Source organism: Zonotrichia leucophrys, chromosome 2, assembly GCF_028769735.1.
Source record: "Zonotrichia leucophrys gambelii isolate GWCS_2022_RI chromosome 2, RI_Zleu_2.0, whole genome shotgun sequence".
In the NCBI taxonomy this organism is placed as follows: domain Eukaryota; kingdom Metazoa; phylum Chordata; class Aves; order Passeriformes; family Passerellidae; genus Zonotrichia; species Zonotrichia leucophrys.
The window spans coordinates 47,918,074-48,042,659 of NC_088171.1; the positions used below are offsets into that span (position 1 = coordinate 47,918,074).

Below are 124,586 nucleotides of genomic sequence, written 5' to 3' on the forward strand. Positions count from 1 at the left end.
ATGCATCATGTTTCCTGTCACCATCAAAATTGAAAGAAAACTTTTTTATAATCTACCCTAAATATCTTGTTCTATGCATTTTTAAGAACTTTCCTAACTTAATGAAGTCCTTATTACTTGGTATCATCAATCCAAGCTATTTGAGCCGGTTTGAAAACTAAGTGCATGTGTGCATGAGATGTCACACATATTCAGAAATGGGATCTAAATGTTGACTGAAGAATCCAAAATTAGACTAACAGAATTATTTGTTCCAATAGGAAGCAACAGAATTTTTTTAGAAGTATGAAATGAAAAGAGCAAGAACCAACAAAGTTTCAAACATCATCAGGAATGGTTAACAGCTGCCAAATCAAGACCAAGAAAACAAACAGCCTTCCCAGAAAATTATTCAGGAATTGAGAATTCCTGGTTCTCCATAATTAATATTTTACTCTTTATCTGCTTATACAAATGACATTTTTGACATAAGTTCTGGATTTAAACCTCTCTGAGAATCTAAATGATGTCCCAAATCAACACAAATATGCTGTATAACTCCATTTATGTGACAGTGGCGATTGTCCAAAGAAGTCAAGGCCAGGGTGGAGCTCTAAGCAATGTGCTCTAGTGGAAGGTGCCCCTGCCCAAAGCAGGTTTGTAACTAGAAGATCTAGAAGGTCCTTCCCAACACAAATCATTCCATGATTTTATGATACAACATATCACTTGCTGGGGACTTAGCATAGCCTACTTGCTCTCCCACCAATTGGAAACACCCTCCTCTACCCACAATTATCATAATCCTACAAACAAGGCATACTTGAAAATACATTTTCCAGAAAATAGCAACATTATATGGTTACATCTCTCAATACAATAATGAAAATTTTAAGTTAAATAACACAAATCTAAATTCCTATTTCCCAAAACCAGGGTTTGATCAAATATTGTATGGTGTTGATATAAAGCTTACTTTTCTGAGAACGTCTTTCAGCTGCAGATGATCAGGAAGCAGTCTGCCAGAATACACCAGTCTCTGATCCTTTGTAGACTAGGAGATGGGGACAAAGAAAGGAATTTAGCTTTTTTCCTGCTGCATAGGTAGATAGCTGGAAATAAAAGGAATTTTCTCATCTGCAAATGTTAAGTCCAATCACCAAGAGAGAGACTTAAAAACATTTCAGAGGCTTCATAAGTCCAATTCACAAATTACTTCTGAAAAAGAATTATGCTTATTAAGCACTCAGCAAGAGTGTCATAACAATTAACACTTAAGGATAAATGCTTGTCAAGAAAACTTTCAAGTTCATTCAAAAATTCCTGTCTTTTAGTGATCTGTTCTTTACCCTACTCCTGGTCCCAGTCACCTTCTGAAAATATAGACAGAGAAGTGGCTGGGGCAAAGAAAGTTAGCAGAACAATGGAATGCCAATTAAAATACCCAGAAGAGCACAAATTTCAGTCTTTTTCAACAAGTACTTTTGTTACTAGTCCTTGCCCCCACCATCAAACACCCTGCAGACAAAAAAAAACACAAAAAAACACAAAACCAAAATCATTACAAAAAACAAGAAGGAGAGCATTAAAAAGCAAGAATCAGCAAAAGGTTTTTTGTAAGGTAGCCTTCCAACCTGGGTTAGCTTTTTTGCCTATTCTTACAGTTTCACAGTTTAAAACAATCTAGTATTGTAAACAAAGATTGCATTTCTTTTTTTAAACAAATTATATACTGTTCATATTTTAATAATTTTGGACTATTCCACACAACAGAAATAACAACAGAATTACTTTAAAGGAAACTATTTTAGGTCCCTATCTAGAGTAAGATGTCCAGTATGCTAAGACAATGAGCATACTCAGTCAAACAAATCAAAGAAAAACAAATGCTAAACAAAGAAATCTGGCCTACCAGCAGTGGAACAAACATACATTATCAGCATGAACTATGTGAAGAATTTCCCCATCATGCAAACACCAAGCCTTACACCTCTCCTCTGCCTATCCCAGCCGTCTGCTGCTCACTCTGCTGGCTTGTTCATGCTAATGCTAAGACAAATAGCTGAGCCCCAGATCTCTGTGATTACGAAAAGCTTTCACAGAAGTTTTGACTTTTTTTTTTGTTGCAACAGCCTTCTACAGATCCCAAATAATTTAGCAGAATACAGAAATGTTATAAAATTGTTTGGGGTTTTTTTACCTGGAAAAAAATATGGTCATATCATCAGAACAAAACAGAGATTCAAAGCAAATAATGCTAATAAGTTCTCAGTAAATCTGAAGCTTTAACTTTTCCCCCAAAGCCATACTAGCCATTAAAAATTGAATACAAGTTTTTTTTTTAAAAAATAACTTGCCACATTCTGTGCAGAACTGTTTATCACTTCTATTTAAGAGTCATTTTCTCTACTGTTCTACACTTTTCTGTATTTTTAGTTAGTGGCCTTGGACAGTATTTTTATGTCTCCCAACATGGGGAACTAGTTATTTGCAGTTCAAATTGATAATATACTGCAATACATTCAACAACAACGCTGTACTATTTCTATTTACACTTAAAACAACAAAAAATGCCTGTCTCATGTCAGTAACTTCTTTTGAGGCATACCATTTTGTTGCTCCCTTCAAGCATGAACAGGCTACCAGCAGAATGCAAGCTTGCATTCTGTGTTTGGGAAAGGACTGAAAAATCAGTATTTAAGCATCAAGATTAAAGAAAACTTTAATTTCCTGTAAATTGGAGACTTGTTGGTTTAGACTGACCAGCGCAATCAGAGGAAAAATTTTAAGAATCCTTGTTTCTGGGTCCTGAGACAGATTATCTGGAGATTAGTAAAAACAGATAAGCACTTAGAACAAGGAAAGCCCAACAGCAAAAACCCTTCAAATTCCAAATCTTTACATCATCATCCAGCATAGCACTAGAGTGTTGTTTTGCCTGTCTCACTCTAATGGGGCTTTCTACATGGTCCCTTTCAATTGTTCTCTTCAGCACCTCATGAACCAGCCCCTCTTCCATCCCCTCTCATTAAACCATCTTCTCAAACAAGATATAAGTCACTTTTAAATACGAGTATTATACAGAGGTGAAACTGGCAAGATTAAAACAGCCCCTCAAAGCTGACTACACAGCCTTCAGTAATGCATTTTAACTCTCTACAATAAAACCACAAAAGAAAAGGTTAAGCATATGTTGAGTACTGTAATGAGGAAGATGAGGCCTTAAACCCCATGCTCTTCCCTTCATAAATTAAACAACTGCCTGAGAACTAAAGGATTATCACCTGCAATTCTCAGGTTGAAAGCTTGCAATTCTGAAATGGATTTTTTTTTTTTTATACAGATGGAAGAAGAGGTAATACACGTGGAAATACAGTAGTTCACGTATACGCCAAAGTAAATGGAAAAGGCATTCAACTCATCCTCTGCCAGAGGAAATTTCACTGCCACACCTCCTGCTTCAAGAACAGGACGCTCACTGCTAACTGAAACACTGAACTGTGATGGAAAAACACCTCAAACACAAAATTAGAGTAGCCCCATTTCCAGAAGAAAGAACATGGCATGAGGAAAATTATTCTAGAACCTAGAGTGAGATGGGAGACAGTTTGCAAATCAAAATCCAAAATGTATGTATTCAAAACTAACAACTCCAGAGCTACTGGTTTGGAATTTTTTCCTCCATTTTTCATGCAAGACTTCTTTTGCAATGCTTAGTCCAAACTAGCTATGCCCAGCACATTACCAAACACCAAACCTAAGGCAGTGTAGCAATGCTCTGTAGGAACACAGGTGATCTCTGAGCTATCCAGTTGCAGCTACCAGACAGGGATTATTTTAGTTCACTAAGCCTCTCTCCCATTCTTCTATAGCTAATAAAAATCCAGACAACCCCATCTAGTTGGAACTGTAGGCAAATGCTAGATGACAGGTACTGTGGGAAATGAGAAATAGCAGTTTTCAATTACTGTTTATGGGTGTAATCAATGCAGCAGTTAATGCAGAAGGTAGGATCTGCCAGACTGAGACACCCAGGCTGATTTTACAAGAGCTTTGCGTTATTCTACATAAGTATTTCATTTAGGGACACTGTAACTGCAGTACTCGAGTTGTGAAAACTGGTGCAGACAGGGAGCAAAAGTACTGAAAAATGTGAATCTTAGTTAAGGTTCACAAACATAACACACTTCTGAACCTATTTAGCTTGTGCAAGTACTTACTTTGCAAAGTGTATCAACTTTAATAACAACTAAACCAATCTAAATCTGCCTGTATTTGAAATTTGTATGTATTTAGGCAAGTAATTTACACAAATTAATCTGGAAAACGCTGCCTCAAGACCTAACTTCTCATTTGCCTATTCTAATCACCTCACTTTCTAAATACGCTTAATAAATTGTAAATTTAATTAGGACACTTACAGTTATCATAATTTGCTGAATAATTTACAGATGCACATACAAGAATGAGGTTCAATTCACACAGAAGACTTGAAATACTATGTACAGCGGGGACAGCAACTGACTTCTACTTTACACCCTTCAAGAACACTTCAAGGCCTGTAGAGTCTCTGTGTTCTGGTGTACTCCCACCACCTTAAAACAGCATTGTAATAAAAATTACCTCCAGGACCTGTCATAGTGAGGGAACAGAGAAATCAAGCTTTTAACACTGATCTGGTTTAAAAGGGAAGAAAAAAAAACGAAGGGGAGGTGGAGGGGAGCTCCTAAAAGCATAAGGACTTAAATTTGAAAAAAGCAGTAGCACTCAAAAATATACTTTTTGATTTTACTATACATAGGAGCCATTCTATTAAATACCTTTCTCCTCTCCTATGTTATAACTTTAATTTGAAAGGTCCTTTGAAATAAAAATACTGTGTTCAGTTATAAGTTTAACTGCAAATGCAGTAAATCCAAATTAAATTGGAATTACTAAGACAGTTCTCATTAAAGAAACTCCCCATTCTTTCACCCAGAACAAACCTGGGTGTGCTGAACTAATCTTGCAATACTGAGAGGCATGCTGAGGAATCTATTTTCAACAGGAGAAAGATGTTTCAGGAAACTGAAATTTAACACTATGCTGCTGTTCAAAGCCTACAGTGCAACATGCAAACCTCTTGTTCACTATGGTTCTTTCCTTTCAGGAGCTGAATTTAGCAGGATCATTCATAGGATGAGTAAGAAAATCAGTGTTTCACAAACACGTCACTGGAGGAAATTCTAGTGAGGAGGACAAAGTAGCAATCAGCTGAGTGGTATTTTTGTTTTCCACAGCAGATAGGCTCTTTCAGCAGAGAATTACCCACAGCAATAACTATATTCACAAACTCTCACAACTGTTTAACAGATGTCAATGTACCAGTGACACAGACCAAGTTGTTGGCTGCTTTTCTTCTTCTTTCTCCAAACAGCAGAAACCCTTTTTGAGACAAAGCAACCATTTTACTTTTCCATGTCAAAAAAATCAACAATAACAGTAATTCTTCTACTGAACTAGGTGAAAAATAATTTAAAATATAAATGCCACCTTCTTCTTCTTCTCTGGTGTTTTCTAAAGCCTGATTGTAGGCCCCATATGCTGCTGCAGTTCTCATACTCTTCTCTGGAACAAATTTTTAAATATACCATTCTGCACGACTCCCATTCTGCACATATACAATATTATCATCTATTGCCTATGCTTTTTTCATAGCCCCTTCTAACTGCCACATTTACAATTTAGGAGGAATAAAGCGTATTGCCCTCAGAAACAAAAAAAGCTATAGGTATTAAGTTTCAAAATACAGTCACAGCTGTCACACAAGTTTGTATAACACTTGACAGCAGAATTTTCCACACAATCTCAAGAGGAAATAATTTTAGAGGTAGGTCAGCTACATAATTTCAAATAATTTTATGAATAAACATCTATCTGCTCCACACCTCAATGAATTCCCTAGATCCTGTTAACCGTAAGTATATCACTTGTACTTTAGAACAGGCAGAACTCTTAGTCAGTGCTCTTAGATTTTACAAAAATCAGCCTCAAATTCAGTTAACTGAGATACCTAAATCTCAGTTCCCAAATAAAAGATAAGTGAAGCATTAGTAAGCATCTTGAGCGATATCGCCTTTCAGGATGCTACACTGCGATCTTGTCACACGATGTAAAAGAGCAGCTTCATATTTGTTACACTGCCAACTTCCCTGAAAGCAGAGGGCCGGCCATCGCCTTCCCGCAGATCTCTCTCCGGCAGCAGGGCTCTTGTTTGTTTATTTAACAAGGCTTAAAGGGAAGTCTCACCGCCTGTCCCCAAGTCGCCGCAGTGCCAGCCTTATCGCCAAGGCGAGGGAAAAGGGCGGCCAACAACTCACCGGCTTACTGGGGTACACCTTGGAGAGGTGGGACTTCAGCTTGCCCACAGTCCACTCCAGAAAGCAGCTGATGGTCTGGTCGGTGTATTTCTGGTTGGGGGCCTTGATGATGAGGGTCACCGGGTGCTCCACCACGCTCTGGTCCATGCTGCCCGCGGGGCCGGCCGGCCCTGCCCCGCTCTGCTCCTCCTGTTCCCCGGGGACACGACCCGCGAACCTTTCGGGGGGCTCCGGGCGGGCTCAGCGGCCGGGGCCGAACTTCCCGGGGGAGCTGGGGGAGCCCATCCCCGCGCTGGCACTCCGGGAACCGCAGCCACAGGAGATCACAACCTCGTCCACCACGCCCAAGGAAGAAGAACCAACGCGGCAGTCGGAACGCACCCGTCCGGACCGAACCCTCCACCCACGACACCGCCTCGGCCTCCGGCCGCTGCCGCCGCGTAAAATGGAGGCCGGAAGCGGCGGCGCCGCTGCGCCCGCCCCCCGCCGCTCCCGCCCAGCGGCACCGGGGGGCGCCCGCGGGCCGCAATGGCGGGCTGGGGCTCCGGGTGTGGGCCGCGGTGCGGGACGTGGGCGTTCGCCGGCTGCTCGGGTCGCCGGGCTCATTCACAAGAAGGTCTCAGCGACTGGAAGGCTTAAACGCTTCTCAGCATGGGAATTAAAGCTTTGCTTCTTGTGTGTCTTGCCTCCGTCACGGTTGCGTGGGAATGCCGCAGTGTAGTTAGCCCAAATGGCCTTGTGAGGTCAGGAAATGCTATTTTATAACCAGATTGGAGGCCTCAAGGAATCACCAAATCACAGAATAGTTTGGGTTGGAAGGGATCTTAAAGATCATCTGGTTCCAAGCCCCTTGCCAAGGGCAGGGACATCTTGCAGTAGGAGCAGGTTGCTCAGAGCCCCATCCAGCCCAGCCTTGAGCAGTACCCGGGATGCGGCATCCACAGCTTTCCTGGGCAGCCTGTGCCAGTGCCTCACCACCTTCACAGTAAACATTTTCCTCCTTGTGTATTTAATCTAAACCTTCTCTCTTTTTGTTTGAATCCATTCCCCCTTGTCCTGTCACTACATGCCCTTGTAAATAGTCCCTCTCCTGCTTTCTTGCAGGTTCCTTTCATGTACTTGAATGTGGCAATTAGGTGACCCTAGATCGAGCTTTCTCTTCTTCATGCTGAACCAACCCCACTAGCAGCCATTTTTTGTAGGAGAGCTGCTCCATCCCTCTAATTGTCTTAATGGCCTCTTCTGGACTCTCTCCAGCAGGTCCATGTCCTTCCTGTGCTGGGACCCCAGAGCTGATGCAGCCCTGCAGGTGGGCTCTCAGCAGAGGGACAGAATCCCTTCCCTTGCCCTGCTGGCCACGCTGCTCTGGATGCAGCCCAGGACACGTTTGGCTCTCTGGGCTGCGGATGCACATTGCTGGGTCGTGTCCAGCCTCTCATCCATGAGCACCCTAAGCCCTTCTCCCCAGGGCTGTTCTCCATCAGTTCATCCCCCAGCCTGTGCTGATACCAGGGGTTGCCCTAACCCAGGTGCAGCACCTTGCACTTGGTCTTCTTAAATCTCACTAGATTCCCATGGGCCCACTTCTTGAGCTTGTCCAGCTCCCTCTGGATGGCATCACAGCATCACTCAGCCTGGTGTCATCTGCACATTTGCTGAGAGTGCACTCAGTCCCTTTGTTTCTATCATTAATGGAGTTATTAAATAACACTTGTCTCAATATGGATCCTTTATGTTGCTTAAGAATTCTGTCTAAAACCATAAAATAAGCTTCCGAATTTCCAGGTTAGCAATGCAAACTTTTAATCATCAATGTGGCTTTTCAGTTGCTGGGAAGAAAATACTTTAAAGGACAACCATCAAGGTGGATGGATAAAATGACAATGGATAAGGGAAAAGTTCAGTTCATTATACTTCTCCTAAATTTTTACAGTAAAAGTAAAGTCATTAACTTGACCAAAAAAATTTTAAAAGGTTATAAAAACTCAAATTGTCTCTTGAACAAACAAACAAACAATGTTTCTTTCTATTCCCTTCTGTCATCAAACACTGAATGTAGCTACAGACGGCTCAAGAGTTTCAGACAGGTTTGATTTTTCCAGTAGATAGTGTCCCTTTAATGCCAAAGAATCAGACCTTTAATTAAGCTGGAGAGAGGCAGGAAGAAGTTTCCTAATGAAGAGAGGACCATAAGGAAATCCAGCTTCTGAAGGGAAAGATAAAAAAGAAAAGCCTGAAGGAATATCATTAGCCCCCAGGACCTAATTCTCCTTTTTAAATAAAACAAGGATGCAGACAATTAATGTTGGAATTTGCAAAAGCAGAGGAAACAGCCCTTATTTTTATGTTTATTGACTTTTAATTACCTTTCTGTACAACTATGCCTTTGCAAACCTCATGTTTGAGATGGGGCATGAGACCTCAAGCATGTTCCTACAGCACCTGTTGTCTTTGAGATTGCTTATCAAATTGTAAATGTGGACAACTGGTATTTGACAGCACCTTCAGCTACAACACTTGACATGCTCATACCAGCTTCCCAGTTCCCTCCCTTGTTCTATAAGAGCAATTGTTTGCTCTTGAAATTCTGATCATGCTGTCACTACCAGAGTATGTACTTGGAATTCCTGGGAATTTCCAAGAATAAACTGGAATTTCCAAGAATAAACTGGAATTTCCAAACACCTGGCAGATATTTGTACATAAGGCAATGGATCAGCTAGCTGATCATGGGCACTTGGAAGAATTAATATGCAAAAATCAAGTCAAATAGTCCATAGAATTTTTCATTCAGAGTGGTTGAAATTTTATTGCTTGACAATTTGATGGTCTGTAAATACACACAATATTTCTACAGTGCACATTTTAACTACTATACAAAATTTCAGACTTGGGATGACTGAGAAATCTCCTGAGTTAGAACCTGAGAACAGTAAGATACCTTTGGTGGTGACATTTAGAAGCTGCATGGTGTGCCAGTTCTGCGAGCAGATCCCTGCACTGTGCACAGGCCCACGGAGGGCAGCATGACACTTGCAACAACCTCATTTTAGCACTAAAACTTAAAACCTTGTAAAAATGGCTCAGCATTTATTTATGCTCCAGAAAATCAGACTCATAGAATTATAGAATGATTTGTGTTGGAAGGAACCTTAAAGATCGTTCCAAACCCCTGCCATGGGGGCATAAATGTCTTATGAATACTAATTGTGAGGTATCATATCTCACCAAGAGTCCATTTGATATTTTAACAAGCAATAAATTATGTCATTATTCTTAGTACTTCTCTGGCTTGACATACCTTGACACATCCACAGTAATAATTTGCATATTTGCATATTTCTATTGTCTGTGACATCTCTGTAGTCCAGAGGAAAAATTTTGGCACATCTTAAAGAATGCCAAAACTAGTCTTTTTTGTTAAGGAATTAATGCAGTAAAATGTTATAAAAGACTGAGGAGATCATCTTGACTCTTGAAATGTCTAAAACAGGTAGCTGATTTGAGAGTTGGGCCTTCTTATACAGCACTAGCCTATCCATGAGGAAATTCACAGCCTATGAGATCCTGCATGTCCAGGCTCTTAACTAAAGCACAGAAGATACATGTATAACTAAATTATCAGAGAACACCCAAAAGGGGCCATGAAGATGGCGACCGAGGGGGAATGAAGATGGTGGTCTAGAGGGGGAATTCATACAGAGGGTGGCTGAGGTCACTTGGCTTGTTCAGCCTGGAGGAGACTGAGGGGAGCCCTGATTGCAGCGAGCAGCTTCCTCACAAGGGGAAGCAGAGGGGCAGGCACTGGTCTCTTCCCTGTGGTGAGCAATGGTAGGGCCTGAAGGAACAGCAGGAAGCTGTGCCAGGGCAGGTTTAGGTTGGGCAGCCACCAGAGGGTGGCTGGGCACTGGAACAGGCCCAGGGGAAGTGGTCACAGCACCACCCTGACAGAGTTCAAGAAGTGTTTGGACAATGCTCTCAGGCACATGGTGTGACTCTTGGGGTGTCCTGTGCAGGGCAGGTGTTGGACTCAATGATCCTTGTGGGTCCCTTCCAGTTCAGGATACTCTGTGATTCTGTGATTCTAGTTCGTGCTGATATCCCTTTATCATGCTGCAATAGCTCAAAATCTCAAGTTATTGGCAGTAGAATACCATCTCTGTTTCTCCATTATTTTTATTAATTTATTTATCTCCTGATAAGGTAGTATGCAGTCTAAAAACTTGGATCATTTCTTTCTTTCATTTCTCTGCAGAAGCCAGCAGGGCACAGCTTAGGCGCTGTAACATCACAGAGGTTGCAAGATGAGTTACAAGCTGAGTTGCAACTAACAAATTCAGCGTCTTCTGTTATTTATACTAATAGTAGGGGTCATGTGAAATGTCTGACCTGTATGTGGGATGACAACCAGAAAGAACTTGAGAATCTCTATGCTCAGACACATCAGTTTTCTCCAACACTTTTTCAAAACTCTGCCTTTCCATGGAACAATCACAAGGATTCCCACATTCTTCTCCAGAACAAATGATTTTGAGAAAATCAGTATTTCAGTTCTTGCCAAGATTTTTTCTTATAAATCACAGAATTTACATTTCAGTTAATGATTTGGAAAACTTGATTGATGGGGAAGAAAGAGTGGGTTTGTGCTGTTTTTGCTCTGTTCAGTTGTATACATGCAGCCAGAGTGGTTTATTCCTTGAGAAAACTAAGGGAAAGGTCATGTTCACATGGATTTTCTCACTCTGGAAGTGTGTATCATCTCCTCAGTACTAGAAATATTACAATTCCCAACAGTACTATAGGAATTTCCATAATGGATTTCCGTCAGGAAGAATGTCTCTGTAAGCCTTTTTGTTGCCATATTAACAGCACTGACAAACAGGTTTGACTGCATGTCTTTTGACAAGAAGTATGCAATTTGTCAGTAATATTTCTGATAGCAAGCAAGCTGAAATGCATATGTTTTTAAATGTTATAATGGGCTTCTCAGGTTTGGTTTTTTTTTTTTGGTCAGGACTTATGCACTTATGTTTTCTATATGTACCAGTTGATCCTTCCTCTAAACTTTTAACTCAGTGGCCAATTTCCATCAAAGATCACAAGGGGTAGCAGTCAGATATTTAAAGGCTACAAGAACTATGGGGCTATTAGGAGAGAGAGAGAGAAACTTTACAAACTTATTCACTGATAGGAAAGCTAATCTCTTTCCTTTTAGCCACCAGAGAATTCAAATGGGGCAGACTGAGAAGGAAATACAGCAATACTTGTTTTCACTTGCAAATAATGTAAAGAACAAGACAGTTTAAGGCCCTACAAGTCTGCAAGGGGTGGCAGTCAAATATTTGGCAACGTGGAATTAAAACATTGCTAAAACGGCCATTGGAAATCTATCAAAACTGGCTATTATCATGGGGCTTTTTAGAAGGGTGTTTGTTTTTGTAAAAAATACTATTTCCATTTAGCCAATTCCTTGTCTTTTTATATTTCAAATAATTCTAAGTCACTATGAAGAAAAATTTGAGACAAATCAGCATTTCTACGAAGAATGATCTCTTGCAAAGCAGTAAATACAGGAAAGTCTACTGATACAATTGATTTTTAACTTTGAAAAAGCCTCTGACCTTACTGCCCACCTGAGGCTACTGATGAGATGAGTGCTGTGATCCAGCTTCTGCTCCCATCAGTAGCTTTCTTTACTCATGTGACTCCCCATTAACATTAAGAGACCTGTCAGTCTGCCCACATGAAAGAAACTGCAGTCACCTCCCACAAAGACACTGATAGGGCAGAATATGATAAAATGACACTGAGAGCTGAAAAAGTGTTTCTCACTCTAAATGTTTCCTTGTTTTCTGCTACTTGCTTGACTTTCCTTTGAGGTTTAAAGCCCTTTGGAGCAGAGACTATTCTCCACAGTGCCTGCCAAGCAACGAGCTGGCTGTGTTTTAGGGACATGTATGAAATGTGGGAGGTGCATTAATGTCTGCAGGAACTGGGGCTTCTTTGTGCATCATGGCACAGCCCATGCAGCCCCACAGTTCTGGGTCCATAACCATAGAAGCAATAAACCCAAAAGGATCTCTCATAATTTGAAAACAAAGCAATACTTAATTAAAATAAGAAGAAACAAAGTGTGACCCCTTTTTTCATAGTTCTTTTCACTACAGCATATAATTAATTTGTGGAACGTGCTACCTAAAGATAATCCCAAGCCTCAGTTTTGAGGGCAGTTGTCAGGAAGCATTTGATTAGGGAAGGGCAGAGTTCATGGTAGGAAAGGAGGTAACTTGTCCCCCAGCTAAGAACAGAGCAAGTGCAGACTGAAAAGGTGCCTGTTTCATTCTTCATAGCACACAAGCTATGTTGAAGCACTGCCAATTAGAGTATCATCCCTTTCACCTCCAGGAACCAGTAATGGACTCATCTGAATCAACAGCGATGTAAAATTTACTGTCACTGAAGATCACTCCTTCCTATAGTCTTATTTTTTTCTTTGAGTGTGTTCAGGGCTAAAAACATAAGGAAAAAAACCAAGAGACTTGATGGTAGCCAGAATTTTTCATGCTCAAAGGAGAAGTTCCTCTGAAACTTGATAGGTTCCTGATTTACATTATAGGGGCTCTATCAGATATTTTTTATTTTTTTCACCTTTTCTTGTGTAAAGTTTGTGTCAGCATCTTTAATTTCAGCTCAAAACAACATAGGCAGGAAAAGGGATGCAGGCATCTCCTGGCACATGCTCAGATAACTGGCACCTGCACTATAAGTGTACCATGCTCCAGTTACCTTGAATTTTTATTCACTTCAAGTACAGTTGATCTTTGTATGTGTGCTGGCCAGTTATCAGGACAAACATCACTTGGTCTGCACTACTGCACATCCACTCAGGTTGCTAGCTATCCAAAAATCCCAGAAATAAGACCAAATTCTTGGTTTTCTGTGTCAACAAAATTTTGGGGGTGAGGAGAAGAAGGGACATGCATGGAAAGAATCAGGATATGTAGGTGAATACCCAGCTTTTGATGAAAGAAGGGATTGCTCCTCACTAACCACTACAGTGGTGTTTGTCTCTGAGCACCTCCCCAGCTCCCAGGACAGGGCACAAGGGAATTACAAGGGCAGAGCAGTGCAGCACTGCCAGTTCCTTCCACACCATGCTACCTGCGTGGTATGGCACAGCACCTTCTTTCAGTGGCACCTGTGGGACAAGGAATAGAATTAGGAGTGTGGTTATGGCAGAATTGTCTGGATGAGAACAAGGTGTGGCAGGCTCAGTGATGAAAATGCTTGGAATTAGCAAGGCAGCTCCTCCCTGCTTGCAACTCTGGTGTAGCCATTACCTCCTGGCAGTATCCCTTGCAGCAATCCTGGGGATTTCTCTCTCCCCCTGTCCCATACACTCTGTCGGTGCTACACAGGTGAAAATAGCCACACCAGTAATTCATTAATTGGCAGAAGAATGTGAAATTCTGACAATGTGTCTTTGTGAAGGGGTAGAGGAAAGCCTTTAAAAACTGCCAGTCTAATGATTATAAAATATCTATCTTCCTTCATTCTTGTCTTTATATGCCTTATTATTATTTCTAACAAAAATTATCAAATGCTTGCTAAGTTTTATCCAGTCTGTAGAAAAGAAACCATTGTTCTTCAGAATGATTTATCCTTTTTGAAGTTCCAGTCTTACAGGTTTGCAGATGTCACAGCACATGACTGGAGACTTACAGACTCTAACTAATATCTTTACTCATGAGCAGTCTCAGGAAACTTCATGCATCCATTTCAGTGCATAGGTATTTACAGAAACAAGATCCAGTTGTCCTGGAAATCCATATATTTATATTTTGTTATGTCTGAGCCATTGTCTCATGTCTGTTGTGATGACACTGTCGTATATTTTTGAGTGGAAACAAGCTGGTTTAGATTTTGCTTCCAAATATTTTGTTTCCAAATGCTTTTCTATTCTTGTTTGTCTTTTTAGGGGTCATCCTGACATCTGTACTCTGAAAAATATAACCTTCTCAGTCTGAAATGCTGTTCTTGCAGCTAGAAGGTTTTATAATAACATTTGTCTCTGTCCACTAAACATCACACTCTTATTTAAAGAAAGATTTTACAAGGTTTTGAATATCTTAAGAAGAGTCTTGAGTCTCACTTGAAAGTTTCAAAAGCTCTTTGCTCATAAATGTGGAGCTTAACACTGTGTTCTGAGAATCTGTAGTCACATCTCATTTACAAGAGCAAGATACAATGAAATAACCTGGGGGGGTATTTTGCCTGCAGTTATTGATGCTTTGGCTTTTATCTAAAAATTGCAAAGGGTTATAGGTTGTGTAAGCAACAGGGCTTAAACCTAGTTACAATTTAATTCAAGCCATGCTGAAGTGCTTGCAAGATGAAGAAAGACACAATTTCCTCATAGTGACACTTCAAAGAGAAGTCTTAGCCGTGTAAATCTGGATGCTCCAGTTCCAGCAAGGAATCCTAAGTGTGTATGTAATCAGCCTTCCTCCTAGCAGAGCACTTAGGGCTTCCTCGGGAGCACTGCAGGTCACAGGGCTCCTCCTAAACCCAAGGGGGATCGTGGGACTTCACAAACCATTTGTGAAGACCAGGTTCTACAAGCTGTCATGAGGGTTTTTGGGCAGAGTCAGTTGCTCTGGCCAGTCTTGATCCCTAGAGTCATTTCATAACAATGCCAGACTTCTTATACTGCCAGTCTGCTCTTTGACTGCATTTGCCTGAGTGCCTTTTGGACTGTTCAGCCAGCTACTTGTACAGCAAGTATGCCAGGTATTTTCTCAGTTTGCTGGCACAGACATTGTTCCCACTGAACCTTATATGATTATTAACCAACAGAAGGTTGGTAAGAGTGAGCTTCTTGATATCTATCCAGGATGTAGATGTTACCAAAACACAAATGGTCTTTAAAATCAGTATTTCATGCACTTTCACTCCATTTTCACATCTGTCATTTTAAGTTGAATGAACTTGAAAGGTTCTTTGTTTGTTTGCTTTAATGAGAGTCTTTGGCAAGACATGGATTTCCTGCAAGACTCCATGGTCCTAGGACATGTGAGCCCTCAGGTCACATAGCACACAGAGTCATGCATGTCAGGCTCCATTTTCAAACACCTGCCTACAAACAGCTCCTAAACACAATTAAAGATCCTCAATAATTCCCAAGTCAAAGATTCCCGTGTCAAAGATTCCCATCCCCTTCTTTTGCTAGGTTGCTCCAATAACATCGTGTTGATGTCCAGAGTGTTTTTCTGCCTTTTACAAAGTAATCAGTGTTCAGCAAACACCAAGCTTGCTTCTCAACCACGAGATGTGTTGTCATCTCATGCCTGGGAAAATAAATGGCACATGCTTAGGAGTGCTTATTCACACAGGTACCTAACCAGATGTCAAAGTGGTGAGTAATAAGGAGACTCAGCAAGTTGCTAACCAGCTATTAACTGTGTGCTTCAGTAATTGGCTTCTGCTGAAAACCAGTTCTCCACAGGCCACGGTTTTAGGATGGAAACGGCAAGTTAAATGAGCAGCAGACAGAGATGCTGTGGTTAACCTTGTCAGTCAGTAGATGGCTCTGTTGCTTCTAGCCACCTTCAGGGAGCAACACTGCATTGCCATGGCCTAGGAGAGCGCTCTTCCCCAGGGATACAAGGAGCCACTGACAGTGCTCACAGACCTTTCCACTTCGTTGTTTCCAAATGGTTCAATTTGCAGTATTGTTCATCTATTTTTTTTTAAGGTGTTTGTTAGTTGCACGAAATCTTTGTTAAATCTCTGGTTGAGCCATCATGCATTGCTGTTTCATACAGCTTAAGCTTAAGTAATTATCTGCTCTTGACATCACCACAATTTCACAGCAACAGGTTACAAATGCTCCACTGGGAAGGAATGGGTTATTTCAACTGTTTAGAATTGGATTGTGACATTCTTCAGTTGTGTATTCACAGTCACTATCCTGGCTCCTTCTCATTCTCACCTTGTGGCCTAGCAATTGCGCAAGTGATGGGCTTCCTGTCAGCTTAAAACATGGCAACACTCACATCACCAAAAAATTACAATTGCTTCATTGATTAGCTCCAGCAGAGAGAATGAATAAATACAGAGTTCAAGCTACTCTTCCCTTCCAAAGAAACAGTCACACCAAATTGGAATTGCAGGAGACTGCCAGGGCATCAGGAGGAAGCTTGGAGTGCTAGGCTCCTTCTATTCTGCAGATAAATACAACATTTCAGTTACCCAGAAAATCTATTAATGAGTTTTCTCATGCATTAAATGACCACACAAAACCTCTTTCCCTCTGTCCTAAAAACACAAGCCAGCATGATGCCAGAAGAACTCAGTGGTGGCAGAATTTGCAATGGGCACAAGGAGATTATATTGGCTGCAATGGAAAGAAATGAAAAAAGAGACAAGTTTATTCTTTGGCAGTTGTGGGAAGATACAGCAAAACTAGTGACAGAGGTAAAAAGTTCAGGAAAAAATAGTAAACACTTTCAGAAGTGTTTACTGTCTGAACAGTAAACATGTTCAGAAGGTGGTAATATTATCTGAGCTCTTGGAGCAAGGAAAGCAGGTCCTGTAGGCAGGATCTGCAGTCCTCTGGAAGCACTGGGAATGTTTTTATGGGTTTCAATAGCCTGTAGAGCTGCCAAAGGTTGTGCATTTCACTCAGGCAGTGAGGACCTTCTCACGCTGGCCTGGCTTTCAGCTGGTTTCTCAGGCACTCAGGCTGGCAGTGGGAAAATGTGTCAGGCTTTTGGCTTGTAGTTCTGTCTTTGGACTGTGAGGGGCCCCCATGGCTCTACTCCTGTGTAATCATGACCTGTCTGTAACTGCAATATGGCCCTAAGCAGTGGACCTGATCCAGGACAAGGGGAGCCAGGATAAAGGTTCCCAAGCTATTGTCAGTGATGGCAGGATCCCCAACATTTTGCTCCACAGGTAAAGTAGCTTCTCCCTCTGGAAAGCCCAAATCAGAGCATCAACTCCTTTTCTCACCCAGCAATGTCTGACTCATTCATTATCCTTCTGCACTGGAACCACATGGGTCTGATGTTCTCTGTGCTTCCCTCCTGCTTGGTGACCATCTCTTCCCATTAATCCCCCTTCCACTTCCCAGCAGCGTCCATCTCGTAGCCCTCTCCAGCACTGCACTACCCCACACCTCTGCTCTACACTGCTTAAAGTCATATGTGTTGCCTGCTAGTCTGAAAATTGTTTGCAAGCATGTGTAAAATTGCACACAGGGAGCATGGCACCTTTTGGAATCACTGTTTCAGCCCCAGTCTGGGGCAACATAATGAGGACAATAATAATCACAAAATCAAGGAAACAAGTTTTCAACTTGTGGAAAATGCCTGCAGTCAACGAATGATTGCCCAGCATGTGGAAATGAATACCCAGGGTCTGGAACAAAATAGGATTTATATTGCCATAGATTTCATACTGGATGGCAAAAAACATCACACTGATTGAAATAGAAGAGGAATTTATCTAGAAAATGCTGTCTCACAGAGCTGTGAGAATATAGAACGTTAAAAATCCATATTCAATGAGGGGTCAAGGGAGATATTTAACCTTTCTTGGACTGTACACATACGAAAACTTGAGTTAGATGGTTACAAGCTTTAAAGAAGGCTGACCCATTTTGCTGTTTAAAATATTCTGAGACTTCCATGGAGACATATCTGATGCCACCTATATATAATGACCTAGATTTTAAAAACAGTTGGGAAGCAGACGTCTGGAAATCTGCTGTGAATTTTAACATTTTCCATGCAAAGATGGAGTGTAAACTGGCAGTTTCATTTCACTTATGAAAGACCAAAATGCTTTTAGGGCTTCCCAGTTATATAATGAGGAATGTCATGTTTGAGAGATGACTGTGAAGTGACAACAGAGCCATCCAGATTCCTGTCCTGAAGGATGCTCAGGTAAGCACAGGTCTAATGCTTCTAATAACTGTATGGCTGTCTGTGTGCCATATCTTAATGGCTTATTAATAAATGGGTGTCAGTGGCACACAATTCACGGGCACCACTGGTGCCTGCTGGCTGAGTTCTCACAGTGACCCACTAATGGAGCAGTGAAGAGAATGAATTGCTTTGCCAACGTGAAGCACTCAGAGTAAAACAGACATGTGATGATTGAGATGAAGCACTTTACAGGATACCTTCCCCTCCCCTCAGATTAACAGGCTTCAGTCCACAGATTTTTCTTCCCAGCTATATTCTCTGGAGCTCACTCAACCATCCATAGCGTGGACTATGTGAAGTGGCATTTCTAGAGTTCAGCAGGCAGGCTGCCAAAAGAATCTCTTCCACTCCTATTTTAACGTGAATTTCTATGAGTTGGGGAAACTAAATCAAGCAGTCATATGAAAGGGAATTTCTGGCAGAAAATATTTGGAGAAAAAAAAAAAAGAAAAGGAAACGAAAATGTCCCTTTTCATATTTTAAATAGGAAAAAATATCCCAGAGCCTCATAGGCTCAGGGATCCAAAGGTCAGGAGAAACAATAAGTAGTAAGCCTTAAAAAAACCAAATAATCTAGTAGAGGGAAAAAAAGAAAATTTGTAAAAATAATCAAAAGCAAGTTAAAGGGTAATTAGTGAGATAAGTAATACTGATTTCCAGAAAAATATTTCATCTGACAGCAAGGGGACACAAATATGTTTTTAGTGGAAGCTGACCAAAGATAACTAAAAATTGGTCCCTGGGAGCATAATTGGCTTGATTGTCACAGCTCTTTAAATAAGAGTTTTGAGATTGTGAAAACAGTTGTGTGATACTACTGAAAGTGCTCATTAAAATAAAGCAGGCATTTCTGCAGACTGCTAACAAAAAATTCCTTTGAAAAGGTTTGATTAGAGTTTCCTCTTCAGAAACTATCTGCACAGCTTTTGGAGGCCAGAATGCACAGCTTTTGGAGCCAGAGAAAAGTAGAATTAACTATGCACTTTCTCGCACAGTTTCATCAAAACCTTAGTGAATTACATTATAATCACATTATAAAATAAATGCTCATTTTAATCCCCTGCAAGTCTCGCAAGTGCTATCCCTGTTACACAAACAAAGATGACTCCAGACACAACAGTTATGTCTTGAGAAATATCAGGCTAGATCATCTTTCACCAAAGCAAATGAAGGCCAGAAAAGATAAAATACTGTGAAATTATGCTGTCCTTTTTTTCAGATGTCAAGGAAAATTCTGTGTTATAGTAGTAATACTGAATTAAGTCAGAGCTAAATACTAAAGGGATTATTGCTGTGCAGAAGATACAATGGCAGACATGTGTGCAATGAATTGGAACATACCATATGCTTGTTCAGATGAATCTTTGCAAAAATTGAGTTTAGTGAAATAAATTTCAGAGCTTCAGCTTCTCAGAAGAACACACTTTGAATTAATTCTCATAAATATTTGGGGATTACTCTTGCAACTCTTCATATTTCCTGAGTGCAGGCCCGTTAGTATGAGACAATGTTCCTTGAGTCTCTTGGAGCCCAGTCTCAGAGGGGACTGCTACCTGTTTTATACTGGTCCCATGGCAGAACAAACTGGTTTTGGATGAAACAAGCATCAAGGGCATTTGAATGTCCTTGGAAGTATCAGGTGGAAAACCTGGGCAAAGGGAAGCTTGCAGTGGTGCAGCAGACACAAAGAACTTGAGTAGAAGGCAAGCAAAAAAGCTTGGGATGGATAGAAGACAAATGCTACCAGATGCTTTAGCATCAGCTGAGTAATAGCAACTAATTTTCACTTAACTGCTCTTTCTTACAACTGCAACACAAAGAAGCTTTGCATTCTGAACTGCACTTTTGCAGCACAGAATTTAAGCCTCACAGAAGTCAATATGGTACTGCTGGCAGAAGAATGGGGTTTGCACATGATTTATTTTTTTATTCAAATTGAACTAAACTTTTTTTAGTGTATACTGCGATTTCCAGAAATGGCTATGTTTCCAGAAATTGCCTATCTTTTATACTTTAATTTAGAATAACTCAGATAGTAAAAACCTATAGCCATATTACCATCTCATAGCTTGCAAAGTTTTCTTGCTAACAATTTATAGCTCACACCCTCCACAAACATGACAAGAGTCAATCCCCAGAAGTTTAATGAACCACATCCTCTGTGAATATACCAGCCCCCAACCATCTGCAGAAGGCCTGAGAAAATAGAGCTAACAGTATAACCCAGAAGGTCAATAAACTGATTCTTTCAGATCTGCACTATTTTGGATTGGGAGATAAAAGCCAGGATGTGAGCTTTCTGAGGCTGCTGCTTCTATATGCAGAGTGTGTTCACAATCTCTGTAAAGACAATTCAGAGCTATGTTAGTCTTCAGCTTTTCACACTTATTTGATATTTCCCAATTACAATTCCACTCAGTGACAGGACGACTGAAATTCCTATGATCCCTACTGTAGCTATTTTGCAGGCTTCCTTTATCTACATAAACATTTCCTGTTCTGCTTTCTCATCCTCCCCCAGTGTCCTATAATGGCTTCCTATTGTCATTTTTTACCCTTTCTTTCACTTAAGTTCAAATGGATTTTCACTGGTGACCACTCTGTCTGTGATATTTCTTGGGTTAGAAATACATCACAGCTTTTCCCCAACTGAAGAGGTTTTCTGTATGCTACCAAATGCTTTGGATAAAATATGTATTGAAATGTTTAAAATTCTTTGCTAAATCTTAATTTGACCTGAGCTGCAATACAACTGGTTCTAGTTCTGCACCTTATCCTTTTGTGGTTTTTACTCCTGAGTGGTTTATTATTTATAGAGCACCATAGGTGTAATTTAGCCACTGTACAGGTGCTGTATTTCTCTGTGATTTATACTTTAGCACTATAATGATTTACTATGGAGTCTGCAGTCTGACTGAGATAGTTACAGAGCAAGGGAAAGACCAGTGCTGAACAGCACCAGTATGGAAGCTAGTTCATTAAAGTCAAGTCAAAGTCAAGCTGAAAAAGAGGAGTCTTAAGGAGGTTCTTAAGTCTTTGTTATGTGGAATGAGAGATGCAGCTGAGGAAGGTCTGGGAAACAAGCCTGAGTGATATTTGTCTGTCCTCATCCCCACTGCTGTGCTCTGACCAAAAAAATTGCCTCCAGTCACTGTTTCATCTCTCTCCTACTGGCCTTAAATCATACCAGTCACTTTTACAGCCTTGCTTCTCATCATCTTCCTTTCCAGCCATAAAAATTATTAATATCCCCCAGATACCACCACTGGCTCTGTCCCCTTACTAGCTTTACCAGTCCCTTGTTTTTTCTGTGCCTCCCGTTCTGGATATCACCATCATGTGCATTTAGTCTGTAGCTCATTTTGCTGCCAGTCACCCATACCTGACCCACACTACAGCCCAATGGATTCTCCCATAACACTTAAGGGTGCTATGGGCACTCTTTGGTGCTTTTCATTTCAAAAAAGTAGAAGCCTGCTTTTTTTTTCCTTTCCCTGAAGGCCCTTCATGAAATCTAAGTTTCCTTCTCTGAGACAGGGGGTGACTCCATCTGGTACTCCTGCAGATCCTGTTCCATTAACAGGCCTCGGTTCTCAAGTAAGAGTGCTCCTCATTAGCTCGTATGAATTCCCTGATAATTGTGGATGGCCACCATTGTCATGATTGTGTCACCGTTGTCATGTAAAATAGTCTGCTTTACTAAAACAAGTGGAAGTGGGCCATTTTTTAGGGATCTGCCTGTTGTTTAAGAGGAAGATGTTGTAAACATGGCTTCTCTTACATCCAAGAATTATGTTGGTTCATCCTCAGCCGGAACATCTCTCCAATAGCTTTGGTGTTTTGAGAAATGAGTAGATATAAGGTAGTTAAAAGAAGAGACAAGAGAGATAATTTAGCATATCCTTGCTTCTGTTGAAGGAAGATTTCAAATAGAATATAGAATATTGGATATAGAATATAGAACTTATAGAAGATAGAATGGAATAGTTCAGCTGGATGATCAGTTTAGCTCCCATCCAGGAGCTAAAATGATCATCTTGTCCAACTGCCTGACCACTTCAGGGCTGACCAAGGTAAAGCATGGTATTAAGGGCTTAGTCCAAATAAATGCCTCTTGAACACTGACAACTGTGCTGCATCAACCATCTCTCTAGAAAGCCTATTCCAGTGTTTGACCATCTTCTTGGTAAAGAGATGCTTCCCAATGTCCAAACTAAGCCTTCCCTGGTGCAACTTTTGACCATTCCCGTGCATCCTATCACTGGATCCCAAGGAGAAGAGGTAAGCAACTCCAAGGATATGCCTTCCTGTCCTCTCACCATCTTTCATGTACTCTGGACACATTCAAGGATCTTCACATCCTTTTTAAGTTTTAGGGCCCAGAACTACACAATATACTCAAAATTAGGTTGCAGCAGCTCAGTACAGTGGGATAATTATTCCTCTTGGCTGGTCAGTTGTGCTGTGTTTGATGCCCTCCAGGATGAGGTTTGCCCTCCTGGCTGCCAGGGCACACACTGCTGGCTCCTTTTGAGCCTCCAGTCAATTGGCACCCCCAGGCCCCTTTCTGTGGGCTGCTCTCCAGCCACTCCTCTCCTAGTTTATACTTGTACCCAGCAGTATTCTCTCCCAGATGCAGAATCTGGTATTCCAGGTGGCTAAATTTCATCTCATTAATCATAACCCAATGTTCCTGTCTATCCATATCTCTCTTCAAGGCCACTTGTCCTTCAAAACAATCAACAACACTTCCCAGTTCAGTATGATCAGCAAACTTACTAATGGTGCATTCAACTCCTGCACCCAAATCATTGATAAATATATTGAACAGAACTGTTCCCAGGATTAAGCCTTGAGGAGCACTGTTGGTGACTGATCTCTCTCTAGATGTAGCCTCATTCTCTACAAACACTCTCAGTTCTACCCTCCAGTCAGTTAAAACTTGAGTAAAAATATGCCCCTTGCCATCTTTTTGAAAAAAGCAAGCAATGATCTGCATTTTGAGTAAAAAATATGCACCTTGCCATCTTTTTTTTTAAAAAAGCAAGCAATGATCTGCATTTTTTTTTCTTTGCCAGATGAATTTCTGCAGTAGAAGTGTGTTCTTCACACTCTGTCCCCTCAACTGATCTGAGCTTCATTTCAATTTTCAAGACAATTACATCATCCCCTTTGAGCCAAGTATCCCTGGAGTGGTAAGGAGGGAAATAAAGTCATTAATGGGGTTAAACCCTATCCTGCAGAAAGCTGAAAAGAAAAAGATCATTGTTTTGGCTTAAAGCAGTTGAATGGGGAATCACTAAGCTGCAGGGAGGCATGTTCTGAGCTGTATGCATTTGCCTTTGCAGCTCAAGAGATGCACAGCTGTACAGTGGACTGGTTAATGCTTCTGAAAAGCTTTCTGGACATTTCAAAAGACAGAACATTCCCACCTTCCATTTTAGAAGCAGATACAGGGATAAATGCCCCAGCCCCAAGAAGCAGGTTGGATTAAGATGGAAGATGTGTAAAATGTCTTCATGGGTGTTCAAATCCTTATCAGAATTAAGTATTACCTGAGTGCTGGTATTCTTGATACTCTCTTATATATAATCTCTCCTTAGCAACTGATGGAAGAAGGGGAAAGTCGTGATTTCCTTGAAGTGCTGTACCATCTGTCAGCTCTACCCATCTTTTCTCCAAACTTATTTTGAGATAGCTTCTTTTCTCCTTCTGACATTCTCTATTCCCAGGCTTGGCTATAGCTGGATGATTGTTATATTCAATTACGGATTATGAGATACATACAACTGTTCACTTGAGAAATCTAAGGTAGCTCATCAAATGACATCCCATTGACACAAATGTTGACAACCAGCTTTCCACGAGGGGATGTGAAGCAAGAAGATAGCAAATATGATTCTTTCAGATATTTCTGCAGGGAGTGCAGCATGACCCCATTGATCCCAGATAGCTTCTGTAGAAAAGCAGCCAGATCTGAAGTTCATTTGTGTGGGGAGGTGATGATAAACCTTGCAGACTTTCACCAGAGATAAGAGGATCATATTCTGCAATGGCCATAAATCATGCTAAGGAAGGTTTGCATTCCTGTGAAAGCTGTGAATTACTGAACCTGTTTTTTCATATTTTTCTTGAACTTAAAAAATACAGTGATTATGCAACACAATAAATAGATTCTTTTATATTTAAATGTGATTCTTTCATTGAGTAATATCTGGATCATGTATGAGGGAAGAATTTATGCATCTTTTAAAACTCTGAGTCTGTTCTGGTAATTTTAACCTTGCAAAGAGTGGTTTTTGACTTTTAAATTTTCTTCCTGCTGTTAGTAGGACTTCATTTAGGGTTTTAATTATTTTTACTTGCCCTCTACAGTCTCTCCAACAGAGCATTAAGGCAAAAGAGGTTAAAATGACAAAAAAAGGCACATCCTTATACAATCAGGATGCTAAATCCAGCTGAGCAAAGCAAGCAGAGTGCAGATGCAAGACAGAAATAAAATATGCAGCAGATTCAGAAGTGAAAGAATAAAGAAGTCAGTGTGGCAGACAGTGAGAAACTAAGCAAACACTGAAAACACAGCCCACGAAAGAAGCAAACACGCACCACGTATAATGAGGAAGGAAAAGTCAGGCTCAGGCCATCCCCACTCACTGGCAACACATGAAGAGAGTCAGCAAATGCAAGCTGTATGGGTTTCTCTGAAAACAAAGGCTTGATTTTCAGAAATGGAATTTTCTTCTTCACATGAACCAGCATATCACTTTGTAAAAGTCAGTCCATCCAAAAAGTCAGTGTGAATACCAGAAACTGGTTTAGGGTTTTGTCTTCTGGGGAAATGTTTATCCTCACTAACTGGGGATAATTGGAAAGGAATCATTATAAATTATCTGCGGAACTTTGAAATTTATCTCTTGCATTGTGTCATGTTCTGGCAGTAAAGTGAAAGTAAGTCAATGCTGGTGGTTCCAGGAAAAAAGCTGGAACAGGAAATATCAGGAAAAGTGAAGGCAGTGAGTAACTACTCAAAGGATAATTTACAGTATGTGGATGTTACACACATACCTGGAGCAAGATGTGCACATGTACACCTTTGCCACGCAGACACTGAGGCAAGAGACAGAAAGACTGAAGCAGAAAACAGCTTAAGCACCCTGAGCCCATGTCCACACGTGTTAGACCTCTGTCCCAAGCCCACCCACACTGAGCCCTTTTTGTTCACTCTGCTAGTCTTGAAAAATATGATGAAGAACCCTGGCATGTGGGAAGAAGCCAGTGGTTTGCTAAAGCTCTTATGGGTTTGTCTGCTTTTTTAATCCTTTGTTAAATGTGATTGCAGCTCAGAATTCATCCTTTTTTATGTTTTGCAAATTGAATTAAAAATAAATAAATAGCTAAAAGGAGCTTTCTGGCAAATTTATTTTATGTCTGTGTTGTTATAATTCAGCTAGCAAACACCAAGTTCTTCAGAGGAAAACATCCAGGGCTTATGGCTTAAAAGATCAGAAAGCAGAAAAAAGGGAGCAAGGAACTACATCCTTTGCTACTAGCCCAGCATCCATTACTAAGATTTTTATTATTCAGTTTTACAAAGGCAGCAGTGAGAAATTATGAGCTCAGGAAGATCTCATATATCACATTGATGGAACTAACAAAATTTTAAAATACGTGTCATTTTAAAGGGCAATGAATAAAGATAAATGTGTCTTGTTCCGTACTCCAGAAATGAGCAGCTATTCAGAATGGGGAACTGAATAAACCCATCGTTTCACATCACTTTCAATTCTTCCACCATAATTTTCACAGCCAGAATAACTTAATGGGAAAGTGACACAGGTCACCAATGTAATAAAAAGCTGAACGTCAGATGGTGAGAAAAAATCCTCAGTGGTTTTAACAGTATCAAGAGTATCAGGAGCCTGGCTTCCCTGAAGCCAGGGCTATCTGCAGCCAGCTCTCACAGCAGTTGCACTGGGGGAGCTGCTGGTGCAAAGCAGGCAAAGCAAAATGAAGTTCAAGCAAAGACCTGTTTCTGAAAGGTGGAAAGGTCTGGGCACAACAGATGCCTCAGCTTGACAATGTAAATTCTGTAAGGACTCAAACAGAAAGGGGCAATTACTGCCTTATGCTCAAGGTTTAATCTTAAATTATAGGATAGTTTCCTAATGAGGGGGAACACTGCTGGAGACAGCTGTGGTGGATGGAAGGGAACCCTGCTGTAATTACAGATCCTTGCACATCAGTGACAGAAGTTCCCAAACTCCAAGGGGAAACACCTTCATGAAGTTTGTTTTTACAGAATCAAATATCATTCTAAGCTTGCAGTGGAATGGAAACATTCAAGTATGGGAACCTTAAGACTGGATTTCAGCCCTACATGATGCATATTAGGAGCTGGACTGTTTTGGCAGAGGTGAATTAGTGTGCTGGGATCTTAACTTGGGCTTGGGTATGATAACAATGGTCAACTAGAGAAATGCAAGATTTGTCAGTGGCACTGCAGAGGGAGAAAAAAAAGAAAGCCAGCAGACAAGTCTTAGGCAGAACATCTGATATGGCATAATCAGAACAAACTTGTTCCCTTCTTTCAAGATGACTGCTAGCAGCAAGGGTGTTGAATATTTCACACGCTTTCTTATGCCACAGAGCACATTACTGGACAGACTGAAAAAACAATTCTTGGTTTAACACTTTTTTTTTTTTGCCTTTGTGAGCTATACAGTCATAGACAGCAGTCTAAAACATGTGGTCTGCAGACTCCCAGGGTTCCACAGATGACTTCCAAGGGCTGCAGCAGAAATAACTAAAGAACAAGTTGTTGTCTAGTCACTGTTCAAGGATCTGCATGTCTCCAGTAAGGTTTACAGTGGTCTACAGATTAAGAAAGCTTAAAATCTTTGCATTTACACTATTACTATTACATGAGAAGAAATGGATGATATTTCTCCAATTAGTACTTCCATGGATGACTCAGTTCCTACTAGCATGGTACACAACTATATTTTCAGAGTATCTTTGCTTCAGCCAGTACACAGAACAGGACCTGATTATGTAATTAGCAGCTGTTCAATGATTTGTGTTTTACTGGTTGTTTAATGGGGCTTTAGACTTTACTTTGCTGTATTCTTTTGTAATGAAGGAAGGATTTTTTGTTTCCCAAGATGCTTATTTATTGGCATTTAACAGTATAAAATCTGAGTATTTCACAAATATTTTTTAAGAAATCCTATGAGTGGATAAAAAATGCGGGGAAAAGTAAAATAATCTTGGCAACCAATGTGAGATATTAAAACCTGATCCTTTTAAGCACTTAATGTTTGGGATATCTTTTTTTCATGTACAAAAAACATAGCCCCCATTGACTTTGGTTACAGCTCTGAACACAGCACTTTCTCACATCAGGAATCACACTGACCACTAGGGAAATTAGGAGCTTCCGGGTAAACATATACAAAGTTTGCCTGGAATGCAAGGAGTTCTGGAGCAGTAGGACAGAGTCCAAGGCAGCATTTAAACCCCAGGGGCCATTTATCCATACCATATCTTCTCTTTGCCCTCAGCTTTGAGTCCTGTACTTCTGACTGATCCAGTCCTTACTTCCACGCTGTAAACTTCCCACCCAGTCCTAATCTTCTTGCACGACAAAACCTAGGCCTTAGTAAATCCAAGATTAATGGCCCACAGACATCAGCCCCATGTACAGCTTGTTTCTTGGACCAGCACTGTTCCCCCTCTCCTTGTCTCAGCATCAGTGTTCCCACTGCCTTCCTCCCTTTCTCCTGTGTCAACTCAGCCAGGTTCAACCACAAGTTCTCCTTGTGGGTATTCCCAAGCTCTGTTGGTCCCTTCCAGCTTCTGCCTTGTACTTTACTTCATCACCAGTGTTCTCCCCCATCTCTGATTCTGGTCTAAAACTTTCATCCTTCCTCCTGCCACCTCCAGGATCACTTTCCACTATTCTGATGCTTCTGCTGTGCAGCAGCTTCCCCTTTCCTCCATAGTGCTACTAGCCAGGGGAAGCTGGCTGAAAACCAGGCTGTGCCCCTCTCTCAGTTCAGATCTCAACATTAGGTGTGACCTGACACAGAGCCAGCCTTGTAACAACTATACTGGGGGAAAAGTTATCTTAAATTTGGATTGGAATGTGCTCAGGGAAGACAAGTCATCAGGGAGGTTAGCTGCTGTTTCTGTTGAATATTTGTGAGTGGCAAACCTTCGAGGGCCTCCCTCTGACTGAGTGAACTGTAGCTGCGTTTGCTGAAGGAGTGTAAAAGAGAGAGCTCTTTCACCAAGACCACTTCTCCCTCCTCCCCTCAGCCCTCCTGATGGCATAGGCCAAAATCTCCACTCCAAATGCCTTTGACCTGACCAAGCCTTTCAGGCTGGATCTGAAAATTACAGCCACGCGTACGTAGGTGTATCCCATAGAGCCAGACAGCTCTGAACAGCTCAATTCTAGGAGCTGAATTCAGAAGGAATTATAACTGGCTGCAAACAGGGCTTTGTGAGGCGTTCAGACAATTTTAATAATACCTGGAGCCACCAGACTCACCTACAATAACTGATTTCATTTGAAGAAATCTATACAAAAACTGTTTTGGTACAGCCTACAGTAAACAAGCTTTTGTTTTATCTTCCTCCTCCCCATGTTAATTGTGACAGATACAGCCTGACATCATTGTAATCTGGGAAACAGATAGTTAGGAAAGGAATTGCAGCCACACTAGCACTTAGCTTTCATCTGACTTCTTTCTGCTCTTTGATCTCTTAGCTGGCTAATTAAGAAGCTTGAATCAGCACCCTGCCAAAATAGGTTGTGCCTTTTTTCCATACCTGTGACCCTCAGAAAGAACAACCAGTGTACTCACGTTCAGTGAAAGAGGCATTGCTTATGAGTCTTTCAGCTCTGCTCATTTAGCTGACCATAGAAATGTGTGCTGTGCTCTACTGTGGACCCTCCTCTTTCTGCATTTCCTATTCAAAGATGAATTGAGGGGGAAAAAATACAAGCATTGACATCACATTTTGCAAAGGAAGCAAATGTGCTCCTCCCTACATCTAAATGAATGGCCTTTTAAGGTGACTGCTGAATTAAATTCCTGTATGATGAAATCAACAGGCATGAGAAAGTTCTTATTTCCGAAAAAGAAAAATGCGGCAGGGAAGGGAAAAAAAAATAAAAAATCAGGCAGTATGTGATTGCAGGGCTGAGAGCTGAATAGGAGCTGTTTACACTAACTCAATAAAGATACTTTAGTCAGCTTTCGTAGTAAGGCAGCTTCACAGGCTGAAGGGAAATGGGGATATACATACTCTGAGCCTGCTAAGCTTCTCTAATGTAAGACATGTGCATTTCACTGAAGTCCTGAAATACCTCACTTAGAAGAAAGATGATTGAAACCCCCAGCCCATCTTTCTGTTTATCATACATTACAAATTTCTGACATACTTTGAGCAGTACTGTATACAACCAACACCAGTCTTTATATATATATATATGCCTGTAAGGTATGCAGCTAAAACCTAATTTCTGTGAAAACCTAAAATACCCTTAAGACAGAGTAAAAATAATCTCATTAGGGGAATGGGGCACGTCTGGACATTCTCAGGATAGAAGCTCTACCCAAGCACAGCCTGTCACTTTACCCTTGCAGGGGGAAATCACAAGGAACCAAACCACCATGAAATGCAAAAATTAAACAGTCTCCCTGCAGTCTTGAAAAAAAAGAGCCAGAGACCTCCACGAAGGCCATAAATTTTGTAGAGCTCAGGAGATCACTAATAGTTAATTAACACTACTGAAGCACTTTTCTCTCATTTTTTACAGTAATATTGCAGAAATATGAGAATACAATGGACATGAAAATCTGGCTCCAGTTTTTTACCTCTCCTTATACCTGCTGCCCCAATGTAACCCTAAAACTTGGGTCCTTCCTCCACATTTTCCATTGTTAGGATTTCTCCTGTGGCTGCATTGTTGATAGAAATAATAGCTTTGGGGCAGGAGAGGTCCTTTAAGGTGTTGGTATTTTTATTATTATTCCATCATCCAGGCTTGCATTAAGTAAGGTTAGACCAAACAGTGATAAAACACTGATGCCTTATCTTAACTATTCTCAGTGTTGCTACAGGCAATGGTGCTACACCAGAGATAACTGAATGTTAGGGGAGGGTGGCTATTTTAGACAAGCCTACATGTGCAGGAAGGAAGGGAATGTGACACCTCGTTACAGATTTAGTTTTAAGATAAATGAAGCAGAAAGCAATGATTTTCCTTTTTTGAATGCAATTCCTCCTCCTATCACAGATTTACAAATGGTAAATTAATTACTTGGGCAGTACAAATAAGGAACGGAGAAGGAGCTGAATGATGGATTGAAAACCTTTCAGAGGCAAGTGACTGCTATCACAACAGGCAGGGAAACACTGCAGTCAAAGCTACTTTCTGTGTCATAATCTGGAGCTAAACCTGAACTGGATGTCTCAGCAGGGGACGTGACAGCACTGCACCCTTTTAACTTCTCCTGTCTTCTTTGCTCTCTGTCTACTAAAAGAATGAAATCTGAGTTTTGACCCTACATATATTTTATCCATAGCAACCACAACACTTCCCTCAGATTTGCTAAAATGCAAATTTTGAATTTAGATGAAAGAAGATGGATCTTCCCCCGATACTCTAATTCTGATCTTGACTGAAATTGAGAGGTAAACATCTTTGTCAGCATCAGGGTTTCCTGATGGCCCTTCCCATCTCACAGCCTGCAGACTCTGGCTTAGCAACCCATGACCTTTGCTAGCAATCAGTGGGAAAGCACTGAAGAAAAATTGCTGAGTGATGACTCACTCTACCAGAGCTTGGTTGCTCTATCATTTTCTAATGCTGCTGATGGGAAGATATTTTCTATTGTGAGAGGCTTGTTTTCCTGCTCCATAGGAACAATGATCCATAAGGATTTCCTGAGGAGTGACTTCTCCTTAGAGTAAGTCTGCTTGTCTCTTAGCCTCTGGAAGAGTAAGTGAATTACCCATTAACCAGTTATTTATAACCCTCCTTTTCCCTCCTGTGTTTTCAACACCTACTTTAATGTAGAGGATGACTCCTCATTGGACACAGGCACTGGGGAACAGAGAACTAATGAAAAACTTTTATAAGTCGGCAGAGGAGGTGGAAACATGTAGGACCCCCAAGAGGAATCAGGGGACCCATGCGGAATACAGCATGGGGGATTGCACTTGGAGTTGAACAACACAGTCCTGGCAAAGCTGGAGTGTGAACTCCAGCTTGGAACAGCTGACCCTGATGAGGGTCATGGCAGCAGACTTCTTTCTTCTCTGATCAGAAAGAGCACTTGAGGCTTCTTAAGAAAGCAAAGGCACAACAGCAGTCAAAGTTTATCTGCTTGGGCAGAAGTCCCAAAGCCACTACATTCTTCCCCTTTTATTTACAACCTTCGGTGACGACTCCTCTCCTCTGATGGCTGCAGACTGTAATGTTTCACTGCAAGCACAGCTGGCTGTTTGGGGTGGCTGACATGCAGAGCTGCACCTGCTAGAATAGATGCTAAGAAAAGAGATGTGTTCTGAGGGATACAAAGGCATTGTCTGACCCATGACCGACTGCGTGGGCAAAAGAGTTTGTTAAGACCATCCTGTGTGACCTCCTGCATTGACCAGTTGCTGGCTCCTGGCTGGGTGACAGAAAGCCTTTCAAGATGCTACCAAACCTATAGAAATTACTCTGATTTGATGGTGAGTATTGGTAAATATGTGTGTGTGTGCCTTTAGATTGGAAGAGATGTCAGTCACACTGCATAGCTCACTATTGTCCCTTTTTCTACTCCCAGGAGGCTGGGAGAAGCAGCTGTACTGCAGAGATGCCAACCACCCGCAAAATACAGCAATTGTTTTATGAGTTTAATGCTATTTATCTTCTAATTTATTTACCAGAGATACATGAAATCTCAATGCTCAATGAAAGCCAGTTTGCTGAGGAGAAAAGTCTTTAAAACACCCTTCCATTTGCTAATGTATTTTTCTTATTAAATAGATTGTTTTGTTTGTTTTAGAATATTTAAGCATCATTAAAAAAAAAAAGAAACAAGCAAGTGAGGGTGCAGAGCTTAAGCTGAAAGAAGATGGGAGCAGGCAATGGAAAGCAGGCCAGCCAGGTCTCCTTGTTTCAAATTTCTTGCCCTAGCAAGGACAGGGTCCCCATTGGCCTGGAAGGGTTTGGTGCCTGCTGCAAAGGCTCACAAGCTTAGGGGTGAATGGTCACTTTGTGTAACTGTGTCTGAAGGAGCTCACTCTGATCTCCAGACACATGTGAGAAAGTTAGCTGCCTTGGTATTTGCCAGCACAGGTACTGCAATCTCCTCTGTGTCTACCACAGGTATTTGTAATGGCTGGGAGCACACTGCCAGCCTCTGCACCACGTGGAATTAATGGCAGGATAGAGGCCCACGGCGGAACAGATAAGAGGGATCTAGAAAAATGACAGAGGCCAGACAGCATGAGATTAATGGTGGTGAGAAAGCCTGCATTAATAGCAGTAATGTAGCTGTGTTTCCTGAAATGAGAGCAAGAAATTCCCTAGTGTGGACACACTTCTTGTTGGCCAAAACATTCTGAATTCCTCAATAATCAGGCAGGAAGTGGTAAAATCCATCAGACAAAATGAACAAGATGTTATTTTTTCCAACATTAAAAATACATTTTAGGTCATAACCATTACAGAAAAAACATTTTTATGGCGAATCAGATTTATTTTTTCTGCCATACTTAATTTTTCAGTGATGTACAGCAAGTGGAATTTCTGCACACAAAGATGTGTTTTAGGAGCTTTGTTTCCATCCAGATCAATACTATACCTAATAGGTAAAATTCAAAAGTACTCACTGCTCTTGCAAAAATTTGCTCAAATAGAAATTATGTTTTAGTAGCTTCTCAGTCAAGTAACCAGAGAGAAAAGCAGAATTATAAATGCCAGGAGTTTTGTGCTTTGTCTAAACAGCTGGAGGTAGGTAATTTCGGATTTATTTTTGTCACTTTGTGAGATTTTGTCTAGTTTGCACCATGACTGAAGTCAGTGTTGACTCTGTACCACAACAGATCTACAGCCTTGGATCTACCTTGCCTTGGCTGGCTGTTCTGAGAGCCTCCTACCAAGATTTCGTGTTGCCTTCATTTTAGAGCAGTTCTGTCTTTTCTCCAATGAGTGGAAGTCAGTAAGATCCAGCAGATGCTGCTGCCTGAGTTCAGTCAGCAGAGTAACACTGTGATTCCTTCCAGCTTCTCTGCTTGTACATCAAGAGGAAGGAGGATGCTAACTTTATAACCTCTCCCCATTGTGCCCCAGAGGTTAGGCACCTTGCCATACACAGATGTTATCAAAAATGGAATCATTTTATAAATAAACTGTGAAATAACAACGGACTACATAAATGTATGCTTTGGTTCAAGACCACGTATTCCATTCTTTGAGAACGTTCTCTAAATAAACTGAATGTTTTCATTTTATACTTTGTTATGATTTATCACATTGTGGTTTATTTAAGGCTTTCAATGTTCTCTCTTCCATTTGCTGAACTTTAGATATGGAATTAAAATACACTTGACTGCACGGTCTTCCTTTATATTCCAAGAAGAAGCCATGTAGCTATCACAATGGATTAAGACATCCTACATTAAAACCCTGTCACTTTTGCAACTGCATTTATGCAAGAAGACAACAGTAGCTAATGGGTCCATCTAAGACATTGAGTTGAAGGGACAATTTTTTCATAGCTGTGGTAATCATGAATACTCTGAAAAAGGCTGCTTTGCCAGTTATAGCCCAAGAAAATTAAATACTGTTCTCTTGCAAAAAATGCTCTGCAAGTATTCAGCCATCTTATTCCATTACACGCCATTACAAAAAACTGTGATTTGTTTATTCATTGGAAGTTCATGCACATACACTGCATCTTTTGACAGTCCATAAACACTGCTTTAGCTTGCTTTCTGTCAGAGGCACAGGCTCAAGCTAAGAACCTTTCTGAAGGATTACTTCTCTATTTGTCCATGATGGACAGACCAGAGCACTAATAGATGCATGACCCCAAAATCAAGTGATCCACATTCCACCTGTGCTGTCTGGACTCAGGCACAACAGAGTTATGGGGTGATCCATCCATCTGCAGGGAAAGATCTTCTTTTGGGGGACATCCCCCAAAACATCAGGATCAAGCATTCAAGTCTGTCCAAACCAACTCTTTCAAGAAGTAGGGGTTTCCAGGAAAAAAATATTAGTGGTGTTGAGGTATCTTCACAATAAACTCTTTCTGCTGTTTCCAAACCTATTGACTTCCATTTGGTATTTAGCTATGCCTTAAATAATTTATTTACTGTCTTGTAATGATTCATATAACTATATAGTGCTGCCAAGTGAATTCCATTACCATGGGGACATTTGCAGACATTTTCAATAGTTGAGATAAATACAATAAACTAGAAAAACCACTAAGAAATAAATTGATATAAAATGGGAGATCACTGGCTCATGAACTGGAATTAAATACACTACATTTTTGAACCAGCTAGCCAACTCTACAGTAACTGCACAAGTTGCTTAATAATACACTACAGGTAGAACAATACTGCATTCTTTCTGCAATAAAGCAGGCAAAACACTTTTTAAAGAAAGGTAATGTGGACAAGTATCTGCTTCCTACACAACTGAACACTCTTTCAATAACATTCAATTTTCCAGCTAGGTATTTTAAGGAAATAAAAAACACACAGGAACTGGCATGTACATGTCAGTCCAATAGACAATTTCTATCACAGTATCTTTGGTGAAAGTGAGTAATATCTGAAGACAGGCATGGCCATTACAAATACTACTGAATTCATAAAACATGAAGTCATACATCTAAGCATTTCTGGTCTGTCTATTTATCTATCTATTTATCTATCTGTCTATCTATCTATCTATCTATCTATCTATCTATCTATCTATCTATCTATCTTTTATTTAGTTTATTATATAACAGAAGCATTCCCATGCCCTCCATGAGCACAAGATTAACTACCCAAAAGTGCTATCAATTTAAAACCAAACAGTATATGCTTCCCATATATTTGACCAGTTTTTTTACCACAGTTTTTACAGAACTTTGGGCATTACATTGGACTGTTAAGGGGAAAGAAAAAAAAAGCGTTGGCAAGGAGTTTAGAAACATCCTGTGCAGGAAGAGTCCATGCTGCCAGTTTATCCAAGAAGGACACTTAATGAGCGCATGACCCAGAAGCTGTTTCAAAAATATGTATTTATGATATTATGTAAATAACCCCAACCCTTATTTTTCCACACTTCCATGCAGATTATGTGTTATGCATTAAAATTTACACACTGTAAGGAGTATGTCTGAAGTCTGTCTCTGTAACAAGCACATAATTTTTTCAAAAACTCTCTAACATGCTAACTTTCTGTTATTGCAACAACATAAGAACTTTCCTTATCTGGAAGAATAAGGATAAGTTTTGGGTTATGCTAATGGATCTACTTTGAAACAAGCTCTTGAAATATTCTTGGCTTATATAGTGTATTCATCATCAAAAAGACCATTATCTCCCATTATGAATCCCAAATGTCTATGTAACGGATTCTTTCAGAACTGTGCTCTATTTCCAGTATTGCTCAGTCATCATAGAAAAATCACTAAGTATTTTTCTCCTTATGTAAAATAGAAGTTCAGAATGTTGCAATTCAGAATATAAACACAAAGAAGTAATCTGAATTAAGTTGCAGCATTTTCCTTGTTCTATGTTTCTAGGGTTTTTTCCACATTATGCACCAATATTTTAACTAAGTGGATTGAACCGTAATGTATTTTGAGTATTTCTATAATGTTATATTCATATTTTATCAGTTTGTAGTTGTCTTACAAAATATAGGGGGTTTTTTGAGAGAGATTTTTTTCTGTTAATAGTGAGCTTTGACTGTTCAAGATTGAATAAACCTTAAATTGCAAAATTCCTACTATCACCAATGGCAGTAGCATTCAGTCAGACCTACATGTAATCAGATGCCAACTGTCACACATGGTTTAAGTAAAAAATAAAAAAGAGTTTGCTTTTTACTTACTGCTAAGTATTTCATGTCACCTTTTGTTGCAAAAGACAAGTGAGTAGCTCTACTGGATTAACTGGAGCTATATGCATAGGTGTGTTCAGCTTAATGACTGTCACTAAATAAACTATCAGCAAAGCCCAAAAGACAGGTACAAATAAGTCATCCTCTGACAAAAACAGGAGACAAAACCAAGCAGTGACCTATAAAAGCTTCTGTTCATTGATTCTAGCCCAGGGGTTTAACAGCTGGGTTTAGGCTGGAACCTAGAGATCACATGCATAAGGAGTACCTGAAATTTGCAACTGAGTGTCTGAAAAGTGACTTTCAGGAGGTTTTGTAGGGTTAATACTCTGGTGCCAAGACACCAATAAATTTCTTCATACAGAGCAGCTAGTCAGAAAACCCAGGAAGGATGGGTTGTCCAAGGATGACTACCTTGGATAAAGGACACGTTTGTGTGGTAGATTAGACAGGAGTGGTGGTACAAGTCCTACTCTGTGTGAAATCCTTCACTCCTAAAGGTCGTGCCAAGCAATTAATTGTGTTTAATCAATTCATTGAAGTGCCAGGTGCAGCCTCCAAGGCCAGATCTGGGAGCCAGATCACGTGCTAAGTAAGCACAGTGGCACAAGGGTAAGTGCACTGGTGGACTCAGGACCTGCCTACCCTGAGGGAGCAGAGTCCAGGCTGGTCCAGCCTGAGGCACAAAGGGAGAGACTCGTCACTTCAGAATGAACTTGGAGAGGATTCCAGATAGTAGGCATGGCAGTAACTATAACAGAAGCTAAAGTCACACTTTTACAGGTAAAGGAAACAGAATGAAATGACAAAGTGATTAAAATGCCAGTAAGTGGCACAATCTGCAACACTTGGCTTCAGCTGTTCAGCATTTCTACCCAAGGCCTTGATGTGCATACTGCTACCTCAAGTCTAGTGTCAAGTACTAGATGTACTGCTGCTTTAGTATGTGCAAAGATAAAGCCTGATTCAATGCTCCTAGGCTGATACAGATGTCCTTTAATCAAAAGGTGACAACTGCAAAACACAAAGCCAGACTGCTGGGGCCACAGTGGCACAAGGTACATAGTACTTGTTTCCCATCAGAACCTGTCATTCGCTTTACTTTTTATAGAAACAATGTCCTGATAAGAGTAAAGAGAATAAATAGCTGACTACTGTACATACAGAATTGATGTTTTAATTAATTATGTAATATTTGATTTATTATCTAATATTTTTCTTCTATAATTTGAAAAAAACCAACCGTCTAGTGTTTGTGCAGGAAATTAATTTTTAGCTCATTAATCCATTTTAAGAAAAAACACTTTTCTTTGGGAAAGCATAACTCCTTTCCTGAAATTTAAAAAAAAAAAAGGCAATAAAATGTCACATTGCATTGCATGTCTAAGTATTTTTTCCCTCTAATCTAATATGCAAAGTGTGACAGCAGCACCTTATTCCGGGCTAGGAAGCAGTTGCTAATGTAAAGAGGCAGCGAGCCCAGCTGCCCGGAGGCCTGGCTCTCACAGCAGTGGCAGCCTGAGCAGCCCCTCCTCTGTGCCCTGCTCTGACACAGCAGCCCTCAGCCCGCTCAGCTGCAGCGCTGCTCTGAACAATTCCACAGCTGGCTACAGGGAAAGCCTCCCAAGGATCTACCCAGGCCTGCCCAGCCCCAGTGGGGTTTACTTATTAACAGATAATCAAAGGGAGAACAGGAATTACAGGACACGTGGCACACACCATTGCCTTGCTGTTGGTCATACCAGCAGCAGCTGCTGCCTGCAAGCGGAGGGGTGGAAGGGTGAGAGGGGCCTTTGCTCAAGGCTCTGATTCCCTGGAGTAGGAAATGTATTTTTCAATCTGTCAGCTCACCAGCTTGCATCTGTGACTCTTGTACAAACAATACATTAGATGGTGCATTTTTCAAATAGCTTAACACTACTGGAAACCTGCTATGTCTCCCAAGACAGGAGTCTTTCACATGGATGAAGGAAACTGCCATGAAGACTGTGTCTCACCTCACTTAAGGAAGTAATAGTTGTTAGTGTGAGTGTGGAGCTAAGGGTTAGGCTGCTTTCCTGCTTCTACTGAGCTATATTCCCTGCTACACCACTAGAACTGCACAAAGCAACCATTTTCTACCTTAAACAATAAGTGCATGTGTGTGCCTCTCACCAGGATCACATCATTGGGCCGTAATCTATCAAAGCCTCTTTCTTTAGATAATTGAAGTAATGGATGTATACCAGGACGATACAGTAAACACACTACAAAACAAGAGATGCTGTTATTTTTCCTGTAGCAATTGTTCAATAGAAGCCTGTGTTCATAACTTTTACAGCATTCACTTGCTGGTGAATGTGGCTCTTTCCTATTGCTGCAGAGCACTTTTTAAAAAAAAGCAAATGGGAAAACTTAAAAGGGGGGCAAGAGGTGAACATTTTATCTTGCTTTATTTGTGTATCTGCAGAATAATCTTATAGGGGGCAGCCAAAGACGCCAGACATGATGCAGCAGTAATGATAGGACAGAATAATAGAATGGCCTGGGTTAGAAGAGGATTGTAAAGATCATCTAGTTCTAAACTGCCTGCCTTGAGCAGGGACATCTTCCACTAGCCTGGGTTGCTCAGAACCCCATCCGATCTGACTTTGAACACTTCCAGGGATGGGGCGGCCACAATTCCCCTTGGCAGCCTGTTCCAGAACCTCACCACTCTCACAGAAAATAATTTTTTCCATATATCTAATCTAAACCTAGTTTCAGTTTGAAGCCATTCCCCCATGCTCCAGTGAAAAGTGCATCTTCTTCCTTGTAGGCTCCCTTCAGGTACAGAAGGCTACAATCAGGTCACCCTGAAGCCTTCTCTTCTCCAGGCTGAAACAACCCAATTCTCTCAGCCTTTCCTTGCAGGAGAGGTGCTCCATCCCTCTAGCTGGTTACTGTGCTGCTTGTGAGTTTGCAAGGGTTGTTTCATGACAGCCCTCCTCCTCTGAGAACAGAAAAGTGCCATAAAAACAGGACTGACTCTGGAAACATTTATTCAGACAAATGACCATGCTGACTTGGTATGTTCCCAAAGGACAGGGTCGAGGGACAAGACAGATGTGACACCTGATGCCTCACATTACTGTTAGCATTTGTGTTATTGTTGTTTCTTGTGCTAGAGAACAAAGCAAAATGGCAGCATTTACAAAGAGATCATCCAATGTAAGGGGCTACAGGTGTCCAAGAGGCAACACAGTACAAGGACAAGAGACACTTCTGGTCAACATGACAAGCAGGGGTCAAAGAGTGGTCAAGATGCTGGTAGGCATTATTCCAAATCTGAAATTTAAGGATGGGTTTGAAGGAGGATGCTGTGCTCATTATTCCCCACTGAGTATCCTCAGCCTCCTACCTTGCAAGAGTTAGACTGTAGACAGGAGCAGGAATTTGGGACTTCACCCCATTGCTGTAAAAAAACTGTTGTTTCAGCAAGACATTGCTTGCTCCACAAAGATCTGTCACACTTGCACAGCAGCTCCAAAGGATGCTGCATACTTTGGACTGCCTGAGCAAGCATGATTCAGTCTGGAGATGCACCATGTGCCCTACAAACCCAGGAGGGACTGGAGTTGCCATGCAGGAGCAAGTCAGCAGACTACAAGCGCAGTTATTCCACCACATCTCCTGCTGGAGCTAATGCTGTGTGCAAATTCACCTAGTGAGTCACGTCTGCTTGCATTAAAAGAAACACAAAAACAAAATAGTCTTCCTATGTCTCACTGGTAAGGAGAGACTGAAACTGGCTAGGCTGGTTGGGAACCAACCTGGAGGCAACCCTAGTTAGTAGATTTTCTAAATGTGCTTTTTGTTTCTGTATCTGAGGACAAGAGCGACAGAGATGGGGGTTGAGTTATGGCAGGTAGTGTCCTGCATTTAATTTAGCAAAGCTTTTTATTAATTTCAAAAAAAGCAGTCACAAAATTGTACCTTCAGTATTTGAATCAAATTAACACAATTGACAGAATCCTGAAATTTACTTGAGTTCAATTTTTCAAATTCAATGACATATTTAATGAAGGCTTTGCTTTTGAAGAGGAGCAGCAGATCACTACAGGAATGGAAAAAGTTTGGCTTTATTATATTGTACAGAGAACACAGTATTTTTCAAACCTCAGGGACCCATTTGCATTTGCTTTATTTCTCAAAATAAACACAATTTTGCAGAATCTCCCGAAGCCTGTGAATTGCTGTATGAAAAGAGACACCCCCCACACTGCTATTCACAACCCAGAAAAATGGGACATTAACCTCACATAAAACCCATTGGCTTGCCTCTTGCTTCCTCATTAACCCTGTGCCAGTTTTGCAGTAGGTTTCAAAGGTGCAAGCTCACTTTTGGTTTTCCAACAATCAATACACAAAGTAATGTTTTACTTAAAAGGGAATTCCCCAAAATCATTATTTCCTACTTGAAGATATCCCCATCAGTTACATGTTATTTTCTCAACATTATATATCTGAAAACCAAGATAAATATTTTTAAGGAATGTGAAGACCTTACTACAAGAGAGAAAACAAATATTATTCCTACTGTTTGTTTTCCCACAATGTATTTTTATGGGAGAGCTGTGGGGACCATATTTTGGATTCAGTGAACAACTTCTGTGGTGTAAAATGTCTCTCTTTGGTATTTGAATAACCACAAAAGCAATGCAGCTCTATCTCATTCCCATGGACATTACCACCTAAACCAACCAGAATGAAAGAAAGGTTATTTCTTACCTCATCCATTGTGAAAGACATGGATTTACGAGATAACATTTGGCAGTCCTGTGACCAATGATAATAAAAATCTCTTTCCCTTGGGCACCCAAGAACCACAGCATATTGTAACATTTCCAGTTCCTAAAGTGTGCTGAACCACATTGTGAAAGGCTGCATACCTTTCCGAAAAGATTATGCATTTTCCTCGTTGTCCTAAAAAGTATTTGTTTATCAAATGCACCAAAAAAAAAAAAACACACTAGACAGGAAAGAATTGGATGGAACTCTGTGAGAAACAAAGGCAAACTTTGTGTCTTTGTTGTTGCTCCTGCCTGCCTGGCTATGAGTGCATACAGAAATATTGCATTATTGAAAAATTTCCTTTTGCTGCTGAAATGAAAATTGCTATTTTCATCCTCCCAGTACCAGGGCATGATGTTAAGATGCACTTTTAATAATGGCAGCAACAAATTATATAATAAACAGTAAATTAACGTCTTTTTACCTTTTTGCTAACCACTTTTCCTGATAAGAGAAGTGCACTGTGCCTCATGTGAAAGAAAAGGCCAGGAACGGACCATACTTGAAAATCTCCGTCACAAAAGAAAGTATGCTAAGTTTCAAACCACACATCATAAATACAGCTCTCCAGTATTCCAGTTTGGGCATAAATATCCCAGATTTTTAAAGGCTCTTGGAGCCTTTGGATAGATACCTGTCCAAAAAGTAAAATGGAAATAAAACGTTGAAAGCTCTATTGGAATAGGAAAGGCAAAAGGCATGTTTCTGCCTTTCTTGGAATCCATGTTTTCACTTCTGCACTGTAGTGGACGTTTCTCTCGGCCGGCAGCAGCATTTCCGAGGAGCCAATGCAGGCTCTCAGGGACGTACAGGACAGAGCAGCTCAGGCGCAGGGCTTGGCACTGGGATTCCCAGGGCACCCAAGCATCCCTTCGGCCCCCTAGAAAAATGTTACCTAGCGCCTGCCAACAGCTGCATTCAAATGCTTTGGTTGTATTTTGGTGTTTTCTCACTGTGTCCTCATTCATTACGGGGGACTTGGGCACCCAACCGTGACTATGTGGGGGGAGCAGCGAGTCGATCGCCGCAGTGCCGCAGCCCGAGGCTCCCCGGGGCTAAGCGTGGCTGAGGGCCTCGCTCGCTCTGCCCATGCCGGTGCCGCTCTCCCGCCGGCCTTTCCCTACGCCGCCTGTGTGGGCGGCCGCGGGCGGCGCAGGGGCTCCGGCCTGGCCCGCCCCGGGCCCCGCCAGGCGCGCACGGAGCGGCGCCGCTCCGAGCATGGCCCCGGCGCAAGGCGGGGGCGGCGCGACCGCCTCGGCCCGCGCGTCAAGCCCGGCGGACATCTTTGATCCGGGCAGAGCCCGCCGTGCGGCCAGCGCGCTCCCGCAGCGTGCGCCCGGTTCCAAAATGGCCTCCGAGCACTCCCTCTGTTCTCCGGCGCGGCGCGGGAGGAAATAACAGCGTGACCGACCCCGGGCTGGGAGGGGCGGACGAGAGACGTGGGGACAGCGCCGGGCGGAGGGGCTGAGCCGGAAGCCGCTGTGTGCTCGGAGAGGCGGGCGGGGAGCGTGTGAGGAGCTGGGCGGAGGCGGCGAGGGAGAAGGAGGAGGAGCAGGCAGAGGCGGCGGCGGGAGCCGAGCCGCTAAGTCCGTCCGGCCGCGGGAGCGCGTAGGCGCCGTGTGCGGAAGGGCCGCGGCCCCTCGGCGGAATCGGCGTAGGGGGCGTTGGAGAATCGCCGCCGGGTTGGCTGGCGGGAGGCGCTCGGGGAGGAGGGGGCGGCCCGCTCGGTGCCGCCGCGGCTGAGGGAGGCAGGGCGGGAGGACGAGCAGCCAGCCGGAGCCCAGCGTCAGCAGCGGCAGCCGCACCGCCGCCGGCCAGCGCCATGGGTGAGTCTCCAGCCCGGGGCCGAGGCGTGGCGGGGGGGCCGTGACAGTGCGAGCCTGCGGCCGTGGGGTCTCCGCGATGGGTGGGCTGAGAGGCGGCGCGGGGAGGGGGGGATACAGCGGGCACCGCCGAGGCTCCCATCCCGGCGGCCCCGCCGCGGGGCCCCCCGTCCCTTTGGCCGCCCCCCGCCTTCCTCGTCCTCCTCCTCAGATGCGGCTCCAGCCCCCCTCGCCGCCGCCTCTCCCCCCCACCCCCCCCAGTCACTTCCTGCCTCGCCGAAATTGTATAATGCCTGCGCGGGGCTTGGGGAGCCGGGCGGCGAGAATGCCGGAGATATTTCTTCTCCCTAGCTTTTCTCCCCTTCCCCCTCCATCCCGCTCCCTCCTCCCCTTTTTTTCCTTTTGCGCCCAAATTTGGGAGGGAGGAATTTGCTGCTGCAGGAATTAAAGCAGCCTTTCAAATATGCGGGAGAGGAGCGGGTGGGACTGGAATCGCGGGAGGAGGGGGAAGGAAGGAAGGGGGCGCCCGTGCGCGGGTGGGAGCGTGTGTGGCAGCAGCGGGAGCCCGCCAGCCGCCTGCCCGCCTCGCTTGCTCCCTTCTCCTGCCCTTTTTTCTCTCCTTTTTTTTTCCTTTTCTTTTTTTTTTTTTTTTTCCTTCTCTAGAGCATTTTTTTGGGGATAGTATCTCGCTTGGGTCTGGATTCTAGTGGCCCGCCCGCGCTGCCCCGCCGGCCCAGCCCATGCCCCTGCAGCCCGAGGGATCCTCGGCCGGTCGTTCGTAAAAAAGAGAAAGTAGAAATTACAATTTTCGAGTAGCTGCCCCGGGAGTCTGTATGAAACGCGTTTTTGAGCAGTTTCGGTTTGATCCGCTTGCTTAGCGAACCAGTTTTGCAGAATAAATTGGAGGGGTGCTTCGTGTTTCAGGAGGGTGGCTGGGAAAAGGGGCGATTATGCACGAAGATTGTTTTAATGGGCGACTTAAGGAAAAGCAGCTAAACTTATTTTAGCGTGAAGTTGTTGGCTTCACGCTGAACCAGTTATGTGCAAATGTAATTCCAAGAAAAGACAGCGTTCAGGAATCTTCTGCGTGCAGTTTGTGTGCCGCCTCCTGCAGATGAAATATCGCTGAACAGAAGACTGTCAGAACTGCCCATTCACTGAATGTTTTTTTCCTGGCCATTGTAATCTCCCTCTGACTGACAGAGGCTTCAGGTTGGGCTCAGTGAAAGAAATGCTTCTATATGCAGAAATACTTATGGTCTGTATTAATATCATGACCAAAAAAATGTCAGTTTATGTCATATATGCAGGTTTAGTTCCCATGAAAGTTAGATGGGCCACTGCTGTGTATCTGCACTTAAAAGGCAGACCATACCTTCTTATGGAAGTGAGATTTTTTTTTTTGTAGTAATAGCTGCTCAGTGCTAAATGGTAATTTAATTTATGTCTAGAACTTTCACTGAGGTATCAAGCTAGTATTATTTCTTCTTTATGATTCTCTATATATAATATTTTACCTGCTGAAATGTTAGGAAATAAGGGAAGATGTATTTTTGTGTAGTGTTTAGCATCTTTCACTTGATACCTGCTTAGTTTGTGGGATTATTAGCATTTTTAGCTGTTGATTTGGAACATAAGAGCAGTAATCAATCTGACTTTGGATGACTGCTTTTTTTTTTAAGCTGACTTGAATAACAAAAATCAATAAATAGAATTTTTTTACCTTGGGAGAGTGGGTTTCAAGAAGCCATTGCTCTAAAGGTTAATTACTACCTTGTCTGTGTTGAAACCTGAATTGGAATCCAAGAGCGTCACCTGTTCTGTGTTTGCTACTATGGCAGAAAGGGTTGTTACCTAAGTCATTTTGAAATTGAAGCAGATGTAACAAGAACTGTGCATCTCATCCCTGCACTGATAATAACTCACAGCATTTCCTTCTGCTTACCCATAAGGACAAGTAACTGGTCTCAGTTAAAGCAGTGCTCCAGATATGTACTCAGTGCATGTGTTTCTGTGTGTATGGATAAAAACTGGATTGTTTATCTTGTGCAGAAATTAAAGGTCCGTTTTGTTTGCTTTGTAAGCTAAAATACAAGAAGTTTTGCTTTTTTGTCTTGCATAGAAATGTCTAAACGTGCACAGCAGAATTTTTTTTTCTTTAACTGGCTGTCAACTTAGTGGTATTTGGTCTCTTTCATGGGGCAGGCTCATACTTTGTGTGCTTTATTTTCTTCAGTTCTAGTAACTCAGTGCTGCTGTGGTGGTTTTTTTTATTACTACCTTAAAATACCCATTAAGACAACAAAGATTTACAAATACAATGGCTGCAGTTTCAAAACCTCATTTTAAGCATAAAATCAGTGAAAGAAAATTTGCCTCTGAGAAAGTGCAGGAGAGAGGACTGTAGTATGACACACATTTTTAGCTTCAATTTACTGCCAGACTTTTCACTTAACCTGTCTAGACCAGAGATGTGTATGTATGTATGAGTGACGTTCTGTTTTCTCTAAGTTGGTGCTCCAGCTCCTGAAATGAGCTAGTTAATTGCAAATGTGTGCTCTGTAATTAGAATGGCATTTAGGCACCATTTAAGTAGTTTAGTTAAGCCTCGTTTAAATTAGTAATTCAAATTTGGGGTAGTGTTAAACTGTAGGCAGTCACAAACTATTCCCTGGGAGGGTTTGAAAGGTAGAGTGTGGAGCAGATGTCTTGCAGAGGTGGGGATGGTGGCACAAGGAGGTGAAGGCATTTCCCAACCGCAGGGGCCAGGAGCTCAGCTCACAGAAACCAGTGATTTCCTGTTCACCTTGCTAGAGTGAGTTTCATGTCTGTCAGGGATGAGTCAATTTTTTTTCAGCCCTGGTTTAATGGCTGCGCAAGGATAACTCTGTAATGTCATCAGGCGGCTCCTTTCTATTATGTGGGGGTTTTAAATAGGAAACAATCAGGTCAGTATTTACTTTCATAACTTTAGTTTAATGCAGCAGCCCTGTGAAACCAGGTAGAGGCTTCATTGTGTGGATGTGGCTGTGAAACTCCTGTAAGCCGTGGCCTCCTTACTTTACATCAAAAATCAAAAAGTAGCCAGTAGGTTCACAAGCACTTCAGAAGCCAATATGTATCCACTTTCCTTTTGACAGAGTTTGAGTTAGAGCAATGTAAAACACACGCCTGACTAAACCTTGCTCTGATGTATGTCCTGGACTTCCTTCCCCCAAAAGCCACTTAATCTTCTGCTTTTTGTGCATCAGTGCAATTCCGTGCTTCAGATGTGCCTTAAAGGAGCCTGCTGGTCTCAGGGGCCGGCAGGGCTGCTGCTCACAGTCACTGCCCAGCAGCCCTTCTTAAAGCCACTCATGGGGAACAGAATACTTCTGTATCTTATTTTCAAATGGCTCTTTGTGTGGCTGTTTTCATGCCACATTTCTGTCATTTAACGCAGTGATAGCTCAGTATGCATTTGAAAATAATTTTGGAAGCAGTATTGCTGAACAATATCACTCTAGGTGTTACATTCAGAAGCACTTAAACTAAAATAGAACTGAATTATTTCTTAGTGGCGTAGAAGATTTAGAAATGTTTTTTGGTCAACATTGAAAATAACAGCTTTTCTTAATTGCCTTTATTTTCTTTTTTTTTTGCTTATTAATATTATTGCTCTTATTACTTAAAACTGTTAATAGTTGTGTGCTTCTTATTTTTTAATCTGAATACTTAAGATATTGATTTACAACCAGGGGGAGGATTGATTAAAACGTTAGGTAGTTGCTTCTTCCCATGACCTATTGTAGCTCTAGAGGGATCAATATTAAGATACAGAGCATAGTTTTGGTCTGACACTTTTAGAACAGAGCTTTTTAAATGGGAAGATTGCATCATACAAAAGATGTCAGACCTGAAAAAAAGAAAAATTACTTAAACTGCTCTTTTGTGTGACAGAGGATGACAGTGGTCTTTAGAAGTGTGCTCTTAAAGTAGAAAATACCCCATATGAGGCTTCTTTCTAGTACTGGGGGGTAAAGCATGACAGGAGACTGACCAGAAAAATAGAAATACAAACTAGGTATATGAGGTGTGCTCTTCAGCATTGTTGGTGAATGTTGAACTACAAAGTAGTAGTTTATCAAATTCTAATCAAAGCAGTCTCAATATATGCAGAAATCAGCCTATCATACAGTGATGTTATTACAAAGAAACCTTTCAGAAAGGCAGCTGAAGTCCTTGATGGCAGAATTTCTGGAGTGACATTTGTCTGAAAAAGCATTGCAGGTCATTGGAGTTGATGCTGAGAAAAATGTAAGATGGCATGAAGGTTGGTACTGCTACCAGTGATTTTCACTGAATTATGGGCAGGTAGATTCTTAGAAGAATAATGCATTAAATATTGCCTGACTTTATATCTTGTACATTTCAAAGACCATTCATGTAATAATTCGTACTGAACTTCAAATAAAATGAAACTTGACCTAGTGAGGTGGTCAAAATTGCCAAGAATACTTAAGTTAATGTTAACACAAAGCTTAAATCAAACCTTTTCTAGTGTTGGCCAGTTGCAGTGTTTGAATTTCATTTATGTGTAATTCTGTTACAGTGTGCAGGAAATTCTAGTGTGCCCAGCAGTGTCCTCTGCTTTCCTTTTTGATCTTTTGTAAGAGCCTTACCATATGATTTTATAGCCTAGACTGATGTGTAACTGCACTGCAGTTGAAAAATCCTGTCTTGATTGTATGTGATTCCTGTGCACAGTGTATGAAAGCTTGTGTGTTCATATGGTGGTGTGATTAGATGAGCTTGCTGATGTAATGGAAAGTTAACCTTACAGCAGAGTAGTTTTCAGCTGGGTGTGTGAGCTAATCTCACTTGTTCGATGTGCTCTTATCAGAACTGATAGGTGGAGCAGTTCCTGGGTGAATCTAGGCCAGCTGCTTGAAAGGAGGCAGCTCTGCTGCTCTGCCCACCCTGCTGCCCCTTCAGCCCAATAGTGAGTCAGTTCATGGAGCTCAGCTCACAGGGTCTGCCTGTTTTTCTTCCTCAAAATGGTTTTTCTTTCTATTAGTTGAGCTCCCTGAACCTTGATCACCGTTCATCCGTGTGATCACAGAAGTGTTGGCATGGAAAAAGAAATGCAAGTGGGGTTGAGGCAAGAGCTGGAGCTTGGGCTGACCACTTGGGCAGTAGAGAGCTGCATTCAGCCTTGGTTTAGTGTGTGCTTTGGGCTGGTGTGACCCCGCACTGCTGCAAAGAGAGGAGAGAGCTCCATGTGCTGTTCCCACCCAAACACTGAGTCCAAGGCAGCAGGGATATGTGGTAGTTGGTCTTGTTGTTCAACTTGTTTATTTCCACTCTGTCAGTGGATGAGATAGGGAAGGAGGAAGACTGTATCCTGTTGGAGGAATTAGTGCTGGTGGTTGAGAATGTCATACTCTCCCCTTGGTGAGAGCTGGTGACTTACCCTAGGATAAACACAAGTGGGCAAAGTTTAATGGCTTTGGTTTCAGCTCCTGTTGCTCAGTCCTTGATCACTGAATGGGTGAGGTGAGGCTTTTTATTGCAGGCTGTTGAATCATTGCCTGTGACATTTATGGTAATATTATATTGGCATTAGGACTTTTCTAGAGTGATTTGCAAAACGGAGGCCTTCTTTAATGATGGCTGCAGAAATCTCACAGTACAGAGGGTCTTGTAGTCATGACCAGATCCTGACTGTGGTGATATCAGAGTTTTAGCTGACTTCCTGTTATAAAAGGAGGAAAAAAAAAAGAAAAGAAAAAAGCAGTTTTGAGGCATTGAAAGCTGTTGCTGGAGAAATGTAATTCTCTGGAAGCTTTCTGACAGCAGAGGCTTTTCTGAATGTGTGATCTTACCAATATGCACTGTAGTAAAGTTCCAGATGCTGGATTAAATGTAATTAAATGCTTTCACATTTGGGACAGTGAAAATTTCCAAAGTAGACTGATGCAAAAAAACACATCCTCTTGTTCCTCCCCATCCCTTGCTTCTGGGAGCAAACATGTCGTTATTGTAGTTAGTAAAGGTGTATTAACAAACCAAGAGATTCAAGATTATCTTAGTTTCTTCTTGGGAGGCTTTGCCAGATGGTGTGAAATCAAGGTCTGAGTAATCCCTTGATGATGGGTAAAGGGAAGGAAGCCATCCTGTTGCCTTCTGTGTTCTTTATTTTTATAGCCCTTAGCTGAGGTAGAACTTAGAGGAGAATGGTCTGCAAACTGCTGCAGTATGGTACTGAAGTTTGCAGTCACCTCCTACTGTTCAGCTGTGCCAAATATTGACCTTCAGTGCTCTTATTTGCAATTCTGTGGGCATCTGCAAACCAGTAAGTTCTCACAGCAGTGGAAAGAGCCCGCAGGTTTCTATCTGAGAGACTGAAACAATGAGGAACAAGACCTTAAAGAGACTGGGGCAAAAACCATAACATGTGGTTGTTGTACAGTTGAGGATTGTGAATAAAAAAAAAAAAAAAATCTCCTTTTCAATCAGTTAAAGAAAAAATGGCTAAATGTTGCAAGTTCAAAACAATGCTGAAGACTGGATGCTTGAAGGGAGGAGAAGGTAAGGGTAATGAGCCCCCCTCCCATAAAAATTTGGCAAGGAAGGCTGGGAATTTCAGCAGGGAGTTTTTCCTTTCCATCAGTTTCAAATTTGGCAAGTTAATTTTTGAGCTGGGTGGTGGTGTTCCTTTTTATGTCTTTAATAACAGAGACTCTGTAAAAGGTGTTTTGAGGTTTATTCTGTTCAGAATTCTTGAACAGTTGAAATTTTCAGCTGGGGAGGTCAAAATCATGTTAATATTCAGTATTTTGTGCAGACCCAAGTTATGTGAATGTCAGTATATTGGTTATATACTGACAGTCAAATGTAATAATCGCTATTATGTGCAATATACATTAGCAATGAAGGGTCACTGATGTGTTGTTTGTCCAAACACATGCAAGAGTTAATTTGAAGAAGACTTTGATAGTGATTAAGACACAGCTTCTGCAAAGGAGTTTTAATGGATGGCCTCTAACCTGGTTGCTGAATGATTTTCACTTGTCCCTGGCCTTGTGATCAGCCTGCAAGGCATCCAGTGTCCCCCTAGGTAAATGTGACTGTTTTTTGTTATGTTCAGTTCTTTGTGGCTGTGGGCATCAGGAAAGATCCTGGGTTTCCTGTACTTTGAGTTGTGTTTCTGGCTGTGCACCTTGCCTGCTGAGTACTCTGGTGTGGCAGCAAGGTGTGGAGAGGATTTAACTCCCACTTGAAAATTTGGCAGGGCTAATCATGCAGGGTAGCTGCTCAGCTGGTGTACGTGTTGGACCATGTACACCATGCTCTTCACAGCCAGCTTCCTGCCTAAAGCCAAAACCGAAAGGATTTGGGAAGTTGAGAAATCAACAGCTTTGGTGCTGTTAATCACTGGGATGGTTTGCAATCCAGCTGCGGCTTCACTCCTCACTCCTCTTTAGTTCTGTCATCCAAAGCAGTTTGACTGCTGGTGATTTGGTTGCTCTCTGATGTGCTGCCTTCCTCTTTGAAAAACATGAGCAGTAAACACCAAGTTAAAAATTAAATCTTTGATGTAGAATAAATGAAATAAATCTTTAGGATTGCAAAATCCCAAACTATTTTACAGATGAATGGTAGTGTTATCAACTATATATTGTAATAGTCTTATTAAACGTGGATGGTAAATTTTACTGTAGATATGGACCAGTCTTTGTATCAGTTGCCATTGCAACTCACAGGGAAATAATCTTAACTTTTACTTACTATCTTCCTTACGCAGTAATTATAATGGGAGCTATCTTTCTGTGGTATCTCTCTAGCTTAAAAATAAAGATAATTAAAAACAATGCAGCCAGCCAGCTGTGTTTCATAACATCTAAATTTAACACATGAAGTGGTTTTTAATACTTGACTTGGCATAATTCTTTGAAATAACACCTGAGTCTTTTTTAAATCATCTTGGTCTCATTAGAATTCTTTATATTCTAAAGAGAGAACTCAGTGTGGAAAGTTAAAAGGGAAAATTCTCCAAGTATTAGTAATGTTATAATATCCCTATGGACTCCTCTCAAGGTTTGATGAACCTTGTAGTAGAAGAATTGAAAAAAATATTATTTCAGCATATCATGGAAATTGTAATTAAAAAGCCTAAATTCTGTGTTTTGGTATCATTAAAATACGCTGTTATAGGGGGAACAGGGGCATGTGCCTTAGAATTTTAGCTCAAAATACCTGCCATGGTGAGACCAGCAGGACTTTTGAAAGCTTCTCTATGGCAGAGGGTAAGGAGTTCAGCATAGAAACTACTATAGGAAAATATGAATATACAGAAAACCAGATGACTTCCACATTGGAATGATTTGCACCCAGTGTACAGAAATGTGTGATAAAAGCCCTTCACCCTGGTTACTTCTCAAAGGAGAATTGTGCACGTTAACAGAAGAACCAGGATGAATAGTGTAATTTCTCTCTTTAAGGGGAGCACACTTCATTTAGACTATGTTGAATGTGCTTGAGTATTTTTGCATGAATGATTCACCTCTCATTAGCATTTCTGCACCTACATGTTCAAGAAATTTTACTAGATCTGATAGTAACCCTTTGGGCTGGAACTGTAATAATGCTATTTCTTGTCCTGCCATCCTTACAGCTGCTTGATGAGGAGGCAGGATGGGATGTGCTGCTGGGGAGTTCACTTCTGTGGGGATTCCAGGCATTGAACAGAAGGAAGTGCAAAGTGCACACCTGCAAATGCCTTTTTCAGAGTCCCTTGGTTGAAACACTGCCAGCTGGATTGCAGCAATCTGCTCTTCCTGAGAATCTGATTTCTGTGCTTGGGCTTATATGAGATACCTGTGCTGTTGCTGCTGCTTCACCCAGAGATTTGGTGTGGGAATCAGTTGGTTTGGGTTTGTTCTTGGGGGGCTTTTTTTTGTTTGTTTTTTTTTGGTTTTTTTTTTTTTTAATTTTGTGGACTTTTTTATCATCCCCTGCTGAATCTTTCAGTTAACTGATCCATCTGTATGCAAATTGTGAAGGAAAATGCAGTGTTAGGGTGAACATGAAGGAACTGAAAAAGGATATGACAAAGGAACTAAATGATACATTGTGGCAAGGCATGTTAGTTTGTTTCTCAACACTTACTGTGCTTTTTTCCTTCTGTGTTTCCAGTGCTAATGGAGACTTGAAATGGACTCCATGTAGAGGCACTGACCTACTTGGGGGAGAATATCCATTTCCTTAAAAATGGCTCTTTTTGAAACCATAGTTTAGTTGGTGTCATAGGAGATGAAAGTGTGAGATAAAACTGCCTGAAAGATGCCACCATTTTGGTATTGATTGGTAGGGTTTTTTGGGGGGGTTTAAAATTATTTCAAAATTTTTTATTTACATGTCTTTTGGGAAATATCCACAAGCTAAATACACGAGACATGTTAAAGATGAAGTTGAATAGCAGATTGTTTGTTTTCATTCTTGTTGCAGCTGTTTGTGTTCAGTGGTTTTTTTTTCCCTTGGAGGCTTTTTGGCCAGGGATCTTCCATACTTGGGTTTGGTTTTTTGGTGTTTTTTAATTTTTTTTCTTTTGAATCTTTTACCTTCAGCCCTTGGTTCAGTGTTTGTGTTGGAAAAAACATTTGAGGACAGCAACACTGAGGAAGAGTTAGGGAGGTGAATGGTGGTGATTGATGCACCAAGTGATGTGTGCTTGGTGCTGTTCCTGACACGAGGTCCCCAGCTGCCGTTTCATTTCGACCCTGACTTTATAGAGTGGAAGATAATCGGTCACCTCACTGTCAAATGTGATTTCTAGTCGGTCATTTCAGTTGGATGCAAGTTGCTGTGTGATGGTGGTTTGTGTGCTGCTCTCTGCAGGCAGACTAAGGGGTTTTTTTAAAGCCAGAATAAAGGGGAAAATACACACTCAAGCAGCTTTAAAATAGTATTTTTGTACTTTTAAATTTCATCTAAAATGCAAAAAAGGTTTACTTTATTTTCAAGGAATTAATTGCCTAGCTAGTTGTAGTGGAGGTTGAACTATTAAAAAAAAAGTCAACATGTGTGGCTGGCCTGAATTATTCTGTGGAGTTATTGCGGGTAGAACTTTTTAATACTGGATGTTTTAGTTATGCAGGCCTGCTTTTATAGTTTGACAACTTTCCTGTTTCTCTGCCCCTTCTATAACTATAATTAGTTACTGCTTAACTGGCTTAGTTTTCCTGTAGTTGTCAGCTTTCTTGCACTTTGGCTGCTCAAAGAAGTGCAGCACTGGCTGTGTTGGCTGTAGCTGCTGTGCATATTTATTGTGCACTGGCTCTGAAGTCTCTCTTTTTTTTTTTTTTTTTTTACTAGAGAACTTAAGCTTTAGTAGTGTGCCTACGACATCCTGTTTGTTTTTCTTTGGAGTTTTCTGCTTTCCTCCTGGATGTGCTGCCTGTAGCTCTACAGACAGATTATGCTGTCTGCTCTTTCTGGTGCAGAGTCCTTTTGCTCTGTATTTCAGCACTATTTTTAATTAGCCAGATGATGGTGTCTGATATGGGAAAAAAAGAGGGAAGCCTAAAGCTCATTCTTCACCTGCTCACTCACTGTGCCCAGTGTGATTTTGAGGAACAGTGGAATTAGTGCATTCAGTGGATCAGTGCTTGAAATTAGTACTTACTGACTTCTTCAGCTTGCTACTAGAGACCAAAAGAGATCCTCATTTCTTAACTGTGGTTATGCATTGAAAGGATTTTCTTTTTTTCAGTCCTTTATGGAAATATTTATTTTTTCTAATGTAGGCCATACTCTCAGTTCACACTTGGAAACCAAGTTGTTGTCTTGCAAAGAAAGGCTGCAGCTGATGTCTCTTTGAGGGAATAGAAGTGCTCATTTCCTTTCCATCAGTGCTAGACTTCTGCCGTGCAGATTACAGCAGATGTTACTGACCCAGCAAATATTTTACTTTATTTGAATAGTGAAAGGACAAATGTATTCATAGATGCTAAGCTTAACTTTGCAAATAGATGTGATGAGTTTCCCTTATATATTATTATTTCCACACTTTGTTCCTTTGTTATTTGGTTTTTGTTCTGTTAGTTGTTTTTTTTAATATGGATTGTGTTTATTTAAAGGGTTTTTGCAGAGAAGAAAGTCAATGCTGAGGTACTACATATTATCTTTACGAGTGTCCGTGGATTGTAGAAGCATTATTACACTAAATACTGCTACCTGAAGCCTCTATTTTAAGAATGCAGTAACAAAATCTCTAAGTTGCAAGATGTGCAGTTGTGTCTCTGAGATGTGGGAGGACATCTTGGAGATGTCTTAACTTGTTTTATGTATTGCCTCTATATTGACAAGTTGAAAAAATGCAACGTTAGATAAACTGTAGAAAATTTGAAGGGGTTTTGGAGGTGTTGGTAAGGCCTTCCTGCAAGTTTTGGAGGCTTCTCTGTATTGATGTGGAGACTTCAAATAACTAGCAGTGTTAGAAAGAAGAAAATAAAAAGTTACCATGTCAGGGCTAGTGGAGGAAATGGGAGTAAACAATGGTTATAGACCAGTTGTTATGCACAGAACCAGAAACTGTCACTGGTCATACTCACAGCACAGTGGTAGGATATTGCATAGAAATACTGTGGCTAAAGGGTTTGCAGAAATTCACCTAAAAGTTCTAAAAATACTATTTTAATTCTTCAAATCATTGTTAGAGCAGGTGCAGATTCTTGTTTTAGCAGAACTGAGTAAATTGTATATAACAGTAAATAAAGTAAATTGTATATAAAGAAAACTTGCCCTACATCTGGTTACCTTACCAAAATAAACTGACACCATAGCAAATGTAAATTGTAGAAAAAATACCGTGTTCAGAGGATGCTCCTGGTTCCAGCTGTGTGAAATGCATGAAGGATGATCAGCTTTTCTTTTCATTGTTGATGACAACAAACATTGCTATCATATGCCAAATGCAGAGGGTATCTGCCCTTTCTAATATCACTTTGTGTTATGGTCAGATTTCAACAATTTTTGGGTTTTCTGTGATATTCCTGGGTACTTTTAAAAGCAGTGTTTCCTAGGAGGTGACTAGAGGAAAAATAAGTATTTCTTAGAGTGAGTTTGATTGAGAAGCGCTAAAGCCAACTTTGATTAGAAAGGACAGTGGCTCCTTGATGTCACACTGCTTTTCTGTTTGGTCTTCTATTTTCTGTCCAGCTGTCTTCATTAATATTTGCTGCAAGTTTGGCTATGTCATAAATCCTCAAAGAGTTTTCATAACATCCTATTACAGGCTGTTGGTTGCTACCAGTGCATAGAAGCTGCACTTACCCGTGTTGAGTGTGAGCTGAACTCTCAGGTTGCACAACACAGAGGTAAAAAATGGCTTTAGCTCACCTTGGACTTCTATTTCCTTTTTGTCAGAGAGATAAGGTGTGCTCTTTTACCAGGCACTGGACCTTAGGCCAGAGGCTCTCATCTTTTGGTCCAGATGGTAATATGTGAAGAATGACTTTAAATTTATCATTCCTGAACACAGTCATTCCAGAATAAAGGAGAAAGGTAAATTACAGTGTCTGGGCAATAATGAAGATGACAGACTTATTTAAAGAGAAATTATATTTTTTTTAATATCAGTGATCTTCTTTAGAACTGCTTGTGAAGCCACTGATGCTTTGTTTCTCTTTTCACTCATTTGCATAGTTAGAGCAGTTTGCTGCTGGCTATTAATTCATTGATTCAGATGATGGATCCAAAAACACCACCAGCTCTGCAGCTGGTTTATGTGGGCTGTGACATTTTGCTTGAGGGAGACGTACATTAAAGCAACATTGAGTACACAGAGTAGATGCACTGAAAGTCATCTGAGGCCAAGTTTATAATTGTATTGCTTGTCTTCATTTGTGCTGAGTTAGATTGGAGATTGCTGACAACTACAAGAAGATGAAAATATTAGAATACTTGATATACAAATATAGCTGGAATGCATCATGGATGATTGTAAAGTGATACATGTGGACTGCTGTGCTGTATGCTCAGTGACAAGCTGTGAACATGTTTTAGAGCTCAGGAGTGAGGTCTTGTGTACAGTTCACAGTGTCATCAGCTCAGTGCTTGGAAGGATTCAAATACGTTACATGTTGGGAATTGATAAAAGGATGAGAGTAAGAGATAGCACATGATCAGACATTGGATCTGTGTTTGCCTCTTGGACACTGTGTGTAGCTCTTGCCCTGGCTTCCTCAGAAGAGTACAGAGCTAGAGCAGAGTTATGTAAGAGCAGCAGGAGCAATCAGAGATATGAAATGGCTTCTTTTGAGTGCAGTATGTTAGATGATTAGGGCTGTTTTCCAATGAAGATACTACTGTGCTAACAGGAGGTAATTTTGAAATTATATTCATCCTTTTAACAATGTACAGGGGCAGTTCTTGCTACAGAGACTTTTGTGGATGCTGTTACATATAAGAAGAGTGTGCATGGAAGAGAAATTGGTCGAATGCTGTTTAAGTGAAGAAATAGCCCATCCTAAATGCTTGCGAGGTGGATCTTTGGTGATTGTGGAGGTGTTAAGAGAAGCACTGCTCTGTTTATTCTGCTGTGTGTGCTACCTTAGATGTATGTTTCTGACCACTAGTGAAGGCAGACCTTTGGTGTGACCCATGTAGCTGTTCTTGCTGGATGATAGCATTTCAAATAGTACTGCTTTTGTCCAGGGAAGGAGGTCCCTGTGTGCACTCAGTGAACTAGTGCTTGATGATGTCACCCTTCTTTCACAGTTGAAAGCAGTGATGTGCTACATGATACCTGATAGTAATGTATTACTTAGGGGGATTGATAGTAAAATCTTGGAGTACTGGGGCTGCTGTGGGATCTGCAGTATCACTTATGTTCCAGGCTGTACAGCTCCAGTTCTGCTGCATATGCATCTGACTTCCTCCCAAAACAAAGGGAGTTTCCTCCCAGAGCATCTTGTGCCACCTTTCTGCGAGGCACAGAGAAGGACTGGCATTGATCAGCAGTGCCTTGCTTTTTTGTCCTTTCAGAAGAGTACAGCAGCAGTGTACCCAATGTGCTGAGCTGGTGTGGCTCTGGATGCTGACAGACCATGAAGGGGGCTGTAGCAACAGAAAGCTTATATTGCATTACATAGACAAGCAGAAGGAGACTTCAGTGCCCCTTTGAAGTGCAGTTCCCATCACAGTGTAGAGTTTCTAAAAATAAATTCAGACTCTGGAACTATGGGATTGATTAAAAATTAGGTATTAAGATGCAGAAGCATCTTAACTGCTGGCCTAGAATTTGCTATTAAGATGGGGTTTTTTACTTACTTTTTTAGTATCTATGTATTGAAATACTCAAGCCTGGGAAGATGTTTAGTGACAAACAGGATCTTTATGTCATACAGCTTTTAGTTAAGGTATTGTAAGTGTTGTGTTGGAGAACTGTTGTAGACCTCTTGTCACACACAGAGTTAGATGTTGTTGAACAGACACTTAGCTTGTGTTCCCTGCTTTGTTCTTTATTTTCTGGCTGTTGAACCATGACACTTGTGCCCAAGGTTGCAGCAGTGCTCTAATGCTCAGTGTTGCAAATGAAGTGAATTGACACTGTTCACTGAATGTGTAAAGTGACTTAGAAACACAGAATCCTGGAAGACATTTGTGAGGATGATGGCTTTGGTCTTTGTACTTTTTCCAGACTAAAATAAAGATGCTGTGTGCAGTAGTGTGGTGAAATGAGATTGCATATTCTAGTGAACACCTCAGAAGAAGAAACATGCCTGAACCCATTACAGGTTCAGATAGCATAAGGCAATCAAAAATGTGTTGAATACCTGAAGTAAAAACAGCTATTGTTTAAGCTGCCTGTATTGATCATTAAATGGCTGGAGTTTGTGTAGTATATTACCATGAAATTAGGTTGTCTTCAGTATAATCCAAATTAAATTAAGGTTACCAACAAATACAATTAAGGAGGCCTGCAAGAAACGTTACGGGGGATTTTTAACAGGAGAGGACAAGGGGAAATGGCCTTCAGCTCACAGAGAATAGGTTCAGATTAGCTGTTGGGAAGACATTGTTTATTGTGAGGGTGGTGAGGCACTGGAACTGATTGTCCAGAGAAGTTGTGGATGCACCAGCCCTGGAAGTGTTCAAAGTCAGTTTGATGGGGCTTAGAGCAGACTGACCTAGTGGAAGGTGTCCATGCCCATGACAGGGGGTTTAGAAGTAGATGTTCCTCCATACCCCTTCCATCCCAAACCATTCTGTGATTCTGCTTAAAATGCTGCATCCTAAGCATACTAGATGGAAAATACGGAGAGTTACTTTGATCAAATGTAAGTAACGTTTTCTTCTTTTCTTTTCTTTCTCACACTGCCCCTGTTCTTCTCTCTGGATTGTGGCTGCACCTGCATGGACTCATTGCTGCAATGGTTCAAATTCATAATTTTGCTGGACTACTTCTGGATGTATTCTCCTGATATCTTCAATTGTGAAAATGATGGAAACGTGTTGTTTACAAAGTAGCTGTAAGTATTACCTTGATGCAGATGTTTTACAGCTAATGTAGGAATAGAGGCAGCATGAGGTTTTTAGCAGATGAACTAAAATTGAGCTTAGATAACAGCTGGTTGAAAATCAAGAAGGGGTAAAAATTAAGGGGAAGGTATTGTAAGTATTAGAAATGTGAGATCTCAATTTGGCACCGTGTTCAAGACAGTGGAAGTCAACTCTTTTACCAAAAAAAGTACTAAGTTCCTTTAAAAGCTGTTGCAGGAATTAAGGAAACTCAATTCCTAATTTGTTTTGGTCTCTTTAGAAGTGGCAAATTATGAACAAAGGCAACCATTTAAAAACCAGTATGTTGAAATCTTCAGTTTTAATTGGTGTACCAGAAATCTAAATCTGGCATCCAGCTGCAATTTTTTAAAAGGCTTTTTCCTACTGAGGACAAATGCTCACATTAAACACAGCATTAATGCCCAATGTAACATTTGATACATCATCATCTTTCTGGTTATTACCATTTTTATTTTGTTATATAAAATTTTGGGTGTAATTAATGTAGACCAACTTAATAAAGCAAACAACCCAAAATTTGCCATCTATTCCTTTTTAGCATTTCATACTCAGTGATCTAGAAGTTCAGAGGGGTAAAACTATCTGAAGTGTGGAGCTCTTTATAAAGGGGAAGAGAAATAACTTTAGTTCAAGACCAGAATTATATGGAAACCCATTCTTTTAAGCAAAAGAATCAGCTAATGAGGCAGTGAGGTGTTTCTTGTAAACATGACACACATTAAAAGGTATGTAGATACTAAAAAATGCAGGTGGCTGACAAGTAGAACTATTAGGAGTGCCTGACTGTGATTAGATATTTCATATCTGGTAGGATGAATAGGAGTTCACATGCTTAGTGGTTATTAAGGACCTGCACTGTTAAGGAGCCCTTTAATATCTTTAACAGCACTGACCTGCATGTCATGTAATATCTAAAGCACTGGCTTCAGCTCAGGGTTTCAGATTGTGATAAATTCCATTCCTTACATGCAGTAATAGATGGGAAAATTAAAACAAATATTTGGATTTTAAATTCCTGGCTGATTTTTAAAATACTTTAAAACCTTTCAGATGAGATTATATCTGCACCAAAGGCTATATTGAAACAAAAAGCTTCTTTAAAGAAGTTCCTTGATGACGCAACACAAAGATTCCTACATTTAGGGAAGCAACAACATTTGTTGCGTTATGAGTATTTAAACTGGAGCCTCTAACTTAGTCTTTGCAATGGTGTAGTTTTGTTTGAGATTATTAATAGTTTATTTGCCAAATGGAGAAATCAGTTGGGTGACTTAAAACACAGAGTCCATTTATAGACTAGTGCTGTTGGATTGCCAAGAGGTTAGTTCTTGCATTCAATACTTTAAAGGTGATAGTGGTTTTATATCCTTGCTTTAATTAAAGAAATATTTTTAATTTAAAAATTGAGTTTATTACTGCTTTGAACTTATTCTGTCAGTTTTAGAAAGAAAGAATTTCAAAATAAATGACTCAACCACATACCAAACTTGAATTAACCAAACTGTATCCCATACAGAGAAGTTCTGAGCCAAGAGTGCCTGCAGGAGAAAATTTTTTTACAAATTATTTTTTAAAATTCCTCTGTTCTCATAAAGATAATTTTAGGCAGTGGAATTTGAACTTGTAGACAGCACTTCAGCTGTGTGGGTATGTACAGCTCTCAAACTCTGAACCTGAGGCAGTACCACCATCACATGAAATCCTCTCAACTTTGCACGGACATAACGCCTAAAGGCTGAAATCACTGCTCCATGACAAGCAGTGCCTTGTGTTGCTTTTAGTAGACAATTGTCTCAAGAAAGTGTTTTCAAAATCTTTGTAAAATATCTAAATTGCCCAGACTCATAAGACAATCCTCAGAGCTGCTGCGTTAATAAACAAACAGTTGTAGGATTGTGCTGGAAGAGCGGTGTAAAGGTAGCACAGTTGAGCTTTGAAAGATTGCTGGGTCTAGTACAGTGAGGAGGAGGCATTTTAAGTACCTCCAGCATTTTCATTAATGTGGTGAGAAGAAGTAATGGCTAACATCCAGAATTCTTCTCTTGTTTTACAGTAGGCACTATTTTGGGTAAGTTTTTCAGAGTACAAGGCAGCTGAAGTTTTGCCTGTATGGAGAGTTTGTGCAAGGCATGCTGCATTAGTGTAAGTCTGGGTTTAACATGAAGGCCCTGCAGTTGAATGACACAGAAGCAGAGATCTCAAGTTGATTCCCTTCATGTTGAGGCAGTACCACCATGACTTGGAAATAGAGGAAGGGTGCATTCATACTGCTGGCCTGTGTCTCAAATGGGCATTGGTACAAAGTTGATAATGTTTTAATTTGTTTGCACATGCTCACTCTGCAGGCATAATATGGCAATTGCATTTGCCCAAAATACTCCTAGTGTACCTGAGTTTCTGTGCCAGTTTTTCTGACCATCCAGACAAAAAATTGTTTTTTTGTATTTTTTGCTGCAGTTCATTGTACTGTCTTGAATGTAGACAGCTTGGGCTGTTGAGAGGTTGGGTAGATAGCACTTTTCTACAAATGTGAAAATGAAGTGAACATTTCATTAACTAAGAATACAAGCCAATTAAGAAATTACTTGCTTTCCTTTTAACTTTTCCTTTTCCTAAATATCTCTTGCTTTAGCAACAGAAGAACCTTGAAGGATATGTGGGGTTTGCAAATCTTCCAAATCAAGTTTACCGAAAGTCTGTGAAGAGAGGATTTGAGTTCACACTCATGGTAGTAGGTAAGTTTCCTTCTTTGTTTTGAGTGTTGATAGTTAGAAGTATTTTGACATAGTTCTTAAAATCTGTGATGATGATATAAGTATGTTTTGCATGATCTCAGGAGAAAACGTGGATCTTCCCCTGCTGGACTGATAAATTTAATGAGGAGACAAATAAATGATGACAACTGTGTAGTTCATATGGTCTTAGGAAAACAGTTTGGTGTGGATCTGGTCTAAAATGCTACTTCCAAGTATGACTGAAGTAATTTGAATTTGATTGTCATTTGAATAAAAAAGAAATTTCTGTGGTTGAGTGCAACACGGCAATCCTTGTATATAACCAGGCAGTAGGATCCTGTCTGTCCTGCCCTTCTGTGGCCACAAAACTGTGCTGCAAAATCCAAGCTTTAATTTAAACAAACCTTTCTAGTTTGTATGGTTGCAGAGAAAACCAAATGTAAACAGTTTGTTCCCTATGGACTGCTGTAAATGGGAAATTATTGTTAGTTTGAATGAATAATGCCATTCAGAGCAGTTCATTTAGGCTTCAGTGATGACCCAAATTTGTCATCTTTCCTGCTAAGGAATCTAATTTCTTTCTTTTTTCTTGCTCTTTTGAGTACTTTTATGATAATAGACTGTTAGTAAAGTTGGGTACATTCACATGTAACTGATGCTACTGGATATGTGACCTTGTTTTGGCATGCCAATCAGCAATAATAATAATAATAGTTTAGAAAGTGTTTTATAATAGCCATCTGTCACTTTGTTATCTAGTTGTATCTTTTGTAATTTGGCTAGCTTGTAGTGCTTTGTTTTGTCATCAACACAATAGATTTCTTGTGCAGGCTTTATGTGCATGTAGCATAACAGTACTATTGACAGTTAGAAATCAAGGGCAAATTGGTGCAAACTCATCGTATAGGTCACATCTATTTTTCTTATGATTACAAAAGTGAGCTAGAATTTTAAAACTTGAGGGTTGCTTTCTTCTTTTGGAACTTGATGACAGGTTCCTTTACAGTCTAGCATCCAAGTACGTATTTAGTACAAAACTGTTCAGTCTAAAGTAAAATTTGGCTTTCTGCTATCTACAGATAATAAAAAGGAGGAAGGGATGAAACTGTCCTCATAAGTGGTAGATGTAGGGATGTGATACAACTGGACAAAGTCTGCAAAATTACCTCAATATTCTCTTGTTTCCCTGTAGTATAGTTTAAAGCAATTACATTTAGGAAAGTTGTAGAAGATGGAAGAAGAAAAATTGTTCCGAAATTAGATTGAAAATGAGATGTTGACTCATTTTTATAGTTTTACTAAATAGTTTTACTATTTTTGTGCTTATTACTAAGACTTCATTTGTTTGCATGGAAATTTGTGCCACTGTCTGGAAGCTTACTAGGAGAGGTGGCAATATTTTCCTAAATTAAAAATGCTACTAATTCTCTTCTTTTGACCCCCAAGTATAGAAATCAGATACTTGAAAGTGAGTGTTTAAACAAAATGGTGGATGATCTTTTAGTACTCTGGAGACATTTGGGGAGGGGTGGGTTAGGGAAATTTTTTTGTTTCAAAGTTAAATGCCTGGTAATAGTATGCCCTGAAAAAATGTGTTTGTTTTTAAATATGAAGATGAAATAGTTTGTGTATTACTGATCACTTGTGCTGGTAAACACTGTAATGTAATCTGCAAGTAGATTGTTAGGATTGTAATTACTTGTTGCTGTATTCATCCTGTGAGGTAGTGCACTCTAATGTGGTTTGAAGTCTTTAGCTGACATAATGATACAAATCTGTAATAGCAAATGGAGTTATCTATAATCTACTTGATCAAGTTTAAAAGTTAGAATGTAGTGTTTATCTGTGTATGGTCAATGCTGGGAAAATAAGAGTACTGGATGTATTTTCTCTTGGAGATTATCTAAAATTTTCTCTTGGTCTTTCTACTGCTAAGAGTTGTGTGTGCGTGGCTACCTTTTACTTCAGATTGCACAACTACTGGTCTGCTGGCTCTGCTCTATTTGGAGGTAGTTAGTGTGTTACCCATTTGTTCTGAGAGGCAAAAAGAGAAAAAATATGCTTGTGGTTGGTAAACAGATACCACAAAGAAAACAAATCATATTTGGGATCTGGGATCTGTGTCCAGCTATTTTCAGGTGTCCGTGAGGTTTGATATTGCACTAATGCATTTGTATAGAAACTGTTTTCCTGTTGTACCTCTAGTCTGGAATTAGCAGTTAAACGTAATAGGTTATATCTGACTTTTTGGTCTCTGGAATGTGTGGTATGAAAATTGACTAGAGCAGTGTTTGGGGGGAATTTGCCAGTATGGTTATACTATTGTGTGTGTTTCTACTGCTGTAGAATTCTGTTTTCAGTTTAACAGTGTAAGATTTTTGTGACTGAGTAAGTAGTAAGTACAGCATCAAACAGATCTGTTGTTTCCAGTAAGAATTTTTGCAGGTAAGTAGATTAATTTTGCAGAACATTTCCTGTGCCTAAAGCATGAATGTGAGTACATAAAATGCCTATTTCCCCAGTTATTGCCATTGCCCTGGAATGATGGAGCTGCCCATAGCAGTGTGTGGTGGCTTCCTGCTCTTCTTTGTGCCAGGGAAGTTAGACAGTGGGCTTTTAAACATGGGCATGCATATAAGGCCTAGAAGTTGTGGAAAAGCCTAGAGAATGGTTTCTGGAGCAAGTTTTCTCCTCCTGAGCTAAGTTGGTTGGTGGCATTGCTTTGGACCCATGTGGGCAGTTGTCTGTCTGTAACTTGCTCTTTTGAGTCAGGACTTAGTAGGATTGATGTATCTGAGGCTTGTAATGTTAGTGAGCTCTTTTCTAAAAAGTACAGTTGCTGATTTCCAGATGTTATAGTGTTTACTTTAAATATAACTAATGGGTGAAGTGATTATGAACTACCCACATACAAGTATAAAAAGAGGATTTCAAAATACCTTTTCTATATCAAATGTTTTAAGAATCATTGAAAAGTAAACCTTAATAGAAACTGGTGTTACTCTATAATATTTAGCCACAATAAGCATTTTGACATTTCTATCTCTGTTTCTTTTCTCTAAATTGTTTTGATTCTTTTGTTAGTGTTTATAAACTTTTCTTGAGAAGCTAAGACTGTGATAGCCCTTTGTTTTCCTCATTAATCAGTTTTCATTGATTTGTCCTTCATCTTCATGAGACAATTTCATATTAGTATATTCTCAAAGGCTTAGCAGTAGTTTTCATCATGCTGCTTCTGCAACAAGTTAATTTTGCAGAACAAGTGCCTTCTCTCAGGATGTGACATAAAGTGAGCAGAAATATACATTTAACTGAGCTCCATTCTTGATTCTTTCAAAGTAAGACATTTAAGTAGCGGTTTAAAGCAACTGGTTCTACATCTGAAACATTAAAGCTTAGCAGTGGAAAAAATGTCAAGTTTGCCTTAGTAGCCTGCTTCCTTCATACTCTTGTGTAATCTCTTCCAAGTATAAGACATTTGTTGAAACACTTGAGAACTCGACATAAATATTTAGTCTGTCTGAAATCCAAAGAGTATTCTCTGTATTTCTCTACTATACGGGTTTTTTGGAGGAAAGTACATGTTTAAGTCAGATGCTTAAGAAAACAAAACTTCCAGAAGCACTACCACTGTGGTTAGTAACTCACTATTAAAGAAAGTCTTAATTGTGGAATTGTAGTTCTGTCTGTTTGTTAATATAATTACACTTGCTTAAGTAGTGGGTGTGTGTTTTTGCTTTAGTGTATATGAGGTGTGGAACAAATAGTTATTTTTCAGCGTGTCTTCCTTCTAAACTCTGAGTCAGGAAATCCCTCTTTTGTTGCTGCATTGAAATGACGCTGGAAACGCGATTTGAACCAACACCCAAGTAGATACAAAGTCATAATTCTTAAAAATTCATTTCTCCTGTAGACCTTATGTACTTACGAATATGTATTTGTGGTGACTTTTCCTAGAGCTGTGTATTTCAAAGTGTTCAGGCTTCATGAGTCGCATTAGAAGATGGACTTTCAAGTTTGGGGTTTTTTAAAAGTCATCTGATTTCCAAAGTCAGAACACTTAGAGTTGAGTGGTTTCCACAGGACCTTTCTATGAGGTTCCTAGTTCTTGAGCAACTGTTTGGTAGCTGTGACTTTGAAAGGTGTTTTGAAACCTCTCCCATAGTAAATTGCCTGTTTTGTTTCCAAATTGTTCCTTTAGCCTTGTTGATCACCTGTAGATTACAGCTGGAAGGAAAATGCTGTGCAATATTGTTGGAGTCCTTCATTTGTAATTATATGCACACTCAAGGGGTTTGGTTTAAACATGGGTTTTTGGCATGGATGCAAAGAAAAGGACTGTATTTTGCAAGACTTGAAGTTACATTAAAGAAGCAGCACACCCTGATTTTAAAATGCTTTTATTGTTCACTGGAGAAAGCTTGGACTGATTTAATACTTGTATCTTCTGGTGATGGGTCATGTTCTAATCAGAAAGGGAACTAGTGAAGGGGGTAATTCTAAAGAAATTTATTTATCAAACCAACCAGTAGTACTAAGACACTCAGCTACTCACAGATACTTATTCTTTACTTGCTGTCAATTTTAATGCCAAGAACAAAACCATTTATCACAGGATAGAAAGAATAATGAAATGAAAAGTAACCTGTGTGTGGGCAGTACAACTAAGTAGGAAGAGTTTTGGGATGTTGCCAGTTCTTGTTGATCTGCTGTGATTTGAAATGCTCCTAGTTAGGGTTTCAGTCGTGTCTCTACCACAGTATCTGAGCAGGTGTTTGGCCTTTGGTGTGACCTTCATTACCTGGCTGGTGAGGATCCTGCTCTGCCCTTGCTGAGTGTGCAGAGCCTTGTGCATCCAGGCAGGGGAGTGCAGGCCTGGAGTAGGTTCCTCTTGTTTTTACAACAAAGCAGCATGTGATGGAAAAGAACTAGCAAGATTGCTTGCAGGTATCCTGCCTCCATTCCCCTAGAAGTTCCTTTCTTCAGAATACCTGAATTCCTCTAGTTCTCTCATCCTCTGAAAACTGCCCTGTGTGCCACTGGACATCCTTGGCTGCAGCCCCTTTTGGGCTGCTTGCATGGGGACTGCCTGGATGGTGCAGCTGTGCCAGTGGGCTAGGGCTGGGTTAGGCAGCACTCTTCCAGTTCTCAGGGGACTTTTTCTATAATGAGATGTTGGAGGCTGTGTTCAAGTGTTGTGCTGTAACCCAAATGGATCCTTTAGAAAACTAGCTAATAAATAAAATAAAGTTGCAGGGATTCTAGTCACAGGATTATGAGGTTTCCCTGAAGTATACATATAGAAGAGGTTGTTTGTAAGGTTACTGAATTCTTTAAAGAAGTAATTTATTGTATTCCACTGATGATGCCTACAAAGTATACAAGTTGATGGCTGGATATGTTAACATGTACCTGATGGGGCTGCCAAAGCAAAATAGGTTGAACATAGGAGAATTGGCAGAGGTAAAACCCAAAGAAATTGGTGGAACTCAGAATGGAGCCAGTGTATGCCCACAGATGACATGCTCCTCTGGAGTAATCTCTGTTTTGGAAAGTGCCTCATCAGTTGCCTATTACTTCTTTTTGTGGAAAGGAATAATTTTTTGAGAGGGCAGAATAAATGAATTCTGAACATCCTTAATGAAGAAATAAGTGTCTCTCCAAGATGTGAAAGATCAGCAACTTAACAGTGAGTTTACTGGCCCGCATGATTTTCCAGTGAGTTACTTTCAAGTGGGAGCTTGAAGTACATTCATGTGAGTACTTGGCTTGAGTTAGAAAATCTTCTCTCATACTTTTTTTCCTTTATGGATGGATTTTTTCTTTTTTTTACCCCTCCTCTTTCTTTTGTGAACTACAGCTGGCAACATACTTGCTGCTTTCACCTATTTTGGAGTGTTTTGCTGTTTCTTTTTTCTATGGCTGGGAAAAAAAACCTGCACAAGTGTATAACCTGATGGAAAAGAGGAACTTTTTACAGTAGGTTGTTGTTGAAACTTATTGCCAGGGAAATTCAGCTAATCAACCTATTTGAGCTTATCAAATAGTTTCAAATACTTTCACAGATTGCTTGTAGCATAGTGGCTTTTAATTGCTCAATAGGAAAAAAAAATCCTAATTTTTGTTAAGCTCATTTTAAACATTTTCCTCTCTGTGCAGTAGCTTAAAGGTTCTAATGAACAGAACTAAAGTTGGCATTTAATAGGATTGGTCTTCAATTCTCATTTTTTAATTGTTTGCAATTACAACATTAATTGGAATTGTAGTGCTTACTGGATAACTTCTAAAGAGCCTTTGGATTTTTGTTTTCTTATTAAGTGTTTGGATGCAAAGCTTCTTGAGTAGATTATATGAAAGCCAACTACAGTAAGGTACTTTTTATTGGATGCTTGCTGTTACATGACTCAAGTTCTGACAACTAACATTAAGTACCAAGTATTTGTATATTAAAATATTACTTGGAAGAACAAGGAAAATGTTTTTATAAAGCACTGGTGATTGTAAATTTCTCATGTGGCAGTATTTTGGTCAGATCTTAATTTATCTGTTAAAATTCTTTGTTTACTGGCAAATTTTTTTATTGGAAGAGACCTATATTTCAAAGTGTCTGGATGTGAACCCATAATTTGGCAAAAATCTGCCTGTAATCTAAATGGCTTTTATTTTTTTTTTTAAAAAAAAGATGATTCTGTTGCAAACAATTTTTTTTCTATTCCATGAATTGGTTTTTTGTCAGTCTCATAACAAATGCTGTGAATTATTTTACTGGATCTCTAATAGATGAATTCAGGAAATTTCACAGAAAACATCTAATGAGAGATTGTGCTCTGCATTGTGTAGGTGTCATTTTCACTTTTGAAGCTTTGTGGATTTTTTTGGTGGTTCTCTGCATCAATCCTGTCACACAACTAGCTGTCTTCAGGCCTTCTTTGCTGTATTCCTGACTGCATACATATTTTTTTCAGTTTTTATTTTCTTCTCCTACCTTGTTTTATTTCTAAATAAAAATGTGCTTGCTGATTTTACACATCCAGCTATGTGTGCACATGCGCACAAACCCACAGTTACTCTGCTGATATTTAGTTTTTTGTAGTAAGCTTGTTCATTATTGTGAGATCAGCATTTGAACCTGGTCCTTGTTGCTGTTGGTGACAGGTCTGTAGATCACAATTTAGCTGCAATGAATGTATCTGGCATTTTGATATTAGAATAAGGATAATTAGCAATGTGTGAACTTGAACACATCTTAGAGAAGGTACCAAACGAATGGAATGTTTTATTTCTTAAATTGATTATCAGGTGGCCAACACTTGGTTTGATGCTACTCCACAGATTGTCCTGAGCTGTCACATGTGTGAGCAGGGTGTGAACTAAATGTTGCAAATCTTGTAAGCAGTGACCTGTTAGAAGTCACATTAATACTGTTTGCAGTCCCTTAGCCCAGGATGATCAGGTGACACTATACTGCAGCACTGGTTTTTGAAGCCATCATTGCTACAAGCCCAGAGTGAGATTCAAAGTAGGAGCCAGTTTTTTGTACAGATAAATATTCAGTATGAATTTAAAACTGCTTCTCATTCTCATTTCTTCTTGGCTGAAAATGTTAGTCTTGTCTGCTGTATCAGGAAATGCTGACAACTTTTTCAAGGAAGAGGTTCATTTTGTAAACAAAGTGATATTCTTGGATGGAGTATTTGTGGTCTGAATATCCAGTTGTAGTAAAGCCTATGTGACCCATTAAATGTGATTCAATGTGATTGTTTTCCCTCTGGCTGATTTTGCAACAGTCAGTTCAGATCTTCCCTGTTGATCCATTTGAAACAGTTTTTCTTCCTTTTCCAGTTTTTTTCTTTATGTAGTATGGCTGTTATATGCAACTGTTTCATTTGGATATTTTTCTATTGAGGTTCTGAGCACATTTACTGATAAATTAGAGTTTATACCATATTCTTGTCTTGAATTTCTCTTATTAAAGAGAATGAGATTTTTCTAGTTTTTTTTTCTCACTTCTTATGGTGTATCTGATGGTATTTTCTAGTAATTTTTACCATAATGCAATACTTTAAGCAGACTGTTTGCATTTATCAGTGTCTGGAGGGGGGAGAAGGGCTACTGAAGCTGACTGTTTAATCAAATTACCTTTTTCTGTTTGAGTTCTTGTCATCCTTTACTTTCATCCTGATTTTTCTCTGTAGGTAGTTTACCGAGAGCACAAATTTGGGAACATTTACACTCTATCTTGGAATAGTGCTAATTTTCTCTCAGTGTTGATTTAAGCTATGTTAAATTTGTAATGCCATTTGGTATAGTTCCTTCCCTCTGTTAAACTTGAAGTGAAGGGTTTTTTTGAGGGTCCCAGTTTCCTAATTTCACAATCATTTCTGGCTTTTTATCAGTGAAACTTTGGTTTTGGTCATAGATGGAACTGTAAGCCAGAACTGTGCTGATATCTTCAGACTGGACCCACGTGTCTGTCAAAGTTATGCAAAGTGCATCGTTCTGGTTCTTCTCATGAAGCTTCTCCTTTGAAGGCCAAACAAATGTGTTTCATGGGGCAGAATCTTCCTCAGAAAGGCAAAAATGGTGTGTGATTTGAGGGGATTAAACTCAGCCTTCTGTGGAGTGAGAAGCAGTGCAATGGAAGGACACAGATAAATGTGGGCTGGATAAAAACATCAAGTGTCAGTTCTAACAGCATCTGGCTACGCTGTTTTACTGCTTGGGATTTGTGAAGTGGTGTTGCTTTCTGTGTAAGGTGACAGCTTGTGTTTTTGAAAAGAATCTGGAGCATTCCCAGGTGACGTCTCAAACTGCAAGCAGCAGTGCCTTTTAAAATAAGTCTGAGGTCATCATATGTTGAATTTTGAGTTTAAGGGCAAATCCAGAATTTCAGGTCCATTTTCTGTTGCTCAGATAGGGAAAAAATAGTAATTCAGTGGTCTGAAGTGGAAAGAAGTTGTTGAATGATTGTGGAGCACTTTTTAGTACAGGATCATGAGCACTGTGTTAAAATGAACAACTGTGAAGCAAACCACTGCTGAAGTATATAATTATCAGATAAGCAGTTGCTGATGCTTGATCAGATCAAATGGCATGGAGTAACAAAGGGCATTCACTGCACACTTCCATCGGTTGTTCTTGCCTAATGCACATTACCTGTGTCATCTGTCTTTCAAAATAGAAATATTATGTGTTGAATTCACAAGTATGATAGGGAGGAATCTCAGGAATATTCCAAGTTTGGCTCATGAAAAATATGAGCGGTTCACCTGGGATGTAATAATCTGGTAAAGAGCTGGTTGTTATTTCATCTGTAACTGTCTCCTTGGACCCTATGCTGTAAATCTGTAAAACATTTACTTTCTCTCTGTGTTAAACTGTGATCCATTAATTTGCCTTCACATCTACATGATTTTTCTGATGACAAGATATTGTTAAAGTTTCTGTCCCACGCTGTGGAGTTTAAAGGGAGCTGTAGGTTTTCTGAGAGGCAACTTCTTTGTCTCAAAAGTCAGCAATTCTCTTTTTACCATCTGTTCTTTCTTGGTTTGATGGATGGAGACAGTTTATTGTCAGTTTCCGGTTATTTTTTGCTCTGCTGTTTTCCTTATTAGCTATTTTCATCTGACATTGATGAAGATTATTTGGTTTGTTTTCTTTTTGTTGTCCAAGAAAATGCCTTACATGACGTTAGCACAGTCTGTCAAAGAAGCCTTTGAGCAATTAATGTAATACCCTGCAGTAAAAATACCCTCTCTTCATGTAGGACTGAATAACAAGAATAACACAAGGAGATTTTTAAGGACCTGAAGATGAGTTTTCTTGGCTCTTGGATGAAGTGTGATGGTGCTTTGCTTGATAGGTTGGCAGCATAAAGTAAAGTTCAAGTTTACTGTAATTATTTTTAAGGGGATGTCCCTTCTGAACATTTTGATCACCAGATTCTAACCTTGTATCTTCAGACTTCTGGCCAAAAACTTTGATGTTTGCACTGTTTTATGACTAACCATTCTTCAGTGCTCTCAGCAATGGTAGTTATGAAAACAGATCATATAATCTCTTTGTATAGGTCCAGTATATGACATTCCTAGCTCTGAAAAAGCCAGAGGTAATCTTGTTAGTATGAATCTTCCAGTGCAGAAAAAGCTAGCTTTAAACAAAATCACAGCCACCTTGTTTCCATGTGCTCTGAAGCCTGTGAGGGAGCTGGTGCAGAGGTTGGTTTGAGCAGGACAAAGAAGCCATTTCTCCCACAGCCCACCTATGTCCCATGGCAGCATTTGTGATGCATTGGTTAACCTGAGCGAAACTCCAGCCAAGTCAAACCTTGAAGAGCATGTTCTTAGTTGCTCTGTCAACACTTCTCCTGTACGTAGGTTACTGTATCAATAAAAATAGCATTTTACATTTGCTTATTCTGTAAAGTTGTGCTGGAATTTTTCAATTTTTATTCTATTAGGATCTTAAGAGTAAGTAAAATTTTTATTTGAATTATTATTTCAAGGATATATATTGTCTCCTATTTCTTTCTGAGTAACTGAAACTAAAAAACTAAACCAATTACCACTGCAGGGCAATGTCTTCTGTCAATGATTTTGCAATACCCACTTCTGCTTCAATGCAGGTAGACCTTAATCCAATAATGCACGGTGCTTACTAATCCACTTAATAGACTAACACTGTCTAGTGGTTAAAAAACTGAATCCACATTCTTAAGAAGAGAAACATGCTGTGTTTCTGAAATACTGTTCTTGGTCTGTACAATTTGATCCTTTTAGCCGCTGTTGTTTAATAGTGAAGTCATTCTATAATCAGATACTTTTTAGTGACTGAATGTAGAAAAATTAGTTGAGACTTGGATGGTTGTGTCACATTTTACGTTTAAATATTCATTAAATTGAAAAAGTTTGGCTTGAATTATCACAGTTATTTCAGTCTACAATAAGTAAAAGAATGTGATTTTTATATGCTGTTTGGCTGTGGTTTGAGCTGAGGACAGTGTCCAGATTTTTGACTGTGAATTTATCTGCTGTGGTTGATTTGTGTCAAATGGCAAGCATTCAGATAGCTGAATAAAATAAAAGTGACTCAGAGGAAGTGTTTTATGAGCTTTGCAGATACTTGGACGGTTTGAGGTTCCACTCAAAAACAGCTTCTGCTTTAAGTAACAGTAAATGCATTTATTCTGCAGCTAGTTGTATAACATTTTTATATATCTGTCTAATTAGAAAGGAGTTGAGACCTACCATTCAAGGCAGCAGCTGTGCTATGTAATCAACAGACAAACTTCTAGGCATTGTGTGTGTATATATGTATGTATTCATTCTTATTCCCTATTTTGGCACTTATTTGGTCTTTTTTCTATAAATAAATTTCACTTATAAGAAGTACTTTGCTTTAGGGCGCAGTGTAGAGTGCTGTAATTGTATTTCTAGTGCCTATTAAATGGTGTTGAGTGGCTGACTAAGACCAGGCGAAGATACAGACAGCAGGAGAGGTAGGAAATCAGAAGGAGGATCATCATAATGACAGTAGCTGAAATCATGTCATGCTACTAATTTGGAGAAAACAGCTCTCTGTAGAGATAGATGAAGAGGTCTCCAGTTTTGTGCCTCCTGCAGTTTCTTGACTCTTCATCTTTAGAGCTCTTTTAAAAGGCTTCAAAGTAGCCCTCCTGCAAATAAATGTTAAGCAGCCATTTTGTGCTTGAAGTTTGTGCCTTGCTGAAGTCTGTGCCTTTGGTTTTTGAGAAACAAATTTTGAGTATAATAGTGTGTGGGCCTGGCTGTTGATAGTTTCTTGTTTACTATTTATAACTTTTCAAAAACACATGTTGTGAAGAGGTCAAAATAAAGATTACTGTCAACTAGCACCATAAAGTTTGGGAGGTAAGTGGTATTTCATGGCAGCACCATTGTTTGCTTGCATGCCTTTTTACAGAATAATGGAATGATTTGTTTGGATGGAATCTCAAAAGTCATCTGGTCCAACCACTGTTCAAGGCACTTTCATGTGGTTTCTCTTGAACATCTGCTTTTGTCCACTCTCAGGAGGAGGGTGCTGGATTGGATAAAATAAGCACAGTCCCATTTTGGAGTCACACTTGATGATAGTGGTCTGGTGTCTGTTGCCTTCTTGAATTTGTGGTGAAATGTAGGCTCTCTAGTCTGATTATTAAAATTACTTGACAAATGTTTCTGTCAAATCAGTCCTTAAACTGATTCAAGTCCAAGCCTTTCCAGTGACAGCATTGTCATGTAGAGATTGATCATGTGGGTGAGATGTTGCAAAGGTATCTTTGCCATTCAGCTTTGTCATTTTACCACGGAGGTGGTTTGTTTTGGCTCAAAAAAGGCTGAACTGCAAAAATGCTTTTATACCATTTCAACCAGAAGCAGAGCTCCGGAAGATGGAAGATGTTGATAGTTTGATAGGACTCTGAAGTCTCTGTGAATCTAATACCTTTTAGATTTGGTCTGTAGTTAAATTTGTGTCCTGACATGCTTTGCAGTTGCTAATCAGGTGAAGTTAGGCCACTCACAGTACTGGGTTAATGAGAAAGTGAAAATATTTAACCCAAAAGTAGATTTTTTTAGCCAAAGATGAAATTGAATTGCCTCGAAATAGATGAAAATTAATAGAAATTATCATTTGATTAAATAGCATAAAATGACAATTCTTATTTGAATGGCACTAATTTGAATATGCAGATTGTGAAGATCTTTCAGTTGATTATCTTATTCTTCTAGCATCTTAAAACTGATATGTTGTTGCATCTTTTCTTGGATTTATTTTTTTTTTGTGTTGCTGAAAAGCAGGGAGACAAAGGCTTCCCTGTTACTAGCAAGATTAACTGCTGGAAGATACACAGAACTTTTTCTGCTTACTCAAATAAGACTGTTTGTCAATATGTGTACTTACCAGTTTCCTTAAAATTCCTGCTGTCAGCTTAAAAAAATCCATTTCGTGCATGTTGAATGTGATTAATATTTAAATAAGTAAATTACTACAATGAAAGATTAATAATATTTAAAAAACCCAGTAGCCATGCTTCACTACTTCAATAAACGAGTTGTGTTTTTTACTTGTTTGCATATTTCTTAGTGGTTTGATGTAGATATATCACATTAAGGTCAGGATATCCTCAATTTGCCAAATGCAAAAATAAGCACTCAGGTTCAATCTCTAGCCTCAGTAAAGATGATTATTTTCTTACTGCATTCAGTGGGTTTGGGGAGACTTTTCTTAACTTCTATGTGCTCTTCATGTTTGTGCTTTACAGAACACTTTTATGGATTGTGCTCCTTCTTGAGAAAGTGCCCATATCCAAACATTAATAAAGTGATGGGATTCTTTTTTTTCTTTGCTTTTATCATGTTGTTATTTGTAGGTTTTTAATATGGAGCAGGATACTGCTTCCTGATTGTCCAGCTGCTGGGAACTACACCTCTGCAAGTAAAGTAGAAGAGTCACATCCTAGAGAATTGTCACACCTTAATCTGCTTGGTTTTGTTCATAGAAAAAACCCCCCAAGTGTACTGTTCTAACAAACCTACCATCCATGTGCTTCAGATGAAGCTTGAGGCTGGCTTTTCTTGGGTAAGAAGAGAGAGTCTTAGCACTTTTAACTCAACTGAAAGATAAAAGATGAACTTTGACACAGAAATACTGCAGATTGAGATGTCTTTTAGAGAAGTGGGTGTATATGCCCAATTTAGATTGGCAGTAATTGCTGCATATTTCCCCATTAAGTATCTATCCTGTTAAAACACCTGGGTTTTTTCATGTCAGATATTGCTGTCATAGTGCTATTCATTACTATATGAATGGTATTATGTGAGTGACATGGACATCTCAGTTAATGTTACCTGTTTATTACAAAGAGGCATAAACATGCAGTTTCTCTTGCTTGTAATAATCTGCAGCCTCAATTTGCTGATTGGCCTTTTTTGGCTTCTGTATAAAGTCTCTTTGTAGATTAAGTTCTGTGGTGAATTCTGCTATGTGGAGGTGCAAAAAGATGTAAACTCAGATGGGTTTTCTTGATACAGTGAGAAGCTTTTAAATGAAATGTCGTTGAAATAATTATTAAAAATAAACCTAAAAGAATGGAGTAATTTTTATTTTTCAGCTAAGACTAAGATAACTATAGAGACAGTTTTTGTTTCTGCAGATATTCACATGTGACTTCTTTGTTAAGTTGTATCTTGAATATGTTTATGCTTCTGAGATGGAAGATCAAGGGCTGTCTCTTGTGTGCATTTCTACCTGTTTGGTTCAAGCTGCTGTGTCATAGCAGTACTGTTGAGTGTATTTAGCTTTCTTTTATGCCCAATAAATTGTAGTGCTCTTGTTTCTGATGTTTCTGGCTGCAGCTTTTTTGTTGATGCACTTTGAACCTTTTCTGGAAGGCTTTTTATTACTTACTGTTCAAAAACCATTTTTAGCTTTTTCCACATCTTCTGACAAAGTGACTGCATATGTCAAAACATATGTATAGCTTCAGAGCTATCTGCTTCTAGCAGCAAGCAAAAGCTGTGGTTCTTTGAGCTATTCTTGGAGAAAGTGAGGATGTTATATGCTGGGTGTGAAGGTGGGAAAGTACCGAAGGGGAAGGTGAAAACAGGAGACATAGGAAACTTTCTGTATTGTTTTTGAGATGTAAATTTTGATTTGCAAAAATAATTAGTAATTCAATTGCCATGGATAAAAAGGTGGAAAAATGTGACTGGGACAGATATACCTGCTGTGTGCTGCTCTCTTGTTTTGAATCCTGTGATTCAAATTTAGCACTGGGTGCTGCTGAAGAGCTGGAAACCATGTGCCTGGCTGGTGATAAGGTGGGCAGGAGCAGCAGAGAGCTGTGGCTCATGGAGAGCCTTCTTCCTTGGCTGAATCTGCTAACAGGAATTTCTGCTCAGCCTCTGGCAATTTGCCAAAAGAGGTTGTCAGATGGTACCCCATGCCCCACAAGGATTTCTCCTATCTTGAATCTGCTGAATACCACAGCATTTTTTCATCAAACTTTGATTTTGGAATCACAGAATTGTGTGAAATAGAGGTGGTATGTTCCATGTTTCCCTAAAAGATTAGGAATAATCAGTTGCCACTTAACAGGTTGTTACAAAGCAAGAATGGGAGGCTTGTGAACTGTCTTCAGTCAGGTGTGCCTGGGACATTGTGCATAGACACTGTTCAGAATTAGTGCAATTCCCTATATTGTACTTGAGTTTTTTGGAAATGCTCTGAATATTGTATCACGGGGAACTTTTGAAAGCATGAGTTCTCTCTACCCCTTTCATCAGAAGCTTTTTTTGCTGCCTTTGTTACATGTGAGCTGGTGGGTGTTTGCTGTTGAAGCTTTAGATGAGTTTTGGTCCTGCCCTTTGTGTCATCAAGCATCACTAAATCCACTCAGTAATCCTTGGGGTAGCTCTTCATCTGACTCATGTGATTCACGTCTCACAAAGACAGGCCCTGTAAAAGGTAAAGTGCAGAATTGTTTCTTGCACAGACTGAGTGATCTATTGGCTCATGGTCGTTCTATGGATGTGTTGGCTGCTGCTGTTCTGAAGGGCTTTCTCACTTTTTGCCTTGTAACTCACAAGTTGGTTCAGTTTACTGCTTTCAAAGGGTGCCTGGATCTGAAGTCTGTCTAAAACTACAGATGGCTGAAAAGAATGCAAAAGAATGTATAGAAGCTCTTCTGAAGCTCTTTGCCCTCATTAGCTCTCTTGATATGTGTAATCCCAATCTCATTTATAAATAAAGTCCCTGAGAGCAGGATCTGGATTTTGTATTTTTTTTTTAATAAACAACACCTGGATATGGAAATTATGGTTCTGTGTTTTGGCTGTTTTTTAAGAGTAACAAAGTGGCAAAGAAAATTTTAAATACTCGGTAACCTTTTTAATATAAAGTTTTACTCAAATGCAGTAAAATCTTTCCTTTTTTACTTGCTTATATAAGTTGTTGTGTAATGCTGTTTTTGGGTAGTTTTTAGGATTTTTTTCAGCATGACTCCATTTGCTCTTGGGCATATTTGAGTTTATGCATAATGACTATGACTTGTACTATGTTGATAATTTATCTACTCAAGCTTGTCGAAACTACTCTAGTTTGCCTTTCAGAACAGGCTTTTTAATATCTCTGTTCTAATCCTGCTAATTAGTAGTCAGTGTTGACCATAAATCAAAACTAAGCACTATTGTGTAGGCTCTAAACAAGATGAAGTAAAAGAGCTTTCTGCCTTGTTACAGGCATGTTTTTCTTGGCACTTCTTGTTTGAGGATATACCAAATGTATTAGCTGTTTAATGTTGATCCTTCTCAGTTAAATGCACTGAAGTTGTAAAACAGTGTTTCTCCTATGCTCTAAGTCCAACAGTGATTATGGAAAGAATCAAGTGAAAAAGATAGATGACTTAAAAGCTTCACTGTTGTGAGAATTTTTTATTTTTTTTCAGTAGTACTGATATATTTACTTTTATATAAAACTTGTATGCAAAAGAATACTCAAACATGTTGTTTGTTAGGAAGTTTCATGAGATCTGTTATATAATGATGCATTTCATGTAGGAGTATGTTTGCTATATACTCTGTCATCCTTCTTTTTCCAAATTTTAAGATCCAGAGGTACTAAATTCATTTTCTTTTAAGACATTCATGTGTTATTGCCAAAATACTACTGAAAATAGCCTAACCATATTCTGCAGCATATTGCTGCCTGGGTCAATGGACCAATGTTAGAATTGTAAATAAAATGTATTCAGTGGGCTATGAAATCTCTGAGGGTAAAAGTGTGGTTGCAAAAAATGCATAATTTTACGTAGACTCTTTCAGGTTTATTTTCTTGAGTGGGATTCATTAATAGAATGGAATAGAACTAATTTCTCATCCCTCCCTAATTGCAGAGTCAATGGGTTGCTCCCAGTAATGATATTCCAAGGCACTAATATTGGAGTTCTCAGCTTTGGCTCTGGAAGGGAGAGAATCTCTGCTATTTTGTGTCAATGCTGCTGCTTTGGTTGGCAAACCAGCGCTGGCTTTGGTGGGGTCAGTCAAATATCTTTTGACTCACTGGTGGCTGCTTTAGGCTGTCTGAGGGTTGAGGACTAAAAAGTGCTGTTCTGCTTTAGATGAAACAATGCTTCTGCACCTGTAGGGAAAAGAAGTAAACAGCAGCAGCAAGGCTCCATGCAAGGAAGCTTCAGTCAAAAGCATTAATACAGATATATATGAAATAGAATATAAGGAAAAAACTGTTTTGGGTGTGTTCCTGTTGGGTTGAATAAAGCTAACTTCCTCTCTCCCAATTCTGGGTGTGGGAAGACAGACCCTAAAGTTTCGAGGAAGAGGGGAGAAGGGAGGTTTGTTTCCTTTCTGGATTGTATATAAATTATGCCCCTATAATTAGATACTTTATATGTGAAAAAACTTTGAGATAACTAAGGCCAGCAACAGTGGTCATGCTAAACAGCTCCTTGAGACTGGGGAAGTATTCTGCATTCAGGTTTTAAAATTACTGCTTTGATTGCCTAGTTTAGGATTATAGATGTTTGTATGAAGTATTGGAGCTGTGTTCTCCCTGTAGCTTTTGTCTGGTACCAGAATACTTGTTATTATTATGTTACTCCTTATTCCTTGTGGGTGGAAGTCAGTGGTCAAGCTGCCTGTTCTCAGATCCCTTCTATTCTGTTGCCTCTTGATGACTCTCAGAGTATTTAAAATACTTAAATACTTGAAATACTTAAATATTTTAAATATTTAAATACTCTCAGAGTATTTAAAAAGGTGCTGAAGATTAGAAATATCAGATAATTACATAGATCATGTTACTGCACTTTTTTTTTGTAGAATTGTGTGACTTTCTCTCCCTGGGAGAGAATATAAATAAGCTTTTTCTATTCTACACCTGATGTTAGTTGGACAATTAGCACAAGTGTAATGAGCTAGCAAGTCTCACTTGTGTGCTAGATGGTTGCAATGCATGCAATTCGTTTTTAGCTAAGATGTAAATTTATCTTTTAAGTAGATTTCCCCTTTGTTCCCATTTACTGGGATTTCATTCATATCATGGGGCAGTCTGGCAGCATGTGAACTCAGTTTCTTTCAGAAAAAATCTTAAATCAGAAGGTCCTGTCAAGGATTACAGGTAACAGGGTCAGTTTGCTGATTAGAGTTCAGTCCATCTGCCTTGAGGCTTTCATCCAGAAAGAGAAAGAGTTAAGAGGGCTTAAAGAGGAACCTGTGCTAACTGCCTGGGAGGAAGGGATGGCCACTGATGTCTAGAAAACCAAACTTGGTTTTGTCAGTTGTGGAATAACAGGGGCAATAATAGAATTTATAAACCTTTTTATAAGTCTGTATTTGCAGTTAAGCCCATAATAAGTGCTTACAAATGAGGGCAATTTTTCTGGGCATAGCTATTTCCAGTAAAAGTGTAAATGTGGCCTTAGGTGTAGTAGTAAAGTCTTAGTTCCTGTAGTACAACTTTTCATGCAAATTTTGCAGTGTTTGGCTTTTCTTGTTTGTAGGAAGTAGTTTGTATTTTCTGTTAGGTGAGGGTGATTTCTTTGAAAGGATATAAGGAAATAAGATGTCTAGTACAAGCTTTAGAAGTCTGGGGGATTTTTATGTGTAAAAACTCTGAGAAAGCATAAAAGCATGTGACATGTTTAACATGCAGGGTGTAAGCTATAACTTGAACAATTTAAGTTAGATTGAATTAACCAATGCAGTTCTGACTGCATTTTATTAATAGCTTACTTTGTCAAGTGTTGCAAACCTCTCAGTGGTAAAAGCTTCAAGCTTGTTCATCTTAATTCAGTAAGTGTCAAGGTGCTTAGATAAAACAGGTTAACACTTCAAGGTTTACTGTGGGTTTGCTGCATTTGCTGTTCCTAGTGAGGAAATCAGGAGCTAGTCTCTCAGATGGATGGTGGGATTTTAATGATTGCCCCAATCCCAGGTTGTTCCCTTTTGTGACGTTTCAAGACGGTTGAGTAAGCATGAAGACAGATGCAGGAACATAGGTGTGGTGTGTCTGTAGTAGGCTTGAGGAGTTTACAAATATTTGTTAAGTAATATTTGTATAGTCATAATGATCTTTAAGATAAAGAAATTGATTTTGAGAGAAAAAAAAGCCAGTAAAAAGCTCTTAAAAGTTTAGTTGGTATTAAAAATAAGACCAGTTTACTTTGTGCTACTGTACAAATGCTGCGAAATGAATGTAGCTTGGAGCAGATCTGATCTGATTTGAAATAACAAATTTAATGCTAAAAGAGTATCTTGTATCAGAGTCACTATAGCAGAAAATGACTTTTCCATTTCTTCCTGTGCTGCAGACATCACTGTTGTTTATCACATTAGACATCTTAATGTAGCTTATTGTGGGCTATTTATACTTAAATAAGAAGTTTAAAAAAGACATACCTTGGGACTGAAAGGTCACTTTGTGGTTTCCCCCAGTCATGGTAATTATCTCTTTTAATCATTGAAATGAAGCTTTTCAAGTTAAAAAACACTCTCACCAAAAAACAAACCCAAAGTATACCCCACCTGGGAAAATGTATTTTGTTGGAGTACCTTTAGTACACTTGGTACAAGGACTCCAGAAGTAGTAATTGAAGTACTTTATTTTTCAAAAAATATTTCGGTTTAAATCTTCATTGCTTATCTTTTAAAAGGCTCCTTTCAGAGTCAGAGCTGGGTAAGTTTTAGGAAAACATTTGATGCAGGAATATGCCAGCATTGCATCCAGTCCTTCAAAATTGCTTCAAGCAGCAGAAGAGGCACAGCTTGTGGTCGTGATGGGGAAGACAGGAATACACATCTCATATTGTTTTTGTAGGGAGCTAGGGACCCCCTGGATGCTCCTTTTCCAGTAATTGGGCAGTCAAATAACAGAGAAGGATAATTTTTACTTCTTTTTGATTTAACTGGTATGTTTGGAAGAAACAGTGCAGCATCCTGATAGAGATGACAGCCCTGCATCTCTGACTGAGGGGGTAGAACATGTTGTGAAATGTAACTCTGGTGTACAGGTAGCAAGTTGGGTCCCATTACAAATAACTTCTAGCAGTCACTTCAGTGCCTCAAGTACTTCTGGAGCAATTTAGGCCTATAATTCAAATGAAGCATTATTGCAGATTAATGGGGAGGAAAAAATAAATCCTAATGGAAATTTGGAAGAAAATACTATGTTTTGCAGGGGTCATAGTGACAACCTTGGTCTTTATTTTATAGACTAGAAGAATTACGTTCTAACTGTAAAAAGTAGTTAACCTGAAACACATTATAGAAAGAGGAAATTTGTTGAGGTTGTTTATGGTGAGTTTATTTTTGGGAAGAATGCTTTTGGGAGGAGAGGGGTTATTGATGCACACTGATGTACACAGCTCAGCACAACATATTTTTGCTGCAGTTTGAATCTTGCCTAAAACCATTTTCCACAGCTTTCCAATTGATTTTTCTGCAAGACTGTCTCACTGCAGCATGTAACTGGATGCTGGAGTGACTGATGCTGATCTCCCAGTATTATATTCGATTTGGGACTCTGTCCATGTTTTTTCTCTGACCACTGTGCATGACTTGGGTGCTTCACTGTTGAGAAGTCTTGTTCAGAAGCAGATAGATTTGGGCTGCCTATGTGCCACTACTGTTTTCAGATATAGTCAGCAGTTTATTTTTCAGTTTTATTCAAACTGTCTTGTACTTTTTCAACACTTAGCAACTTTCTCTTCTCGCCATTCTCCTCATTCCAGCCCCAGGTTTTCTGTTGATTCTGGTATTTGCCAGCATGCTGGTTTACCTTTGGATGGGTATCTGTGTTTGAGGCACCTTACAGTGCAGCACAATGACTGAATCTACTGGCTTCATCCTTTTAATTCCCTATCCTTTAGGGTGCTTAGTTACATTTTCATTTTTGTGATGCTGACTTGGCTGTTGTTTTGCCTGTACTTTTGAGAATGGAGTTCCCAATAGCAATATAGGTATTCAAGTACAAGAAACTGCGTTGTTTTTTTCATCATAGTAAATATGATCAATACCTGATGTTACTGAAATGGTAAAAGCCTCCCTATTCCCCACTCTTTTTATAAGGCTGTTACACTACTAGTTGATAACATTTGAAAATGGCTAGGAAAAACCCAGAACTGGACCTTCCTTTTCAAAAATATTAAATTCAGCAGAAATTCCTTGTCAGTCAGTGCTTTAGGTGCAACTCTGTTTGGAAGTTCTCTGTGCCATCTGGCTGCTTTTTTCTTTTTAGTATCAATACCTATGGATTTCTTTGGCATGGCTGTTTTTTCCACCAACTAATGGGATGGTGGAAAAGGCTTCCTTCAATCACTTCAATGTTGGTAAATCTGTAATATGACCAGCATGAAGTTACCACTGGAAAATCAAACAACCAGAGCTGCTGGGTCCTTTGAGAGGTTTCCCATCAGAACGTGGCAAGGATGTTGAGCATCACAGATGTTAATGGATAAAACACTGTGAAGAAACAAAACCACTTTTTTATTGTGGCACTGGGCTCACTTGTTTATTTCAAGGTCTGTGTTCTTCTCAGTTTCTTCTAGCTTTTCAATTATTGCACATCTTAAAAAACTATAAAACTTGGATGCATATTTTCATTTAAGTATCATGTGCTTGTCAGCTGCTTTTCCTAGACGTTATGGTGCTTTTAGGAAAATGAGACTTGTGTACTTTCCTTGCCAAACTATAAAACCAAAACAAAACAACAAAAATATACAAACACCACACACAAAACAAAAACAAACCCACATAAAACCACCCCAAAACATAAAAGGTTTGCTTGTTTAATTAAAACCAGAACAAAATGAAGGGGGGAAAAAATTATACTATACATTCCATATGTGGTCAGCCTCCTTTTGACTAGTTCTTCTGTAGAGCTTTTTTTTTCCAAGTCCCTGATTTTTTTTTACAGATGCTGGAATTTTCTTTTTATGCCGTTTATTAATGCAGTGGACAACTGTTTAAAGATGCCTGGATGGGAAAATGTAGTTGATGTAGAGGGTGTCAGTGGCATGAGTAAGAGAATGGAAATGATTCTTCATAATTTTTAAGTACTGGAAAAATCATAATATCCTCAGTGGCATTTATAAAGTGTCCTTCTGGTTTAATTAGAAAAGCTGTGATCCAGCGATAGCAGCTGTTCCTTTAGGCTGAAGTTCAGATTTTAACCTGGCCTAAGTCTGTGCTGCTGCTGGAAGAACTAATAGCACTTGGCCTGAATTGGATTAGTGTGCAAATCCAGCTGGAGTGTTTTCTGGGAGCTGCAAGGAACATTAGTCTTCAGTCTGCTTGCAGCACAGCAAAGGAAAATCTTGGGTCAGCACAAAGGAGCAATGGCTTCGAGGCTGGGATTTAATTTTTTTTTCAGTGGCAGTACTGGTTGATATGACAGTCATATGAGGCATTTGTTTCAGAAAGTTGTCAAACTGAGCCTTGGTTGAATTGAACTGATGTTTTGACTAAAAATCTTGAGCATTATGTAATGTTGTGGTTGTAACAAAGGGTCTGTGTTTATGTCTGAGATTTTTTTCCTTGAAGAATTTTGAATTCTCTAATTGGAAGAGTACTGTATCCTATGGATAATCTTCCTACTAAAAATACTAAATGAGGCTATACAGAAGTCTGTAGCGTGGAATTGAAAAATATTACTAGATAAATGTTTAAAAACTATGTTTTGAATTCTGTATGCATCTGAAATTTTTCAGAGCTCAGGGGAAGAGCAGAACCTGTAGCACTGTTCAGCTTAAGTCACACATCAGATCAGCTGATATTAGTGGATGTACGTAACTTTGGCAACATCCTTTTGAGTTGACACTTCTTTTAAGCACTGGTTGTTGCAGCTGCTGCTCGGTGTGGTGTAGGATGAAGGCAAATATTTGTTCTTGGTTTTAAAAGTACAACTTAAATGTTTGTAAATGACACATCCTTTAGCATAGTGCAGTCTTGGCTTTAAATTAGTTGCGTGTTTCCAAATCAGGATGTCTGTTTCCAAATGAAACATTTGTGGAATATGGAAATCTTAGTAGTATGCATTTTCAGATGGCTCCCCAAATGGGGAGCTTTCACATATAAACTATAAATAAGTAACTACATGTTAGTCAGGTCTATCTCACTTGGACTTCCATGCCTCACTGAAGTTTAATTTAATTTCCTTTCTTTTTTAAAGTCTTATTACTAAAATGACTATTTCAGGAGAAATGTGTATCTGATATCATTTTGGACAACAAACTTGAATAGAAATATGATAATTGCACAAATTAAGGATGGCACCTGAGGTGTGGGAATATTTTTGCTATGAGAGAGCAACATTAGACTTCTTCAATTCAGATTTTGAAGTCTGGATAAAACAAAAATACATAGTGCTGCAAAAGTGGTATTGTTGTATTCTAATTTATGGAATATAGAAATTATGAGGCTGTTTCATGTCCTTCTAGCCCTATAGAGGCAAATAGCTTTGAGATCTACAGTGCAACTTGGCCTTAGTGTAGCATAAATATTGAAATAAAAGATGAGGTGAAACCGATGTTTTGTATAAAAAAGGTTAATTTAGAGAGATACCATTACATTGTTATGGAGAAGAAATTGCAAGGTTTCTTTATTTTTGAGGTTTTAGAGATATACACTGCTGGCAAAAGTGTGGAATATATATGAAGTTGCTAACTTTAAGGAAATTGGCTATTGACAAGTATTTGTTCACCACTTTTCTGCTACATCAGTGCCAGGCAGAGCAGAAAACAATAGCTGCAACTCAGCACGCATTGAGACAGAAAAGAGTATGTCAGATTTTCACTTACTTATATATTAGGGGGTTTTTTTGCATTTTATTTGACTGAATGATTTAAGAATTTATGTGATTTATATAAGAATTTATGTGAAAAATATTTTAAGAATTATGATTTGTATCTCTTTTGACCAAACTCAAAAGAGAGTATCATTCTCACCTTCTGTAAAGGACAAGCCTATCACTTAGCAGATTCAGCGTCCTTGGCTCTGGGCTGTGTCCTCTGTAGCTGGCAGGAATTCCAGAAGGATTCCTGGTCCACCTCCCATGTCTGTCCTTCAGACTTATCCACTGCAAAACATAGCAAGTGTTCTAGACAGGTCTTAGGACATGACCTTATCAGACCTGGCCGTTTTCCTTTCCACTTTGTAAGGGGATGCTTCTGTTGGCTACAAAAGCAGCTCAGTTTTCTTCTGAGTCATTATTAGAAAACTGAACAGTGGTGGCAGCAGTTTGGAAACAATGGTTTAGCACTTAAGCAGAACAGTTGTTACCATATAAAAAAGGGTGTAGCCTTGACAACACAAGCTTATTCCACACCCTTTTTTAGAGCTAAAATACCCATTTTTACAATTCCAGTAAAAATATGACAGTGGAGGCTGTCTTAGGGAAACAAAAGCACATCTTGCCAAGGTTGCTTAGAAGTGGCAGCAGTGTATCCAGGAGAGCACATCTCTGTGATCCTCTTGCTCCTTGGTTGGCTAACACCAGACCAAAGAAACAGAATTATCCTAATTTGCAAGTAACATTGCCCTAATTTCCTGTTCCTTATTGCCACAAGAATCGTAGCACTGGGGTGCATTTTCAGAATTCTGTCTAGCTGTCTGTATCTTCCTCTTGCCACTTGTGCCAGTTAAGGGGTTTGTCATAACATAGTTTCCTGTTATAAAATATCCTTCCAAGCATATTAAAGAGAGAAGGCAGTAAGAGGGAGGGTAGAAGGTATTGAAAGAAAATATTCTAAATATTCTACCGCAAGAAATATTCTAAGTCCTCTGATAAAGTTTGGTGGATTTGGTTAATAGCAGAGTGTCTCATCTTTTGATATTTTGAGAGCACTCAATATACTTCCAGTAGCTTTTATTCTGTTATAGTGTAAATTTTCAAGGGAAGATATGATGATGATTTGAGTAAGTCAGTATAAGTGCTCTTTGTACTGTTCTGTAGAAACTTACTAGGTTCCATGTAAATAAAAACAATTTTGGTTTTTGTCCTTCTGAAATTTTCTGTGATACTTATGCCTTAGATGTATCAGTTTGATGGCGTTTTGAGGAAGATGCTGCCTAAAGTGCTTCACATTTTTCTCCTTTTGCTGAGGTTGATGTCTAGAGCTTCTTGTTCTTGAGTTACATGCATGTTACATTCAGATGTTGACCCTGTATCTCTACCAAGTGTTTTAATCTTAAAGATTAAGTAAACCCCATCACTCTTTCTTATTTCTTCATTAGCATTTTGATGGCTGTGTCAGTTTTGTTTCTGTCCAATACAGAAAGAGCCTAATGTGACTAATCTGCAATCTCTGTTCATTAATATATTTTTTATTCCTTAGTCAGCAAATGTTAGCAGTTATGTACTGGAAATGCTGTACAATTGGCTGTCAGCAGTAATGTGGAGATGACAAATCTCATGTTCCTATAATCTTCCCCTCTTTTTTTTTTTATTAATAATTTGTATAATCAGGGAATTCAATTCTATTTATCCCTGTATTTGCCTCCAGAGAATAAGTCCAGCTCTGCAGCAGTGGTGGTCCCAGATGTTTGCACTCTTGCCTTAAACAGACTATCCTGCTTTATCATTTTTCACAGCAGTTTCTGTTCCTCTTGATTTTATTTTTGAAGCAATAAGGTTTTTTTTCTTCTCTTATGAAGGCTCTTTATTTTTGCTTTGTCAAAGCCTGTGAAAATTGAAGGTATATCCTGGTTGTGAGATTTCACCATAGAAAATTTGTCCTGGAACTCTTCAGCTTCTGTCATTTCCAATTGAATTCTTTAACCCAATTACTTCACAAAGAGCTTGTGCATTGAGATTGCCCATGTAGGTCAGTTTTTACAACTTCTTGCTGCTTGTAATGTCTCTAAAGCTGCATTGCAGTATGACTACAGCTTAATCAGTCATGGGAGTTTTATTTCGCCTAACGCAGAAAACAAAGCAAGGTAAGCTATGGCAGGACTGGACTGCTGATATTGGGCTTGGAACTCTGAAGCTCAGATTGTTACATTTCAGCTGTTGTAGGTACTGGGTAAGAGGGGACCAATGCCATGCAGTGTTTTTGTCATCTGCAGTAATGCTGAAGAACTGGAAGTGAAGAGAAACTTGTGGTTTTGGTTCCTTGGTTTTTACTGAGCTGCAGATTTTTGTCAAAGATGCTGAAAGATTTCTTTCCATGCCTCATGTTAAATTAGGGAACATGTCCTATTTTAAATGGCTGCTTTGCAGACATGCTGCTTATCAGGAGCAAAGCCTGTATATGCAATAAGAGGAAATAAGACTTTCTTCAGGAAGTGCCACAAATTCTTTGACTTGCGAATTGCTGGTAATTCTTTTGTGACAGAGAAGAGGTCTAGTTTTAAATGCAGATTTTTACACTTATCCTTGTTACCAGAAAGAGAGGAGAGTATTTGACTTACCTCATCTGTCTGGTGTCATCTCCCCCTCATTTCCCCATCCTGAAGCCCTCTTTGCCCTAGTTTGCTGGATTGCTTCTTGCTTCCCCTGTTGCATTGTGAATTCTAGTGCAAGAGTTGGACTGGGAGTAGGGGACCATTTTTCTTGGCAGTAGTCAAAATTTCACCTGTGAAGTTGAACCACTGTTTCATGGCAGCTTTATTCTGTCAGTTGTAGAAAGCTAGACCTGCTTCTGCTTTGAGAAGAAGCAATAGGACTTGGAAAATGCTGTGTAGGATCTGTGGCAATATTCTTCTGAGGTATTTCCCATCTCTGCTAATGGCTTTTCTGAGTTATTTAAATGTCATCTCTGACAAGAATGATATACTAAGAGTCTGCCCTCAGTTGTTGCACTTCAAATTCTGCTCTAAGAAAATTGATTAAATTGTCTTGCTGTATCCTAAATGCTGAAATTATCCTGCTGTTGATGCAGTTGCTGACAGGCAGAAATGGATTTATTGCTGCTAGACTTCCTTGTTCTTCTGTTTTGTTAGGAGCATCTTTGTGGCTCTAACATATGTTGCTTCCATAATTTATGCTTCACATTCAAGTTGTTAAATGGTTGAGCTTTGACTTTCTTCCCCTTATAAATGTCTGTAAAAGACAGAGTTGATAATTTGCAAGATTTCACATGACACCATCCTACATGGAAAAGCAGATATGTGGTAGCAGCATGGTCCTGCTCCCATCCTCCCTCTGACAGGTTTCATTTGGATGTTCTTACATGTTTGTATTTTGTAGAGCACTGAAGGCAGGAACTAGCCTTTATAAAAGCTTCTAAAATCAGACTTGAAATGAAAAGCATCTTGTAGTCTCCATTTTTGTGGTTGTCTATAATGACATGGCAGAGCATCATTTCCCCCTGGCAAGAGGAGAGTTCTGTCATACCACTTGCTGTAGTTCAGGCTCTCTGATTATTCCTGTAGCTTCCCTTCTGTATGAAAGCAGAAGCCTGCATGTTACAGTGCCATCAAAGCCATTGCGCATTTGCATAAAGCTGCAGGTGCTGCTGTGCACATAAACTGTGAATATACAAGGATGAAAGAAGATGAAATGCGTTATTTTTTATGCCTTCTGACAAGCTTTTTGCCCTTCTTTGAGTCACCAGCATCAAACTAATGAGATTATATTTTAAGCAAAAACTGTCACAATAATTAGAATTTATAAAATTGAAAAATTCCAGGAGAAAACTTGCTCACCAGCTAAAAATAAAATATACTTTGGTGTAAACATTCCATGTAAGTAGGTTGTGGAGAAGTACAGCATTTTTCTGTTGAATTTGATCCCCTTGTGATAACTCTTTGTGGCTGTCAAATGTGCTATCAAATGCACTTCATCACAGAAGAAACATGTTGTTGGATATCTTCATTCTGAAAAAGCAGTGAAGTAACTGCAGCTTATGCTTGACTGTATCAAGGAACTCGAAATACAGATGTCTACTTAAAATGCTGTGGAAGCTTCCAAAAACCCTGTGCAGTCTGTGGAAACCTGGTTACCATGGGACTTATTGAGCTGCAAGTCCCCCTGAGATGAGTTACCTTCTCTCAGCCATGAGAACTAGCAGTTAATGCTTCTTTTCAATCTGCAGTTCTTGCTGTGTCTGGTTAATAGAGACAGTGACAGAGAGACTGGGCCATCTTCTTGGTGGTGATATATGAAGCAAATATATATCACTTGAGCAGTTTAACTGAAGTCTCAGCTTCCAGTGCTGCAAAACATTTTTCTTGCTGGTGGGTGGTTCCTTGGCAGTCTTGTAGTCCCACCTGGAGCTTGGGAAAGCAACTTGAAATTCCTAAATACACATAACACTTGTGGTCATGTTCCCAGTGGTGCAGTTGACTGTCACAGGGCATAAGCATGAAATACTGTTTCAATGGTAGATAGCCAAGTAATTGTTAGTGAAGAGTAGAAATCTTTGGTTATTTCTGCAAGAGTAACTTAAAATGAAGAGGTAGAAGTCATGCAGAGAGCGAGCTGAGAATGTTCAAGATTGGTTACTCACCTTAATCACTTGATATGTTTAATGAGCTCTCATGTGAGTGAGGTCATAAATCTAAGAATGCAAGTCATGCTTTTTTTGGTGTTTGAGTTTTGGAAACAAAATTCTAAAGATATAGAAGAAAACCTATCCTGGATTTTTAGAATGATGTGGTATCTAGAAAATGTAGTGTGATGCACTATTGAGAGGGGCAATATATGAATGAGAAAACTGTAGTCTCCACCAGAAGTTACAAATACAGCTGGAAGAAAGAAACCTAGGTTGGACTTCTTGTCCATTTTTCTCATAGATATTTGAGTGTGAATGACAGAGGTTAGAAAGTTGGAGGAGCTTGAAAATATGCTACATGCTCAATGTGCCACAGCAATGAACCGTGAAAAAGCATCATTAAAGGTAACAATTCACTTCTGTTATCATAGGGAGCAGAGGCTGGCAATTTGAGGCTTTTTGTAGTAATAAAGTCTTAGCAAGAACTGATGAAAACAAGTTAGCTGTGAGTAGATTTTCTAGCTGATTGTCACAGATTAGGATTTCTGGTTCATTTATGAGGAGGGATTTGGAAATGAAGGTGAAAGATTTATGTAGTTCAGTTGAGCTAGTTACTTATTTTTTTACCTGAGCACTGTTTTCCTCTATTCACAGGGATTGTACAGTGTTGTTCCAGTATTTTTATTATCAATTTCCTTTGCTAACTTGCTTTAGTACTATTCTGGACACTATTTACATGGTTTGCAAACCATCCCAGTGGTTTCCTAGTGGTCTTCTCTGATCCCTAGCAGAATGTTTGAGATCTCTATGCTTCAGATATAAAAGAGGAGACTGAATGTGTTGTTTTTGGGGTTTTTTCCTTGGTCTGTTTTCTCATGTTAACAGCTGGTCTTATATGTGCAGGAAGAAAGGAAGGTACTTGGTCAGTGTTTGTTCACAGGAGAAAAAATTTTGCTATCCAGGGTTAGTAAAGTGATGTGCTATGAGCCATCTTTAGAAGTGTGCTAATGGTCCAAAGGTAATTGTTAATCCACATGTATAAGAAGAGTTCCACTCTATTTGTACAGCCATTTAGAAATTCATGGACTTGAGAAGAGCTGGAACTTCTGCTAGTCCTGTGAGGACTCACAAAAGGTGTTCCTTCACAAAAGTATGTTAGTAAAAGTATGTGCTTATTTCTGCCAACAAGAGTGGCCAGCTTCATGTGTTTGAATGTGGCTGTAAAAACAGCCTGATAAAATGTTAACATTTGGAAACACTCAGCTGTTCATAAATATGGGACACAAAATAATGAAGAAAAAGAACAATATTCAGAAGAATTTGAAGCCTATGTGAAATATTAATTGGGAGAGTGAGGGCAAGGTTAAAGCAGTACCTCAATAGTAGAAATCATTAACACTGTGGATTCAGGATTACCCTGAAAAATGTTTTCCTTTTTGTCTTCTTTTTAAAACAAATTTCTAAAAATTGCTCACTCTAAATTAGTTACCTAGGTCTAACCACATCATAATTCATTAAGTGATTGGAAATTATTGCTGTTGAAAAGTTTCTATTACATTGCATTGTTTCACCAGTTCATGCAATGGTCAAAGGGCAAAATCTCATCAGACATGCCCACTGAAAGTGGGAGGATGCATTTTATTTGGGATGTATCTTTTTTTTCTGTAAAGGCAAATTAAATTTCACTTGTTTTCCCTTCTCCTTTGTGGTATTGTTAGTCATATTCAAAGCCTGTTTCATCCATGGAAGCCAATTTCCCAGCCTTTCCAGTAAGCCATCCTTTGAGGTAATTTTAGGAAGGACAGAGGGTTTTGTTTGGCTGTGGAGTTCAGGGTGTTTTGTGTGTGTGTGTTTGGGGAATTTGGGGAGGTTGTTTTGGTTGGGGTTTGATTTTTTCTTTTTTACTGTATTTCTAATGAAAATTAGAATATTTTAGTGTGTCCAGAAAGGCTGATAGAATGTTCACTTACAGTTGATCTCACTAATTCTGTTTTCACTGCAGTTATCAGAGAAACTTGTTTTATTACAGTGGAAGCAGTACGACTTCCTATAATACAATATTAAATGTTCCATTTAGAGTTTTTACCTACAGTTTCAGTGTAATTGTTTTATTTAATGTTACAGCCTCTTACTGCTGTTGTAGATGTTGACCCTTTACATGGTCTAAGGCACAACTGCATCCAGGAATGGTGCATTGATGCAGACTCTTACATGTGATACTTCAATTACTGCTAGCAGTTAAGCAGTTTAAACTGTTATAATCTGCACTGGCTGATTAAAGTTAGCATGACGGGTAAGGATATTCAGGATGCTGGGCACCTTTGGGAACAAGATTGAGCATAAATATCTTTAGCATACTTTCTTTTCACTCAAAATTGTCTTCACATCCTTGCAGCTGCGAGGGCAGTGAAGGGTGAGGAGGGTAACAAACCTCAGCTCTCTCAGGGTGTAATGCTTCAGCAGTTCAGAGACTGCTTGGTATGGAGTGCCACAGCTGCCCAAGCCGTCTAGGGCAAGCTGCTGCTTTTCCATTACACTCTTTTGAAACTGAAAATCTTATTTCCATATGTTGAATTTCAATGACAACTTGACAGGCACTCGTTTTCAGGAGAAGTCGTAGTTGTCAGTGTTTTTCACCTGAAATTCTTCAGTATATTAAGATTGGCAGTAACCCTAATAGAAGGGAGAAAGAAGGAGCAGCCCTTTTTGTATACTCAAGTAGATTCTGATGCTAAAATCTTTCTTCAGTACTGTAGTAGGATGCCTTTTACAAGATTATGGTCAAGTTAAAAAGCAAAGGTTACTGAAAGGATATGAATTGTACATTTCAAAACCAGAGCCACCCTCTTGGGGGCTTCAGTAGGGTGGATAAAAACCTTCAGTTGAACTGGAATGATGTCTATCTCTTGAGCAGGGTTGCAAGATGGAGGTTAAGCTTTAACCAGGATGTATCTATGAGAATGGAAAGTTGAGCATTTCAGAAGCTTCTTTCTGTTGCAGAATTGGTGGGGAGGCCCCTCGGCTGCAGCTGTCCCTGCCCTTTAAGGCTTGCAGATGCAGAGTAGCAAACGGGTATCTTTTATAACCAGGCTTGGAGGCATAGTTCGTAGGTGTCTCCTGCATCTGACCACGGAAAAAGGCAAAATGTGCAGGGCAGTGATGAAATATTGTCAGCAAGCACGTCCCTGCTGGCTTGCCTAAACCTGGCCTGGTGGGGTTAGTGTTCATTGCTCTTTTGACGCCCATACCTGGAGTTCCTATCTCCCTTTCCATCAGCCTGGCCGTGGGCAGCCGCTGCTCTGTGGCAGCACGGCTCAGCTCGTCTGTCCGAGAGGGTGCGGTTTGAGGAGCAGGCGCTGCTGAGAGCGCGGACAGCCGGCAGGAGCTCTGCTTGCAGCGGCTCATCAGCTGCTAATCCCTTTACAGCGCAGCTAATGAGATCGTGCTGCTCGGCGCTGTAATCGAGATGGCTGCTGTGTGTGAGGCAGCTCCTGCAGGAAACCCAGATACCCATTACAGGGGAGACAGCTCCTGACTGCTCCCTGCTACAGAACTCTCTTGCATTAACCCAGGACACTTATCTCAAGACACGGTTGGAGGTTTTCTCAGTTCAGTCTCTAAATCAGCACAATGTTTGTTGGGACTGGAGTGATTAGTGCTTTAGTTAAGTATTACTTTTCAATTATGGGCCCAGTTCAGCTAGTTTTCCCCCTCCCCTTTACTGTAGTGAAAGTACATGGTTTGCCCTCAAATTTGTTGGCTTGAAAGCAAATTTCTCTGTGTCCCCGTTTCTGTTTAGGTGAATGAACTGACAGACTGCATATGAAATTTAAACAGAAAAAAAAAATTTTTTTATACCTTTGTCCTTAGCTCTAATGCCATTGTGAATTGTTGTGTTGAAATAGTTTCTTAACAAAAAAAAGAAAAAAAACACTAAGCAAAAGACTTTTCTTTTAGAATAAGTAGTTGATCTGAAATTCCTGCCCTTGTCTCTGTAGAGCTGTAAATGGAGGATAACCTATGCTGTGATGTCTTTAGCTGTATTTGCTTGGATTGTCATGGCAGTTCATTGTTTAGCAAGGCTGATTTACTGTTGGTCATGAAGAAATTATCCAAAAATGCCTAATAAAATCCAGCCCCCTTCTGTACCCCAATAACAACAAAATTCCCAGGCAAACCATGTAGCTTGAAACCTCATTCTATCTCTTGTGGCTTTAATAGTTATAGCCAGCTAACCTCAGTCTTTCTCCCTCCACCCCTACTCCCACCCTGACCCTGATAATAAAGACTCTCAAATAAATAATATTTGAAATAAAGGAGACAACTTAATCTGCTTTGGCATTATGATGAGTTATACCAGGAAGATAGCTTGTGTATAAAATTCAATGTAATATAATCTCTGAATCTTGTAATGGGAGAAACGGACAAAAGTGCTCAATGCACTTAATTCTTAATATGATCAGAAAAATTAATGTCTATAGAGCTCAACAGTCGCAATTGGATTTGAAAGGTTTCCCTTGAAACTGGAAAATATTATAGATTCTCAAGGTCTTAGAGTGTAGTGCATGTTTTCAGGTGCTATGTTTAAAGAGCGTTTGAAATGTGGATCTAAATGTTTATATTTGACATTTTTGACATTATACTCCTGGTTTTACTGAAACTGTTCTGTTTTCTTCTAGGTGAATCTGGACTGGGAAAATCAACATTAATCAACTCATTATTCTTAACAGAATTGTATTCCCCAGAGTATCCAGGTCCTTCACACAGAATTAAAAAGACTGTACAGGTATGTCTGGGGGGAAAATGGTACAGCCTGAATATTTTAACTTTCAATTTAGTAATGTAAAGTGATATAAGTTGTCACACTAGCACCTGAGTTTCAAGATACATTTAGTCATTATATGAACCACTAAGAAATATTCAGTGTGTCTTTCAGTGTCTCTGAACAGCAAAACTTTCAGGTTCTCAAACCTGTAGCCTGTAGAAATGTGGGAGCCCTGAAGTGTTTTGTGTTTTGCCTGTAGATTAAAATGCACATATATGTGCAAAACTCTTTGAAAATGTATTTTTTATTATCAATTAAAATAGTGAGGAAATCTGTAGAAACACATAGTAAAACCTGTCTGTTAAAGACAGGCTTTTAGAGACCAAATAGTAAATGATTTGACAGAAGGGCAGGGACCTGGGTATAAAAGTATCTGTGAGTCTTGTGCAGACTGTATCTTTAGTGGTATATAGTGGTTCCTTGTTTGTTTACCTGTTACAAGTTGTTACTCTAAAATGTCAGGGACTAGGGCGAATCTACCTGACTTTAAGCACTAGACCTAGGCAAAGATGATGTTGCTGCAAGTGCATGATCCACATAAAATATTAAGCCAAAGACTGGAAAACTGAAGCTGATCCTTTTTTTTTTTTTTTTGTGTGTGTGTAATAACTTGCTACTTGCTACTTTCCTTTAAGAAAAGGAGCATGTTTTCTGTCTTATAAAAAGATTACTAAAAATGACAGCTACCTAATGCTAAGAAATAATAGTGCTATGGGTAGTTTAGGAATCATTGTGTTTGTGAGGTACTTTCTGCCTCCACAGCTGAGCAGCTGAGTAAGGATGCATGAGCTCTGTTTACCTCTCTTGATGTGCACTTGCTTAAGACTTTGGTGAAGATAGCTTGTGATAATCTAACTTTGTACAGGTGAGGGCCGTAGGTGCTCACCATTGCTGCTGTTGTCCAACAGAGTTCCTCCAGCTGCAAAATTCAGCTGTGGCTGAAGGGACTGAGCAATTGTAGAGTTGTCATAAAGTGATTAAGCCCTTTGTTGTGTTAGGAAGGTATGCAAGGTGCTAAACAGAAGCTGTAAAATAGAGTGCTTTTTTACTCATTGGAATCAAGTAATTAGGCTCCAGTGTCATGAACCACTGTCCTTATTGCTTTGTGGGACTTCAGGGTTTTTTTTGTTTGGGGTTTTGGGCAAGACATTTTTAAATCCAGTATCAGAACACAGAATCATTACCACAGTAGAAGGAAAAAGTTAGTTATTATGTCCATATCGAGAAGTTTAAATTGCATTGCTTATCAGTTAGCTCAACATTAAAGCTTGAATACCATTACAAAATGAATTCATTGCAGAATATAATTTTTGTCTTATTTGAGAAAAGCTTTTGAACATCCAGGGTTTGATTAACAATATATTAATAGTGTCTTAGCTTTGTTCATATCTGTTATGCTGCTTTATCAGTTTAATGTAAAACCATAGTGGCTGACAGAATGGACTTCAAAGCTTGTTATCAGGAGCATCAGACCGTTATTTGAATAAGGTCTTGAAACAGCTTACTTGTTTCAAAGAGATGTTAAGTGGGATGGAAGAGGTATGCAGGGAGTTAAACTCTCATATAATGTACTTATTACTGAGCCAATCAGAGACTGCTGGAAAACTGAGTAGATTGGTGACTTTTTTATTGGAAGAGAGATGTAGCATGATTTCATTACTGATGATTACATCTTAGTTTAGCAGAAGCTAAACCAATTCAGGTTATGTTCATTGAATTTTAGTTTAAATAACTGTGGGATGTATTCCCTGTCATTGGAAGATTTTTGGTTTTTTCAGTTGGGAAAAATCTTTGGAAGAATTTGTACTTAGGTAACAAAAAAGCCCAAACCAAGACATCTTCCAGAGAACTCACTCCCCCCCTAGTTAAAGGTGCATCACTGTAAGAAAAAATATGAAAATCTGTGTGGAATTTCTGGAATTTGAGTTAAGTACTTTCATCTGTTAGGGGGCAGGATTAGATGGTCTGTTGTTCATTCTGACCATCGAGGTGTATTGATTTACTGGTTTAAGTAAAAGAAACATACTTTCGAGAAAGCCTCGCTTAATGATTTTTTTTTTGTATGTAAAGCTGGAGAGGGGAAGAAAAGGGTTTGAACAGAGCTCAGGCTGAAAAGTCATTGCGTTTTCTTCTTACTTCCACTATGTGGGCTAAAGCTTGAGGGCAAGAGCTTGCCAAAGCTATATTCAATAGTGAACTGGAGTCTGACATGACTTAGAAAATAATATGGTGGGAATGAAGTAGATTTAAAGACCGTCTTGCCCTCCAGAAACTAATATTTTGACTTCATCTAATAAGTATTTTTTTTTTTTTTAATATACTTACCAGTGCAGCTTTGCTTTCAGTTTCTTGGGATGAATGAAAAGTCAGTGTAGCATTTTAAGAAAGAAAGTGAAACTATCTTATTTCATTGTCAGTGTAAGTGAGGATAAAATTGTTTCCCCCTACAAGCTTGAAAATAGTGTGTGGTAGCAGTGTCTATGATGTGGAGGTGTTTCTGTCAAATATTAAAGAATAAGCAGTGGGAGTTGCTGTTTGGATCCACTGGATTTGTACTCTGCCAGTGAAAACCTTTTTAAGTTGAGGACTGATAAAAGGGTTTTGTAGGGTAGGGATGAGAGAAACCACCTCACTTGAGCATCCTCAGATCTTGGTTGTAATAATCACCTGTTCTTATATGGTGGGAACAACTTACTTATCAGGAATTGTGTATGAGGCTCTCACATAGATAAACACAAACTGTGGTTTGGGCTTTTGCAGTTTGGAGTTGTTGGCAGCTCTTTTGCATTAATCTCATAGAAAATGCAGAAAAACGGTTAAGAGTAAGTGATTTGGTGTCAGATGAATTCAAAGGAAACACACTGAGAAATGAGAGGGTATTAAATGTGTTTTCTCTGATCATTATCTGACTGCCTTAACTGCAGGATGGCAAAGGCATGTTTCATCCAATAAAAAGCAATCAAGCTGTAACAAGCACCAAGTGATGAACGCTGTGTAGTAGCTGCCAAGGAGACCCGTGTGACCCAGTTGACTGGAGTGCATGGGAAAATGGCTCTTTGGAGGAGACTTTTCTTTAAAAGTCTTAAATTCCAAGACTTGAACTAATGTTTTCCATGAATCCCTTGGGAATACTTGTAAATCATATGATGGGATGCAGTTGGATGCTTAACTGTGAATGACACTAGTTTACAGTGATTTTCTGGATCTTTTCCAGATGTTGCTGCTTTCTTTGACTTTGACCATGTATGGACACATCCATTTAGGTTAGAAAAATGCAACTTTGCAGAGGCTTTGTGGCAGGGTCTTTGTCTACTGTTTCCTACCAGTAGAATCTACTGCTTACAATATATCCTGAATGTGGTCTGATTTTCCACAGCACAAGCACAGGACTTTTAATTCATCAGCTAATGTCTCTTGTTCTGTAGGTTTGTGAAAATCCTGCTCTGATAGCGAGATACCTACAGAAATTTATGAAAAGTAAGAAAAAAATTTAAACCCTCACAACCCAGTAATGTATTAGCACTGTCTGCAGAGATTCAGTTGCTGCACACCGTTTGTCAGAAGGTGACTTGACAAATTCAACCACACTTAGATTTTACAAGCATGCAGAATCAGGGAAAATGCTTGGCGTGACCCTTCTGAGATCTCCTGACCTTTCTTTTCCTTTGTTATAAACATATGTTCAAGATAATGTTTTATTAATTGCTTCTTTTGTAAAGGCATTCCACTGTGAGCCCATAATAATTTAATGGTTCTTGCTGGGAATTTTTGTGCTGGAGAATAAAGCTGATACCTTGTACTCTTGGCAAGAGTGCATCTCTTAACATTATCATCTCTAGTATTTTGCAAGTGTTGTGGATTTTGTATACTTGCAGAGAGGTTGGTAATAGGAGGGCTGTGTGGTTACTATATGCAAGATAGCCAAAAGAATGCAAGGAATCAGAAGTTAATCTCTTGTGTGCTAAAGCTTGTGAGTAGTAAACTCTTGGCTGAGTTGACTATGGCAGGGGATTACTGTCTTGAGTTCTGGTATCAATTGTGGGCAATAAAATTTCTTGATAGAACTCTAGAGTATGGGGGAAATACACTCACCATAATTAAAATGTACATTTCTAAAGCAGTGCATGTATTCCTAGGCTCTCATGGCTTTCAGCTGCATGCTCTTGGAAGGATGAGAGTTGTATAGTTTGTCAAAGAGTAACTTGGTGGTGACATAGGCTGGTATGTGTAGTTTTGTTTGGTTGGTTTTAATTCCTGTTTGTTTGTTTTACACCTTCCTAACCTTGTTGTAAGGCCTGTTCATGTTGGAGCTTGAATTGGGTGGTCTTGGAAGTCCAGCCCAACCTGGATACTTCTCTGACCAGTATCCTGGTAGCCATTAACTGTTTGAGAACTAGCAGCGAAAGGGACTGATCCCATTTGGGTAGGATCCTTACTGATGAGTAGATAAAAATAGCATCCTGCATACTCAGAGATTAAATAGGAAGCTTTCTTTGTAGGTAGTTACTGTTTTCTGTGATTCTGGATATTCTCTTCTGAATTGGAATCAGTGTTACACTTGTGCAAGAGGGATTTAGTTTGACTTTCTGCAGTGGTAGTTTATCTTGTGGGCTTATACTGCATCACATAAGCAGTGATTGCAGAGCATTTGCAATAATGTTCAGGTGTGGCTGTGGGAGTCTGCTTCACTTGCATAACAATCAGAGATGTGCAAGAGCTTAAGAAGCATTAATATGATATTTCTCAAATCTTGAACTGGTCAAGAGACATCCAGATAGGGTTTATTAGAAATCGAACTTTGTTTTCTCTCCCCAGTTAGGGTTTGTGAGGTTAAAGGAATGTTAAGCAATGAGCAACAAGATGGCATTACCTTGAGTCTTCCAGCTCTCATGTGTTTCTGGATAAATGGCTTACATGGCTGATTTCTTGAATCATATCTAGAAAATGGTCCAACTTGTGATTTAACAGGAATTGTTTTAATATCAGGGAAAAAAAAAGGATGATTAAGTGTTTGAGCAATTGGAAAGAGGCCAACATGGGTTTGTCATTTCATACTGCTGTGCATCTCATTGATAGTACAGTGGTGTACAGCACTTTCTCAGACAGATGGACTGACATTGGCAATATCAATGATTACTGAAATATTAGTAGGGAGAAGAGGGTAGCAGTCCATGTGCTGCTTAGCCTAGTTCTTCTCTGTCGTGACATGCCTAATCTGTTGGGTGAGATGTTCAGTGCAAGCTCCTGAGCTGTGCTGTGGGTGGGTGGTCACAACTGGAGGCAGGAACTCCCACACCCCGATCTTGCATCATTCCTTGTGCTGATGCAGTTGCCTTCTGAGGAGGGTTTCCATCAGTGGCTTGAGCTAACAGAACCCAATCCATTACAGTCATGAGGTCTAGCTCAGCAGATTGCAGCCAGATTGTATTACTTTCCAGTATAATTCTGTAGGTAATAGGAAACCATCACTTTGAGATTCCATTCTGAACCATTATGATAGCTGAAAAATAAATGTATTCTTAAAAATACATTAACACGACTAGAAATGTCTAAGATGCTTATGGGGAGGATTAGTTTTGAAAAGTATAATTTTCTTGGAAAACTTTATCAAGTTTAATGCCTGGTTAAGGTTTTTCCTGTTTATCAGGAATCAGGAATTTAAGTATTAAGATATCCCATATACTTAGAGAATTCTTTTATCACTGATTTTATTTAAATAATGATCTTTTTCTTTAAAAAAATATTCATTGTTGTAAAATTATTGGGATTTTATAAGCAGAACACAGACACAGCGTACCTCTGAAGCAGAAAAGTTAGCAATTCTTTGCCAGGCTTCTTATTCATTGAATGCCTTTCCCAGTGTTTAAGATAGTTGACTAAACTGCTAGAAGTTTAATCTTACTGTATTCATTTTACAGGTTGAGCAGTCAAAAGTTTTAATCAAAGAAGGTGGTGTTCAGTTACTACTTACAATAGTTGACACACCAGGATTTGGAGATGCTGTGGATAATAGTAATTGGTAAGACATTCTTTGTATGTTCTCCCATGATAATTCTGCATTGCGTTTTGTGTGTGTGTGAGAATACCTTGTGACATATTTTAAAATGCAGGTTTCAATATTCAGTTAAAATACTAACACTTTTAAACTTTTCATTTAGCTGAAAACTTCTAACTACTGTAATTCCAAGTGCCTTTATAGCTTGACTGAAGTGCAGTCAGCCTTTCCCCTTAAACTGAATGGTGCATTTGTCTCTTTATCCACACATGCAGTGTGCAGAACCACCTTCTGTGCTGTCACAAGATGTGATCAGTGAAGCATATCCCTTTAGCTACAGTTCTTAAGTATTCTCTTTTTGTGCTTTTACAGTGGAGGTGACTGTGTTTGAAAGGTTTTTCTCAGTGGACTCACACATTGTATCTTCAGAACTATGTAACTCAATTTTAGGTTGAAGAGTTGATCAGTTGCAGTGTTGAAGTACCTTAATTAAAAAAAAGCAAATGAAAAGCAAAAAAACCCACCCCAAGCTGTGGGGAAATTGTGAACGTCTATTTCTTAGCAAAAAGAGGTTTCTTTATGTAAATAATGTAACTTACAGGTTTTTATTCATGTAATCTCTGCAGCTGGCAGCCAGTTATTGACTACATTGACAGTAAATTTGAGGACTACCTGAATGCAGAATCTCGAGTGAACAGACGCCAGATGCCAGATAATAGAGTGCAGTGTTGTTTATACTTCATTGCTCCTTCAGGACATGGGTTTGTATTAGTGTATTTTATGTTTTCATTCTCTTATCTCAGATAAAAATTTGTCAATCTGAGTTCTAAATCGAATTTTCTCAATGGCGTGCAGATCATGCTTAATTTCAAAGATGAGTTTACTTTGGCTTGTCAAACATTAGCAAGCCAAACACCAGACAGTACAATTACACATTAATTGCATAACAAGAGAGATAGAATTCTAGCAATGAAAAATGCAGAGACGTTCACAGATGCCAGGTCTGTTTGTGATCTGTATGTCCTTAGATCACATTAGGAGAAAGTGGTTCACGTGTCAAGCAAAAGGATTTTTCCTTTCCATTCTTCCTCCCTCCCCTTAGTGTAAATTGAAGATGGAAAGTTTCATGCCTCCTTGTAAGCACACCAATAATTCACTTGGTGTGTAGTATTTTGTCTAGTGGCACTTCCAGTATAGGCATTGCAGATTATTTTTCAGTTGTTATGTGATCTTCCACCCCTGCATAGTTTTTACTAGATCAGGCTTCTATCTAGTGGTAGACAGGGAGAACTGCATTTCCAGGGTGTATTAGGTACAGATTAACTATCTGAAACTGGTTGTTTATCTTTTTATCATGGTATCATTATTAAATTTGTCAGACTCTTGAGTTACACCTTCAAAACCAGAAGGAGGCGAAGAGAAGTTTAAGCCTATTCTAATGTGTTGGTCAAAAGTAGTAAAACTTGTTGAAGGGAGTGATGAAGGAATTTAAAGAGTATTCCTCAGGCAGTAAAAACTGCCAGCTATTATACTTAGCTTCTGTAGCTAGCACTGGAATTGGTCTAATAATTTTGAACTGTACAGATACTTCCAAATATGGAAAGAAATGCCAGAGGGTGGAGGTTTTTTTATGTAGACTTGTCTTTATTAACTATTTTGTTATTGTTCAACAGGCATGTTTGTGATGCCAGTTTTGCTCAACATGCATGTCAGTTTTAAATGCAAACACTTCAATTCTTGACATGCTGTTTCAGTAGTGTGCAAAATCCAAAATGTAATTTAAATAACAGGAAGATGATCCCTTGTGTTAGTCAATTATTTCTGAGCTAATTTTCCAAAAGCATGTCTTGCCTGCACACCCCCATGTCTGTTAGACCTTCCTAAATCAGTGGGAGGTACAAGTTGTTCTTAAGGAAAAAGAAAAGCAATGTTTCCAATGGATTAAAATTTGGTCACTAAATTTGTGAGGCTAAAAGCTGTAAAATTATATTCCTTGTACAGATATTTAATGTTATTTTTAGGGGAGAAAAAGGTGTACAATTATGCTGGGTTTTCATGCTGTTTTTCAATTCCTGGAATAAATGCTTAAAATTGTCATCTCAGTAAGGAAGTTAATGAAGAAAATTGGTGCTGCTTTTAGCATTCGTTTCCTCTTTTAAGATGCTGCCCTCTCTGAAAGGACAGAGCTCACTTCCTACCTGGTTTTTGTGGTGATGCAGTCTTTACTCCTGTTCCCTCTGCAGACAGCAGCACATCTAACCCACCAAGTAGTGTCCTCTTTACTCTTAATGCATGATTATATTTATGTTGAATTTAAGCATTTGTGGGTGAGCTTGCTTCTGCTTGTCATTTTAATACATCTGTAAAAGCCTGCTTTAGAAATTTAGAGATTATAAAAAAATAACAGTTAAAGTCCTATTTAATACATCCCACCATTTTAGCTAGTATTCCCATAAACACCTGAAATGATTGAATTGGTTTCTGTGGAAGCAGGGGGAGAGAGTGGAGGGGCAGGAGGAGCCTTCCAGGTAAGTGAATGGGTGATGATGGAGGAATTCGCAATCTTTCTGCAATTTTGGAATCTTTATATAAAGCTTTCCTGCTTCAGTCTCCTCTGTGAACACTCAAGTCCTTAATTGAGCAGACCTCTTGAACAACTCTGCTTTGGCAGCTGCTCTTCAACCCAGTGTTGCTGCCCTAGGTAGCTTTTTGAAGCAAGTTGGAGGAAAGCATATTAAGGTGAATGGATAACCAAAAGAGTGCTTATAATATAGATGTGTTTTAATGTTAGCTATTTAATGGGCACATGTTGAGAACTGGTGAAATCAGTGACAGGTAGAAAATGTAAAAATGAAGTTAAATATGTATTCTTGAACATTTTCTTCATTCTTTTTTTATGTATGGTTTTCAGAAATTTCAGTACCAAATTAATCTGGTTTTAATGTTCCTAATACTAATTTTTTTAGGATGAAAAATAATCTTGTTAAATCCTCTGAGTGAATCCTTTAAGCCTGACTAAACTTGCTGTCATTAATGCATCAAAACCTCTGTAGTTTTACTTCAGGAAACAGGAAATACTGACCACTTTGATCCACATAGATGGTGAATATACAACCACACAGCCAGCCTATACCCATATGATGGTTTAGTTTTTATCACTGTCATCCACTTTCATAACTGTCTTTTTGTTTTACATATCAGTTTAGAGGTGAGATATTTCTAATTCATTTGTACGTAGGCTACAGGGGTTACCATCTTCAGCAATCTTAAGGTCTTAAAATAAAAAGTCTCCTAGCCCACTCTCAAGAGGAAGCATACAGAGACTTTCAGAACCTGCAACTCTGTGTGAACAGAGCATAATTCACAACTGTGAGCTCTTATCAGTCAGACTTGAAGTGGGATTATCTTCCAGCTAATAACACAAACTTTACTACCTTCATAGAGTTCTTACCTCTTGCTTAAATGACTGTACTTTCAGCTAGCAGAAGACTCATGACAGCTAGTAATACTAATTTAACACTTATTCCTCTTGTATTATACAATTTAGGGGATTTGCTGTAATAATTGCAGGTAACCTTTTCATTTTCAGTCATCTGTCACTCATAAATCAGTGTCTTAAGAGTAGTTGTCGGGACAAATCTCATCATTTGTACAGTCTTGTTTAATTAATGTAAATTGCAAAGCTCTAATGCTGTATTTCAGACTTAAGCCTTTGGATATAGAGTTTATGAAGCGCCTGCATGAAAAAGTGAATATTATTCCACTTATTGCCAAAGCAGACACACTTACACCCGAGGAATGCCAACAATTTAAAAAACAGGTGAGTTGAAAAATTAATATTTACAACATAGGATAATTTAGTAAGTTGGTCCCTATGGAAATGGTGAGATTTAACTTATATGCAGAGTTTAAACCCTGAAGCAATAACTTGAGACAGCAAAGCTAAGTAATTTATATCTCTAGATTTAATTATAATTCTTGGTGAAATAATCTTGTTTCTGTCCTCAGGGGAAGAGGTTTCAAGTATAGTATGTTTCTTGGCAAGTAAAATAATTCACTGCTGAGATAAAAATCAGTAAGGGAGGAAAGAAGCTTTCAGGCTTTAGGTGCCTGACAGAAGTGTGTTAAAAAAATAAGGTATTCAACACTATGTGCACCACTTCTATGTTGATGCACTGTAATTATTATAGATACCTCAGGTATTATATGAGAATCAGTAAACTTGTTTACTCTTGGGTGTGGTAATGCATTTTAAAGATGGTGAGATAATTCTAGCATTGATACAACTGATACAATGTCTTTGTATTTGTAGAATGTATTTGCTGTGAGTGTCTACAAGTGGTTTATGTTTTATTTTCAGCTACATTATCAGAGTAGAACAGTTGAGCTTTGTAGTATTGTAGGAAGAGGACAAGGAGGACCCAGAACAAGACAAGGCATAAAGTTTTTTTTTTTTATTGAACTCTGTCCAGTCCCAGTTTAGAAGAACACAGAGTTCTGAAAAGGTGGCATTAAGAGGTGTTGTGTGTAAAACTCTTGATCTAAACTGATAAAATTAAAAATTCAATGACAGAAAGGAAAAAATGGTAGAGCACAGAATATTTCTAAATATATAAGTAGCTTTATGAATGAGTGGGTGTTAAACAGGAGGGACTTTCCCAAACCAAACTTTGAAAATAAGTCCTTGCATGATTTGGAAATTTAACTTCTCCTAAGGCTGCAAACCCATGAGCCAGAAATATTCCCCAGAGCTCTGCAGTGCAGCTGTCAGCTAAATGGTCTAATATTTTTCCATCCTAAAATTCTGCAAAACTAATCAGCTTGTTTTTAAAAATACCCTTCAGACAAATGTAGCATCAAAACAGGACAGTCACTTTATTATTGCTTGTGAATGTTTTTCAACAGTACTACCTGCTAGAGTTAGTCCATCAGTCACAAGCTCTATTAAAATAAGCAGGTGATCCTGCTTCAAGCAAGTGCTGCTCAGGTATGATGGAAACAGAAAAGAATAGGAGTGACAGCAGTAGCTGTTGTGGGAACTCAAAGGGATAAAGTGTGACTGCAATTATCTATTCAAATATCTGGTTTTTAAAGAACCCAATTGCAAAACTAGTCTGAAAATTTGTTGTATTAGGTTTTGCACCTAACTCTATGCAGACAGAATTTCCTTTACAGTAAACCTCTTATTTGTCCTGTTGTAGAAATCTGGTATTAATTTTTGCTGTCTTGTGTTGGTGGATGATATTCTGGTAGCTGGGAGCTCTAGCTCTGATTGTGTCTTCTCTTGGCTAAAGAGAGATGATCACACTATTAACCTGAGGTCACCTGAGGGTGTTAAATGTGCAAGTTATGTTGTAATTTAAGTCAGGGTAATCCAAAGGATTTTATGTTTCTAACAAAAGGAGGAGAATCAGCAAAAAATCAGGCTGTTATAAAGTATGAAATCCTCAAACATATAATAATTTTGTTTCTAGATAATGAAAGAAATCCAAGAACACAAAATTAAAATATATGAATTTCCAGAAACAGATGATGAAGAAGAAAATAAGATTGTTAAAAAGATAAAGGTAAACTAATTTTCTTTTGAAAAAGTGCTTATGGAGGGGCAAGGGGGAATTTGAGTTTGAAAAGCATTCTGTCACTAACGAAGAGCCCACCAAAGTGTTTAGAATATAGAAATCACATGTAAAGCTGTCCTGAGGGTCAGTGTTCCTTATCAGAAGCAATGAATGACATTATTAAGTCATCTAAGTCCTTCAGTGGCTAAAATTCAGAATGAGAGCACTAGATCACATGTTCATTAATGAACTCTTAAAGATGACTTTTTAAAATTCATCCTTATTTGACTTCTATCCACCCTCCACAGCTTACCACTTATTTTTTTGGTTCTGAGCTTTGAAGGAGGCAAGGGTTTTATTTCAGACAGAGGCGTGCAGTGGCATAAAGTGTGTGCATTACAGCTAATAGCTCTCTGGCTGATTGATACACTGAAACCTTAATGGAGATAAATGACTAAAGAAAATCAAAAGGACTGTGAGGCTGTTGAAAGGCCTTTTCTTAGTTTACTCATGTTTTCAGTTTGTTCTTTCATGTAGGAGTCCATCTTGTGTATGTTTCTTGAGCCTTGCTTCTGTTTGTTCAGTAGCTGTAACAGCTTGTAAGAGCTTTTAAATTTTTTTGTTACTGGGGAAATCTCCTAGGATAGATAAACACAAACAGGACAAAAAATGGAAGATATTCTGGGACTAAGCCTTGAGAAGAGCAGAATAAAAACAAAGACAAAAGTGCAAAATACTGAGCTTAGTACTGTGTCCCTTTCTGCCCCTGGAAGCTGCTCTTGGCTCCTTTGTTGCTTGTTACACTGGAGGCATTCTCAGTTCAGTTGAAAACAAGAACTTGATGTAGTTCTTTGCCAAACCATTGAAAACTGGGTACAAGATCCAGTCAAAGTAACAGCCCTTGTAGCCAGTGGGTATATGACTTGGTAAATAATTGTGCAGTTACATAAATAGGAAATGGTTTGCCTCTTGCATAGCTTACTGAGTAACAGTAGTGTCTGCTGCTTAACTAGATTTACAGAATGCAGCAGCATAAGGAATTCAGGAGGAGTGTGTGTATATATAAGTCATTAAACTGGGCAGAGGTCAATAAACATCACTATTCTTGCACTTTTGGGTTAGCTGCATTGCAGTGTTACAGCACTGACCTAGCTTATGTTAAGTTGATACATGGGCATGCTTTCAGTATCTTTTGGCAGCAGATTTTGATTTTTAAAGTCATACTTTATCTTGTAGGACCGTTTACCTCTTGCTGTGGTAGGTAGTAATACGATCATTGAAGTCAATGGCAAGAGAGTTAGAGGAAGGCAGTACCCATGGGGTGTTGCAGAAGGTAAGGCTTTCTTGTGATTTTTTTTAATCCATTTAAAACTTACTAGACATGAGTCTGTATTTGAAATGTTTGAAATGCTTAATTTCAATGATCTTTTGAATATACCATTTTGTTATTTTGACAATATTGGAACAAGGTAAAGGTTTCAACATGTAACTTTGCTAGCAGATTTTTCTTGAAGCCTCAGTGAGAAATTGTCAAACCTGTAGTAATTTATTGCAGGTGATGATGTGACTTAAATTACAGTTGTTTTCTAGCTTTTTTACCTTAATTATCTTCATATAAAACCTGTGTATTAAATTCTTCTTTCTAGAGCATTCACATTAATAATATTAATTTGATCAGTTCAATTGCTATAAATAAAATTTTTCCCAAAACATCTGAGTCTTAAGTACTGGGATGTAGCAATAGAAGGTTACCTGGTAATGAATAGAGTACTTTTTTAAAAAATTTGTTTAAAACTTACTTTCTACTGCTATAGAGACTTGAAGATAATTGCAGATTCTTCTGGCAGCCATTTCTTGTGCTTTAATGCTGTTCTTATATTTCAAATGCCACATGGCATGACTTGCACCATGCTCTGTAGTAAAACAATCACTATTAGACTGTTTTTCCATGATCATTGAGTTTTTTACTTTGGTGTGCATGTATTGAATAAAGAGGAATTTCTTTTCTCTCACTATTTCTGCCTTCCAAGGGCAATGGACTATAAATTGGATGCAGTGTAAAACAGACAAAAAAACCTCAGCCAACAAGCAGTGTATGGACCAATATTTAAAAAGGAATGCTGCAGCACTTTGAAGTGCCTGTCTGGCAGGAAATGAGGTTTGGCAGAAAGTAAAAACCAGCTGCATCAGAGAAGATCAAGCTTTATTTCAGGCTCTTCTGTTGGCATTTGGAGATGTGCAAAATTGTGCTGCTTTTCTTTATTTTAAAACAAATTTCTGAAAGGTTTCATGTTCACAGTGCTATGACTCTTGGAAAGGAAGAGCTAGCCTAACTAAAAGGAGCCTCTTGGAGTGGCTTTCAGTCTGTCAGGACAGAGATGATGCTTTTTTGGGAGTATGACTTCATGTACCATCTGAGCGGAATTTACCAGTCTGTGTAAAACCATGGAATAAAATAATGCAGGAGTGCAGATACAAGAATGAACACACAAAGTGGCAATGTTCTGTATTTTTCTGTAGGATTCACTGAATTTACTTGGGCTATTTTAATTCCTTCGTCTTGGTTTTTTTCCCTCCTTGCCATGATAATGTCTGTTTTTACTTCAGAAGCACATTGGAAGCTGCCCTATTCCTTTCTTTTGTGTGTGATAAGAGCTTTGTGTGTTGCCTTCTCTGTCTGCACATCTGAGAGTTCTGGAGTGTGCATTTTTCTCCAGTGTCATTTCATGATCTCTCAGGGAAATGCCACTCACAGCATCAGCCTCTTCTACTTCTGTGGGGTGATGGGCACAGTGGAATAGGTGGCATCTGTAATGACATCATAATGACAGCTGCCAGCTCACTCTTCCTCTGTAGGTTGGTGCATCAAATTCAGTACACAACCTTTGCTTCAGTAATGAAGAACTAAATCCATATTAAAATTAAAATGGAGACTTCTGCAGCTTATTGGGCAGGGACAAACAGGTTGAGTCTGTCGTTTAAAGGTTTTTGGATATAGCTGGATCTAGACTGAAGTCTTCCCTTAGTGTCTGTTCCTTACACAACTGTGCTATGAGGCAGCCAAAGGATGAAACAGTTAAACTGGCAAAATTGTGCTTCTGTTGTGGTAGCTTATTCTGCTGCACTGACTCAGAACAGTTTGCCAGTAAGGCTTAGGGGAGCACAGGAACTCTGCTAGTAAGACACATTATTATAGTTATGTTAATGCTTTCCTTCTGCTAACACACATGTTGTTTGAGTAAGGAAAGGCTGTGGGAGTAATTTGTTGTTGGAATGAATGTAAACGGGTGACATTTTACCTCTGTGTAAAGCACAGATTTTGGTTGACATCTCAACAAAAGCTTACTTCTTCTTGCAGTTGAAAATGGTGAACACTGTGACTTCACAATTCTGAGGAACATGTTGATAAGGTGAGTAACTGATAGGTAACATTAAGTTTTCTGGTATATCTGAGAGATTGGAAAGTCATATATTGGAGAAAAATGAATTTGAGATAGTGAGTTCATACGAATTTCCATATTTTTTAAATTGTAAACAGTTATCTTACATTTTATGATCACTTGTTTAACCACATACTTAGCAAGCAGTGATGTTGATAGTGAATTTTTTGTGATTGCTTTTTCTGTTACTAGTTTATTCTGTTACTAGTCCAGAGGAGCCTGATTATCTCTTAGTGCTGATGTGTACGTAGTTGTAGGCATTTTCTAAAAACTTTAGCACTGAAAATTTAGCTAAAACAAGACTGCCTGTGCTTTGTTATGTTAGGTGCTGAGTCCGGTGCTTCCAGCAGTCCACTAGGTGACATCTGCTGTAAAAACTGTTAGTTTGATTCCTAAGCTTTGCTTTTCTCCTGGCTGACAATGGAAAATTATGAAAAGAAGTGAATTCTTTCAGCTTAGTCTTGAACTTAACATTTAGCTTTTGTAGAATTAAAAGATGGAAACCAGGAAGTTTTGGCTTGTTGCTTCTTGCCTGACATGCTTTTTCCTACCTACTACCGTAGTAATATACACTTTTCTTATCTGCCTGTCAAATTACCTGCAAGTTTATCCACAGAACTCAAACTTTCCAAAGACTGGTCTTGTAAGTTAGTGTTTGAGATATTGCAAGCTTTAGATAGTTTGGTGCAAAATAACCTGGTATTTCTGTGCCTCTGCTGTCTTGAGAGCTCCAGTTTAAGTGGTAGAGTAAAAACATTGTGAGAAATGGGACATTATTGGAGGGATATAATTTAATTCAAGTCAATCTGCAAAATGAACAGGGACTGATTTTTCAGGTAGTATTTTGTATTTGTGCACTAAGCTGATAAATTACACTTATTGACAGAACTCATATGCAGGACCTGAAGGATGTTACTAACAATGTACATTATGAGAACTACAGAAGCAGAAAACTGGCAGCTGTTACATACAACGGTGTTGACAACAACAAAAATAAAGGGCAGCTAACAAAGTAAGTTCCTGTTAAGGCTGAATTGCACTTCAGTCTTTTTACTTTCTTTATTTTTGGTTGGCTGGTTTTATGAATGTGTGGTGGTGTTTTGGGTTTCTTGGGGAGGGGTGCTGGTGGGTTTGTATGCATATAGCCTTCAGTCAGTTGTCTCTTTGCTGTGTTTGGAAAGAGCCTCTTGTTTACTTGTAATTTGGGGTTTTTTCCTCTTTCACTAAGATTGACACTACTTTCACTGAACATGCTAAATAGTATATTCAGTTTTGAAGGGAATTGTTACATTTACTCAGAGTTTTATTTCACTGATACTGCAAAGTTCTTGTGCATTAATTTCTATTTTGGTTTATATGTTACTTGTGGAATTTTTGGTTCTTCTGCGTGAATGATCAATACTTTTGTGTCAGGGATGTTTTTGAGAAGAATGGGTTAATATTTATTTAGAAACTCTGAAAAAGCAGACTGGTACTGTCATCTTTGAAATGCTGCTCTAGCAACTCATATGGCTGCCTATCATGGCAGGGGAATTATTGCAACATCATTATCTCTCGTGAGAAGGGAGTTGCAATGCAGTGTTTGGTGGCTTTTGTAGCTGGTTTTTCAAACTCATTTTTATTACCTCTGACAAGAAGTTACTTGCCAACCAGATGAAGTTAGTCAAAGATTTAAAAGTAGGCTCTACTGTATACGGAATTGTATAATGCTATTTGAGAATAGCTACATTCAAATATTCTGCTCTGCATGTAGTAACTGCATCAACAGTAATTAGTGATTAAATAATTATTAATTAATGGTGCTCTTATTTAGTACTATATTTAAGTACAAATTTCTCAATCAAAATAGAGGGTACTGTTCTTTTCAGCTAATGGTATGCAAAGTTACAGCTGTTCTTCTTGAAAAAGATCCCTGAAAATAGTTGGAAATACCTGCTATTTGCACCCATATGACAGTTACAAAGCCATTTTTTACTAAAGAAATGTCTATTCTACACTCTCTTAATGCTTTAAAAGTTGTGAGGGAATGATTTAAATGGACATGATTTAGTTTCATCTAGTGTGAGTCTACATGAGACTTCCCTGCATGGCACTGACAAAAAATGTAATAGTTTATGTCAGTTATAGCAACTCTTCAGAAGTGTACTTGTACTTAAGCAGCGTTTCTAATGAGGTCAAGTCTTAAAAATACTAGTTTCCAAATATATGTGTCCATCACACCGTGGTTTCCTCTCACTGTCATGTTTCTGCCATCATGTTATTCCTGACTCGTAGCTCAAGGCTTCTGAGTGCACATAGCAAGTATGCCAGATGAACATGTAGTAATAGAAGTGCAGAAGAGAAAATCCTGCATTTTCTTCAGGACTTCTAACTTGCTATTACTGTGCTTTTTACTGTATTATTATTTGCTATTACTGTACTGAAAAGTGAAACTTCCCCCCCCCCATTGTTATTTGGGATATCAAAGGAAGTTGTTTGCATTTTCCTGTGTGTGTTGTTAAATACTGGGGTTTCTTATATACCTTTCAAAATCTTAGTATGTTTTTCTTAGATTTTGGAAAATCTGAATTTTAGTGAAAGTACTTTTACCATTTTTGTTTTGTGCTTGCTTAGATTTGTGTTAGTCTCCACCTACAAACTCAGTCTGTTACCTCATCCATGTAAGAGGACTGGTTATTCTGCATTCTTAAAAATAACAACAGAATCACTATTTAAAATTATTTTTTGTTCCCATATTGCAAACACAGTAAGACGTTATTTTATACAAAAATACATCTATGAGTAGGTTTCAGAACTCTTTGTGACCTTCATTCACCCCTCCACCCCACTCAGTTTCTGATAGCATTCCTGATACTTCTTTTTGAGCCAGAACCTACATACACTACCAGGGTCTGGAATTACTTTGCTTTCTGAAGCATGCTCACTTTGCCTCTCCTGTCACTTCAGATCACTGTGCTGTCCCACCTGAATATTTCCAGGTGAATGTGCTTTCTGGAACTATTTTCTCCTTTAGAAATCTGTTGCTTGGAGCACTGCAGTACTGGAGCACAGAGATTAATAAATACAATTTATTTAATACATTTATAATTGGTGCTCTTTGCTATCAGGGTTTTTTTTGTTCAAGAGAATGAGTAAAAATTGCAGTTTGATTCAGCTACCTGAATCAAACTTACAAAGACTATTTTGAACATTTTGTAAGAGTTTGTTCCCCAGAGCACAGGGTGACTTAATAAGTAAATACATTAAATTCTTGAATGCATGTGCTGGTTATGAAGCAGATGATGCTATTTTTCTGTTTTTACCTTAACCATATGTTGAGTTGCAATTTTTGGGGTGTTTTTTTATGCTTTAACATGCATTTTTTACTTCAGTGTGGTTTTGTAACTTTTGATTTTTTAATCTAGTATAGTTGAAGCAGCATAGAAGGAATCTTGCTAATAACCATGTGCCTCCTGGAAACTGATGGGAGGAACAGAAATTAACAGTTTATCTGTGCCTCCCCTTAGGAATTTTATGCTTGCCTGCTGGCCTTTTGAAAGCAGTGCCTGTGTCTCAAATTGGGGCAATATTGATTCTTGCATGGGAGACAGATCCTGTATCTCTGTGTGAGAACGGAGACGTGCTCTGATGCTGTCTGGTGGTTATTACAAGCATATGGTTAAACACAGAAACACCCCCTGGCTCTGGAAACTCCTAAGCTGCTGGTTTTTGAGATACTGGGGGGCAGACATACCAGGAGACATGCAGTGGTGTTTGTACTTTTCCAAAAGTATCTCCTGCTGGCAGCTGTTGGAGCTGTTGGACTGACCTTTTGTAGCTTTAAAACAGCTGTATTTTTATGATCCTAGCAGATCTCAGTTTTTCATGCAGCTGTTAACATATTTCTTTAGACAAAAATGCTCATGTGAAAACAAATAGAAGTATGTGCTACAAGTTCTAATAATACTGTGCAGATTAATTGAAGCATTTTTCTGTCCAGTTAATAATCTTAACTCAGATTTGGTGAAACTTGACTGTTCTGTAAGTAACCTGTTAACTTAGGAGCAATCCAAAGCATGTATTTTTCATGGTTATGGAGGGGTTTTTTGTATTTTAGGTTTAGTCTGATTTGTCAAATTTTCAATATCATCCTAACCATTGAAAAAATAAAAATGTCAAGGTAGTCTTCACTTGTGTAGATAACTTGTCTCTAAATCATGTGGTAATGGTAGTTTCACATGTGTACTATGTGACATGTGAGAAAATTGGCATTTGCTCTGAAATTGAGTTGTTTTAATTAGAGAAATCTTTTTGGTTTGCTGTATGAAGCTGCTATCTTTAGTGAATTTAAAAGTAAAATCTTATTTTTATTGCGAGTCATACTGTACATCGTGAAGATGGGTCTTATCCAGGGTAACAAAAGACACAATGCTCGAGTCCCTGTGACTGCTAAGCCCGACCACTTCCATCTCCTCTTTGTTGGCGGGTTCTGTGGAAGAGCGCAGTGCCCTGGAGCCCGTGTGGGAGCTCGGTGAGCCCAGAGCCCGTTTGCAGCCCCGGTTCCGCTGGGCCGGGCGCTGCTGCAGCATCCCGGGGCCCGGGGAGGTGGCACTGCCGCCGCTGAGACCCCTGGTGGCCGTGGGAGCCCAGTGCTCTTCCCGCAGTGTCGGAGCATTCCCGGCTGCTCCATACACGGCTCTCTCTGCTGGCTGACAAATTCTAACCCAGGTGGCATTGGTTTCCAAAAACTTGTATAGAGCACGTGGTGCTTGGTGTCACTAAAATATTTTAAAAGCATATATGTTGTAGGAAAACTGTTCCTGAAAGCATCTGCGCACATCAAACCTGCGTTAGTATTGACATGATGTAGTGATCAACTAACTGAATTTGAAATAAATATAACAAGCTTGAACTAACAATTTCTTCCTTTTAGTATGAAAAATTTGCTTTTGGGGGAGCACATAATTAGCTTTAGGAATCTAATAATATTGAATTTACTTTTTTAAATTATTGCTTTTTGGTTTTGTGGTTTTATTTAAGCATGCTAAGCTAAGCCTCTGTATTTTTTGTTTTTTAGATTTGACACAGTTGAAGGCATGTAAGTGGTGATTTAAATTTTTCCAAAAAACTTAAGACAAAAATTCTATAAGCACAAAAAGGATTTCACTGTTTGATGTTTAAAATTTTAAACAGATTCCTGGTATCCTGCTCTTGGCATTGTTTTTTCCACTAGCAGTTGGTTTCATTTTTTTTTTTCCTAAAGCTGTGCTACTGTAAATTTTAGGCATTTGTAAATGCTTACAGTGACAGATACCTCTGTAAAAACCCATCTCTTTAGAAACCTTTTGGCTAAGATTCAAGTCAAATTTGGTCAAATTTCAGAAATCAGTAGAAGTGCATAAATTATGGAATTCCCCCCATTTCTATCCATGACTGAGTCATCTTTATATAGATGCTTATAAAGAATTAGTGGAATTTTTATCCTTACCTGTAAATTTACAATTCTTCATTGAATTGGGGATTTAGTAACTTCAGTAATTTCTTACCACGATTTTATCTCATTACCTGTTTGCAGAGATTCTACTTTGCACATATCTAGAATAATTTTTAATTTTTGCAGAATAACTTAGAGGACTGTTATTAGAGCATGTCCTCTGAAATCAGTTAAGTGTTTTACATCTTTGTTTAGTGGTTTGTGGGGGTTTTTTTCCCCTTCAGCTCTTTTTTTTTTTTTTGTTTGTGTCTCATTTTTTGTTTGTTTGTTTTTGTTTAAATCCTTGTGTCATTTTGTCCTGAAATAGAGAGTGATGTGCTTTTACCCGTGTCACATACTTAGGACCTAATAAAACCAGTTGTGACCTATGTTGTAAAGCTCTCAGCTGTAAATGCTCACCTGTCAGTTAATCTGATCTTCTGTGCAGACTGATTTGTACCACTTTCTCAAATACAGCTTGCATGGCATCCCCATTGGATTTACTAAGTTTTCAATCAAAGGACAGTTCTGCGTCCCTTTCAAGTTAAAACTGCAGCAATGATTCCTCAATATTTATTCTACTTTGTAGATTAATTTTTGAAGAGCAGATGCATTTGAGAGCTTTACATCTGTAGAATAAAATAGTATTGTTTTGACAGCTGCTTAGCTTCCACAAGTACTGCTACTTACCTCTTCTTTCACTTCTTTAGTATTTTTCTGCATTATTATCTCACCTGTGTTTAACCATTAATTTTTTTCCTTGTAAAAGATTGCTAGCAGTTGGCCTTTTGAAGGACTAAAGTAAAAATTAAACTGAAGATGCATTTCAGCTCTGTATATTATACAGCATTTTATTCACAAGTCCAAGCATTGCAGCTATTAATTCAGATTTGGTTTAATATATAGATTAGATGTCCTCTGCTGATTGATTGTAACAATTCCAAATATAATCAGTTCTTCATTTTCACCAACACAATAGTTAAAACTTTGTCGATTTAACCCTTAGATACTCAAAACTGAAATAAGAGGCCAATGATTTGGCTTGATTGCTCCTTGTGGAACAGCAGAGTCTTAACAAAACTCTGTAGTGATCATCACTAGATCTCAATCATCCTGTTTTATTTGATGTTTACAGTGAAATTTACTATTTAAAACCCATATCACCAGAACATGGATAGCAGGCTTATACAGCTTTAAAAAATCTGTACAATCCAGGAAAGTATACCATAAAGTATATGGAAAAAATTAAAAATAATGTACCTTGTTTTTATACATTACATTTATTAATAGCTTTCTAAAGGAAAACCTTCCTACTGATACTTGAAATATTGATGTTCAGTTGCCCAGACCTTTTTTTCAAAGCTGATCTCTCTTTAAAACTATGACCAGAGCTTTCAACACAGTTGCAATGTTAAGTGTCTCTTTGGGCTCACTTGGGAACAATGAAGATTTAGAGAGAAAATAGAACTTTAGTCTGCAGTGCTCCTAATTTTCTTATTATGTCCATTATTTTTTTAATATATTTGAATTATGGGGCAGAAAAAGATGCTTGAAGATCACTTGGAAGACGCTAATTTTCTTTTTCTTGTTTTAACATTTCCTCTCTTCCCATGACCAGGTGGTTCTACATGTAGAAAGTCAAGAGTTTCTGTTAACTTAAAAGTAGTATAAATCAATTGTACTGGGGGAGGAAAAGATATTGTATGAAATATCTTTTTGAGTAAAGCTTATCTAAACAGTTAATATAATAATGTAAATTGAATTTAAGCTAGCAGTGCCTACAGCAGTGTGTTTATGTTACTGCTTCAGCATTTTTATCTTGCTTTTTCCAGATGTCCTAATGTAACAGACAGAGAAAAAAGTTCTTACTAGCTAACTGCTTCTTCTGGATTTATGGCAGGAGCCCATTGGCACAGATGGAGGAGGAAAGGAGGGAGCATGTAGCCAAAATGAAGAAAATGGAAATGGAAATGGAACAGGTGTTTGAGATGAAAGTCAAAGAAAAAGTTCAGAAACTGAAGGACTCTGAAGCTGAGGTAATCAAAATGTTTTAAACACAAATATAATTTGAGGCTGAACAAGTGTAGAGGTGGGACTTTTTGCCAAGATTTTGCAACATAATTGATTCCATAGTTTGTTAATATGTGTAAAGACAACACCATTCTTCTTCCTCAGCTTGTTGCCTTTGCTGGAATGGTATAAATCTAAACTTAAAATAGAGTTTAAGGTTCACATGCATTCTATTTTTATTTTCAGTCATAGCATATTAAAATACTCCATAACTTCCTTACCCTCTTCTTCTCCCTTTTCTTTGGAATATTTTGTGCTTATTCTTCCATGTGATTTTAAAAGTTCTTGAGACTTTTATGGCTTACATAAGCTAATGCAATCATGATCATTTGTTGTGTGTATTGAAAAAGCATTTCAGGAATTGGATACAATGCCTATAGGGATCTCACCTAAATGAGAACTACTAGGCTAAGGAAGAGTCAGGGATTTGTTTTTGTCAGTGTTCTGGTACCATTTAAACAAATTTTATGGATACCCAACTCTAATTTCTGTCATCTCCAGATGAAGTCCTCATAGTTGAAATCAGTTTTTTACAGGCTTCAAGGGGCTCTGAAAATGATCTTTTTAAGGGACTATTATAATTAGAAGTTTTACTTAAAACTTCTGAAGTAAAAGTAAAAAATTAAGTAATTTTTAAAGTTTTGGGAAAACAGTTTCTCACAAGAAGCCTAATAGAGAAGTTCAGAACTGTCAAAGTTCCTTAAGAAAGTTTGTCTCCAAATGTGAGGAAAAATGAGGAAACTTGGAAGGGTAGTTGAAATGCTTGGCAGCCTAGGCTCTGTAAGGTGCCAAGGCATACTGCATCAAATGGAAAAAAATTAATCTAGATTTTTTGGTTTTTTTTTTTTTGAGAACTGAATAGACAAGGATATGAATAGTAAGATATGCCAGTCAGCAGTTTGAGGATTTTAAAGCTATATGCTCTATCTGGATCATGGTTTTTGTTGCCACTTGATTTATCCTTTTTTCAATTTCTGTCTTGAATCTTTTTGAACCCTTTAATACTTCTGGTGTCCACATTTTCCTTGTTATGTGAAATACAAAACTACTTCTGGTTTTCATGTACTATCTCATGACTTTTTGACTGTATCCTGTGATACCAGTTTTTTATGTTCATTGCAATTAATTCTTCTTTTTTCTTCACCATTCATGGCTTTGTAAGCTTCTGTTGTATTTATGTAAATGTAGAAAAGTAGGCAACAGACAGTGCCATGTAAAAATGTGTAAAAGGAAATAGGTTTTCAAGGGCTGTGTAGAACGGGATTATGCAAGAGAATAAGGCAAGAGGGAGTTTTATATCACTTTCTCTGAAGTGTGGACTTCAGGTCAAGGGAGGGGATTCTACCCCTTTACTTCTCTGTGGTGAGATCCTGCCTGCAGGGCTGCATCAGCTCTGGGGTCCCAGCATAGGAAGGACACGGGACTGTTGAGTCCAGAAGAGGCCACCAAGGCAATTAGAGGGATGGAGCAGCTCTTGCATGAGTGAATGCCAAGAGAATTGGGATTGTTCAGCCTGGAAAAGAGGAGGCTTCATGGTGGCCTAATTGTGGCCTTCCAGTATTGAAGGGACCCAACAAGAAAGATGGAGAGGGATTATTTACAGGGGTATGGAGTGACAGGACAAGGGGAATGGCTCTAAACTGAAACTAAGTAGGTTTAGGTCAGATATTAGGAGAATGTTCTTTATTATGAGAGTGATGAGGCACTGGAACAGGTTGTCCAGAGAAGTTGTAGGAACCCCAACCCTGGACATGCTCAAGGCCAGGCTGGATGGGATTTTGAGCATCCACGTCCCTGCCCCTTGGCAGAAGGGATGGAATTAAATGATCTTTAAGGTCCCTTCCAACCCAAACCATTCTATGACTTAAAAAGCTCTATACCACATTAAAGCAATCATGTCTCCTGACAAGTATTTCCATCCTTACATACAACACATTTGATTATCAGTCTGTCCCATCAACTGGCAGGAGAGAATTCTTATTCTCTTTTGGAATGTAGACAATTCATTTTCTCAATAATACTAATTAATTTAATTAGTGATTAAATAATTCCACTTAATATTTTTTTTCAAATAGATCCACAATCTAGTTAATGCTATAGGATGAAATCAATATTTTGGCCACAGAAAGTCAAAGATGTTGCTCTTTTATGCATTAGTGATACTCAATGCTCTGAAATTTGCTGCTTAGTGTTTGCATCAAATACCAAAGTATTTTTTAATTTCCTTTTATTTGCCAAACGTAGCTGCTTACAAATTCTGTTTGTAAACTGAGCAGCATTTGGGGCATTTTCTGTTAACTGTAAAATGAAGCTGTGGGATTAGTAACCTTTTGGTTTTTGTTACTGGCTGTACCTATCACCTTAATGTTTTAGTCTGAGCTACTTTCTCTGAAGAAAAATAAAACACGTAATTTTGTTGCATTAGTAAGTTTAGTTGTGATATTTGTTAGTTCCAGAAGTTGCTGTGTTTTCTGCACTTACTGACCCTGTTCGTAATCTCCTACAGCTGCAGCGACGCCATGAGCAAATGAAAAAGAATTTGGAGGCACAGCACAAAGAATTGGAGGAAAAGCGTCGTCAGTTTGAGGATGAGAAAGCAAACTGGGAGGCTCAACAACGTATTTTGGAACAACAGAATTCTTCCAGGTAAATTGGAGTCTTGTCCTGCAGTAAAAGCTCTGTAGCTTTCTGAGGCAGTAGTGGTCCATCCATGGTTGTAGACCACTATGGAGGTCTCACTTTAAAGCCAAGAAAAATCTTGAACTGCTTTTAGTTACAAATGACCATATTTCAGCGATAGTGGGAAAATTATTAGCTTCTAAAACAGGTTTTAACCTGCAAAAACATGGTACCTACACATAAATTTATCTATGTAAATAAACAAATGTTTATATTGATAGATTGCATCAGATTTCTGGGGGGATGAGGAATTAAAGTTCTGAGAATTGAAATGTTTAATTCCTTCAGTCCTTGGGAGGGGAAATCTGGTGATAACTGCACTGCTTGATTCACATAGTACAAATACTGTGTACTCAGTAAGTTTCATCCACTGTGTTATAACCAGTAAAAGCCTTATTAAAATGCCTGTTTTAAAAGGTCTATATATTTTTTTAAAAAAACAGAACTTAAATGCATTATTTAACAAACTTTTTTTTTAATGTCATTTTAGAACCTTGGAAAAGAATAAGAAGAAAGGGAAGATATTTTAAATGCATCATTTTGACCACCAGTTATGTATTAGTTGCCAATATGCCAGCCTGGACATCAGTGTTTGTTGGATCCGTTTGACCAATTTTGCACCAGTCGTATCCATAGTAATGGATTTAACAGCATGACAAATTTTTGTTAATTTTGATGGAGAATGAGATGCCTTGAATTGTCTAGGGTGTTGTGTACTTGGAAAAATAACAGCTCTAAGTACCTTTTTTCATTCTTTTTTTTTTAAACAGGTGTCATTTTAATGCAAAAGAAAACATTTTACTGTTGTACAATCATGTTCTGGTGGTTTAACGGTTTACAGGATATCAAAAAATGCAGGACTCTAGACGGTTTTTAGTGAGGATAAATTGCCATAATATGATGCAAACAATGCTTCTCTATTATTATAATAAAAATTCCATTCAGTGCAGCATATACAATAATGTAATTTAGTCTAACACAGTTGACCCTATTTTTGACACTTCCATTGTTTAAAAGGACACATGGAAAAACAAAAAGTTGTAAGCTTACAGTGCACCTAAGCTTTTTATAACAACCCTTTTATGTTTTGGATTCTTTAAATATATGCTATTCTCATTTAGTAACTTCTTTAGCCAGAAGGATCTCATTACTGCTTCATTTTTTGTAATAACATTTAATTTAGATATTTTTCCATATATTGGCCCTCCTAAATAGAATATAGCTTCTTTCATATGGTAGGAACCAGTGAGTAAAACTTTCCTTTAACTCCCTTTTTACATTTTATGGTAAGTAGCAGGAAAACGCATTTATAGGTCATTTCTAGGCAAAATTGTGGAGTTAACTACCAACCTGTTTCTACCTGTGTGCAGTCTTTCTTTATTTTACTAGAAATGGGAATATGGCCTCGAGAAAAACATCACCATTTTGCATTTAGCTGTATTCATATACTGCATTTCTGTATTTTTGTTTGTATTGTAAAAAGTTACATAATAAACAATGTTGTGATGTAACATGCTGCTTTGTCAGGAGTTGTAATGGAGTTGAACAGCTGAGTACTTCTCTGGAAATGTGTGAACTTTCTCTCTGATTACCCGTGCCTTTTATTTCATCTGAGGAATCAGTTTAAGATGTAGAAGATACCATTTTCCATGGCCATACTGTGAACTGGCTAAACAAGGATCTTTCTGTCATGCCCAGGAGAGGGCACCAAGTGCCTGCACACCCTGTGCTGGGTCCTACCAGCTCCCCTTCTGGCAGTCCTGCTTTTCCTGCTGTTCTTACTGCCTTCTGCAAGCTTTTAGGAGGATCTGGTGGATGGGTGGGAAACAAAACATTTGTAAGTTGTTAAAAATTGATGGGGATTTCTTATGTCTATTTGACTATGGAATAATGAAGAATATCTCATTTTTTTGCAATGTTCCCTGTATTATCCCTGTTATCACTCTGTTTCTGCTCATTTTTTTACATGAATTACGATTACAGAAATATGATTTATTCAGCTAGCTTCTCAAAGAAATTGCATTTTCAGTAGCCTGCATAAAGGCCTCCTTGTAACTAATTTCAGATATTCTGCCTGTCTTTTTCAGAGAAGACACTGAGTATCAGTAAGTGGACATTTCTTTCCCTTGCAAGTAACTAGAATTGCAAAATCTATTGTGATGAGTCTCAGAGGATGTACGCTGCCTGCATCTGCCCCTCAAGTTTCATTTTAATTCAGTAAATTGAATAATTTAATAACAAGGCAACAGTTACCATATAGGACAGAATTCTGAACTGCTTTTTGGACTCAACAAAACTGAGGATGCACTCTATGTGGGTATATGCTGGTACTTTAGCATCCCCATTGCTCTGCAGTAGAGATGTCTTTCATCAGGAAACTTGGTTTCACTGTGCTGGTCATCATTCTCCTCACTGTTACACTCTGGCCTCTGACACACACTCAGGGTGATCAGAAACTTGTGTAAGCTTGTTACATCTCCTGTATTAATCATAGAATCATGGAATAGTTTGGGTTGGAAGGGTTCTCTAAGTTTAGTTCCAGCTCCCACATCATGGATAGGGAGCTTCCACTATACCAGGTTGCTCAAAACCCCATCCAGCCTGGCCTTGAACACTGCCAGGGATGAAGCATCCACAGTTCCTCTAGGCAATGTAATTATTACACGGCCTTTGCACTTGTATATGTGTTTGGATTTCTCTTCTGAAGTATTGACCTTTTGGGGAAGACTTCGGTCACTTCAGCTGTTTTTTTAAATGCTTTGGCTTTTCATGGTGAGTTTGGGCTTTTGTATTAAAAAAGTAAAATTGAGAATGATGTGTGAACCTCTGCAACAGTAGCTGTGTAGCCAGTACAAAATCTGTAAGCTAAAGAAGCACTATGAGTCAGCCCAGGTTTGTATTTTTTTTTCTTCCACTGACAAATCATTTAAATGTGTTATTTCTGCAAAGCCAAAACTCATTTCACTTGCTAATATCTGGGTACTAAAATTTCCCTGAAGTAGTGTCAGAACTCTGAGCACGTGCAGCAGAGGTTTTGTGGTGTTTTTGAGGATCAGCCAGAAACCTGTTGTATCCAGGTGCCACTGGATAGTACTGGACTTGTCTCCTGTTTCTTTTAAAGTGTGCAGGAAATACCACCTACTCTGCAGAGGCACAGGACAAGAGCTGTTAAGGAGCAGTTCTGAGCATCTGTTGGGTGTTTCTGTACCAGGACTTGCTCCAATAACACAGTCCCAGGTAGCTGTGGGGCTGGAAGTTTTGCTGCTTTCATGTGAGAATGAAGATCTCCATTCAGCATAGTGTATGTTCTGTGAAAGAGGTAGTGAGGGTGAAAAAATAATCCTGTTCCTGCCAAATGTGGCACTGCAAACAGCCCTGTTGAATGTGCAATTGCAACTTAAATATGGGGGATAGGTATATTCCATTTTAGATAGATATAGGTGGGAAAATGCATTTATATTTTTATATATGAAGAATTGAGTAAAGACTGCAAACTTGGGATTTTCTTCTTGTATAAAATACATTCCCACATTGAGTAGCTTATCTGGTTGACTGCAATGGAGATTCAGCATCCTGATACTCAGGATGCTGAAATTGCTGCTTCCAGCATGAAACAAAGTTTTGAGAGTGTGATGTAGTTCTTTTGGCTCTCACTGCAGTTTCCCCATTTGATAGGCAGTGAGCTGCTGATGCCCTGACTCCTTGAAAGGCCACATGTTGGACATCTTTGATTCGGGTGACACCAGAGTACTCTTGTGGTCAGGCTGCCAAAACCATTCCTCAGTTGGGCACCTCAGGGAATGAGGCAAATCTACATTTCCCCTTCATAATTTCCACAGTAGCTTAAGAGATTCTTAATCGTTAAAGGATTGCGTTTGTCTTCATTGATTCAAGAAACCCCTCAATGTGATTTAAACATAAATGGCTTAAAATAATGCTTTCAAAGGTTTCAATACAGATAAATCAGGTTTCAATACAGATAAATATAGGTGTCAAGAATTGGGCTGGATCCCTGGTTCATGCTTTGACAATAAGCAGAAAGTAGCTGAAGTTGTGGAGCAAGCCAATACATGGAGGGTTCATTTTCCTGTCTGTGCAGCATTGTCAGGCTGATTTTTCTGAGGGTGGTGAGGGTAGGCTGTGTTAGTGCCCAAGGAAAGGATGTACTTTTCCCTGCAGACTACCTGATGAGGTTGTTTTTGCACACAGTTCTTGGGCTTCCAAGCCTCTCTCAATGCTGCTGATGTTTCTCCACTGCCAGCATCTGTGTTTCCTGACATTAAGCTGTTCAAGGCTCAGCAAAGGCAGTTGCTCTCTTCCCCACAACCCACACCTGCCTCATCCCACATTCTGGTGAGTATCCTGTTCTGCTGGGTGCCTGGTGGGTTTGGTGGCAAGCCATCAGGATAGCCTGCTCTTCACACCAGGTTCTGCTGTGCTACTCTTCCTGAAAATGGGCTGCCCCTGCCAGCACCCTCAGGAATGAAGCATTTCTGAAGCTTTGCTCCATGCTGTGGGTTTGCCCAGCCTGCCCTCCTGTTGCCACATGGTTACTTCTCCCTGGAACTACTCAGCTTGTTCCTCTTGGCAGCTTCCCTTGCTTCTAACTAGTCACAAGTGTTCCTTGTTAGAAGTGTGTGTTATATCCTGGTAAAAATGGCACAGGTCACCTTCAGAGGGTGCCAATTGGATTCCTCCCCC

At 39.1% G+C, this 124,586-nt stretch overlaps 2 protein-coding genes across 6 annotated transcripts in view; one reads left to right on the top strand and one right to left on the bottom strand.

Annotated features, from left to right (window-relative positions):
- The window catches only part of HERPUD2 (HERPUD family member 2), a 20,338-nt gene extending 13,550 nt beyond the window's left edge, over positions 1-6,788 (bottom strand). For 2 of the 4 annotated variants that reach the window (XM_064704883.1, XM_064704882.1), the window contains exons 1-2: positions 6,339-6,788; positions 956-1,033 (exon numbers count right to left, since the gene is read on the bottom strand). In XM_064704883.1, the coding sequence (XP_064560953.1) occupies positions 956-1,033; positions 6,339-6,485 (225 nt within the window). In that variant the 5' untranslated portion in view covers positions 6,486-6,788. The remainder of the gene's footprint in view (positions 1-955; positions 1,034-6,338) is intronic. The other 2 variants (XM_064704885.1, XM_064704884.1) reach the window with 1 other exon arrangement.
- A 54,512-nt stretch (positions 6,789-61,300) lies between these two features.
- SEPTIN7 (septin 7) lies at positions 61,301-121,396 on the top strand. Of its 2 annotated transcripts, XM_064704886.1 has the most exons (13): positions 61,301-61,398; positions 94,546-94,652; positions 100,610-100,710; positions 101,313-101,447; positions 104,389-104,506; positions 106,161-106,253; positions 107,481-107,577; positions 109,603-109,654; positions 110,571-110,696; positions 114,741-114,761; positions 117,037-117,172; positions 119,713-119,852; positions 120,376-121,396. In XM_064704886.1, exons 1-13 carry the CDS (start codon positions 61,389-61,391, stop codon positions 120,413-120,415), a joined length of 1,176 nt encoding a protein of 391 aa, XP_064560956.1. In that variant the 5' UTR covers positions 61,301-61,388; the 3' UTR covers positions 120,416-121,396. The 2 variants fall into 2 exon arrangements, with proteins under 2 accessions (XP_064560956.1, XP_064560957.1); XM_064704887.1 differs by lacking the exon at positions 114,741-114,761.
- The last annotated feature ends 3,190 nt before the right edge of the window (positions 121,397-124,586 follow it).

What these genes read in the sequence shown, in the direction of transcription:
- SEPTIN7 (XM_064704886.1), top strand. An exon ending in CCCATGGGGTGTTGCAGAAG is followed by an intron (nt 107,578 to 109,602) that starts GTAAGGCTTTCT and finishes TTCTTCTTGCAG; the next exon opens with TTGAAAATGGTGAACACTGT. An exon ending in TTTGACACAGTTGAAGGCAT is followed by an intron (nt 114,762 to 117,036) that starts GTAAGTGGTGAT and finishes GATTTATGGCAG; the next exon opens with GAGCCCATTGGCACAGATGG.